We start from the raw sequence: 141,631 nt of genomic DNA, 5'->3' as shown, positions 1-141,631 counted from the left end.
AAGACAATCATCGATCGATCAAGATTCTTTAATTAAAGTCAGCTAGGTCACAATAATGTTGTTTAAGTTGCTGTATTTTACAGTTTTCCTTACATGATAATTTCTTAGCACCGTACTACCCATTTCACTTTAGAGTTGCTGGGACGACGCCAAGTTGACTAAATGCCTTAGTTACCGATTTGACCGGGAACTATTTCGTTAACGATTTATTCCTGACATATTTTCTCAGGCTTAAGTGACCATGTATACAGTATGTATTTGTATTTGACTAAAACACACAAAAATAACGACGGTTAGTTCGTGAAAAGACACTGACTTGAATCATGTTTGCATAACTACAGCGATGCAGCGGGTCATTGCCGCCTAAGTAAATTTGATTTAATTTTAATCTACACCATTTTCTGCGGTGTTTTTATGGTCATTTAAAAAGGATGTTCACAAACAAACATATTTTTTCGTTCAGTTACTTTTTGCAGCACTGTCAGCCGGACAGAACAGACAGTATGTTAATATAAACGTGATATAAACACAGCCGACAGCAGCCGCTATACGCGAACTTCCTTGTGCGACAGGGAGTGGCTCTTTTCCCGCGCTGGGCTGGCCGGTCTCACTTTCGCACCGCAGCGCAAAGAAGGATGAAGCGTCTCTGTATACTCTATAGTCTCTGGTCGGGCCGCTATTTTCTCCCCCCTTTCCTAACCTAGATGGTGGGTTCAAGTGCTAGTCTTTCGGATGAGACGAAAAACCGAGGTCCCTTCGTGTACACTATATTGGGGTGTGCACGTTAAAGATCCCACGATTGACAAAAGGGTCTTTCCTGGCAAAATTGTATAGGCATAGATAAAAATGTCCATCAAATACCCGTGTGACTTGGAATAACGGCCGCGAAAGGTGAACATTCGCCTAACAGGCTTGAGGTTTGCTGGTCGATGTGAATGCGTGATATATTGTGTAAAAAATTCCATCTCACACGGCATAAAGCGCTTTGAACTTCGGATAAGGCGCTATATAAATAAAGAGAATAAAAAAAATTGTGATACTTTCAGGTCTGAATGTACCAACTGTGTGGAGTTGGAGAAAGTGGAGGAATGCAACTGCTGCACAGAGTCTACTAAAATTATGAAGAAGCTGAACTGTCCCAGGCAGGTATGTATTACTTTTTACTTGGCATTAGTTAAATTACTTTTTTTTTCAATGAAAAGAGCAAAGGAAAAGTGTGACTATTTTGCAACATAGATGCAGAGGTTATTCATTACTATAAATAGTCTGTAAAGCCTTAACTTCATAATGTCTGTTAAGAAGTTTAGTTCTTACACTGCTCCCATGTGGTCGCCTTCACGCGGCGGGAGTGTTTCCACTAAGCTTCCCCACCCCTTTACTTCTCTTCTTTTGTCTTATTTCTGCCTAATACCAGTCCTTTCACCTATATTTCCTTCCAAGAAAACTCTCCCTACTATTCCCTGCAGTTTTCCGATTCCTTTCTTGTTGTCTTATTTCTACCTGACTGGATCCATCACCTTTATTTCACTTACCAAAAGTCTTCTTTTCCACATCCTTATTTCTCTGCCCCCCGCATGTCGTAAGAGGCGACTAGCGGATTCTGTTTCTCCTTTTACCCTTGTTAAGTGTTTCTTGTATAGAATATAGTCAATGTTTGTAAAGATTTTAGTCAAGCAGTACGTAAGAAATGTTAAGTCCTTTGTACTGGAAACTTGCATTCTCCCAGTAAGGTCATATATTGTACTACATGTACGTTGCAAGCCCCTGGAACAATTTTTTGATTCGTGCTTTTGTGAACAAGAAACAATTAACCAGTGGCTCTATCCCATCTCCCCCCTTTCCCCTATCCCATCTCCCCCCTTTCCCCGTCGCGATATAACCTTGAATGGTTGAAAACGACGTTAAACACCAAATAAAGAAAGACAGAAGTTCTTACACTAATTTCATAGTTAACCATAAGTTATAACAATACTGTTATGTTTGCAGACCTCCCGAAAAAATTGGCATTACATGCATCACGCAGCTCCCATAATTTGAAAGCGTCTGCCTAAACACGGATATGCTGGAGACGGCATATTACCAGTACCGGGAGGAGCATGGGTTTTTACAGGCTACTCTTAAGGAGTAAGTGACACACCTATCTTTCTTTACCAAGCATGTGCTTGTCACATCATCGTGATGTGTTGGCAGATACTTCTAGGTCTGTTCCACATGACAAATGTACCCCGTACACCCATCCATTCACACACCTGAAGAAGAAGGTGACAGAAGATTTTTTTTTAATTTGCAGGTTTAAAGCAATCCTTGTTTTTCATGTCTTAAAAACTTTTTCTTCTCACAAAGTTGAAAGTTGGTCCATTAAAAAAAACCATTAAATTAAAAGATAAGACATACAAGTGCACACATAGTATTTCCTCTTCTTGTCGATCACGCGTCTATATTGTGATGTGTTTGACATGGTATGATGCATATAATATTATATATTATATACAAACCAGTAAATATTATTTTGAAATCCTCGGATCTCTCCACACTGAAGTCCAGAAGTGAATAATAGATTCATAGTTTATACACTTTGTGTGAAACAAGATTAACATAATGCTGGAAAGAAACACATTTTGGAAAGTACATTTTAAACATAAATAACTAGGTAAAATGAAAGATTTACATGGATCTTGTCATACTGTCACACACACACACACACACACAGCCAGCCAGCCATGAAACAAGCCATTCTATCAATTCACGAAAAATAAGTGTTCTTCCCCCCACTTTCCACACCTTTTGTAGGAACACCCTGCCGGACTATGCAACACACACTTATGTCACAGATTTTGTGATTATTTTTCAGGAAGTACCGCTACATAGGATTCTGACAGCTTGTGAGGTGGTGCCATGGTGTGCTAGGGAGGAAAATCAGGATACCTTTACCTTCATGTGGAGTACGGGCCATCAGATATGCATTTCCGTCTGATGTACTACAGAGGTTTTGAGTGGTCTGAGCTTGAATGAAAATGGTAACATGAAAATGTATTTATAATCTAATGCATCACTTATGAAATAAAAGAGTAAAATCTGTAATTCCTTGCAAGTGCATTTTGTTCAGTATTGTCGTTGGTGTCGACATCAGCGGGGAAAAGTGGGATCAGTTTGGTTATCTTGTACTGTATGGTGCTGCAGCTTCTTATCGCAGACCTGTTTACCCTTACGATTTTGGCGTAATTTATTACGATTTTCTGCAAAAAATACGCCATTCCGCTATCTGTGTCAAGACTACGATTATCATTAAAAAAAAATAAAAAAAAAGTAAAAAAAACAAAAAAAAATTTTTTTTTATTAATTCAAATGTTTGGCATTGGTTTTTTTCAATGGTAAAATGGGGTGAAAAAGCACATGACTGACCACAGGCGGAAGGTATCGTCCACTGGACGACTACTATCACAGAAAGACTACAAGGTACGTCACTCACCTTCGAGTCTTCTGTGTTCTTCGAGTCGCTTCCTGGGGAAAAATCTTTTTCAAGACGGTTTGCCTCTTCCTACAGCCTGTGTAAGGTCAAATAAATACAGTTGAATGATTGTTTGAACTAAATGCACCTTTAGTTTTCAGCTTCCGTTCGCTGCAGGTTGTTTTTAACCATCATTTGGACGAATCTTCGTTTGCGAGCCGCTAATATCCACACGGCGTCTAATTATGCATCCGCACCGAATATGCATACCAGCGTTCATTGGTCTAAAACATATGTAAATATTGTGCGGCAAAGGGAAGCTACCCACGGGAGTTTTCACTTTCGGTATTAGTGAAGAACCGTTTGCCACTTCATTCAAAATGAGGAAAACGTTTCAGTCGACCAATGAAAATAATCATCGAATATCCTGTTATTAACCAATGAGCGCTGGTATGCATATTCGGTGCGGATGCATAATTAGACGCCGTGTGGATATTAGCGGCTCGCAAACGAAGATTCGTCCAAATGATGGTTAAAAACAACCTGCAGCGAACGGAAGCTGAAAACTAAAGGTGCATATAGTTCAAACAATCATTCAACTGTATTTATTTGACCTTACACAGACTGTAGGAAGAGGCAAACCGTCTTGAACAATATTTTTCCCCAGGAAGCGACTCGAAGAACACAGAAGACTCGAAGGTGAGTGACGTACCTTGTAGTCTTTCTGTGATAGTAGTAGTCCAGTGGACGATACCTTCCGCCTGTGGACTGACCAGAGATCATGTCTGTCTGATGAGACGCTGGAGAGCCTTCTAGTGGTGAAGTCTCGCCCTCACTCATGCGGCAAGCGCAAGTACAGTAGAGAAGCGCTTGACACACTGAAAAAGGCCTACAGCGAGCAAAAGAAAAAGAATCAGTGATGCATGTGCTTTTGATGTGATCTTCTTTGAAATTATGATGACTACAAAAACTGACTGATGTGTTTTGTTTGTGAATGATGGATATAGGTGCATGATTGCGTTTCGCAGACACAGTTGTCATGTGCGTTGTAATTGGCGACAAATGCTGGATGATTACTATTTTTGTGCCAGGATTACTATTTTTGGGGCTGAGCATTACCCCAAAACACTTATGGGGGTAAACAGGTCTGTTATCGGTATGGGGGGGGGGGGGGGTGATATGCAGCGGCCCAAAAGTCAGGTTTGTCACAAAATTCCTCTGGGAAGGAAAGTAGTAGTATTCGCGCACGAACCGGACCTTTTTTTTTTGCACAGCTGCGCAGCCGTATTTTGATAGAAGGTTATAGGTTAAGGTGCCTGTGTTTAAGTAGTGATAAGGAGGGATTGCGTTTAAACGGTTTATTGCGTTTTATATTTTGTCATGTGATTTCATGTGCCTGTACCTGTTGCTCGGTACTAATGACCACTCCAGCTGGGGTAAGCACCAATAAAATTCAGTAATTGACCCTCCCTCTGTGTTTTCACGGGCTTGGGACCGTTTTGACAAGGTATGTCAAAGCCACATTGGGGGTTTTTGGGATTAAACAATACGAGCATTATTTACAGAAGCAAAACATGTCTTATCAAATTTATTTACAAAAACGACAAAGTTGTTTGGCATTGGAATGTTAACCATATCACAGGCGGCGGTATCACAGTCAAAAAAAGAAAGAGACCCATTAGAGGGGTATCACAGTCAAAAAAGAAAGAGACCCGTTAGACGGGTGTAGGTAGGGTTGAAACCCCATCAGAAGCGATCACACGCTTGATGTAGAAAAACGAGAGTGACTTTCTGGTTTGGGAATACGTGAACATAGACTTTCCGTCTGTCTTGAAACCAGTGTTTGTACCACCACCACTTTCTTGCGTTAGAAGCACCTGTTGGTAAGACTCTTTTGTCAGTTTGTTTTGGTTTTTGTTTAAGCCTTTTGAACTAAATTTACTCCCACTGTCTCCCTCACAAAAGTAGGTTTTAGAACACAAACCAATAAACGCATTTCCTTGGTATTCGGTTTTAAAGAGACCGGGTGTTCGTTTGTCATAGTGGACACGCGCTGTACAGGCCTGACAGAGAGTCGCGTCCCATAGGGCGTTAGCTAAACGGGTGTTTTGGAAGGCTGCCTCGTGTTGGTCACAGGCTTGTGCAGGGAACCATTGGTTATACACTTGGTAAAACTGCTCTCGCAGTTCAGGACGAACCACCTCTTCTAACGTTGAAGCGCTAAGCGCCATGTATAGAGAATCTGTATCCATTTCCAAAAGCTGGTAGTCGGCTCTGGACACAAACTTATCTAGAAAATCAAAATGAAACTCCAACATGCGTAGTTTAGCGTACTGGTAAACAAAGTATCCAATCTGAGAGGGGAGTGACCAGTTGATTTTTTTTTTAGCCATCTCTACTTCAGTGACAGAATCTGTTACTTCTGTTAGTTTTTGAAAACGACCATTGTTGATCAGTTTTGAGGCCTAATCAGACAAAACGTAATGAATATCACGATGGTTGGCCACGTTAGTTAAGGTTTTCCCGTAGGCTGAGTTACCGAGCAGTTTGAAAGTTTCAGCTAAGATAGCTTTTGATGGGTCTTGGTCTCCTGCTCGTCTTGCGTTTGAAACGCTGTCACCAAACTGACGGAAACAGGTTTTGGGTTGATACTCTATGATCAGCGTGATGTTTTTAACAATCAACCCGTGCTGCACGTACCAAAACAAGAGGGGTGTAGCTAGCAGAATTTGTTCACCGTGGTAACTCCCTACAAGTGTACGACGTGGTTGGGATAAGAGCTTGTGTTTTTCAGCGTAGTCTTTCATAAAAACCCCGATCTGTTCTCGGCTGACAGACTCATTTTTGAAAATAGGCTGCATTTCACTGAAATGTTCTTTTAGATGATCAGGTACATAAATATCACACTGTACCAACCCGAACAAAGTTTTGTTTTGCACCGCGTCTAAGACAGTTTGATCTGTGATGGTAGAAGGATGGCGGAAGGGTTTAAGTGTCGGAAAACGATCTTGTAGAAAAGCCTGAATGGAGGTGTTTTGTTTTTTGTCTGCGTGCCATTCACACTCCCATTTTTCGACGACAGTCACACCCACATCCTCACGTAGGTATTTGGTGATGTTGCTTGTATGCTCTCTGAGTTCAACTAGTGTTTTTCCGGTGACAGGGTTAGTCGTTTTACCGGCGGTCACAGAACAGTCATGCCCGTGGAACAAACATCCGTGAAACTGATAGCAAATTTGATTTGTGGCATCCCAACCATCAATTCTAATCTTTTTTCGACCAAGGGCCTTCTCTTTCGCGTTAAACTTATGTTGGAGATGGATCTGTTTTGATGCCATGACCCATTCCAACCATTCCCGAGCTAGCTGACCGTAGGGATCTGTTTTTTCCGCTTTAAAAGCGTTTTCTTTTCTACGAATGACAGGGTGCTCTGTGGGCATGTCTTGCATGAGTGCAGCTAAATACAGCGCATTTGCATCAAATCCCTGAACAGACTGTACCGGTTTGTCCTGATTACCACGAATGTATGTTTTGTCTTTTTCGTGGTATCTGTGAAAGACAATAGACGGACCCCCGACAATGTTCTTTCGCAAAAGTGCGTGAACGTCTTTTTGTTTTTCGTTAAAAAGTGAAAAGTAGGTATCTGAAGACAACGTGTCAAACAGATACTTCAGTGTCACACCGGGGACAGAAATACCGTCTTTCAGCAAATCAACTTGCAAACTAGCGTACATACTAATCTGATGCTGCAAAGCAACCAGAAACGGCCCTGTGTCTAGGTTGTTGTACCACACCAACAAATCCTTCAAAGTCATCATTTTGTTTTCAGTCCACACACGCTGACAAAAAGCGTACTCTGTATCAGAAATATTTGAGTTTTTGAGCTTACTAAAAAAAGCTGCATGGGGTGGGAGTTCTCTTTCGTCTAGTGTACTTAGACTAGTGACGTATTCATAGCAGAAAAAACCCTTTTCCTCTTCGACACCGAACGCCTTGAGGTACTTGGAATAACTAAAACCTGGCGCAAGAAAATTGTTGATGTCGAGAAACCGAAGTTTGTCTGTACAAAGACACATATACTGATTGTTTCGTTTAACAACAAACTTGAAAGGAGGTCTTTTAGGGGCCTTCTTTTTTCCCTCTGTTTTGACTTCTTTGTCTTCTTCTTCTTCTTCTTCTTCTTCTTCCTCTTCTTCTTCACCCACGGTATCAAAACCATCTGGTTCAAAAACAGGGTCTGTTTGACTTTCGTCTTTTGGAAGATCGTTATGGGCTGTTTTGTCTTTGACAAACTTTTCAATGAGAAAAGGTTTGATCACATTCAGATCGTAGCGAGAAGAATTGAAACCTACGACAGGCAGTTCTTGTAAATACTCATATAATTTCTGTCTGAGTCTTTCTACGGGGATGTTGAGGCTATCTGTCTCTTGTTGTTGTGTCTCTTCGATCTCAGTCAACTGATCAAACACATCTTTAAATTCTTCACAAAGAAGAGCGCAGGAGGCCTCGGAGATACGTTCTAGGTAGTTAACCATGTTATCCACTAGTTCTTGAGGGTTACCTTTACTCACAAAACAGGTTGGTTCTGTGAAATGGGGAACATTACTGCATACAGAAACAGAAAGAGGAATATGTTTTGCTGTGTACTGTGTACAGTTTGACTCAGCTAATTTTGTCTGTGGTAAGTTATCTGTGTCAAAAAACACCTCAAAATCAAAAGTCGCTCTGTAGGGAAAAACAAAATCTGTGGCTACCTGAACACCGTGGCTTTGTAACTGTTGAAAAATGTTTTGGGGTGGTGAGTAAACCCCGCCTTTCAAGGTTTCTTTTGAACCCTCACCCTGACAAGTCTGTTCATGTCGATTCATTTGAGACAAAGACGACCAGAGTTTTCCGCATTTGGAACAAGCCAACGCATGACCGAGTTTATCAATGTCTAAAATGTACATGAAATGGTCTTTGTAACGCAAGAGACGCATAACGCCAGAATGTTTGTAAGCGCTACGACGCAGAGGAACGAGACAGACAGGTGTTTGGTTCTCATCAAACTCAAACACATCTATGTTCACATTAAACTCAGATTCAATCGACTCAAGTTGAAACAAAGTGACCCCCGGAAAGTGGACAGGGGGAGAATGTCCGGCCCACTGTTTGAACAAGGTTTTTGTGGGTTTTTGCAAAGAATGACGCGAGGCTCCTTTGTGCAAAGCAAGACAGCGAAAGAGACACAGACCATCAGTATAAGGAAAATGATTATTCGCGTCTTTTTGCAACTTGTGCAAGAACTGTGTGTTTGTGATGTAGTCAGGTAGACTACCACAGGCGCATCCGATAGGAAAGTCAGACAAAGGCGTGACATAGAAACTGGAAGACATGATGGTATGAACAGAATACCGAGAGTTTGGGCGTTCGAGTCTAACTTGTTCTAAAATGTCATGATCACTGATTTCACCGAGAAAAGAAAGAAAGTCCTGCTTTGAGTTGATCAGGCGCGGTCGTTGTAAGACAGAGTGGTTATTGACTGAGGCATGAAAGAAAGACAAGTCACCCGACTCTTTGTTTTTGAGAAGAAAAGAGTGAGAAAAATTGATTTTGAAGCGCTTGTTTTGTTCATGGAACAGATCAAGAAGCGCTTCGTCCCAATCAGGGAAATCAGAACAAGGGTTCCAGAGAATGGTATAGGTTGACTGAAGTTTACCAGGCCGCTTATGAGTTTTAACAGAATTCCAATGCTTTTCGTACATTTGTCTTTCTTCAAAAGGTAACGTTTTGATTTTTTCTTTTTCTAGACTTCGTTTGTTTAATCCCTTTTTGGGGGGAGGGGCATCCTGTGAAGGCGAACTTTTTCTTTTCTGTCCGCCTGTCGGCACTGGTGGTGGAGGTGTCCGACTCGCGGCATCTTGGCAGTTTTTGATTGAGTTTTTATGTCGAGTAAGGCCGTGTTTTCTGCTAAACGACTTGCCACACATAGCACAGAGAAAAGGTCTGGCTTTGCTATGGACTTCTTTGATGTGAACGTTAAGGTTTTTGGTCTGTGTAAAAACCTGTTCACAGTGCGGGCATTGGTTACGCTGTAATAAAAAAAAAGAACTATGTCTGAGCTACAAAAAAACAATATCAAAAAACATCTTACATAAAAAAAACATTTATTTTTCTAAAAAGCTATGTCTGAGAAAAAAGTAACACTCTACCTTTATTTTTTTTTATCTTTACAAGATATAAAAACAAAATCAACTTACCAAATCTGTTGAGGCCGGTTGTGGAGTTGTGTTAGCGTCACTGCTGCCGCTGCTGCTGGTCGCCATAGTTTGGTTATTTTCACCACCCACATTTGTAAAGTCGAAGAGACATTCAAGACTTAGCCCCAGAAGAAGCTTATTTATACCCCCCTTTACCTGCATCACACTCGTGTCTAACTACGCGTTTCTATTTTTAGGTGCTGACCAATCAACAAGTTCTAACATGTTTAGGTCTTGCGTCTCTGTGGTGCAATACTCGGGCGTAAGCACCCAGAAGAACTTTTTTTTTATACCCGCATCACACCTGTGTCTTACTACGCGATTCTATTTTTAGATGCTGACCAATCAACATGGTCTAACATGTAAGGTCTTGCGTCTCTGTGGTGCAATACTCAGGTGTAAACACCAGAAGAACTTTTTTTTATACCCCCTTTTTGACCGCATCACACTAGTGTCTAACTACGCGTTTCTATTTTTAGTGCTGACCAACCAACATGGTCTAGCATGTGAGGTCTTGTGTCTCTGTGGTGCAATACTCAGACGTGATCAGTCTCTAACCTAAGATTATGTATGACTGACTGTAGAACAACTCGTGTTCGGTGTAAAATGTACTTCCGATGTTTATAACACCCACATAAAAAACAACAATCTGAGTCTACTTGTTAAAACTTTTTTTATATGTGTACATCAGAGCTAACTTCCACACCCTCCCCACACCATTTGTCTAGCACTAATCTAAGCATTAAACCCTAATCAACCCTCGGGGTAGGCAAACCGCGTCCTATTAAACTTCTCTAACTGCTGACCACCTCTGGTGGTTTATCGGCGAGGGGCCTCCGCGAAGCGCAGCGGTACTATTTTTATTGTCTTATCCTGACACCTCCCCTGACAGGGCACCAAACTACATAGCTATTAAAGAGAGAGTGCTCCGCGAAGCGCGGAGAAAATGGGGGCAATTACTGCTTTTTATTGGTGCTTACCCCAGCTGGAGTGGTCATTAGTACCGAGCAACAGGTACAGGCACATGAAATCACATGACAAAATATAAAACTCAATAAACCGTTTAAACGCAATCCCTCCTTATCACTACTTAAACACAGGCACCTTAACCTATCACCTTCTATCAAAATACGGCTGTGCAGCTGCGCAAAAAAAAAAGGTCCGGTTCGTGCGCGATACCTACTACTAAGGAAGCTTCAAAGGCACCTGGATCCTTTGTCAGCTTCTCAAACAGACGTTGAAGCAATCTTGACACGTGACCTGTAAATGTAACAGTGTGATAGCTCAGGATGAGATAGTCGTGAAAAGGCATTATTTGCACGGAACCAAGTACAGCTTTTATGCTTGCAAAAATGCATTTTAGGAAGAATGCTGCAGTTCTAGCGAATACCCAACTGAACAAAATTAAATGTAATATTTCTCTCTCTGTCTTTTCCCTCTTCAGTTGTGTGTGTGAGTGTGTGTTTGGGTAAATTGCCAGAATTCTGGAGTATAAGAAAAGAAGAGGATTTTCATTTGTGTGTGTGTCTGCTAAAAACCAGCAGTCAGTAATTACCCTGCATGTAACTTACCATAAGCTCGTGGCCCTTTGCACTTCCTCACACTGTACTCTCCTTTCTTTCCTTTTGGGAATGTGATGGACAACGTCGGATTTCCTTCTTCATCAAGCGCATCACCCCTGTCCCCATTTTCATTGTAATGCAGAGTGGCAAGGAACAGCCTGAAAACAGGATACAAATTTAAATGCACTGAATTAATGACTCTCACTCTCAGTCATAATTCCACGCTTTACTAAATATTAGACAGATACCTCATTCAAAATCACTCTGCACCCCTCCCCCCCTCCATGTGTATTTATTGTATAATTCTCATTAATAGATCTTATCCAAAAAAAAGCATAACTGAATGTGTAAATTGTAATATTGTTTGTTCATCTATTAGTTGCCTCCCTTCAAATTTATTTTTGAACAATTCCGAGAATACAATTTTAACTATAACTCAATGTCATACATAAAACAAGGAAGATAAATTGTGTAGAGATCTCAATTCCTTATTTTCAAATTTTTTTTTTAAAGGATATCACTATGCAATGTCATTAACAATTGCATCAAAATTATCTCCCTTGATCTCTTGCACAAGACATTTGTTTCAACTACATGTACATGTATTTGTTTGTTAGATTTGGGAGATTTTACAGGAATGAATCTAACAATCAATGACCTAGATATTTCTACATTGTAAAAAAAATCTGCTGGAGGTATGATGTGTGTTTATGTGTGTTTTGAGTGTGATTGTGTGTGTGTGTATATGTGAATGTGACTGTTTGCGTGTGAATGTGTGTGTGTGTGTGTCCGTCCGTCTATGTGTCAATCTGGATCAAAGTGTATGTGCATGTCTATGCGTATGTGTGGTGTATGTGTCTGTCCGTCTGTCTCGGCTGTGGTTCTGGATCAAAGAAAGTGTATATGCATGTCTATGGGTGTGGTTGTCTGTGTCTGTTTGTGTGTTTGTGTGTGTCTTTCTGTGTGTATCTCTTCGTTATTATTTTATTGGCAAGACAGAGAGAGAAATCAGAAATCAGAATTTTTGAGAGTCTCAGTCTCCCTCCTACACATATTCACACGGACACACATACCTTACATAAACGATGGAGATGCAACGCACTACGTCTGCCGTTAAATTTAATCATGCACCGCCAACAGAAACATAACGATCACTTGCCTTCACTTTTCTTTTCCGTCGACTTTGAGTCTTTCTCCGGTTCGACACTTCTTCGTCAGCCATCTCAACTGTCTTTTATGCAGCATTCAAATTCTTCTTCACATTGATAAACGTTAGTGGGATCCCTGACGGGACAGAATCCTCCGACTCGGACGATAACCGAGTTCGGATTCGAACAAGGGAGCTGTGAACTGTTCTGCAAATGCATCATCTGCAAAATGGTGTCCACTCGTTGGTTGTGAATAAACCGTTTCCACAAAGTCAATCCAAGCTTTCCTTCTGTGAAAGACTTGAGGGAACCCGTGAGTAAGCTTACTTATTCCCGGCATGTTTGCATGGATAGTATTGCAACCGTAAACGACGCAGAAACGATCTACTCATGCTGACTCGTGTTTGCAGAAAGTTAGATCTAGATCCATGGAGAGGGCGCTGCTTCCGCTCCCACTCCCATTCCCATCTCTACGTCATCTGCCGACGTTTCTATTTTTAGCATCATCGTCTTGTTTCAGCTGAAGGCTGGCAGGTGCGAGCTTTTACGGACTTTTTCCACTCGCTGCGTCTGCTCCTCGCATCTTCACACCGGTGACACTGTGACGGTTCCCCTACGCTTTGTGTTCGGTGCCCTGACCCTTTGTGTTCGGTTCCCACTCGGTTCCCACACGCCAAAATTCGCGGACAAAACATCCATTTATGGTAGTATTACGCAATGTTGCTCTCTGAGAATGGTCTTGTTAGATCTGTGAGTGTTTACACTACATGCCTAGGTGCTGTTGGATTGAAGGTTTTTGATATTTTAGCCGTTATTAGGTAGAATGCCTTCCACTTTACTGCAAAACTGCATAATTCGTAGCATCGGCAAGAAATATCCTACCAAAAAATGCCTGCTTGGAACTGTCGTTGGTCCAGCAAAAAGTTCAACATGTCTGTAGCAGACAGCCCAAGTTTCAAGATTGTAGGGCCATCCAAACAGCCGTAATAATAAAAACAACAAAAGTAGTCAGTGAAATTGGCTGTGTTCGGTCCCCACACACTTTTGTGACGTAGGCGTGACGGTTCCCATAATTCATTGTGTCGGTCCCCACTTTCTGTGTCGGACCCCACTTTCGACCTAATTTCTCTGTGACGGACCCCACAACCAGCCTATTTTGTGTCGGTCCCCACACCTTCTTGGATTTATGACTTGCCGGTTACTTGTATCATTGTATTCATTGAATCTAATTGTCTCGGAGTTATTTTTCAGCAACGGCAAGGCAGCACCTTTTGTGATACCAAGTTAGTCAGATGACATCAGTATGTGTGTGTATGTGTGTGTGAGAGAGAGAGAGAGAGAGAGAGAGAGAGAGAGAGAGAGAGAGAGAGAGAGAGAGAGAGAGAGAGAGAGAGAGAGAGAGAGAGACTAACTTTATTAGTTTATGCCACAAATAATATATAACATTATTTATCTCTGGGACGGTTCCCAGTATACCAGCAAATTATGTGTTGATCCACCCACACCTTCTTGAACTGGCCTTCCCAATATCTACTCTTAGTCTTACGGCCTTGGAGATATGCAATTTGGCACATTTTTAAAATAAAAGATCCACCTGTCGTATGTGAGATTCAGTTTTCAGAGCAAAATGCTGCCCAGGGACTTCTAGTGGTGATTGAAAAAAAAACAAGTCGCGTAAGGCGAAAATACAATATTTAGTCAAGTAGCTGTCGAACTCACAGAATGAAACGCAATGCCATTTTACTCGTAGCATCGTCAGGCCACCGCTCATGGCAAAGGCAGTGAAATTGACAAGAAGAGCGGGGTAGTAGTTGCGCTAAGAAGGATAGCACGCTTTTCTGTACCTCTCTTTGTTTTAACTTTCTGAGCGTGTTTTTAATCCAAACATATCATATCTATATGTTTTTGGAATCAGGAACCGACAAGGAATAAGATGAAAGTGTTTTTAAATTGATTTGGACAATTTAATTTTGATAATAATTTGTATATATTTAATTTTCAGAGCTTGTTTTTAATCCGAATATAACATATTTATATGTTTTTGGAATCAGCAAATGATGGAGAATAAGATAAACGTAAATTTGGATCGTTTTATAAATTTTTATTTTTTTTTACAATTTTCAGATATTTAATGACCAAAGTCATTAATTAATTTTTAAGCCACCAAGCTGAAATGCAATACCGAACCCCGGGCTTCGTCGAAGATTACTTGACCAAAATTTCAACCAATTTGGTTGAAAAATGAGGGCGTGACAGTGCCGCCTCAACTTTCACGAAAAGCCGGATATGACGTCATCAAAGACATTTATCAAAAAAATGAAAAAAACGTTCGGGGATTTCATACCCAGGAACTCTCATGTCAAATTTCATAAAGATCGGTCCAGTAGTTTAGTCTGAATCGCTCTACACACACACACACACACACGCACGCACGCACATACACCACGACCCTCGTTTCGATTCCCCCTCGATGTTAAAATATTTAGTCAAAACTTGACTAAATATAAAACAAGTCGCGTAAGGCGAAAATACAATATTTAGTCAAGTAGCTGTCGAACTCACAGAATGAAACTGAACGCAACGCAACGCAGCAAGACCGTATACTCGTAGCATCGTCACTCCACCGCCCGTGGCAAAGGCAGTGCACGTGGAATTGACAAGAAGAGCGGGGTATTCGTTGCGCTGAGAAGGATAGCACGCTTTTCTGTACGTCTCTTTGTTTTAACTTTTTGAGCGTGTTTTTAATCCAAACATATCATATCTATATATTTTTGGAATCAGGAACCGACAAGGAATAAGATGAAAGTGTTTTTAAATTGATTTCGAAAAAAAAAATTTGATAATAATTTGTATATATTTAATTTTCAGAGCTTGTTTTTAATCCGAATATAACATATTTATATGTTTTTGGAATCAGCAAATGATGGAGAATAAGATAAACGTAAATTTGGATCGTTTTATAAATGTTTATTTTTTTTTACAATTTTCAGATTTTTAATGACCAAAGTCATTATTTAATTTTTAAGCCACCAAGCTGAAATGCAATACCGAACCCCGGGCTTCGTTGAAGAGTACTTGACCAAAATTTCAACCAATTTGGTTGAAAAATGAGGGCGTGACAGTGCCGCCTCAACTTTCACGAAAAGCCGGATATGACGTCATCAAAGACATTTATCAAAAAAATGAAAAAAACGTTCGGGGATTTCATACCCAGGAACTCTCATGTCAAATTTCATAAAGATCGGTCCAGTAGTTTAGTCTGAATCGCTCTACACACACACACACACACACACACACACACACACGCACGCACGCACACACATACGCACATACACCACGACCCTCGTTTCGATTCCCCCTCGATGTTAAAATATTTAGTCAAAACTTGACTAAATATAAAGAGTACTTGCCTGTGTCAAGTATGTGTCTTTATCCACGCTTGTTGTAAGAGGCAACTTTTCCCAGCTCCTTGTGTTCATGACTGCTTTCTCTTAAAATTAATTACTTTATGACAGTCAGAATACAATGGAACAAGGCTACATAAACCCTGACAGCCTACGACAACGGCCCGACTAAGGCTCAACACCGCGCCAATAAATTCAGCATTGGGCCAATGTTGGGCCATGATTGCTCCGTTTTCGTAGGCTATCAGGGTCAAAGATACATATTGGTAAACTAGTAAAATACATGTTCAGCATCATCAGCAATACCACAAAAGGATTAAAACAAGAAATTCCTCCGATAGGAACTACACCCCCGTCAAAGGGAAATAACCTTCTCAGTTGGTGGCAGTGAGAATGGTTATTTCCCTTTGACCAACGGGGGTGTCCGTCTATACCAGGCCTTGTATAATTTTAATCCACCAATAACTCCCTAACCGTGTGTTTGACTGGTCCCAATTTTTGTAAGGACCGTCTCAGGAATGTATAGAACCTGTTCACCAAGTTTGGTGACGATCGGTCCGTTCATTCTTGAGATCTACTTGCGAACACAAACACATCGAGTGAAACCTATACACACCCCTATACCGGGGGTGTAAAAATCCTATTAGCTGTATGTCAGCGGCACAATGCAACCAGAACCAGCGTTTATGTGGAGTGATCGGGTGCTGGTCACTACCGCGAGCGTCACTACCGCGAGTACCACTACCGCGTCTCACACTAAAGTTGTGTTTCCGTACCCGCGATAGCGTTTTTCCAGCGGTGCGACGAAAATCAAGCACATAGAAAATGACCAGGAGTGTTTCCACACGCGCGACGCGTTAGCGGCGCGACAAGCGGCAAGCGACGCGATTTTTTTGAAAGGGTCCTGGAGCGATTTTTTCGCGTTGTCGCGCAGCAACGCGGGAGTTTACAGATTTTACCGCATGTTTAAAACGCAAGTACGGAAACACGTCACGCGTTTGCGCGCGTTTTCTTTTGTCGCTGCCGCTGTCGCGGGTACGGAAACAGAACTTACCGCGAGTACGACACTACCGCGAGTACGACACTACCGCGAGTATAACACTACCGCGTGTCACACTACCGCGAGTATAACATTACCGCGTGTCATTTTATGACTTCCATGGCTGAAGGCAAAGGTTGAAATGTTTCCTTGAAATATAAAACAAAAAGGCCTGGTCTGTTCTCTGAACACTAATCAGTCAATGTTTGTCATGCTAACCAAGAACTCAAAACGATCAGAACACACTATCAGAATACATATAGAATGGGTTGCTTCCAATCAAAGCCGTTAGAACACAAACTCACAAGAAGTAAGTTTGCATGCGTTCTCTCTACGGTTATGGTACTCGCGGTTGTGGTACGCGCGGTAGTGTGACACGCAGCAGTGTTATACTCGCGGTAGTGTCGTACTCGCGGTAGTGTGACACGCGGTAGTGTGACACGCGGTAGTGTCGTACTCGCCGTAGTGTGACACGCGGTAGTGACGCTCGCGGTAGTGTCGCATAACCGGAGTCAGTGATCTGGAAAGGTGTCAATCTCTCTCTCTCTCTCTCTCACTCTCTCTCTCTCTCTCTCTCTCTCTCTCACACACACACACACACACACACACACACACACACACACACACACACACACACACACACACACTCACATACTGATGTCATCTGACTTACTTGGTATCACAAAAGGTGCTGCCTTGCCGGTTTTTGTTGAAAAATAACTCCGAGACAATTAGATTCAATGAATACAATGATACAAGTAACCGGCAAGTCATAAATCCAAGAAGGTGTGGGGACCGACACAAAATAGGCTGGTTGTGGGGTCCGTCACAGAGAAATTAGGTCGAAAGTGGGGTCCGACACAGAAAGTGGGGACCGACACAATGAATTATGGGAACCGTCACGCCTACGTCACAAAAGTGTGTGGGGACCGAACACAGCCAATTTCACTGACTACTTTTGTTGTTTTTATTATTACGGCTGTTTGGATGGCCCTACAATCTTGAAACTTGGGCTGTCTGCTACAGACATGTTGAACTTTTTGCTGGACCAACGACAGTTCCAAGCAGGCATTTTTTGGTAGGATATTTCTTGCCGATGCTACGAATTATGCAGTTTTGCAGTAAAGTGGAAGGCATTCTACCTAATAACGGCTAAAATATCAAAAACCTTCAATCCAACAGCACCTAGGCATGTAGTGTAAACACTCACAGATCTAACAAGACCATTCTCAGAGAGCAACATTGCATAATACTACCATAAATGGATGTTTTGTCCGCGAATTTTGGCGTGTGGGAACCGAGTGGGAACCGAACACAAAGGGTCAGGGCACCGAACACAAAGCGTAGGGGAACCGTCACAGTGTCACCGGTGTGATCTTCGGGCCTTTGAAGGGGTGGGAATGGAATGCATCTGGGTGTATGTTTGCGTTGGTAATAAGGGTTTTGGGTTGAAAAATGGGGTTTAGATACACTAGTCCTTTTAAATAAATTTGTTGACTTATTTTTTCCCCCTCTAAACGTTCCTTTCTTTTATTTTGCTCTACTCTTCTTTTCTCCAAAGCATTTCGTTGATAGAACTGAGACTGCAACAAAAAAGCTCACGAAAGGGGACTGCAATTTTCACCGGTCACAATTAACGGTAGGACGGCAGCCGGCTTTGTTTACATTTTACTTTGGACCCTGTATTCCACTCATGGAGTCCAAATTTTGACTATTAAAATTTGACAGCTGACGTCGGTCATCAGTGAAGTGCTCAACCGAAAGCAGGAAAATATAAGGCGAGCGTAGCGTCCCTTTAGTATGATGACGTCAGTGACGTGGATATAGCATTGAGTCTAGAGACACGGACCCGTGGATATAGCCACAGCCTTCCTTAAAAACAACGTTTATCCTACATACGTGAGAGAGATACTCATGAGATAATAATCGTTCAAATCACACGTGTGTATATCATGTAAATGAGGTCATGTCAAGCAAGTCTGGCAGGGACCTGTTTTTTGCCACCACTAATGATGCCAAAGTCACCGAGACAAACGTCATTGTAGAAAAAAAATGCCCTCGTTAATTCCCCTCGATTAATTGTTAGAACAAACATGTCACGCCACACTTTCCAGAATGACGTTTCTTTGCTTTGACGTAATAGATTGCACAAGGCTTTAGAAGAGATCGACTGAGGTTCGAAATCAAGCGTCTTCAATGTGGCTGCCTCGACTGCGGGACGTTTTGAGTAAAATACACGTAAGTACAGTATGTAGGATAAACAGAATACAACATGGCTTGCGCAGGCTGTGTGGTACCAGATTTACACTCGTTGCTTTTTCAAATAGTGAACAGCTCGCTTTCGCTCGCAGTTCAATATTAAAAAAACAAAACTCGTGTAAATCTGGTACGACACAGCAAGCCATGTAGTATTCTCTATATATAACTGGAGGTGGCCTACTAATACTGCGTCGCCCAAAACAAATAACGGTCTTGGGTGTGACGAAAAAAAGAACAGGGCCGGAGTGCTATGTAAATTATGAGCAGTTCTTCCAAACCCGTTTAAAAAATATGACACTACCAGCCTGTTTCCGCATATTGAGCCAGAATTTTTTGTTTGGGCAAATCGACGTTGCAGTTCCGGAGCAAATGATCAAAATTTCTTTGCGATTGCGTTCAAACGTGTTTTTCCCAATGCACAGCTCGAAAATATGGCCAAGAACAAAATTAATCTACGGTACTTCGAAGAAAGAAGAATAACAACATTCTTGTCCAATAGGACTTGCACTTTACCGTGTGCGCTGTAAAATCTCCCTATCTTCAAAGCAGACGAAAAGCCTCAGACATCTTTATTTTCTTCCAACGGAGAAGTCGTAGGTCATAAAGTCTTGCAGGACCCAAACATACTTCTGCACGCTTTCTTTTCTTTTCATATTCAGTTGCTTCGCAAAAATAAAATGTCATTGGTTTTCTCAACTTGTCAAGTCAGTCAAAACGACCGCAGAACACAGAACTGGGAAATGACACTGATTGAAATACGAAAGATCTTCGATGACGAAAGTATAAATGACGTCATGTGGTCACACCTATCTCGAGAACCAGCGCCCTTCCATTATACGTGACAATTAAAGGAAAAGTCCAAGGTTTAGGGTCACTTTTGATATGTTGACCCTCTTAATTCATCAACCACAAATGCGTGTGTAAAAATGAACACAGAAATCCAAAAAGTATACTTTGACTCGTTTTTGGTTGTTCTGAATCGTTCCATCGCGCGCGCAGTCTTGGCTCATGACCTTGTGCACATACGTGTGCTACGTCACGAGCCTTGAACAACAAACATGGCCGGCTCAAGCAGTGAGGAAGACAAGTGGAATACGGACCGGTTTTCAGCCAGCCTGAGGTTTTAGCGTGCCCGTTTGAGCCTCTTCGTCGTCAAAATGCTGGCGAGGCCACAAGGAACTGCTTGAAACAGAGCCAGCATAAGCGGCAATACGAAATGGTATGTGATTCTCTTTGTTGTGATGTTGACACACTAGTCCGTAGTCGCTACCTCTTGCATGCTAGATCGAAGTCAGGTGTGTTTTTCACAGATCAGTTGATGTGCTTCCACAGATCTGTAAGCATGTAAAGATTATGGATTTATGCTATTATTTCAGGCATCTGGTGTTGTTTATTTTCCTATCTTTAATCAAGGATTTCGTCCTTGAACTGCCCAGTTTAGAATAAATGCTTCCACAGTGATGTTCACACGCGACTATCCTTATTTTCTCTTGGAATTCTGAGTAATTCTTCAGTCACACAACGAAACATGTAGACAGCAAGTTAACATTGCGCAAAGCCTGTTTCTTGCGGACAAAACTGCAATTATCCTGGTATTTTTATTTGCGACAGTAAGACACTACATGACATCGACACCACTAAACAGTGAAACTTTTTTGAAATGGCGGTGGGCTGCTTTCATGTGCTAATAGACTTTTTCGGTATCTAAGCAGCTCTCGCGAGACACGCGCTTTGTTATGCTTTGAACATCGCGAGAACTTCGAACCTTGGCTTGTGCAGCTCGCACGAGATCGCTGTACCGCATGCTTTGCTATGCTCTGAAGTTTGCGAGAGATTACGAGAGCTTGGAATACCGATAGGGTCTATACTAATAGTGATCCTGACATTTTTCTTGCGAAACGGTCAAAGGGAAGTAATAAATGAATTTTGGTTTTTTAAACGAGCACACGTGATTTCCGATCTCAAACTAGATCTGAAATCATAAGATTTTCTGAGCAGTGGAGAAACGCTGATGGCGTGATATCGCAAGCCGTTTTGGAAGCAAATAAGCACTGTCAGACATATTATGCTGAAACACGATTACAGCAGTTCAAACTTTTTGATCATTGATTTTTAGGAGTACGCAATATCGGACAGTCACACTACAAAAAGACAATGCGTTAGTGCATAGATCGGTATTCTCAAACGTCACGAACAGACAGTACGTTGCTACTATATATTTTACTGTATTAACAAAACCCCACAGTCCCATTAAAAATGTGTGGTGTGTGCCGAAAAGCAACCATATGAGATTCAGTCAGTGGGACCCTGAATCTACCTGGGGTTAAATCGGGTTATTGACTCTCATGTACTACTGTTGGTGTTGTTTTTGTGATCCACTGCAATTTCTGTGTAGATCTATACCTTAGAATCTCAAGGTAATTTTTGAACGGGGCATACAGATGATACATTTTGCCATGATCACAGAGTGATACGTGTACATGTATTTTGCTTATCAGGTGTCAGTGCAGAAACTCCAAGAGGGAACGAAATTCAAATATCTGGAAAACCTGGATGAGGAGATAGACAGCCTAACAGCACATCCTCCTATGTTTGCTCGGACATCTACTACCTTCAAACTGCATACTATGCGTACACACAGGAATATGGACGACTCAACATTGATCAAAATGGGTAAGTAACACAACACAAACAGATGATTTCCATTATGATAGATTTATTTATCTGAAAGTAAAATTGACAACAGAGTGTACAATTTGTTTTCAAATACAAACATATCACATTGGGTTAAAAAAAACACACACCATCATATATCATTAAAACTATTCTTTATTTCTAAACACATACATATCAGCATAGTTTATTCATGTAAACATCCTCATTTCGGTTCCCAGTCTATCTGAAATCAAGGTAAGATATGCCATAAAAAATAGCGATCACACAGTGCTTCAGCATGAATTTGAAAACCTGCTCTACGTCACATAGACACAGCGTGTCTTATGATTCTATCCATCCTCTCCAAACAAACACGTACACGTTTTCTCTGGTACGAATGTCTTAAAAGCTCAAACTAAGCTGCTGTTTTATTCTGTCTTGCTTTGCAGGAAATACAGGCACGTCGCTTACCCATAACAGGCAGCTGGTGCGCTAGCGAGTGGGGTTTCTCGGCAGAAGCATCAGAGTACCATTACCAACCTGTGCAGTAAAAACAATCAGAAATACTTTCACAAACGGATGAAGAGTGGGGTTCAAAATCCCTGAGCTACAGAAGGCTGAAATATACTTTTACAAATCGTGTGACTGTGTTGAACTAGTATCTTTGGTTGAACAGATTCCTGCATGGTTTGAAGATGATAATGGGTTGTCACGTGGTCCGGTGCATGGTTCACATGCTGCAACATTTTGTTCCAGACTTTTTCCACTGTTGGTGTACTCCAGCATCAGGTAGTCGGTCCATGAGCCGGTCAGCATAGCCTGTGTCCAGTATTGTCCGTTTGCCTGTTGCCTGAAACATGGTTTTTTGGAAGTAACTAACGATCTCTGCACACATTTTAACATGTGAATAAGAACAGAAAAAAGTTTGTCAAAAGTATACATAGTTTAATTTGCATTTACTTCAAGGCCAGACTTTCTTCTCGTTCATTATTTCTTCATAAAGATTCTGGAAATTAACAAAATGTTTCCCCCTATCAAGGCCTCCTAACTTTTTTTCTAAATGCAAGTCGGTTTGTTGTCATCTGTGCTTTACTACCTCTTGCCACCCGTGCGGTCATTGCCACCAGGTATCTCAACAATCAAACCGTCTATACAGGCTTAAAGGCACGTCCTTTTTCAAAACAGGATTGCTCACTACACAGATCTGCGAAGACTTTTACATAGAAAAACAAATCTGTTGACTTGAACCAGGAATCAACATCCTGACTTGTTTTTGGAGCTGCATTTTTTAGGGAATGTTTTACACGTGTGGCGTTTAAGAAATTAATTCATAAAATTCTACATTCGCAAAGAGAGTACCCATACAGAGTGTTGAGTTCCGGTATTTTTCAAAACGGAAAGATGGCCATATCCCATGTAAAAGCCCTGTCAGATTTGAGATTTTTAACCCAATCGTTTACACGGAAAAGGCTGTCGAAGGGCTGTCCATTTAAGAGGACGCTTCCATGCCTGGATGAGAAATACACTGATAACACAGAAAAGGCACGAGTTTAACCTGCATATTCACACAACTGGTTCAGAGGTCCGGTAAAGGGAACACATGTTAGTTATTTTAAGAGAACATCACGAATGCCTAATTATTAAATTAAAGCCTTTCTGCACGAATGTACATCTTCTATGAATTATATTCTAAAACGCCACATGTGTAATTCATTCCAACACACAAAATCCAACTCCATGAAGCAGTGAGGCTGTTGATTATTGGTATGTGTTCAAGTCGAGAGATGATTTTTCCTGTGTAAACTGAGCCTTGGCAGATCTGATATAGTGAGCAAAGACCTGCATTTTTTTTAAACGTGTTCAGAGGCCTTGAAATGGTTAAACATTTTGTTTATTTCAAGTAGTCTTTATGAAGAAAAATTAACAATGAGGAAGGCAAATGGGTTGAAATGCAAATTAGATTTCTTTTGACGAACTTTTTATGTTCTTCTTCACGTGTTACATTATGCGTACGTAGATCGCAAGATATTTTCGAAAAAAATCATACTCATAGATAAGCCAATCTGCAAACGGACAAAAATTCACAATATTTATAAAGCCAATAAATTTGACTCAAGAACAAAGCTTATGTGTTGGAGGTGATGTGCATGGGTATGAATGTTGAATGAGTCCGTCAAAGATACCCTCCATGTCGCCTTACAGTGGAACCTACCATTAAAATTATACCACCTTAAATTACCTTGCTCTTTCAAATGTACTGCTTAAACTTCTTGAACATGCAACTCTTGCTGTCTACCATAAAGACCATCAGGTCAGCAACATACTAGTGAATGTTTTGTTTTGGTCTATAATTAAACATTTAAGAAAATACCCCTTTTTTATTTTTTTTTATTCGGAAGCATACTAACTTTATTTGAAACTACTTCGACAGAATGATATAGTTTTGCAGGTTGACGGGAGGTGAATTACGAAAGAAATTAAATCCATATGTCGCTCAGCACAGAAAGCATAAACGATTAACATGAGTAGAAATGAACTTGTACTTGTTTTCATAATGTATTATTTGGATGGTATCTGTCAAAGACACTTTCTCATTTTTTGCAAAGCTAGAATAAGGCACTAATTTTCAAAACAAAACAAAAATCTTACAATGAATGGCACGTTGGTTTTCTCCTGTGGTGATTCTGGACGGTAGGAACAGGACTGGTCAACAGTTGCGTTGTGATCACGGAGAACCGGGAAATCTGGAATGGTCACGGTGTCAGTGTCTAGTGACCTGTTCTGACCAGTGGCCGTGAGTGATGATGAAAGGTCTGGAAGTAAACGAAGAGAGAAAATGAGTGTGAGTATAAATCAATTCGAAAGTATGCTTCTGATGTATACAGTACACTGAACATTTAGACACCCTCTGGAAGTCGTCTGGATGTGGATCCATGTTGTAGCAATTAGATTGGTTTTGCGTCTCTCAGTCAATGCAGACAGATTAATTCCCTGCACAATTCGTAATCTTCTTGTCTCTAGCATGCAGGTGTCTGTTTACCTTACCGGTTGCACATCCACCAAAAGTTTAGATCTGGTAAAAATAGCATTAAACCGTGATTCCAGCAAACGCTGCCAATTTCATGAATTGATATCAGGGGATAGTTTGCGACTGAATAGAATAGATAACGTGACACACGCATTGTCTTACGTGTCCACAACCCTGACTACTTTTTACTCTTACTCTTAGCTCAGCTCAGACCGTTCTGTAACTCTGTAGATCTAGCCAGTGGCGCATCTGTACTCCAGCGAATATCAGCTGGACCCAGACACACTGTTCTGCATCAATTCGTATTCGCTGCGCAGCAAAACAATGTTTACGTGTATGCATGAAAATAAAAGCATGATGTACTCTGACCTTCAACGCATTCCTTCTTGTGAGATAATCCGCTGTTCGTATGTCGCCTCGGAGTTTCGATGGCTCGTCGACTTGTACCAGCCTCGCGTAATACTGCCCTCTCCGGACTTTTATGAAGGGAAGACACTGCCAGTGGTCAAAACATTTGTTTCAGGGATGAAACGCCAACTTTTGTGCTGCAGAAAAATGGCGAAATCTGTGTCCAGAAAGTGCCAGACACTTTGAAATCTGCACGCTTGTGCTGCACACATCTCTTCCATTTCCACAAGAGACTCAGAGTTTTATGAGGGAATGTGTGCTATGAAATGCCTGGGGACATTGACGAGTTGTTGCAGTTTGCGGCTGCTCTCCACCGAGGCATTCTTTTCGGGCATACAGTGGCGACTTTTCTGTGTGAAAATCAAGCTGGTACTAGTGGTAGAATCAACACAATAACTTGTGACGTCACAGTGCACCGACGTCACAGTGCACCGAAAACCACGTGACCACCACTTGACCCCAGGCGACTTGTCTTGGTTAGCCCCGCAACACTAAATCTTCAACTACAACAACAACAATTTTTTTTCAATTTTTAAAATATTTTTCCAGAGATGTTTGTAACATTTGGCATTCGATTTTCAAGTTTTTTGGGATATTTAAAAACCTTGGACTTTTCCTTTAAGTCGCAACGTTACTCAATCCCACGATTAATACGAGGGGTCAGATTGACCTGACCTAGTTCACTGGATGGGGAACTCAGTCACTGGATTCGCACGCGCTCACTGCCAAAGTTAATTCACTGACATTGTTTTTTACTGCTGAGTACATTATGAAACTCAATGTCAGCGAGGTCTTATGGGGTAAATTGTAAAAAAAACGTTTGCTCATGAGATCATTTTTGTGCGTGTATGTGGGACTGGCGTTCCTCTATGCTCCTGCGCTAATGTTGGCAGGATTTATCTTCTTAAATTTTTCACATGAATAAGAAGCCGTTGTTGTGTAGCGGATATAACATTGCGCTTCGGACCCAATGGTCCCACTGAGGTTCGAGACGCACAATGAACTTCATTACATTTAGTCAAGTTTTGACTAAATGTTTTAACATAGAGGGGGAATCGAGACGAGGGTCGTGGTGTATGTGTGTGTGTGTGTGTGTGTCTGTCTGTCTGTGCGTGTGTGTGTGTAGAGCGATTCAGACCAAACTACTGGACCGATCTTTATGAAATTTGACATGAGAGTTCCTGGGAATGATATCCCCGGACGTTTTTTTCTTTTTTTTCGATAAATACCTTTGATGACGTCATATCCGGCTTTTTGTAAAAGTTGAGGCGGCACTGTCACACCCTCATTTTTCAATCAAATTGATTGAAATTTTGGCCAAGCAATCTTCGACAAAGGCCGGACTTCGGTATTGCATTTCAGCTTGGTGGCTTAAAAATTGATTGATGACTTTGGTCATTAAAAATCTGAAAATTGTTAAAAAAAAAAATGTTTATAAAACGATCCAAATTTACGTTCATCTTATTCTTTATCATGTTCTGATTCCAAAAACATATAAATATGTTATATTTGGATTAAAAACAAGCTCTGAAAATTAAAAATATAAAAATTATGATCAAAATTAAATTTCCGAAATCGATTTAAAAACAATTTCATCTTATTCCTTGTCGGTTCCTGATTCCAAAAACATATAGATATGATATGTTTGGATTAAAAACACGCTCAGAAACTTAAAACGAAGAGAGGTATGTACAGTAAAGCCTGCTATGAAGCACAGCGCAACCGCTACCGCGCCAAACAGGCTCGTCACTTTCACTGCCTTTTGCACTAGCGGCGGACTACACGTTCAGTTTCATTCTGTGAGTTCCACAGCTTGACTAAAATAATGTAGTGATTTCGCCTTACGCGACTTGTTAATGACTACAGAGATTTAAGGCCTTATTTTCAAAAATAAGGGCTTATTTCCAAAAATAAGGCCTTATTTTCTTCTTCTTCTTCTTGTCGATCACTCAGATGGAGGCCTTATTTTGAAAATAAGGGCTTTTTTTTTTTAAGGCCTTATTTTGGGGATTTTTGACCCTTTGTGCCAAGGGTCTGGGGGATGAAGCTCGCAGTTCAATATTTAAAAAAAACAACTCGTGTAAAACTGGTACGACACAGCAAGCCATGTAGTATTCTCTATATATACATGTATGATTTTAACAAATCTCAGAAGAAAGTCTCTTCTGACTTTCAATTGATTCTTTCACAACTTCTGATATTTTATATACATAGAGCATACTACATGGCTTGCTGTGTCGTACCAGATTTACACGAGGTTGTTTTTTTAAATATTGAACTGCGAGCGAAAGCGAGCTGTTCACTATTTGAAAAAGCAACGAGTGTAAATCTGGTAAGACACAGCAAGCCATGTAGTATTCTGTTTATCCTACATACTGTACTTACGTGTATTTGACTGAAAATGTCTTGCAGTAGAGGCAGTAGAGGCAGCTAAATTGAAGACGCTTGTTTTCGAACCTCGATCTCTTCTAAAGCCTCGTGCAATCTATTACATCAAAGCAAAGAAACGTCACTCTGAAAGTGTGGCGTGACGTGTTAGTTCTAAAGATTCATCGAGGGTAATTAGCGAGCGCAATTTTTGTTTCTATGATGACGTTTGTCTCGGTGACTTTGGCATCGTAAGCAGTGGAAAAACAGATCCCCGCCAGACTTGCTTGACAATGACCTCATTTACATGATATACACACGTGTGATTTGAACGATTATTATTTCACGGGTGTCTCTCTCACGTATGTAGGATAAATGTATATATATGTATATAAGTGCCAAAAGGTGCTCACAGAACAGAAGACGGCTTTTGTTTTACAATAAACATGTTTCTAAAAACGTGTGTCTGCTAAAAATTGGTTTGTGTAGATGAATGTGCGAAGATATAGTGGACATAATTTTGTGTGTCTGACTTGAACGGTTTTGAAGTTATCTTTGCTTGAAGTCAAAAATAACGGCAAAACCGGCCATCTAAAAACGGACATCGTGATACCTCGTGTTTTGAATATGCCACAGAAAAATAACAAGAAGCACAAATGCCTGAAACATCGCTTTACAGACGAGACCAAACGTCAAATCTAAATCTCGAGAGAATTTTTTTTGTTTTGATAACCGAATTTGAAGGTGTCGCACGCAAGATGTGTCGTCATCACGGCATACATTTTTCGATCACAGATATTTACTAAATTTCTTTTTCAAAAATTCTGGAATTGATGTCGACACGTCAAGCGATAACGGTGTATCAAACTGCTGTCTTTCAAGTAATCCAGCAAAGACTGCAGAACTTTTGAACAGCATTTTTGAAAACGATTTGAAAATTTCGTCATATCTTGCGTGCGACAAAATGTTCGGTAATTAACGGTTATTTTCTTTTAAAAACAAAATTTACATGTACAAAGATCTACTTCATCTACGGAACCACGTGACACATTCTGTGTTCAAAATTTGTGAAGAAATCACGAACCACGAATGCGCTATCAAGTGTTGAAATTATGTCGTCAACATCTTTTCAGATCTTGCGTGCGACACCATCTTGCGTTCAACATAAAATGTCACTACCTTATCGAGTTTAATGGGTAAAACTAACTATTTGTTGTCTTAGTTTAATCTTCTTAATTAAAAGCGTAATAAAACCGAACTTCCAAGATGAATTTTAATTGAGATTAGCGAAAGAGCGGGCACGCAATTCGACCTTAAAGTAAAAGAATGATAACACGAGCGTTTGTCGTGTTGTCTTGCGTGCAACACATTGTCCAAAAAGGAAAATGTATATTTTTCTCAGACGTTTTTTAAGTTGAAACCTTGAAACTTCACACACATTTGGGGTTTAATCGCCCCCATGCATGGTAAAAGTCTTGTTGACCCTTGTCAGATTTCAAGGTCACGGCTGGGTCACATGTGGTTCAGAAAACGGATGAAACATATTTTTTCAGAGATTTTTGAAGCTAGAACCTTCAAACTTCAAACAACGCTTTTGCTTAATGATTGTTCAACATGGAGAATTCAAGGTTGATCCTTGAGAAATGTGAAGGTCATAGCAGGGTCTCGTGTGGGTAAAAATGAGATTGTTCGGACACTGCATGTAGCATGGAACGACAAAACATAAGTCATGTCATATTTCAGATATCAGTACATTTACAAATGGACAACACCAGCAAACATGAACCAAGTCTGGTCGACCTTAGTCAAATGTCAAGGTCAAAGTGGCGTTATGGTTTGGGTAAAAAAAAAAGGAAATTGTATTGAACTTCAATTTATATAAAACCAGAGTCTGGTTGATCTGTTTTAAAATTTAAGGTCAAATCTGTTATTTAAGGTCAAATCAAATAGAAATTTGTTGATGCTTAAATCTTTGAAACTTCCAACAGGTTTGAGGTTTGACAACTTCTGGACTTTGAAATCTGGTATGGTTGATCCTGGTAATATTAATTGGTCAAAACATCAAGATCAACAATTATAAAATAAGCACTTTCACCAATGTCAAGTGAGCAATAGCAGCAAACGTGAGTCTTATAAAGATTATCACTTTTTGTGTGACCTCAACTTGACCCCTCTGAATGCTCTCAATCATGGAAATTGACCACACTTTGATTATAACCAAACAACATCAAAACTTTGGAATGTGTGAAGTTTCAAAGGTGTTGCTTAAAAGGCGTTCGTGAAAATGACAATTGTATGTGTCTGACTTCAATGCGACCCCGCTGCGACCTTGACGTTTGATTTTATCAACCAGACTTTCATCATGTGTGAATGACTTCAAACACTATAAAACTAGTTGAAGAAATTGACAATTTTTCAAAGTTTAAGCCAGGTGGCACTGCTGTGACCTTGAAATTTTACAAACATTAACCAGGCGGTCACCTTTTTTAGAAAATATCCTTAAAGGATCTTTAACCTTACTGTGACCTTGGAATTTGATGAGGTTTAATTTAACTTGCGTAGTGTGCCAAGTTTCAAGGCCCTAGCTTCAAAAACATATGAGAAAACCTCATTGAAAAATGTATATGTTTGACCTCAACGCGACCCTGCTGTGACCTTGACTTTTTCAACCAGACTTTAATCGTGTGTGAACATTATACACTAGAACTGTGTGTATTTTCAAAGCTCGTGCTATAAACGCGCTGAATAAATTGAAAATATTCCACATTTGGACCAGATGTGACCCCGCTGTGACCTTGAACTTTGACAAAGATTAACCAGCAGGTCACTTTTAATGAGGTTTTATAAAAATGCTGAAAGTATGTGAAGTATGTAAAGTCTAACTGATCTAGTATTAAAACATGTAAGACGTGACAACGACAATTTTCCAGTTTGCAAAGGAAATTTAACCTCGCTGTGACCTTGAAATTCAATGTTGTTTAATGTGATGTGCACCATACCTGGAGGTCATTATACTTTGGTTGTGTGCCAAGTTTCAAAGCCCTAGCTTTAAAAACGTGCGAGATAACCTTAATGCTATGACTCAGTGCCGTTTTGAATGATATAACGAACAAAATTATCGTTATTTGTAAAATCATTTGGGTAAATTTATCTTTTCTTTTCGTAATTGGGTTCCAGCATCTGTTGTCTTAACAAAAATCACAATATCAGTCGTGTTTGTCAACTTTTATTTTTTAGCCCCTTTGTCCGCTTTTCGTGCGCACCTTTTGGCACTTAGTCATATATGATATGATATGATATGATATGATATGATATGATATGGTATGATATGCATTAAAACGGGCGTACGCCTTCCTCCGGCGTGCAACATTGAGGCCAGACACACCAGTCGCGAAGCGATGACAGTCGTCCGATTCGCTCTCAACTTCCCAACACAAACACACACACTCACACACACACTAAACAATTACGTACATACACACATAGTTGTGACCTGTACAGTGAAGAGAGACAAACAGACAGAGAGACTGAGACGGAGAGACACACAGACAGCCTGAGAGAGAGGGGCCATTTTGGTGGGGAAAGAATGCAACGTGGCATGTATGATAAGATCGATGTCGAGTGAAGTCATAATCTTTCGCCAATCACTATGACGTCATTTGCTTGTTCCAGACTCGATATCACGTTCGGTTGCCTCTGAGTTACTGAAAGGAGCTGTAAAGTCAAAGGTTTCAAAGCCTAGCTAGTATCCTTTCTACGAATGTTCAGTTTAATTTTAAGCATATTTTCCACACAAACACAATAAAACTATATGTCACACGCTTTCCTTCTTTGCCACTACTAAAGCAAACGTGTGCAAGATTGTATGTTACACGCTTTGGAGCATGTGCAAGAACGGATTCAAACTCGAACTCGTCCCTCCAAAAGCCCCAAAATGCACACACGACTTTTATTTCTCCTCCTGTTATCGTTTCTTCTCTTTACAAATTCTTCAACGCTCAGAATACTGAAAACGGCATCCCAGACGACAGTACTGTTTCCATACGCGAATTTAGCTGCCCTTGGAAAGTGGCTCGCTCAGGAGGCCTGTTAGTCTGACACTATAAGGACAGAGTTCTGAACATAGATGACAAAGATTCCGGAATGAACAAACATTTCGCGGATGCAGACACAGAAAGACGTCATGAAGAATGCGATGCTTCAAAAGATACAGACTGTGACGATGACTGTGACGTCATTCACATATACCGAGACGTCATTCACAGTTGTTCGGTCACTTTCGTCAAAAAGTAGATCTCTCCACAATGGCTGCTCCCGTGTTTAGGTTTGTCAAGCTTGAGTACACAAAACGTGTTTGTTCTCTCCTCTGTTGAAGCTGTGAGACATAAATGCTATTCCGACTGACTTGGTCGTGTGACAGAGTTTTCTTCCACACGAGATTACGTTGATTGTCTAACGAAGCCGTCAGGCTGAGTTAGACATCAGGAACACAGGCGGAAGGTATCGTTCACTGGACCACTACTTACATAGAAAGACTACACTACAGTCTTTCTATGTAAGTAGTGGTCCAGTGAACGATACCTTCCGCCTGTGGTCGGAATAGCAGGTAAGTGTATCGATTGGACATTGGATTACCCTTCTTTGAGCTATGTGACGTCAGAGGCCTACAAAACTTCATATTTGGGCGTTTCAGGTTGACCGAAACTTCAAAGGAACTACAAAACACACGTCATATGTTTGATTGCACGTGTGTGTGCTCGTTCAATCGTCAAAACAACAACAAAGTCAGTACACATATCAAAACAGTGGAGGCGAATTCAGTATTAGAGCTCACAGTCCTGTGTTATAGCTGCCTTGTTTTGTTTAGCGTGTGCTGACAAAACACTAGCCCCTGCTCGTCAAGCGTTAAACGGTTTGTCTTTCGCCGCTAGCCTGCAGGCGAGTTGGCGTTGTTTATCTCTGGTGGCCACTGTTTATAATTCAGAATCTCGGAACCGAGTCTCAGTAAAAACTCTTGGAGAAGTCTGCAAAGCGAAGACCAGAGCTTTTTTGCTATGTAGGCCTATGTGGGGGTTTTGCAGACGACATTTTGAAGCATACGCGTTGCCATGACTGCATCAAAATGTTGTATTAAAAACTTCGATAAAGTATCTCAGTTGCACATTTTAGCAAGGTCAATCATTATGCTAATTTAAAATCGCTTCAAGCACTTATTGATTAAAACCAAAACTGTGAAATATAATCTGCTAACACTTTCTTTTATCTATCTAAAGAGTATTGCCAGGATGGTCACGTGCTTCCGTCTTAAATAAACGGGATTATGTATGCCACAGTATGGATGAACCGAGTTGCATTCACTGAAGTGGCCGTAACACAGGTTAAATAGCAATCTGTTTAACAGAGCTCTGTAAAGCACACAATCTCCCCCCCCCCCCCCCCTCCCCAGCCCCCCAAACAGATTAACAAAATAAAAGAAGATGATTTTAGAAACAGCAGCCGGAGAGAGGCCCGGGGGGGGGGGGGGGGGGATTAAAGATTGGAATTTAATTATAATTGGATAGATCCGCCGCACTGCCAAGAAAAGTGTACAGTGTTTCACCCACTTTCCCGAAAATATATGCATCTGTGTTAAAATTGTCAAAATGGAGTTCCAACTTATCATCAGTGATCAGACTTAATTATGTAGATAGATGATCAATGTAGGCTATATTATATCTCTGTTATCATGCACTACTGACTCAACAACACAAATACTTGCTGAATATAATATCTCTATTTGAAAGCATATCCAAAGGAACCTTTTGTCTCTGTTGATAAATATCGAAGTTCATTGCATTATCTTTACTCTAGACTTGTATTCAGTTTCTCTGTCAGAGCGGCAAAGTATCGTCTGCTACAGACACCGACCCAGCAGTAAGAAAGCATAGGCTCTAGCTGAATACATTTTATTTTTTTCTCGTCAAAAGTAGAAAATACATTCATTCGTAAAGAAGAACTAGGGTTTAGATGAAAAGGTTAGTCAGTGTAATATCATATATATACCAATAGATTAAGGAAGATTTTTCAAGAAAGTGCCGATTGTGTTTTTTGTGGTTAGGCCTATCTTTTATCGCGAGTTCCGACAGTAGCGGCTCGGTTACTGCGGACCAGCATAACTGAGTTCACACAGAACTATTCTCAGCTGCACTCAACATGGAAAAAACCCTGTGTTAATTGTTTCAAGACAACCACATTTTGTAACACTACTTTGAAACTTCTGCTTCTTGTCATCATTATAATCATTGCAAGGGCTCCAGGAACTGAGAAATGTTAAACACACTTAAAACCACGTAAATGTTACAGGAAGGCGCCTTTACCGCCTATGCATGGTGCCACAGATTTCAGCAGCTAGCGGCCGCCGTGACCTTGCAAGGCGGAGCATCGAAATTTGCGCGGAATATTCAAAAAGCTTAAACCACACTCACTTTTTTTTCTTCTTGAAAACAGCATAAATATTGTTTTAAGCGTAATAAGTTTAATCTGTATGTATGCTGGAGGTGTAAATGCACTAACATGCATATTTTGTTGCTTGTAAGATGTAGTGTTCACTTACAAAACTTTGACAAGTTTGGTCTTTCGGTTGGCGGTGTAATGTGATTCTTATGTACCGGTTCGACATGTAGGAAACAGCAGTATTTAACTGATTTCTTCCGCATTGAATGTTTCTTTGTGCAATCAGTATAGAAGATTGCAGAGAGTGTATTCTGATGATTTAAAATGTGTGTATTATTATTAAGCAGCCCTGATAGTACTGACTATGTCTCTTTCTACTAAACTGACTCAGTGTGTGACTTCTTAACTGTGCACATTTTCAGCCAGAAATTCATTTCTCTTCCTTGTCTTGCTTGCAAATTTGTTCTTTCCTGGCCGAGCGATAACATAAACACTCCTGCCAAGGGTTGTGTTCTGCGATGTTTTAGAGCTCGGAAAGGCAGCAGAGGGCTTGTCATCAGCTTTCCCTAAATGGATTGCTTGAGGGCTAATAAGGAAGGGATACTGCTATATCAGTGGTGGTTGTTGACATCTTGTATATATATACAGCTTGCTGAATCCTAATGCATGGGCCAAAGAAGGAAACTCGGCTCCACTGATTTGATATGTGAACCTGAAAGGAATTCGATCGATACAGAAATGTTATTTGCGTTTTTGACCAAAATATGACATTTTACACAGATCTTGACCACATCGACAGTCATTGTTCACCTCGACCGTTATCGCGGTCTCGGAGAACAATGACTGTCTCGATCTGTGTAAAATGTCATATTTTGGTCAAAAACGCAAATAACGTATACTATTTTAATCAGAAAATGATTGTCACAAAGATGTGAGTAGCATATTTGTGAGGTGAAACCACGTCGTGTTTTTAACCTCCCTAAATGTTGTAGAGGCGATGGTAGCTGACCGGACTGGCGTTATTCACGTGTTTCGGGTGTTTCACGCAAAACTGGCTTAGCTTGATATGAGCTGTGTTTGAGACATGTAGCTGGTCAGGGGTAAATAACGACACAGCGTTTGAGACTTTCAACCGGGGAGGTTGTCAGCGTGTGTCAGACTTGTTCTGGGAACAAGTACTCTTTCAAGAGACGGGTCTCTTAAGGTAAATGATTTACTATGTTGTATATTATTGACGTTGGAATACATAGCTGGAGCGTAAAGGTTAGTGTATATAAAGTGCACCAAATCTTAGTGTGAAGCGTTGAGAGAATTCTTGATGTAATTGTATCACGGGTTTTCATGGGGAATTTCTTGAACATAATTGCTACGCATTTATGTTTTGTTTAAGACGGTCATGCTTTGTATGGGGAGTGTTATTCATAGATTAAGTATTAGTTTGGATATTGAATGTGGACGGAATGTGAACGTGGAATGAACGAGAATGTATGAGTGGTACATGAACGTTTGGAAGAAGAGATGGTTTTAGAGAATGTTGTATTAAGACTTGGTTAAATTCTTTAGGAGTTTCCATGAGGGATTTCCATGGCGTATAAGGGAGGGTCCTTACACGGGAGAAGCGCGAGACGATGGTGGAAGCAAGGGACCACCTCGGCGCAGATGACTAGACGAGTGGAGTCTTCATCGATACCGGTCGTAGCTGACGACGGTTGTTTCCGCTACGGGCGGAAGGGTTTCTCGGGGAGAAACCTGAAAGGTGTGGGTTGGCATCTTCAGTGAAAGGTGTGTGTTGGCATCTTCAGGGAAAGGTGTGTGTTAGCATCTCTGTGTGTTGGCATCTTCAGCGAAAGGTGTGTGTTAGCATCTCTGTGTGTTGGCATCTGAATTCATTATTCTACGAGGATTCAGCGAGACAAGTAAGTGAACTGGCGACATGCAGTGAGCCGTGATACGAACTCGTGAGTGTCTGTTGGTACCTTCTTGTGTGCGTTAAATCTATATTTGAGAAAGTATTGTTATAATATGTATTTACATGCCTTGAGTGAAAGTTGGAAGATTGTGCGAACTGTGTGTCGAAAAGTTGTTTCGTATTGATGTAGGTAAAGTGAAGAAGTATGTTGTTGTTTTAGTTGAGGAAATAATGAGCCTGCATCCTCCCAAGTTCTGTTTTTGAAGTGTTTGGTGTGAAAGGGTAGAGACAGTGTAATAGGGCAGAACACGTACATTAAATTCACATGCAAACCACTTCGTGACAGTGGTGACCCCGACATAGCCCTAAATAGGTTTTTGTTTCTAAGGATAGATTTTTGTTGTAGTTAAAAAGCAGTTGCTTCCCTTTCATTGAGAAATTGAGAATGAAGTGCCTTTAGTGTAGCTAATTAGACATACTTTGATATTTTCCGTGTTGTAGTGAGTTTGTTTATGTGTATGTCATTGGACACCCCCCCTCTCCAGCTCTAGGGGTCTACGTAATTGTATAGTTTTGTACGTAGAGAGGGCCTTAGTTTCTGTTTGCTTCCTGTTCTGTGTATTTATTATCTATCTTTCTATCTAAATTCTAGCTCCCTTTCCTATAAGTTTTTCAAAAACTATTTTTCTTAGATTCTATCTTGGATTGATTGTTGTGTATGATTGTTGTCGTTGAGGTGCAGGCTTATTTTAAATAAAATAGTATAGGGTGTGCCATTTTTTTTGTGTGTATAAATTCTGAAATTTTGTATTTTTTTTGGTTGGATTCTGATTTGTTTTTTTCCAGTTGTGTACTATGGCTTGAGTTTTTGTTATTATTGTTATTGTTGTTCCTATTTGTAGTTGGATTAGTAATAGGGTGATTATATCCCCTATACTACTGTTTGATATTTAGTTCTTGGTTTTACGTACTTACTTAGGCCATTATGAACCCCCGGGGGAGCATAGGCCATCGACGACAATTCTCCATCCGACACGGTCCTGGGCTGCCCTTTCGATCTGGCTCCAGGTCTTCCCCTGCCTGTTGATCTCTGCTTCAGTGTCTCGTCTCCAGCTGTTGCGCGGCCGGCCTCTCTTCCTTTTCCCTTGTGGATTCCACTTCAGGGCTTGCCTCGTGATACTGGATGCTGGCTTTCTCAGGGTGTGCCCTATCCAGCCCCATTTCCTCCGGAGAATTTGCTGCGCCGCTGGTTTCTGGTCAGCTCTCTGCCAAAGGTCTTCATTTCGGATTCTGTCCGTCCATCTGATGTTTAGGATGCGCCTCAAGCAGGTGTTGACAATCCCGCAGTGGGGCACTGCGGTTATGAAATTAAAGGCCCCTCCTGTTTTTGGAACCGCAGGAGCTTTCTAGTTTGCTGTTAGGTAGATTTTTGGTTCCTCTTTCCTGTCATGCTCTCTTTTTCTTCATGAATTCTTTTCTTTTTTCTGCCTTCTTGCTCATTCACCTGTATTTTTTCCAAAAATCTCTTCTCTTGCCGCTTGTCTCGCGATTCATGTATAGTTAAATCTGTTAGTGTTCTGATGTAAGTCCAGCAGTAGATAGGTTAAGCCTATTTTAACATACTGGAAACTGGTAATCTTCCAGTAGGTATTAATTTAGTTTTACTAAAGCCTGCTGGGACACAAGTAATGGGTTAGTGCATTTGTAAACAGGAATCGCTTGACAAGTGGCCCCCTTCATCCCCCCCTTCCTCGTCCTGATATGGCTCTGCGTAGTCGGCTGGACGTTAAGCAACAAATAAACAAACAAACAAATTTGAATTGAAGATCCGAAGCTTCGTCCTTTGGCTAATCTGCTTGGAACTCCAGATCTTCTTTAGCATGACAAAGGCTCCCCGTGCTTTCCCAATCCTTGCTTTGACGTCCCTGTCCGAGCCTCCTTGTCCGTCAATGATGCTCCCCAGGTAAACAAAGGACTCCACTTCCTTGATGGGCTCCCCATTGATCATCACCGGATTGTCGGCTGTGGTGTTGGTCTTAATCAATTCGGTTTTCCTCTTGTTGATCTTGAGTCCTACACCGGCTGATATTGTCTCCAGGTGAGTAGTCTTGTCTTGCATTTGGGCATGGTTGTGGGAAAGGAGGGCAAGATCATCCGCAAAGTCGAGGTCTTCCAGTTGATCGAAGAGTGTCCATTGTATCCCATTTCTCCTGCCTGCTGTTGTGGTCTTCATGATCCAGTCGATAGCCAGAAGAAATAGGAATGGTGACAGTATACATCCTTGTCGTACCCCCGTTTTCACCTCAAAACTGTCGGATAGCTGGCCAGCATGTGCAACTCTACACTTCATATCCTGGTAGGTGCCCCGGATGAGGGAGATGAATTTCTCTGGAATGCCGTAGTGCCGCATGAGTTTCCACAGTGACTCTCTGTCCACGCTGTCGAAGGCTTTCTCATAATCAATGAAGTTGATGAATAGAGGAGACTTCCACTCCAGCGACTGCTCCACTATGATGCGTAAACTGGCAATCTGGTCAGGACAGGATCTGTTCTTCCTGAAACCCGCCTGTTCATCCCTGAGCTTGGTGTCAACTGCCTCCTTCATTCTATCCAAAAGGATTCGGTTGAGAACCTTCCCTGGCACGGACAGCAGCATGATCCCTCGGTAGTTTCCACAGTCTCGAAGATCCCCTTTCTTTGGAATCTTGATGATGATGCCTTCTCTCCATTGAGGTGGCACCTCTTCCTCCTCCCAAATCTTGCCAAACAGACTGTGGAACAAACTAATAGATGTCTCCATGTCTGCTTTGATGGCTTCTGCCGGTATCTCATCTGGCCCCGACGCTTTTCCATTTTTTAGTGACATTATAGCTTTCTTGATTTCCTCCTTTGTGGGCTTGTCTGTGTTGATGGGCAGTTCTGTCTCTGCTGGTCTGATGTCCGGTGGTGCTGCAGGGGTGGGTCTGTTCAATAGCTCCTTGAAGTGTTCCGCCCATCGCTTCATCTGATCGTCTGTCGTTGTTATTGGATCCCCATTCTTGTCCCTCACTGGTTTGTCGGTCTGCTGAAATTTTCCTGCTAACTTCTTGGTCGTCATGTAGAGATCTTTCAGATTTCCCTGTCCTGCAGCTTCTTCTGCCTCCTTCGCCAGGTTGTCTATGTAGTCTTTCTTGTCCTTCTTTATTCCTTTCTTTACTTCTTTCTCCGCCGCTGTGTACTCTTTCTGTGCCTTTGCTTTGCCTGCTCTCGTTCTGCTCTCGTTCCTCGCCTTCTTCTTCTTCTTCCTATCTTCAATTTTCTGAATGGTGTCTGCAGAAATCCATTCCTTGTGCTGCGATTTTTTAGTTCTTGGTTTGGGGAAAGTTTTTTGTAAAATTTTTTTTGTAAAATTTTTTTTTTGGGTTAGTCGTAATTTGTAAACATTTGTACTTGGACAAATTTGTGGGTAAATTTTTTGTTGTTGTGAATATTTAAATTTTGTTTTGGTTTTGCTCTGGCGATTGATTTTCCTCAAAGGATCTGACGCTGGTTAGTGGTGTGTGGAATTGAATTTTTCATCTAAAGTGGGTTATTTGGGTTTGAGAAACTTTGACATTTCTAGTTAATTGTTTTTTATTTTTGTTGTTGTGGATGTTCTAAAGTTGTTAGTTTAAGTTTGACATTGATTGACAAGTGTTTGAAGCTGCTATTGATTGTTTAATCTGATATTTTCCAAATTATAAATTTTTTTGGGACTCTATTAAGTTTATTGTTTATTTTTGAGATTGGTTGTGTAAATAGTTAAGTAGTAAACAATTTAAGGATTGTTTTTAAAAAGGCACAAGATTTCTTTTAGTTTAGTATTTTATGATACTCCTTTGTGTGTGTTTAGTATTGCGAGAAACTGGTGTATGATACAACTTTTTGATACTTAAAACAATTTCGTGAAACTTGTGTTACTTGATCCATTGTATTACTTTGAGATTACTTTGATATTTTGACATTGTAAAGATGGCTGAGCATAGTGATACTGGTGGTAGCACATATGATCATTATTTGGCATTGGGAGAGAAGCATGGCTTAAAGGCAGAAGCTTTGTTTAAGTTTGCTCAGGATCATATGGATAGAGAAGAGAGAATTCAGGAAAGGGAAGCAAAGAAAGTAGCAGTTGAGGCTGAGACAAAAAGATTAGAAGTTGAGGCCGAAGCAAAGAAAGTTGAAGCTGAGACAAAAAGATTAGAAGTTGAGGCTGAGACAAAAAGGTTAGAAATTGAGGCAAACAGGGATGCAAAGAGGCTAGAAGCAGATACTGAAGCGAGGAAAATGGATTTGGAGTTTAAGAAAGCAGAAGCGCAGCAAGTTACAGGTGGAAATGCAGGTGGAAGATCAGGTCCCAGCATTAGGCCCCAGTACCCAAAACTCCCCATGTTCAAGGAAGATAAAGATGACATTGACAGTTTCTTGTTCAGATTTGAAACGCATGCAAAGGCGAATAAATGGAGTGATTCAGAGTGGGCCACATACTTATCAGCTTATCTGGAAGGTGGAGCGTTGTCATTGTTTCATTCATTGTTTTCAACGGGTACTTTGTCGTATGAAGACTTGAAGAAGGAGTTGTTGAAGAAGTTTCAGTGCACTCGAGAGGGATTTCGTGAGAAATTTCGCAGTACGAAGCCAGAGGCTGAGGAAAGTTTTGGCACATACGTAACAAGGATGACGCATTTGTTCAACCGTTGGTTGAGGTTGTCGAATATAGAAACCTCATATGAAGCATTGTTTGATTTCGTGTTGTGTGAGCAGATTCTCAACAGTGTACGCACTGACTTGGCAGTCTTTTTGAAAGAACGTGATTGTACAAATTCAAAAGACATGATTGCTAGCGCAGAAACTTACAAATCAGCCCATCCGAATAAATCTTTGGCCAGAAAGAGTCAAGTAAATCCTTTGGGGACTGGAAATGTAGCGTTCAATCAGAATCGAGGATCAGGACAGTCTTACAATCGTGGTCAAGGTGATAGTGGCAGAAGACAAGATGGTATGAGCAGAAGTACCAGGTTTCAAGGCAGAGGAGATGATCGTAGGCCGGGTAGAAGAGGATGGCAGCAAGGAAGTACTAGAGGTACAGGTACGGAACAGCAAAATCAGGACACATGTTACAGATGTGGGCAGTTTGGCCATTATGCTAGAGAGTGTATTCAGGTAGCATATTCAGCGAAGTCGGTAGCGGATTGTCAGGACGCAGGAGTGTTGGTAAGCTCGGCGGCATTCGGGTCGTTGCCATTAGCGGAAGGTCTCGTTAATGGGAAGCAAGTTTCAGTACTGAGAGACACAGGAGCTAATGTAGCTGGGGTAAGGAAGTCGTTGGTCTTACCAAGCCAGTACATAAAGGGAGAGGTCCAAAAAGTGAAGGGTTTTAGTGGACGGATTGATTTGTATCCATTGGCGGAAGTGGTTGTCGATACCCCATATTTTCAGGGAAAGTTGAAATGTTGTGTGCTCACAGACCCAGTCGCTGACCTAGTGATAGGTAATCTTCGGGGTGTGGTACCCAGAGTAGATTTGTTCCTTGGGAATACGCAGGGTGTTGGATTGTGTGCTGATGTAAGTCACAAGAAAATCACTGAAGAGGTGGTACTTGAGAAGGTCGCGTGTGGTACGAGTAGGGCAAAAGCCAAAAAGAAACTGGAGGATTCCCCGGTGCCATTGAAAAATGTGGTTACTCCTGATTTGTCGGTTAACGAGGAGGATCTGAAAAGTTTGCTGAGAGAAGAGACATTAGAAGAGGTGTTGAGTGTGTCACGAGAGGATGAGAAGTATGCAGTTTGTGCAGAGAAAATTGTTGATGTTGAGGAAGTAAGTACAATACAATACAATACAATACAATACAATACAATACAATACAATACAATACAATAACTTTATTAATCTCTAAAAGAGAAATTACATTGCTGAGCGTTTGTGTCCGTAATAATAACATACATAAAACATTCAAAATAAACATTTGTTCTTTGTCCTGAGAAAATATAGCACATTGGTTATCACATAAGAAATTATATTAAAAATAAATTAACATGCATTCACCATCAACAATGCACAAAAGAAAGTCAGCACCTTGCCGGTTATCACATATTGTCTAAGATTAAGAGAGTAGAATGCAAAACAAAATCAACAATACTGAAACAATACAGAACACTGACCCCGTGCATCAGAGCGACAACACCAGCATCTACCGCCCCACCTGAGAATTGAAGATGTGAATTGCAGATGGAATGAACGAATTTCTGTAGCGTGTGGATCTTGCGGTTGGTTGTCTGAATCTGTTGCTCCTGTCTGTCCGTCTACTGTCAAATTCCGGTCTGAGTGGGTGCGAGTCGTCAGCCAAAATCTTCTGTACCTTGTCAGTCAGTCGTCGTTCATGTGTTGATGTGAAATTGTCCTGCTTCCTCCCAACCACCCCACTTGCTTTCCTGATGAATTTATCTAATCTATCCCTGTCTTGCTTGTTGATGTTGCCACCCCAACACACGGAGCCAAAGTACAACACACTATTGCACGTTGAAGTGTAAAACATCTGAAGGATTTCTTGTCTGATGTTAAAAGACCTGAGTTTTCTCAAAAAGTACAGGCGAGAGTAGAGTTTCTTCACAAGGGCATCAGAGTTTGGTTTCCATGTCAACTTATTGTCTATAATCACCCCCAAATACTTATACTGCTCTACCTTCTCTACGACCTCCCCCTTGATCACTATCTCCCTGTGTACATGTTCCCCCCTCCTGTTGTCCATTATCATTTCCTTTGTCTTCCCCACATTAAGCTCTAAATAGTTGTTTTCACACCACCCCACAAACCTATCTACCTCCTGCCTGTAGTCAGAGTCGTCGTCAACAGTCAGCAGTCCGGTCAGTCCAGTGTCGTCAGCAAACTTGGTTATGGGGCAGGAGTCACTAGAACTTCTGAAATCTGCTGTGTAGAGAGAAAAAAGAAAAGGTGAGAGTACTGTGCCTTGTGCCCCTGTGTTTGTGCAGATTGTGTCTGAAACTGATTGCCCCCCCACCCTAACATACTGTGGCCTGTTTGTCAGGTAGTCCATAACCCAGAGGATGGTGGCTGCTGGGACATTCATGCTAAAAAGCTTCTCCGCCATTAAATGAGGCTGTATAGTATTAAAAGCGCTGGAAAAATCAAAGAACATCAAGCGAATATAAGAGCCAGGCTTTTCTAAATGAGAGTAGATCTTGTTTAAAACATTCAACACAGCATCATCAACACTCCTGTTTTTCCTGTATGCAAACTGACATGGATCAATAAAATCTTTCACACAATCACTCAATTTGAACAAGACAACTCTCTCAAAGACTTTCATACAAACAGAAGTAAGTGCCACAGGTCTCAGGTCATTCATGGTTATCACAGTCTTTTTCTTTGGCACAGGAACAATGCATGAAGTTTTCCATAGGGCCGGTACCCTGCTAGCACCAAGCGACATGTTAAAAATGACTGAAAAAATATAACTAAGTTGCTCTGCACATAGTTTTAAAACTTTGGGCATCATCCCATCTGGTCCCCCCGCCTTGCTAGCATTAACATTCTTCAGCCCCCTCTCCACCTCTTCTTCCGTCACCACTATTGGGGAATCCCCTTCCGTAAGCCCACTATCACTGGTCAACCTGTCCCGCATTGCCTTCCTTTCCCCGCTGAAGTCATGCTTATCGAAGCGTGCATAGAACTGGTTGAGATCATTTGCATCTGACTGCGTAGCGTTGCTTTTTTCCTCACTCCCACCCTTCTTCCCCTTGTAGCCACTCATGACATTCAACCCCTCCCATGCCTTCTTCATGTTGTTCCCCGTGAAATTTCCCTCTACCTTCCTCTTAAACTCTTCCTTCCCCCTCCTTATCGAACTCTGGACCTCCCTCTGAACCTCCCTCATGTTACAATTCCCTTCTCTAAAAGCTTTCGTCTTCTTATTGTAGTGGATATCGCGAAAGCATTACACTGAGGTCTGACTGGGGCAGTCATGATGTTTTCCCAAGTAAATGTGGAGAGGCAAAAGTTGCAGTGTTACCTCTGACTGAGGAGAGGAAAACGTTGCCGTTACCTACATTGCCTAAGGGGAAGGAAGAGACAATCGAAGACATTGTTTTTGATCCTGGTTTGACAGATAGTCAAAAGGATGATATGAAACAGGTGTTTGGAAAGATGGTTGACATTTTCAAAACATGTGATGCGGTGGTGTCTTTAACGGCAAGAATTAGCATTCGAGGTTCAGCCAATAGCAAGAGACAGGAGCATTTTGGAACACATGTTGTCCAGGTCATTCGTAGATCAGAGCATACCACAGGTTTATGGGATGTGTGGAAAAAGAGGGTTGCTTTGATCAAAAGAAAACTCAAGAATTTTCTTTTTTCCCCGGGAAGGGGGATGTCACAAAGATGTGAGTAGCATATTTGTGAGGTGAAACCACGTCGTGTTTTTAACCTCCCTAAATGTTGTAGAGGCGATGGTAGCTGACCGGACTGGCGTTATTCACGTGTTTCGGGTGTTTCACGCAAAACTGGCTTAGCTTGATATGAGCTGTGTTTGAGACATGTAGCTGGTCAGGGGTAAATAACGACACAGCGTTTGAGACTTTCAACCGGGGAGGTTGTCAGCGTGTGTCAGACTTGTTCTGGGAACAAGTACTCTTTCAAGAGACGGGTCTCTTAAGGTAAATGATTTACTATGTTGTATATTATTGACGTTGGAATACATAGCTGGAGCGTAAAGGTTAGTGTATATAAAGTGCACCAAATCTTAGTGTGAAGCGTTGAGAGAATTCTTGATGTAATTGTATCACGGGTTTTCATGGGGAATTTCTTGAACATAATTGCTACGCATTTATGTTTTGTTTAAGACGGTCATGCTTTGTATGGGGAGTGTTATTCATAGATTAAGTATTAGTTTGGATATTGAATGTGGACGGAATGTGAACGTGGAATGAACGAGAATGTATGAGTGGTACATGAACGTTTGGAAGAAGAGATGGTTTTAGAGAATGTTGTATTAAGACTTGGTTAAATTCTTTAGGAGTTTCCATGAGGGATTTCCATGGCGTATAAGGGAGGGTCCTTACACGGGAGAAGCGCGAGACGATGGTGGAAGCAAGGGACCACCTCGGCGCAGATGACTAGACGAGTGGAGTCTTCATCGATACCGGTCGTAGCTGACGACGGTTGTTTCCGCTACGGGCGGAAGGGTTTCTCGGGGAGAAACCTGAAAGGTGTGGGTTGGCATCTTCAGTGAAAGGTGTGTGTTGGCATCTTCAGGGAAAGGTGTGTGTTAGCATCTCTGTGTGTTGGCATCTTCAGCGAAAGGTGTGTGTTAGCATCTCTGTGTGTTGGCATCTGAATTCATTATTCTACGAGGATTCAGCGAGACAAGTAAGTGAACTGGCGACATGCAGTGAGCCGTGATACGAACTCGTGAGTGTCTGTTGGTACCTTCTTGTGTGCGTTAAATCTATATTTGAGAAAGTATTGTTATAATATGTATTTACATGCCTTGAGTGAAAGTTGGAAGATTGTGCGAACTGTGTGTCGAAAAGTTGTTTCGTATTGATGTAGGTAAAGTGAAGAAGTATGTTGTTGTTTTGGTTGAGGAAATAATGAGCCTGCATCCTCCCAAGTTCTGTTTTTGAAGTGTTTGGTGTGAAAGGGTAGAGACAGTGTAATAGGGCAGAACACGTACATTAAATTCACATGCAAACCACTTCGTGACAATGATAAGAAATAGGCGAAAGAACCATGTACCATGTCATAAGTCGTTTTCCGAAAATAAAAAAGTTGCTTTTTAACGGGTTTCTAACAAAAAAGATAAATTACACGTGCAATAACAAATTAATACACGTGTATTAATCATTTATTACGCGTGTATTTATGTTTTATTACACGTGTAATGGTTATGAGCCAAACGGCTTTCCATAATAATGATTAAATACACGTGTAATAAATATTTCATACTCGTGTAAGAAATGATTAAATACACGTGTAATTAACATTTCATGCGCGTGTAAGAAATGTTTAAATACACGTGTAATTATTTATTACACGTGTATTTAATCATTTCTTACACGTGTATGAATTATTTATTACACGTGTATTAATTATTTAGTACGCGCGTATGAATCATTTCTTACGCGCGTATGAATTATTTATTACGCGCGTATGAATTATTTATTACGCGCATATTTAATCATTTCTTACACGTGTATGAACAATGTTTTACACGTGTATTTAATCATTCCTTACACGTGTAAGACATGATTAAATACACGCGTAATACATTTTTCATACACGTGTAAGAAATGAATAAATACGCGTGTAATAAATATTTCATCATGACAAGCGTTAAAAATGCAGGAGTCACGTGGTTAAGCGACTTAAAAACTCGGACTGGGAATCCACATGAAAAACACTCTATGCGTCTTCATCGCCTCGCTTGGCATGCTTACAGCTCAAGATGGCGGAAGCGGCAAACGTCAATGTCACTTTAGAAGGTTTGCGAAGTCGTATATTATCCGATTCAAGTTTTAATTTATTACAGGTGTATCTAATGATTAAAACACACGTGTATTTAAATTTTTTCCTACACATGTATTTAATCATTTCTTACACGCGTATAAACTATTTCCTGCACGTGTATTTAATAATTTCTTACACGTGCATGAAATATTTATTACACGTGTATTTAATCATTTCTTACACGCGCATGAAATATTTATTACACGTGTATTTAATCATTTCTTACACGTGTATGAATTATTTATTACACGTGTATGAATCAATCATTACGCGCGTATTAATTATTTAGTACGCGCGTATGAATCATTTCTTACGCGCGTATGAATTATTTATTACGCTAGTATGAATTATTTATTACGCGCGTATAGGTTATGAGCCAAACGGCTTTCCATACATTATGCTATTCCATAGCATAAGAAAAAAGATAAATTACACGTGCAATAAGAAATAAATACACGTGTATCAATCATTTATTACGCGTGTATTTATGTTTTATTACACGTGTAATGGTTATGAGCCAAACGGCTTTCCATATAAAACAGCCCGAGGCGTGCTTGGAAGCAACAACTAATAAACGAAAGCACGTGCAGAAGTTTGTAGGAAGAGTTACTTTCCTTGTTTTACAGCTATTTGAACGAGAAAAGGACACGTTTATTTGCAGTATGTTCCACTTAAACACGTTATTGTTCATGACAATATAATGTACATACTTTATGATATATGAAACAGTTTAAAAATATAATTAACATGTAAAACAGTCCAGGAGATTATATCATAAAATATCACTTTGAAATTTACCACTCTCGGTCTTGTTCTAAACTTTTTATAAGTCCTTGCTTTCACATCTTACACTTCTCTCTATCGTATAAACCAATTCATGTCCAATATAGGCAATTTAGACCTGACTATGTTTCAACATAGAGGGGGAATCGAGACGAGGGTCGTGGTGTATGTGTGTGTCTGTCTGTGCGTGTGTGTGTGTAGAGCGATTCAGAGTAAACTACTGGACCGATCTTTATGAAATTTTACATGAGAGTTCCTGGGTATGATATCCCCAGACGTTTTTTTCATTTTTTCGATAAATGTCTTTGATGACGTCATATCCGGCTTTTTGTAAAAGTTGAGGCGGCACTGTCACACCCTCATTTTTCAATCAAATTGATTGAAATTTTTGTAAAGCAATCTTCGACGAAGGCCGGACTTCAGTATTGCATTTCCGTTTGGTGGCTTAAAAATTAATTAATGACTTTGGTCATTAAAAATCTGAAAATTGTAATTAAAATAATTGTTTTATAAAACGATCCAAAACTACGTTTATCTTATTCTTCATCATTTTCTGATTCCAAAAACATATAAATATGTTATATTCGGATTAAAAACAAGCTCTGAAAATTAAAAATATAAAAATTATGATCAAAATTAAATTTTCGAAATCAATTTAAAAACACTTTCATCTTATTCCTTGTCGGTTCCTGATTCCAAAAACATATAGATATGATATGTTTTGATTAAAAACACGCCCAGAAAGTTAAAACGAAGAGAGGTACAGAAAAGCATGCTATCCTTCTCAGCGCAACTACTACCTCGCTCTTCTTGTCAATTTCACTGCCTTTGCCACAAGCGGTGGACTGACGATGCTACGAGTATACGGTCTTGCTGAAAAATTGCAGTGCGTTCAGTTTCATTCTGTGAGTTCGACAGCTTGACTAAATGTTGTATTTTCGCCTTACGCGACTTGTTTAGAATGTTTTATTTTGTTGATCAATTGATAAATATGTCTTCCCAACATATTACAAATCAAACAGAAATAAAGTCTAAGAGAACTACAATAATTATTGTTGCCGTCAAAACCTTGCAAGGCCTCAACAACTGACAAAGCTGTGTGTGGAAGAATGTGGAAGTTACCGGTCGATCAATCGGCCCATGTCTGCCTACAGTGGCGGTTAGGTACAATATCACTAAATTCACTGACGAAGTAATGAAGAGTTTGTGGTGTGGTGGTAAGACATCGGGAGAGGCGTTCTGCTACGGCGAAAGCGGTCCGGGTTCGATTCCTAGCGTGGGCGGATTATCTAATCTTTTGGTTTTTTGTGTGTTAAATTCTTGTTTATTATTATCATTTATTATGAACGTATTAATGTTTTCTTTTACTCTAATTAATTTTTTTAATGTTTAAAATAAATAAATAATTAATTATTTTTTTTTTTAATCCTGGGCCTGGGGGGGGGGGGGGGGGGGTTCACATGGTTTGTTTGTTTGTTTGTTTCAGACCCACACCCATATACACACATTTCACATTTAAACCATTTGTCGGCCCCCTGTCGATAATATCGACTAAGTTCCTTGTATTGCAGTGCTGACAGTGGTAGCATCTTGAACACGCGGCCAGTACATCTTGAACACGCGGCCAGTACAACTGGCCTTGACACGGAACGATTCAAGGGGGGCAATCTCAAGTCATCTGAAAGAGGGAAATCCAAACGCAATCCGCCTTGTTCGATTTTATGGGCTTGGACGATAGAGAAAAATAAGAAAAGCAAAAGCTGGAGTCCAGTCTGGACGAAACTGCTATCAAGAACGCAGAATTGATTTTTTTTTAGTTTTTTTTTTAGCCGTAAGCGCCATTTCTCATTTCGAATTTCTCATAACTGCTGTTCACCGCAGTGAAACCAACAAAGGGGCCTCACTCTGGAAGAGTTTCCTGCTCCGATAAACATGGCGCTTACGGCTAAAAAAAACTCAGAAAAAATCAATTCTGCGTTCTTGATAGCAGTTTCGTCCAGACTGGACTCCAGCTTTTGCTTTTCTTATTTTTCTCTATCGTCCAAGCCCATAAAATCGAACAAGGCGGATTGCGTTTGGATTTCCCTCTTTCAGATGACTTGAGATTGCCCCCCCTTGAATCGTTCCGTGTCAAGGCCAGTTGTACTGGCCGCGTGTTCAAGATGACAGTGGTAGCAGACGAGTCAATGTTACAAGGCGGGATAACTCTTGTTGCGACCCGCCTCGTCATCGGCGCTTTTCCGGAAATGACCTGCGCTTTGTTGGAATTCCAACAATGGCCGCCATTGTAGGAATTCCAACTTTGTGCTGCGCGATTCTAGAAATGTACCGCGCGCATAGTGAGAATTCTGCTCTTTCTTAGAATGCGATATAAAATCAAACAAGTCATGATGGCCTATGATGATCCTTGTGTTTTAAAGTGATCAATGCTTAGTCTTGAAAAAGCAGATGCATTGTATAACGCACCAAACCAACCGAATTACAAAAAACAAAAACACTTTTGATAACTTCGGCGGGCTGTAACAACACAGTTCAACGACCCATCCCACTCGACCAAAACGCATCAATTTTACGTAATTTTTAACGTTTCAGATCTTACATTTTACAACAACAAAAACACAACAAGAGTGTTCCGATAAAACTTTTCACTGGTAACTATCGATTGTAATAATGTTTTACTCAGTCTTAACTGATTATATATATTAAACTCACACAGTCTCTCTGGGCTGCAGAGACAGCATTGCGTCCCTTTACTGAGTAGGCTCTTGTCACTGCATGGTAACCTAGGCTCTTGAAACGTAATGTGCTGTGCGCTATATTGATGTGATTGATTGTTGCAAAATGTTGATTCTTAAAGATGATTTCAGCCTGTTGTAACAAACTAACACTCTACTTTGAGGAAAAAAAGTCATTGCATGTGTTCAAAATAGATCGAGACAGCAGCAACATCAAGCTCAGCAACAAGAAGGTCAAGGCGGCTGCATACAAGGCACTAGTAAAAAAAAAAAAAAAAAAAAAAAAACTAGCACACACACACACACACACACACACACACACACACACACTCACACACACACACACACACACACACACACACACACACACACACAAGCACACACACACACACACACACACACACACACATGATTTTGCAGTAAAAAAAAAAAAAAAAAAAAAAAAAAAACAAGGCACTAGTACGACCCATCCTAGAGTATGCCAGCCCAGTATGGGACCCACACACCGCTGAAGACAGTGCCTCTCTCGAAAAGGTCCAAAGAAGAGCAGCCAGATGGGTGTCGCATCGCTTCCGCCAGACCTCCAGCGTCAACAACATGCTCGAAGACCTTGAGTGGCCTACGCTTGAGAGCAGACGGAGGCGAGCGAGACTAACAACTTTCTACAAAGTCCACCACGACCTTGTCGCAGTGAAGAGCAACCACGCACCAAAGCCAAGCCCACCCAAGTGCACGACCAGGCAGACCCACGCTCTGTCCTACGAAATCCCCCACTCCAGGACAGCCTACAGGCAGAAAACATTCTTCCCGCGCACCATTCCAGAGTGGAACCGCCTGCCTGTAGAAACTGCCACAGCGCCATCCCTGGCATCCTTTCAGGCCAGGCTGGCAACTCTCCACTGACCCATCAGCCCCCCCCTACCCCCACCCCCCCCCCCTACCCCCAACCCCCCCCCCCCTGAACTTCACCCCTGACCAAGCAATAGACCGGAACCAACATCACCCAAGCGTAGCAGATTCATCACCATGCTGATGTTGGCTACCTATCACTAAGAAGAAGAAGACTAGCTAGCTGCATGCGCTGCGTGTCACTGAGAGAATTGCCAGTTACACAGTGTACCCCCCCACCCCCAATTCAAGACGTCCCCTGTATAAGACCTTGCTTTTTCATATACCTTATTCATGACCTGTGAAAAGGGTATACTTTTTTTGTGCCAGCCGAAGGGTTGCCATTTCTAGAACGAGGCAGCTCGTTTCCGGAAATGCGGCGCATTGTTGGAAATCAAATGAGGTTTCGGGAAATCCCGATTATTCCAACTCTGCCCCGGATTCTTATTTGCGCCCAACAACACTCTCAACCAACATTACCTCCCATTCGGCGTATTTGCGGAGGAGGACACCACACCACAACTCAGTAGCCTTTTTTCTAATTTATTTGAGCTTCACTCAGTAGACGACACGCTCTAAGATCAGTTGCTGTGTTTCACATGTGCGCCTTGCTGAAGAAGTGTACTTTTCTTGTCGATTCTTCATCAGAAGGTGGGTAAAATCAGCCCTCAACAAAAGATTGACCTCCATGACTCGTTCAGTCGTTGTTTCGCCTCTGTTCAAATAATTTACATATTTTCTCTGTCATGCTACATTAGGCCATGGGTGACAACATATATATAATTGATGGAGTGACTGAAAATAGCGCGTTGGTGAAACCACCCATGAACTTCGAGAACACCCCGCCTCACAGGAAGTTTACAGAAAGATTACATCTTTTTCACTAAAACAGCATTACTTTCCTGATGGAACACACTCGTAATGACATTCAACAACATTAAATGCCACTTACAAATCACTTTATTCATACATGACCACCGGTATATTATCTACAAGTTGCGAAGCCAGTTAAGGCACAGTCACTGTCAGGCTTTTACACACAGTACAAACACCCTTTCATTTAAAACACTCACCGCTTGAGAACATCCCAGGTGCCCTCCGTAAAGAGCGAGCAGTTTTCAAAGAATTTATTTTTGCGTGGTTTATCTTACCCCTGAGCCATCATGAACCTGTGTGATCCAGTTTCCTTTTTTTCACAATTTAGTCGTCAGTTTGGGATTTCAATGCGACTCGCTGTAAGCTTATCGATGCAATAGCACGTTATTGTGTACCTCTGAATCTAAAACGCAACAAGCGGCTGCGAGTCACACGAACCAGAGCGGTGGCTGTTGACTGTTCAGAGGAACTGGGGCTATGTAGAACCGTCGTCTGCTACGAGAAAGACGTTTTGCGTGACACGTTTCCGGGCTTTCCTTTTTTCAAACTTTCAAAACTTCGAATTGTACTGATCTTGTCTTGATGAAAAAAGAATTCTTTTATAATTTAAGAATGGTTTTGTAACAAGCTGTCAATTTATTATTTAGATTTTAAAAGTTAGGTCCAGCACCAAAACGAGGCGCCTGATTGTCCGTTCGGATAGTCCACGAAAATAAATTCTTTGAAAATGTCTCACTCTCGACAGAAAGCAGCCAGGATGTTCCCGTTTGGTGAGCGTTCAAATGGAAGTATGCTTGTACTGTATGTAGAGGCTCGGGGAGCTCAGTGATGGTTTACGGGAGGCTTACTGTGCCTTTAAGCCAGCCGGACGAGTAACGCTGAGAAAGTCACTAGCCTGCCAGAAATTCCACATGCCCAGTAAATACCAGACAAATGAAACAGTGTTAGTATTAATCATTGTCTGATTTATATGTATACACGGGTGTCTTGTCAGTCTGGCTTTTTTCCACTGTTCTCAACTAACGTTGCAATGCCGGCAATATTTCTTTCGTGCGACTTGACCTGTTCCAATTTGAGCAATGTTGTTCCAAACCAAATAGTGGTTTTTTTCTCTTCCTATGTTCTCTTCCTATGTTCTTAAGAATTTTCAACAAAATAAAACCCACCATTGTCTTCCCATCCAACTCTAATGTACCACTTTCCTCTCCGCTATCAGCAAATCACTCGATCACAGATGTTCTTTGAATGGTAGATCTTTTCTCTTTTTCATGCAGTTTTGCTTTTGTCCTTTTTTCAGCATCAGTCTTTTCAAGATACTTTTTACGTGGGTTCACCTGATAACAGAAAATGCTTGTTTGGAATCAGGAGTGAAAGTAGAAACATATGGAATGAAACGTCGAAAGATTGTCCGATATGGGAGCCTCATTCTCGTGTCACGAGAGCATGGCGGCGATTTTGCAGATGACAGAAGTTTCTGTGTGTGCAGCGTTTATTTGGATTTTAATATGAAACTCAATAGTAAAACCAAAATTTGCTTTGCATTTGAGCAACATTTTCACTATCCCACTGGCTATACGCACTCCGAGTGTATACACAATTCACTCTGGCGTAAACTTCCGGTCGCGAAGCAAATTTGCCATTCAAAGCCACTTTGCGATAGGAACGCAGTGCAGCTGTGCAAAAACAAAAACAATCTGATACTCCACGGCCTTTCGGAGTGTACATAAAAGACCAGACAAACCACATCAACACTCGGAGTGTCATGCGACGCTATTTTGCGAAGGAACGCAGTGCACTTTCGATTCAATCAAAGTACGCTTGGGACAAACACAAACATAAAACAAACACACACAAATACTGATGCTGCACGGCAGTTTACTGTCGGAGTATGGAACACACTTTGTGCATATCGACCTAGAAGTGGTTGTATACTATGTGATATATACAACCCTCGACACTCAGAAAAAGAGATAGCGGAAGTCTATACGTCAGACTGATTTTTCATTGGCTACTTCCTAACGACTTGTTGGGGGGCATTTCATTGGATAAAGAGTTGTAACAAAGCTTTTCATTGTCGGAGTGTATACAGACCAATCGATCCTGTATACACTCGGAGTGCAGATAGCCTTTGCCTTTCACTATAGCCAGCCAGACGGTTTCTACTAGCCCGGCGAATTTTTTACTCGCCCCTTGAGACCGGGCGGTGGATTTGGCCATCCCTGTTTATATAATAAACCAGCCATAGAACGTCGTCCCGAAATAAATATTCCAAGTCTCAAAATCCGTGGGGAATTCTGGGTAAGGAAATCCTTTCATACAATTATTTCAGCGCCTTTCGTCAATTGGTCAATGAATTTCGGAGCCCGACTACAACATAATGTCGGTCACACTTAAAATTAACGCTCCTTGAGATAGCTTTCCAAACTTATACAAGTGAACGGGAGCATTTGGTCAGTTATCAACTAAACTTACCTCGAACAGTGAGATCGACAGATGTACAGTACATAAATACGAACGGAGAAACGGACAAGTCGAGACATGCTTGAGAACTCACGTGTAATGCATGTTTGAAGTTCAACTTTCTATTTTCACCCTGGAGAACTGAGTGCCGGGTTGGCTCATTGGTAGAGCGCTCGCCCACTGACCCAAATTTTATTTTCTGAACTAGTTATTCTTGCATTTTATTCATTTTAATTCATTACAAAGGTTTTGAGTCGTGTATTGAAAATCAAATTTAGCACGTAAGTGCCGTTATTATATCCTCCGAATCTAAAATACAACAAATGACTGATAGTGACACAGACCAAGTGGCGGCGGTTGACTTCAAAGAAACTAGCGATTTGCAGAAACTTTATCTGCTTGGGCAATGATAACTTGATGCAGCTCATGTGATGTGATGTATTCCTTGTTGCGGCAGTGCGTTTTAAAGCAAAATACTCAGACAGGCACAGCAACAAACAAAATAGGGCAATTAGTTCCATGGTTTTCGGTAGCCAGCTACTTTACCACTATCAAGTGAAAAGAGCTGCATCCTACACATACTATTCAACTCGCACACCCACATCGCATGACCTGCATGTGGGCTCCCTTTTTTCAAACTTTCGAAACTTGGAAATGTACTGATCTTGTCTTGATGATAAAATAAATCTTTCGTGTTTTCAGAATGTTTGGTCACATGCTGTCAATTTAGTCTTTAGATTTTAAAAGTTAGGTCCAGCGCCATATCGAGGCTTCCAATCCGGACCTTTACGTCCACGCAAAATAAATTCTTTGAAAAATGCTCGCTCTAAATGGGTGTTTCCTAGCGGAAGACTGAACTTCAAGGCTTTTGTTTGCTGTTTTTTTGTGTCACTGACACTGACACACTTGATTTTTTTGTGTCAGTATATAATGCGAATAGCAAAAATAAGGTTGCTGGTATTGTAAACTGTGAATGGACGTGTCTGACAGACTCGTTCTGAGCGTTTGAAAATGTGCTTAAGAAAATGACAGACAAATAGAGTGAGTGTGTCACCAGCTTTGTTCTCTTTTATTATTATTATTATTATTGTGATCATTTTTATGCGCCTAATCTAGATATAGCGCTAGGCGCTTACATATTAATTTCTGCCGTTTGAAATGGAATTTTTTACAGACAGACAGACAAACAGACATTTTTTACACACAATATATAACGCATTCACATTGGCCAGTAAAGCTCAGTAGCCTATTAGGCGAGCATTCACCTTTCACGGCCTTTATTCCAAGTCAAACGGGTATTTGGTGGACATTTTTATCTATGCCTATACAATTTTGCCAGGAAAGACCCTTTTGTCAATCGTGGGATCTTTAACGTGCACACCCCAATGTAGTGTACACGAAGGGACCTCGGTTTTTCGTCTCATCCGAAAGACTAGCACTTGAACCCACCACCTAGGTTAGGAAAGGGGGGAGAAAATTGCGGCCTGACCCAGGGTCGAACACGCAACCTCTCGCTTCCGAGCGCAAGTGCGTTACCACTCGGCCACCCAGTCCCCTTTTGTCCCTTTTTCATTTCTGTGTCTGTTTCTTTTGGACATGACTCCATGTACCCACTTTCTGTCGGGCTTTGTTTCTTAGATAATTTAAAGCTGAGGTCTATTTATGACTTACCGGGGCTACAAGTGAAAAGATAGGGCTGAGAATCGTGTACAGAATTCTGTACAGCGAACGCATTCTGAAACCCCACCTATACGGCGTGTAGTCAACGCTTGAATTTTGCAGTGATTACATCCGGTTTGCTCTCTAGACGAGTAATAAACACGGCTCTAAGGCCGATTTTAAGGTACGGGGGTACTCCTGAGCAAATTTGGTTTGATTTGACAGACAAATGCATATAGTCTCTAAAACAACTTTTCTTGGTACCCAAAAGTGGCAGCAGCTATACGCAATTTTAAGGCAAAGTAGCCCAGTTTTTAAAAAAAAAATGCACTTCAGAAAAAAACACTTTGTTGCAAAAATCGGTAATATCAGCTTAACGGCAGGCAGCAGAGTAAATATTTTTGAGTGAACTATCAAGTAATTGGAAGATGTTAAACAGCAAGTAAAAAGATTGTTTGCGTGCAACACATAGCGGCACCAGGAGGCCTTGCATTTCAGAAATTGTGTTACGTCACGTCATTTTCATTTTTCTGGATAATGTCAAATCTCATAAAAGACGTTTTGTAAGCCACAATCTAATGAAATACGTATCAGAGGGAAGTGCATTCATTGGGCTATTAGTTGCAAGTACCTCTGATGAGATAGCTTATAAACACTAAGTGTGAGAGTTCATTTCCGAAGCACACCCCCTAATTTTGGAAGTCAAAGTTATGTCATTAAAGGCTTTTGAGAGGCACTATGACAGGTAAGGGTGGAGTGTATTGGACTTAACATGCACGTTAATACATAGAAAAATGTCTGCTCTAAGCGTAGGTGCAAAATATATAAAGATACCTACCTGTGAAGAAATGTATGAGCGAGACGATAACTGTGTGCTGAGTCTCATTTAGTGAAACAACGCCTTTAATTGCTTTTCCTTACATTTTCAGGCAGTGCTGGTTTTCATAACAGTTGCATTTGAACCTCCAAAATGCCCGTCAATATAAAGTAAGAAGATAGAATGTAACTGTGATTGACAATGTGCGCCATATTTATTGAACATTCACTGAAAAAATCGGGTGCATACCGTTTTTGGCGGTTTTACGTTTCACTGAAGGAAAAACGGAATTTAGTGTGTTATACAAAACTCTCTAGTTAACACGATTTACATATAATAAAGAAGTGCAATTTATGCCATGTAGTTACTGAATGTAGGTTGAGCTTGCGGAATATTGTTTGAATTTTGCACCTGCAATGATGACGTCACACGTGACGTGGAAGCCACAGGTAAGCGAGGTGTAAAGTATAGAATGAGCACTGACTGTATACTAGTCGGCTCTCAGCCCGATTTTAATGCACAGTTGGTACTCCCGCGCAAATGTGGTATCATTTGAAAGATAAATGCCTATAGAATCTCGCCCAACCTTTCTAGGAACCCAAAATTGGCAGCAGACAGGTTTCACAGTCTTCAGAGTCGGGTATGTCCCTGACTTTGATATTAAATAAAACGTTTCGTTTTGTTTAGTCGTGACTTTTCACTGGTCTATGTCGAATGTCCTCGGAATTTACATATGAAAAATAAACTTTGATCGAATTCAAGTCAAGTTTATATTCCCCACCTGCGAAAGAGGTAGGTCGGTCGTGAGAAATGAGACAGACACGATTTCCCTTTTTAGCCACATTGCAATAGACAAAGGCACCAGTACAAAAACACACAAAGAAATCCAGTTAAAAGTACATTAGAAACCAAAGAACAGAGATAGATGAACACACTTAGTTAAAAAAAAAAATGAATGTGTTTATATTTATTCGATACAATCGCATGCGAAGTAAACGGTCTTTTTTCTAAATGTGTCCGTCTCAAAAACATTAATTACAAATCTGTTCAGTTTGAATGGCTGTCAAAAGGTTTGGACGTAAAATGCTTTTAATAAGTAGGAATTTCCATCAAATCACGACATGAAATGGTTTTGAAAGGCTAACTATGGCTTATTCTACTTGCGCTTGGTCATTTTGTCACTCGGGCAAGGTGTCCGTCTCATTTTTTCTCACGACCGCCCTGCAGACAAATCGTCTGTTATAACCGCCATACACAGCAAATTGTCATGATGCGACCAATTTTACACTTCCTATCCGTTGTCAGGCAGATGATCAACTGGCTGACTAAAGAATTTTTCGGCATGTGTTCATTTCAGAACACGTTATTTACTGTCTGTCTCTGAAAACCTTGAATTCTCACGACCGCCCGGCACTACTAGATTGACGGTCATTTCTTACCAAATGTTAAGCAGATTCATGTGTAAAATAACAACATTCAATGACTGTGTCTGATCAATGCCCGTGTTTTTTTCAATCCTTGAATGCACGGCATTGTGAATGTTGTGGTCAAGTGAGAGTTTTATAGACATCGCCGTACGTTTTTCAACACTTTGATGACGTCAGACAGCAGATTGAAAACGTTCCAACTTGGAAAGACAGCCAGTCACGATCATATAGGACCGATCTTTTATGAAATTTTACATGAGAGTTCCTGGGAATGATATCCCCAGATACTTTTTTCATTTTTTCGATAAATGTCTTCGATGACGTCATATCCGGCTTTTTGTAAAAGTTGAGGCGGCGCTGTCACACCCTCATTTTTCTTTCTTTTTTTTATTCTCTTTTTGTACAGTTTTTTTTCTTTTTACATGTATATGGTGTACATTACAGGACATCACCTAACCGAAAAGACAGAATCATATAACAGAAAAGCACACTTGGACAATTACAACATACATGGGGTGGAAGGATGGAATGGGGAGGGGGGATGTTCAGTGGTTTGGTGGTCGCATTATCAAAAGGTTTTAAGAACGAAAAAAACTAGGGGTTACATCAAAACGTGCATATACAGGCGCCAATCCTTGTAGAATTTATCTACTGTATTATTCACAACTGCGTTATACTTTTCACAAATAAATCTTTGCTTAAAGTTTCTACTAAATGTCTGAAAATGAGGGGTCTTTTTGTTCATTTTGGAAATATATACATGGTGTTTGGCACAGATTAATAACACATCAAAAGCTTTATCGGTGACTACATTGTTCGCCACTCCAAGAAGAACCAGTTCTTTAGACAGTTTTAAATTGTCGCAATGGGTGCAGTTCGCCTTTAACCAATTTACAAATTCTATCCAAAAAGTCTGCACTTTATCACACTCCCAAAACATATGTAAAAGGGTTTCTTCATTTCTACCACAAAATGTACACAATGACGTATCCACAATTTTTCGCAAAAATAGAAACCTTTCTGTGGGCAAAATTCTGTACAATAATCGGTACTGGAACCATCTCAGACAAGTGTCTTTTGTTGTTTTAAAAACATGTTGAAAAATAGCCTTCTTATCTAACAAACAGTCTAAAGATTCAGACCATTTTTCAATACATTTTGGGACCGTAGTATGTTCAATCAGTTTTTTGTAAATAAGTTGTGTCTTACCTTTACAAATACATTTCCACACAATGGGCTCTGTCATAATAAAATGTTTATCAAATTCTAAGCCGATTTTTCTCTGATATTTCTTAACAGCCTGGATTACACCTTGATACAATACAAAATCGCCTCGCACATTTGGATATTTGATTTTAAACGCATTATAGGATAAGTATCCATTTTGTCCCAAAATATGACCACCCTCATTTTTCAATCAAATTGATAGAGATGTTGGCCAAGCAATCTTCGACGAAGGTCGGACTTTGGAATTGCATTTTAGCTTGGAGGCTTAAAAATTGATTAATGACTTTGGTCATTAAAAATCTGAAAATTGTAATTACAATGATTTTTTTATAAAATGATCCTAAATTACGTTTATCTTATTCTTCATCATTTTCTGATTCCAAAAATATATAAATATGTTATATTTGGATTAAAAACAAGCTCTGAAAATTTAAAATATAAAAATTATGATTAAAATAAAATTTACGAAATCAAGTTAAAAACACTTTCATCTTATTCCTTGTCGGTTCCTGATTCCAAAAACATATAGATACTAGATTCTTCTTCTTCTTGTCGTTCGCCAATGTTAAGATACTAGATGATTACCCGCTTCGTCGGGTGGATCGCGAGACGGAGTATGCAGTGTTGCGGTTCGCACCTGCTTCGCCGGAATGATCGCGAGACGGAGTATGCAGGCGTGGCGGTTCGCCGGCTTAGCCAGCTTAGAGCATGTGTTGACGTGATTGACGCCACACGAAGGAAGGAAGATAAACGCGCAAAACACTTGAGAAGATAAGGAAGAGTTACTGGAAATGGATCTACAGAAAAACCAAAATCGGTTCACCGCGCCGCGCTTAGAGCACGTGTTGAAAATTTTCATCGACCAGATTGTGTCCGGGGTCTACCTGAATATGCCCACCAAATTTGAAGCAGATCCATCGAGAACTTTGGCCGTGCATCGCGAAGTGACAGACAGACAGACAGACAGACAGACAGACACACACACACACACACAAGCCCTATATAGATATAGATGATATGTTTGGATTAAAAACACGCTCAGAAAGTTAAAACGAAGCGTATAGAAAAGCGTGCTATGCAGCACAGCGCAACCACTACCGCACTAAACAGGCTCGTTAATTGCACTGCCTTTTGCACGAGCGGTGGACTACGGTCATTGTGAAATAATGCAGTGCGTTCAGTTTCATTCTGTGAGTTCCACAGCTTGACTAAATGTAGTAATTTCGCCTTACGCGACTTGTTTTAACTTTCCAAATGCCAAACTTTAGGGCAGTGTTTTTGACTCACCTATGTAATGGTGAGTATTAGGATTCACATGTGTCCATCCCCATGTCCGTAGACAAAAAACCTTAACGTTGGGGTTATCTCTGATGTTTTTCAAGCTAGACCTCCAAAACTGTGCACACGTTTAGGGTGTAATGATCTCATCTTGCTCTAAGTAGGGCCAACACTCTCGATGGTCTGCATCTTCTCAACTTGGATTTTTTAAAAAAGATCAAAGTGTGCGCTGATGTTCAAGTGGAAATGGCAAGACTCAGAATCAGAGAACAGCCCTTGGTTGTTGTTAACCACCTTTTCACCATTGGCTAAGGTTACCTCTTCCTCTCTGATTCCTTTGCCAATTAAGGTTCAGTCTGCAGTGGGCTGGGACAGCGTCCAGGTACTATGCCACAGTTCAGTCTGTAGTAGATATACTGACACAGCGTCCAATCACTATGCCACAGTTCAGCCTGTAGTGGATATATACTGGGACAGCGTCCAGGTACTATATCACAGTTCAGTCTGTAGTGGATATTTTGGGACAGCGTCCAGGTACTATGTCACAGTTCAGTTTGTAGTGGATATACTGGGACTGCGTCCAGGTACTATGCCACAGTTCAGTCTGTAGTGGATATACTAGGACTGCGTTAAGGTACTCTGCCACAGTCTTTGAGGACGTCTTTTCTGTTTTTGTGATAGTTGGGGCGGAACTGTCAAGTAATCTTTGACTCAGTCGGGACTTTGATATTGCATTAGAGCTAGGTAGCTTGAAAATAAGCGAATAAGTTCGCTCATTAAATTGTCATCAATAACAAATATTTCATTACAGATTCAAACATTACTGCATTGTACTTCTTATCTTTTTCTGATTTAAAATATATATACATATGTAATGTTTACTTTAAAAACGCGTTCAGAATTAAAGAAAACAGGTGGAGTATGCTTCGCGGAGACGAGTGTGACCCGTGACGGTTTTCGGGTATGGTTAACCAAGACTATCTGAATTTAGTCTCGCCGATGACTGTTTTTTTGAGTTTATCCTTCAATTTGATGCCTATAGATTGACTACAGGTTTATATATCGCTTCACGCGACTTGTTTTACATTTCGTCAAGTTATGTAAGTTCAGAATTGTATTATTAAATTTGTTACATAACATTCTAAAAATTGCAAATAATAATAACACTTTTGATTACAGATTCAAAAGTCATTGTATTGTATCCTTTCGATTTCTTGGATCCCAATGTATGAACAGATATGTCATGCTTAGTGTGAAAATCTGCTCAAATGAGAAAAATCGCCTTTTTTGTTCATATGCATCGCAGAGGCAACCCGTCTCGGTCTTCTGCTTTCGGTTAGCCAAATCTCACTAGCATTGTTAATGACTCGTCCCTGGTTCCAATGTTGATCTTTTAGTTTCAAATCAACTTAATGTTTTATTATCGCTTCACATGACTTGTTCGGTATTTTTTTCGCTGTCATGATGTCACCATTTAGAGGGTAGGGTTACATTTTCAGGTATTTATTTCTAAGAATATGCAACTTTTTTTCCAAGATCGTTTTATTTTCATTGGTCAATGATTCTACTTTAAAAAAAACAAGTCGCGTAAGGCGAAAATACAATATTTAGTCAAGTAGCTGCCATTTTTCAGCAAGACCGTATACTCGTAGCATCGTCACTCCACCGCTCATGGCAAAGGCAGTGAAATTGACAAGAAGAGCGGGGTAGTAGTTGCGCTAAGAAGGATAGCACGCTTTTCTGTACCTCTCTTTGTTTTAACTTTCTGAGCGTGTTTTTAATCCAAACATATCATATCTATATGTTTTTGGAATCAGGAGCCGACAAGGAATAAGATGAAAGTGTTTTTAAATTGATTTGGACAATTTAATTTTGATAATAATTTTTATATATTTAATTTTCAGAGCTTGTTTTTAATCCGAATATAACATATTTATATGTTTTTGGAATCAGCAAATGATGGAGAATAAGATAAACGTAAATTTGGATCGTTTTATAAATTTTTATTTTTTTTTACAATTTTCCGATTTTTAATGACCAAAGTCATTAATTAATTTTTAAGCCACCAAGCTGAAATGCAATACCGAAGTCCGGGCTTCGTCGAAGATTACTTGACCAAAATTTCAACCAATTTGGTTGAAAAATGAGGGCGTGACAGTGCCGCCTCAACTTTCACGAAAAGCCGGATATGACGTCATCAAAGACATTTATCAAAAAAATGAAAAAAACGTTCGGGGATTTCATACCCAGGAACTCTCATGTCAAATTTCATAAAGATCGGTCCAGTAGTTTAGTCTGAATCGCTCTACACACACACACGCACACACACACACACGCACACACGCACGCACACACGCACATACACCACGACCCTCGTTTCGATTCCCCCTCGATGTTAAAATATTTAGTCAAAACTTGACTAAATATAAAAAGAGAAATGGAATGCAATTAACATTGTTACTTTTTGAAGGTATGCTCATGACGTGCATCACAGCGAAATAGCAGTTCAGAAGAACGGAATTCCCATAATTAGTCCTTATTTGCTGCTTTTTTCACTGAGCTCGGAAATGATATTTTGCTTGCATTGTTATTGCTTAATTTATTAAAGCCTCTGGACAATATTCTTTGAATAAATGGGTATCCAATTCTGTTTAAGTCTATCCCTTTGTTTGATAGAGTTCTGTAACAAGATATCACATTATGTCGACAAGAATGCGTCTGCATACAAGTTTTTGTCTTGATTCCATCCAGTAGGATGTAAGGCTTTAATAAAAAAATTATTTCAAAGGTCTCTGTCAAGATTGATTTTGTTGAAAAAAAAGGAAGTCTGTGATTGAAGATTGTGAAACCTGCCAGCAGCTATACGCACTCTTGGGGCAAAGTAGCTCTATTGTGAAAAATATACTGCAGAAAAAAGCACTTTGGTGCGAAAAATTGCCATATCAGCTGAACCGCACGCATCAGAGTGAGTATATCAGAGTGAATTATTAGGTAACTGGAAGGTGTATGTAACACGGCAAGTAAAAAGCTTGTTTGACTGTAGCACATAAGAGTGTCATCAGGCCTTGCATTTCGGAAGTTGTGTTACGTCATGCCGTTTTTGAGTCACTTGAGAAAATGTGACTCTATGTAATCGGTCAGTGTTAGTCTGTCCGGCCGGCCGTCCGGCCGGCCGTCCGTAGACACCACCTTAACGTTGGACTTTTCTCGGAAACTATCAAAGCGATCGGGCTCATATTTTGTTTAGTCGTGACCTCCAATGACCTCTACACTTTAACGATGGTTTCGTTGACCTTTGACCTTTTTCAAGGTCACAGGTCAGCGTCAAAGGAAAAATTAGACATTTTATATCTTTGACAAAGTTCATCGGATGTGATTGAAACTTTGTAGGATTATTCTTTACATCAAAGTATTTACATCTGTAGCCTTTTACGAACGTTATCAGAAAAACAAGGGAGATAACTAGCCTTTTCTGTTCGGCAACACACAACTTAACGTTGGGCTTTTCTCGGAAACTATAAAAGTGACCAGGCTCAAATTTTATGTGAACGTGACTCCCAGTGACCTCTACACTTTGACGTCTGCTTTGGTGACCTTTGACCTTTTTCAAGGTCACAGGTATGTTTTGAAGGAAAAATTGCCTCATATAATATTCAGAACTGCGAAAGTGACTCGATCGAGCGTTTGCTCTTCTTGTTACTTTTCTGGATAATGTCAATTCTCCCTGAGGACATTTCATTAGACACAATCTGATTAATATTCAGTCAGAGGAAAATGTAATCATCTGGCTTCTTGTAGCAAGTAACTTTTTGGAGATACCTCTTAAACACAAAATTAGAGAGTTAATTACAGAAGTACGCCCCTGAATTTTGTAAGTCAAAATTCTGCCCGGAAAGTCTTTTGCTCTCATTATGACGTGTTGGAATACAATTTGATGGACTTGATATGTATGCTATAACATAGACAAATGCCTGGTCGACTAGTAGGTTCAATATTTAAAAAGATACACGTAAAAACATTATTGTGAGAGACAGTTTTGTTTGTTATTAGGTTTTCTTACACAAATTACGCCTTTGATTGCGCATCCTTACATTATTAGCGAGTGCTGAATTTTATCTGAATTGCATTTTATCTTCCAAATAGCTCCTCAATTCAAAGTTAGATGATCAAATGTATCCGCGATGGGCAATGTGTGTCATATTTCCTCAATTTTCACTAAGAAAATCAGCTGTGAACTGTTTTTTGTCAGTTTACTTTTCACTGAAGAAAACATGCTTTTCATGTGTAAAACAAAACACTCTAGTGAATTTCTTGTGAACGGGACATTAAAGCAGTACAATTTTGTTTATGTAGTTACTGAATGTAGATTGAGCTTGCATGATGTTATTTGATCATCACAACAACAGCGATGACGTCACAAGTGACGTCAAGGTTACAGGTACGCAACCTGTTGAGTCTAGAATGAGCAGTCTGTGTATAATGTTCGGAAAGATAGACTGCATACAATACACAGAGCAATCGGTACTCCCTCGAAAAAGTTGTGCCATGTAAAAGACATGATTATACTTTCTCAATTGTTTTGACATGGACCACAGCGGTAACAGCGTCAATTCACAATTCGAAGGCAAAACATCCCAACTACACTGAGCACAAAAAGGATTGGATATTTCTTCTGTGCTATAGACCTCATGATAAACAGCTGCATTTCGATCGGAAACATATGTGTATATTAATATTCTCCATCTCAAGACACGATAGGCAAATCCCAGTCGTCCCGCTAGTGATATATTTCTTGGAATATGATGTCATGTCTTCATTCTTCTGTCTTTGCAACACTTTTCCTTTTTTCGCTTTTTGTTTTACAGCGAAGACTTAAAAAAAAAAAAAAATGCATATTTTTTATGCAACAGCTACTGAGCTAGCTGTCCATAGTCTGTGACGGTTGTATAGACGTCCTGTCGGAAGACGGGCGACGAAATCATTAAAAAGTGTCCTTTGAAAAAGATTGCGCGAAACTCACCAATCATAGTATTTTGGGTCTCTTTTGAAACGGACACAACTTTTGATCCCGAGAAAGAATGCTTTTGAAACTTAAGACACGTATAGGGATACAACCACTTCCTAAGCATGAACAATTTCAATGATGTTTCTGTCCACATATGACACGCATAGAGAAGAGAGTATTTGTCAGCGTCCTGTGTAATTTGAAGAAACTGCTTCGTGTAGTTTTCGATTTATTGCATATCAACTGCAGCTACCCAGGACAAACATTCTCAAAAACCAGAATTTCCTGTCGTTATCAACCTTGTGGGCGCTCTCTTTCACACGTCAGATCAGCCTGACTGCGCGGCAGTTTTAAACAAAATAGGTAAGCCCTGTTAGCTAAGACTCCAACGAAACTCACTGGTGTAAAACATGAAATATTGTTTAGTTTTATTCGCCTTTTTCACGGTTTAAAGAGAATTATGCTGTCAAAACCCCAATTCGTCATATACCCATTTGTTTCTGGCCTAAACGCTGCTGTTTAACATGAGATGTGTAGCACTGAAGAACTATCCTCTCTTTTTTGAGCTCAGTGTCGTTGGGATGTTTTGCCTTCGAATTGTGAATTGACGCTGCTACTGCTGAGTTCCACGACAAAACAATTTAGAGAGTATATTCATATGTCTTCCATGCCATTCAACTTTTTCGCGAGAGTACTGTATTGTAGGCAGTAAGTCTCACCAACTAGAATACCGTGCTTATTCTAGACTTTACACCTCGCTTACCTGTAGCTTGTTCGTGTGACGTCATCATTGCAGGTGCAATATTCAAACAATATTCCGCAAGCTCAACCTACATTCATTAACTACATGGTATACATTGTACTTCTTTATTCTATGTAAATCATGTTACCCAGAGAGTTGTGTATAACACACTAAATTCCGTTTTTCTTTCAGTGAAACGTAACACCGCCAAAATCGGTATGCACCCGATTCTTTCAGTGAATGTTCAATAAATATGGCGCACATTATCAATCGCAGTTACATTCTATCTTCTTACTTTATATTGACGGGCATTTTGGAGGTTCAAATGCAACTCTTATGAAAACCAGCACTGCCTGAAAATGTAAGGAAAAGCAATTAAAGGCGTTGTTTCACTAAATGAGACTCAGCACACAGTTATCGTCTCGCGCATACATTTCTTCACAGGTATCTTTAAATATTTTGCACCTACGCTTAGAGCAGGAATTTTTCTATGTATTAACGTGCATGTTAAGTCCATTAAATGACATATTCTTACTCCGAATCACAATTTTATAGCATTGACGCAGTCTGAGATGCTAAGGTCTGAAAATCGCTACCCGTCTAAAAACTTTAAAGGGAAGCAACCCCACCACAAAAAAGTGTCAACGGATGCGTAGGTAAGGACGCCAGACCATGGGAGTTACCTCCCCTTGGTGTGTACTACGTCACTACCGCTCCCGGACATGTGGCAACTCATACGACTTTTTCAGCTCAGAGGAGGAGGTCATGATATTTTTCGCTCTCGTGGTCGATTTGCCTTGCTCTTTGCTCGGTTCCCTCCGGCTACTACCCGTCTTATTCGCCTTCTGCGTCATTAGTTGGTGAGCTCTTTCCATTTTGTCATGTTTTCGACAGGAATTTTGTCTTGGCTACTGAGTCTTTGTTCATTCTTTGGACTTGACTTTGCAGTATCATTTTCGTTTGGCCGCCATTTTGGTTCCAGCTTGACTGATAACTTTTGGTGCGCGGCTCTTTAGGGGATGTCAAGGGTAAAGGCTTTTCTAAGCCTATATCTTTGGTGTTTTCTTCTTTTCCACCTTTTCGTGTTGTCTTTCTGACGACTCTTACTTTATTGTAATTTCTGTGCCTTTTTCTGCCCCGGCTGAACTTATAGTTTTTGGGGCAGTCAAGCATTTTGCATAGCTTATTTTGCTGTAGCATTGTTTTGCCGCCATCTTTGATGTGTCAGTCTGGCTGACAGTGTCAAAGCTAGCGTGGTGCATTCGCGGAGGCTAGGGTAAGGGATTTTCCTAGCCCTAGTCTTCTTTTCAGAAGTTACTGAATTGTTTGTGGTTTCAGACGTGGTTGTTTACCATGTCTCTTGCATTCTCAGTGGTTCGCAAATGAACTTAGCGCCCATTTGGGACTTTGTTCGTTTGTCCTCTACGTCACCTCCCGAGTCCTGTGCTCTAGTGGCGTATTGTTTGGTTCTCTCATTCCAGATACCCGGCCGTGGGGGACGCTCGCTCTTTGGCGTCGCTGTGGTTGCCGTCGGCTACGTTCCAGGGTAGATCTCCTGGGTGCTTCGCCTTCGGCCTCAGTGGCTGGCCTGTCGGGTATGTAGAACTGGTCCATCAGCCCTCGTGAGGCTACCGGACATTCCCTGCTGGGAAACAGTTCCTTGGTGCAGGATCACAACCCGCATTTCCTGCCCTGTCTCTCCCAATTCACAGTGCGTGCATGGGAGTCTCGGGGCAAAGGTAGCAGCCGTTTACGGAGTATCTCCTTCCCTTTCAGGGTCGAGCAGATACGTTGACTGGCATACACTGTCTCCCACTTTTGTGCGCGGGGCGGGTATGCATGTCTCCTCGGAGACACGGTCTTCCGTTTACGGCAGCTGCGCTTCCGGTTTTTACCGGAATCATCGGTCCTCCCGCGCAAGTACACGTAGAGGTCTTGACTGGAGTTGACCGAGGACTGGCCCACGGGCGTTCGGGCTTCCGGCCTCAGTCCACGCAACCTTCGCTTCCGCATTGTGTGGCTTCGTCTGTTGCTTTTCCGGCTCTGTCCGGATACACTGTTCCACTTCCTGACGCTTCCTCTCGGATGTCGGTGAGTGAGGAACAGCGGCTGGCCTACGGGCATTCAGGCTTTCAGCCTCGGCCGGGGCAGTCGTCACTCCACCCGTCGGGTGTTGCGGCTACTGCCTATTCAGTTCCGGTGGCTCCGGATGTTTCCTCCTCTTACTCTTACCCTCCTGCCAGTCAGGGGATGAGTCAGGACGGTTTCCGGTGGACGGGTTTCCGGTCATCCAGTTCATCAGTCTGCCACCAGCAACTGTGACTTCGGTCCGTGTCCGTCGCTTGATGATTCTGATGCACAGTCTCTGGCTAGCGAGCAGACACGTTCTGGATTTCCGTCTAAGCTCAAGGTTGCGTAAAAAGCCACCAACCAGCCCAGCTGGTACCGCCCCATAGCCTGACACGGACAGTCCAACAACTACAAACACCGCGCAAGCCACCAAATGTACCCTTGCCCGATGATCGCGGCATTGAACCGTCCGTTCCATTATAAAAACTGAAATTTCAGATATTATGCATTCTAATAACGGAAGTAAATGTATTTGATGCCCATCGCCCCGCTAGTCGTATCTGTGCATCAGATGCCCCCTGTGATGCTAGGTGTGTAGCTGCGCCGATCCTAAGACTGTGTGTGTTGTATCTCCCCTCCGGGTAGCCACTAAAACTGAAGCGCTGACTTGAGCTCTTTACAAAAACTAGAGCGCAAAACGGCTTCTCCAGTGTCCGACAGAAAAAGAGGACGTACCGCAAGATCAACATAGAACAAGAAGGGCAAAGCCCATACGACTCACATGCTTGACCTTGACCTTTACATAACCTTGACCTTCAGCTAAACCTAGCAATGACATCATACACTAAGAACTGCTTTACACATTTTTCCTCAAGGTCATCCAAGGTCATGCAACACATAGAGAATACTACATGGCTTGCTGTGTCGTACCAGATTTACACGAGTTGTTTTTTTAAATATTGAACTGCGAGCGAAAGCGAGCTGTTCACTATTTGAAAAAGCAACGAGTGTAAATCTGGTACGGAACAGCAAGCCATGTAGTATTCTGTTTATCCTACATACTGTACTTGCGTGTATTTTACTGAAAATGTCCTGCATTCGAGGCAGCTACATTGAAGACGCTTGTTTTAGAACCTCGATCTCTTCTAAAGCCTCGTGCAATCTATTACGTCAAAGCAAAGAAACGTCACTCTGAAAGTGTGGCGTGACGTGTTAGTTCTAAAGATTCATCGAGGGTAATTAGCGAGCGCAATTTGTGTTTCTATAATGACGTTTGTCTCGGTGACTTTGGCATCATAAGCAGTGGAAAAACAGGTCCCTGCCAGACTTGCTTGACATGACCTCATTTACATGATATACACACGTGTGATTTGAACGATTATTATCTCACGGGTGTCTCTCTCACGTATGTAGGATAAATAGGAAGTACAATGGTGCTTATTGGCTCTTTCTACCATGAGATATGGTCACTTTTAGTGGTTCACTACCTTATTTTGGTCACATTTCATAAGGGTCAAAGTGACCTTGACCTTGATCATATGTGACCAAATGTGTCTCATGATGAAAGTATAACATGTGCCCCACATAATTTTTAAGTTTGAAACAGTTATCTTCCATAGTTCAGGGTCAAGGTCATTTCAAAATATGTATACAATCCAACTTTGAAGAGCTCCTGTGACCTTGACCTTGAAGCAAGGTAAACCAAACTGGTATCAAAAGATGGGGCTTACTTTGCCCTATATATCATATATAGGTGAGGTATTCAATCTCAAAAACATCAGAGAAAATGGGAAAAATGTGAAAAATAGCTGTTTTTTAGACAACATTTATGGCCCCTGCGACCTTGACCTTGAAGCAAGGTCAAGATGCTATGTATGTTTTTTGGGGCCTTGTCATCATACACCATCTTGCCAAATTTGGTACTGATAGACTGAATAGTGTCCAAGAAATATCCAACGTTAAAGTTTTCCGGACGGACGGACGGACGACTCGGGTGAGTACATAGACTCACTTTTGCTTCGCATGTGAGTCAAAAAACCATTCCATGTAAATACAAATAAAGGGTAATCGTCGGGATGAATTGGCATAATTCAAAATGCTTTCTTCACATCGGTCTTAGCCATGAAATCACCCGAACACAGCCCCCTCACCAGTCTGATGGCATCTTCAATGGAAAAATATTTTACACTTGATCTCTCGGGGTCAATTCTGTCGTTGATCGATTCCCTTAAGTCTTCTTTTCTACTAACCACCAATTGGGCGACCGAGCCAGACGGGGTAGGATTGCTGGTACCGGTTGTCGTTGATCCGGATGTTGAGGCAATATGCCTCATGATCACCCGAAACAGCTTCTTGCAGACGCTTGTTGTCTTTCTGGAGCGAGACCATGGCCACTTGGCAGGCCTCTTACCGCTCCCCCAGCCTGCATTGCTCCGCCAATACCGCTGCCAAGGCAGTGGCGCCTTCTTCCCCTCCTGTTGTGGCTGACTCAAACCCACCGGGTTGTCTCTGAGAGGCTGTCTGGTTGCTGGCCTTCAGCCGACCTGCAGCGGCTCGGGTCACTTCGGCTACCCACCTTGACGCTGCCCTCCTGGGAGGCATATTCCTGTGCAAAAAACAAAACAAAAACCAACCAGGATATATATGTGAAAACGGCCTTGTTTGTCAGATTACTGAGAATTACACATGAGCCTTGAACTCGTCTGCTGCTCCTTGCAGGAGTTGACAACTCCTTCACTGTTCGGCCTGTAAAAAGTGGTTAAAATTCCATATTTTGGTTCCAGGTACCACCTCGGTTGTGAGATTAACACCAATCGCTGAAGTTGTCACCAGATTTTGGGAGTCTGAAATACAAACCAAAGAAAATTGATTAAAATCTGGCCCAAAGTACTCCAAACCCATTGTGTTTTCTGTGTCAAACTCAAATTCTGGCACCCAGAACCCCCACCAAACCCGAGTTTGGAATCTCTGAGGCTCAATACATTTATGACAACCAGAACACCAACAGGAAATTACATCATGGTTCTCTGAACTGTTACACATCCACATGAAGTAATACCTGGCTAACAAATCCACATACTAACTAATGTTGGAATCTCTGAGGCCCTAGGCCTTTAGCTTAATTTGACAACACAACCACTGCGAACCGTGTTTTCTGATTCTCTGGAAAATCAGCCCCACCATGAAATATTACCTAGCCCACAGTACTTTAACCAAATTAGTGTTAACCAAAATCTGTGAGGCACCAGCTAACACAAGTGACAACAGTACCCCCACAGGATAAATTTTCCCCGATTCTCTGCAAAGTCACACAACACATGAAATATTACCTGGCCCACAGTACCACTACCAAATTGGAATCTCTCGGGCGCAATGACCAGTGATCGACATACAGTACCTCCACAGGAACCGATATTTCCTGATTCTCTGAAATGACAACCACCCACCTAACAGGTAATCGACATGCAGTACCTCCACAGGAACCAGTATTTCCTGATTCTCTGAAATGTCACACGCCAACCTAACAGGTAATCGACATACAGTACCTCCACAGGAACCAATATTTCCTGATTCATTGAAATGTGAAACACCAACCTAACAGATAATCGACACACAGTACCTCCACAGGAACCAATATTTCCTGATTCTCTGAAATGTCACACGCCAACCTAACAGGTAATCGACATACAGTACCTCCACAGGAACCAATATTTCCTGATTCATTGAAATGTGAAACACCAACCTAACAGATAATCGACACACAGTACCTCCACAGGAACCAATATTTCCTGATTCTCTGAAATGTCACACGCCAACCTAACAGGTAATCGACATACAGTACCTCCACAAGAACCAATATTTCCTGATTCATTGAAATGTAAAACACCAACCTAACAGATAATCGACACACAGTACCTCCACAGGAACCAATATTTCCTGATTCTCTGAAATGTCACACACCAACCTAACAGGTAATCGACATACAGTACCTCCACAGGAACCAATATTTCCTGATTCTCTGAAAAGTCACACACCAACCTAACAGGTAATCGACATACAGTACCCCCACAGGAACCGCTATTTCCTGATTATCTGAAATGTCACACACCAACCTAACCGGTAATCGACAAACAGTACCTCCACAGGAACCAATATTTCCTGATTCTCTGAAATATCACACCCCAACCCAACAGGTAATCGACATACAGTACCTCCACAGGAACCAATATTTCCTGATTCTCTGAAATGTCACACACTAACCCAACAGGTAATCGACATACAGTACCTCCACAGGAACCACTATTTCCTGATTCTCTGAAATGTCACACACCAACCTAACCGGTAATCGACAAACAGTACCTCCACAGGAACCAATATTTCCTGATTCTCTGAAATGTCACACACCAACCTAACAGGTAATCGACATACAGTACCTCCACAGGAACCAATATTTCCTGATTCACTGAAATGTCCCACACCAACCTAACAGGTAATCAACATGCAGTACCTCCACAGGAACCAATATTTCCTGATTATCTGAAATGTCACACACCAACCTAACCGGTAATCGACATACAGTACCTCCGCAGGAACCAATATTTCCTGATTCTCTGAAATGTCACACACCAACAGGTAATCGACATACAGTACCCCCACAGGAACCAATATTTCCTGATTCTCTGAAATGTCACACACCAATCTAACCGGTAATCGACATACAGTACCTCCGCAGGAACCAATATTTCCTGATTCTCTGAAATGTCACACACCAACCTAACAGGTAATCGCCATACAGTACCTCTACAGGAACCAATATTTCCTGATTCACTGAAATGACAACCAACACCCACCTAACAGGTAATCGACTAACGTACAGTACCTCTACAGGAACCAATATTTCCTGATTCTCTGAAATGTCTCACACCAACTTAACAGGTAATCGCCATACAGTACCTCCACAGGAACCAATATTTCCTAATTCACTGAAATGACAACAAACATCCACCTAACAGGTAATCGACATACAGTACCTCCACTGGAACCAATTCTCTGATTTGACAAACGCCCACATGAAAAGGCATTGTAACACCAACATGTCCATCAGAACCTCACCTGAAAATTATTTCCAAGTACTCTGGAAAACCACTGATCCATACTATCCACCAACACAGAAACATACTGTTGAAACATGTCACGATATCTTGATTTGACAGACCACTCAACAATCATGTTGATCGGAGAACCATTCCACCTTGAACTGGTTTTTAGACAGGGGACATCATCCACAACGAGCCTGTCATAAACTGGAGTTACTTCCCATTTACCGATCCGGCTTAACCCCATTTAGAGCCTTCAATTTATAATGTCACCCACGCGCATCAAAACCAGCAAGAAAAAGTAAAAAATAACCATGCTTTCTAAGCTGATCAGTCAAACGCACAATACAACCTGACCCGGCTACAAGTTACCACATTATTTAATCACACAAAAACCGACCGTGTGTGATCGCCCGACCAAGGGACTTGTACAACCTGGCCTGTCCTGACGTTGCTAGATGCACACCATCACCCAAGAAATGACGCTGCAAATTCAGGTAACGCAAACTGTTTTCCTGTGGAAAACATACAAAATCGTGGTCCCAAAATACCACTCTAGGGGAGTCCACAGTGCCCTGTCGAAGCAACGCATTGACTTCCATAGCTGCAGCGTTGTACGAGGGATCGAAACGATACCTGCGAGATTCATAAAGGGGCATGAGTTGACAAAGTACAATGTTGGCGACCCCCACCCTGGCACCCTGTATCAACGATACACATGCCAGAATATGTGAGGAAATCTCCTCCGGCGATCGATCATGGGCAACATCGTGGTCGCCGATCATCACAACCAGAAACTCCGGTGTCTCTACAGAAGCCAGTGCTGACCTACATAGTTTGCCAAATCTTTTGACTTTCCACCCTCCCCTTCCAAACACATCAATCTCACAGGTCCCGAAACCCAAACTAGCCGACACCTGCGTGTCATTCTTGAGGAATCCCCCGAATCTGCGAGCAAACGAATGCCCCAGGGTCGCGAATTCAGACCAATGTTGTGTCTGTACATCGAGGCTGGGTCACTCGTCAATCAGCGCGCTGGCTTCTAGCAGGAACCAAGGATAGATTCGCCAATTTAAAAACCCTATTGCATGAAAAATCGCACAAAGATTGTAATACTACAAAAACACACAATCCACAAATGCATAAATTATACTCAACAATGGAAACCCCGCGGCGTAGATGCAGAAAAACCCATTAATGTCAGAGCTGATTAAAAGCGTTGTCTCTTGTTAATTGTAGCGGACGGAAGTGACTTTGCATTATGGGTATTCAATTTAGTTACGCATTTTTTCTTTGGATCGGTACGAAACAACTTTCTTAAGACGCAACCAAAAATGCCAAACCATTTCTCCACATAAATTTCTTTTCTTTGATGTCTGTTTTTAAATGCACAGAGCTTTGGAGGGATTCAATTACAGTTCTTCTCATTTTTCTTGCATGTTGTAAATAGAGATATCGCAGCCATCACATGGCGCGAATGTTGTGTAGCATGGCGGTGTAAACATGCAATTGTACTGCGATTCCGTGAAACATGTTTGCAAAATAAAGACATTTAAGCCTCAATCTTAAATGTTGTTATGTCGGGCGAACGATTCCTATTCAGCATGCTACTGTGCAGCATTTGGTCTAGTATAGGTGCGAACTATTTGGGTTATTCTCAGACGGCTTAGTCTGGAAGCAAAACACCCCGGATGTTTACACCAGCACCGAACTTGTTGCACAAGTTTCTAGCTCCAGTTTTCGTCAATTTGTCTAGCTATACCAGTCACCTTGCTTTTGCTCGACCAACAACAGTAGTCCTAGCAGTTTCAATTTAAAACCACCCACCCACCCTTCTACAGGTTAAAGCCATATGTACTCGATGACTATACACGCTAATTGCTTTACCAACAGCTGGAGACAGACTAAATTAAGTTCCCTGCAAAATATTGTGGTCTAGGACCCCTTAAATGTTGAGATATTTGAATTTTCATTTTGATCTGGATCGTCCTATTTATAGATTTGGCAACACATGTAACGTTGATGCAAGGGAGAGAACACCGCGGCTTTGTTGACATCCTCACTTTTTCAGAGGCTAGAACAAGCTGTAATGCATGTATTATGGTCCGCGCATGGTGACGTATCGTCATTATATGGTCTTATGGTGCGTTTGACATCGATTGTGGGCAAACTACACTTTGTAAACACGGGAGTGCGTTAGTATGCCTTTAAGGATGTTAATTTAATCCTGTTTTAGTCGCTTAATTCACAGGGGTTGAATCTCATTACATTTAGTGTTTTGTGTTGTGTTTTTTGTTTTTGTTTTTTGTTTAATTTTAACAATTTGTTAGCATGTGTTTTTTTGCATTACTGTTGTGTTACGGTGCTTTGTGGGGGCATAAGATAGACATGGCCACAGGCGAAAGTAATTCTGCTTGGAAGCACACACTATTCAGTAACTTTAACGATATCTGCAGGATCAGTAACTTTAACGATATCTGCAGGATCCTCCCAGGATTGAGCCCTTACAAAAGGCCATGTTGTTGTGGTCTGGTTCAGTGGAGGAGGGTCCTGTGGCTGCACCATTACCGACCTGTATCCATTGCTAGTCTTTCTCACCCTGTGAGAGCCAGGGGTTGGCGTGCTAAACAGAGTGATTTGGTTGGTGTACACCACCAGATTACTTCTGCAAGTATAGTATGTAATGGGCAAAACAGAGCTGAGACGTCAGCCAGGGGCCTGCTGATTTGCTGGTACAGATGAGGGCATTTGGATACAGAGAAGCGGAGGGGGTGCATTTCTAAATTATATGTGTAAAAAAGTGGACAATTACTGCCTGTGGTTATGTCTATCTCCCCACTCTGCGCCCGATTATGCCAAAAAGTAATAACCTGATAGAACAGCAATATGTTTTGTTTCGAACCTCTGTATTTGTGTCAGAGGAATAGTGATTCAGAACAGCTAAATGTTTGGTTGTACATGTATAGACATTTTTACCCTGGTCAGGGTTTTGTGCTTAAAGAGGAATGTACAGCAGCAAGTTTGTTGCTAGTGGAATTTTGAACCCCAGTCAGGGGAGTTTGATGATGTGTGGATACACGTGTATATAACAGTTCAATAAATGTTTGAACTGTTACTACCAGTGTTAAGTCTTAGATTGTGCGGTATGAGGATGGAAGTTGTGTGTATATGACTGTGTAAATATGTGATAAGTGGTGTCTCGACATAAAGGCAAATTTGAACGTCAATTTTTACGTTTTTGCAAAGCATGAATGGTAATTCAAGCGTAGTATGACATAAAATGATTAATTTTTCTCTCTTTGTTAACACTGGTGGAGTGGCCTCGCAGTTAAGACATCGGCTCCGATATTTTGAGGTCTTGTGTTCGAATCTCTGCCTAGGCGTTTATTTTTTCTGCTCGATCCCTCTTGACAAGTATGCTCAGCTCTGAGAGAGCAAACCAGATGTTACCACGGCAAAATTCAAGCGTTGACTGAAGCTCTCAAGGCCATACACGCACAGGGTTTAGCCTGGGAGAAAAAGGCAATGGGACATTTGTTCCCCTCAACCAAATTCCATGGGACATAGTTGAAGGCAAGAAGCGCCAGAGAGGCGGCCTGTATGCGTTTTGACCAAAGATGCAAAATGGTGCAATATGGTGCCATCTGAGAATTAGCCGCTATATCGTGTTATTTATGTGTGTGTGTGTGTGTGTGTGTGTGTGTGTGTAATCCGATGTAAAGACTAGTGTACATTTGGTGGCGCAGTGGTACGTAATCTCAATGCGCCCTTTGATGCACTGAAGGGAATTGTGATGGGACATTTTCAGATTTCATGCGCCAATGGCGCAGGGCGCACTAGTAAATGAAACCCTGCACGCAGTATAGGTGGGGTTTTGGGTCGTGTTCGCTGTACATGATTCTCAGCCCTATCTTTTCAAGCTTATAGCCCCGGATAGTCATAAATAAACCACAGCTTTAACAGAGTGGTTTGAGAAGAGGCGAATCATTAACCGTCACCGTGCTTCCTGGGTCGTGGACAACCCAGAGCCTCACAAAAGTGTCTGTACAAATGTATCTCTTAAACTATTGGAAGTTTTTGATTGAAACTTCACATAATCCTCAAACGCCTTAGGACCCTCGCATCGACCACTTTCTGAAGGATTATCTTTGTAAACAAACAAATAAACAAATACATAATTTGAACTAGACCGTCCTGATGATGTGGGTCGTGGGCGACCCTCATGGAATTAAAAAGTATTTTACTATGTTTATCCCCATTCGGGTGGCTTGGGTCGTGTATGACCCATACTCTGCAAAGAGGCAGTAAAGAGTTTATTCCTATTCGGATGGCGTGTGTCGTGTACGACCAATACTTTTCATGTTGAATTCTTCTTCTAAAGAATGGGTCGTACACGACCCACAGCATCCGGACTGTGGTCCAAAGCGTGATCCGGTGAAGATTAATTGAGCTCAGGCTCCAGGTCTGCAACTATCACAAATACATCTTAAAATAGATCTTCAATTTTTTTTTACTAATAAGACAGTTATCTCCATCATGTAGTGGGTAGTGCTGTTGATTTTGGGCTGGATGGTCCGGGTTTGATTTGCTCAGCCAGTCTTTTTATTTTTTTGTTTTGTTTTGTCTTTCAACCTTTTCTTCCTTTTCCCTATTCGTTCCTGCATTTATTTCCTTTTCCTTATCTTCACCCCAAAGCTTTCGAGTGGTTTATGAGAGATCACCACAACTTGGGACATAGGTAAATGTCGGTGTTCCAACTTCCAAGTCAATTTTCATTCCGAGTCCACGAACTAAGCAGACTGGAAATCACTACTGGTCTTGAAACAGCGTTTTAATGTCACTAAACTGCAGTACCGTAAACTAGCTTGTGAACTCCCACCCCCTTATTCGTGTCAAACTATCTGCATAAGGTATAGTAACTAGTAAACGCCCACTCCCAACATTTGGATCAGTGGTGTCAAAATATTTTGTTTGATTTTTAAAAATTATTTTGTGTACAGTTCTGCACCCTGTACAGACATTTTCAACCAAGGAAACATGACTAGATGCTGAAAGACAGCTATAATGTTGATTTCATACTCTCGCCACTGGCAGAGTAGCTGGATATAGCCAAGCCAAAAGAGGATGAAGATTTGGGAGGCTCTTCTGAAATTGAAGAGATTTGCTTTGCTTAATTTACAGCAGCAGTTGTTTACCGTATTTGACGGATTACAAGACGCACCATTTTATAAGCTGCACCCCCGACTTTTAACAAAAAAATTGGGACGAGCCACGTATAGGCCGCGTCACTATATTAGCCGCCGTCGAAAGAAATATAATCAGATCGTGTCAATCAATCAAAACAATCAGGCAAACGAAAGTACGGTATTTGGCGAAATCGGCTCCGAGAATGAACAAGTGAAACAAAGAAGAAAAGTGAAAAAGTTTGAAGAAAAATATCACACACACAATTTGTAACCAACACACACATGTAGTCCCGCCCAGAATAAGCTTTTTTGGGATGATTTACGACTTTTGCGCACATTTCGAGCAGACGAAAACACAACATGGCGGCTCTCGCTCCTCCAACTATCGCGAGACACAAAAAAACGAAATCTCGCGCGCGCGAGATCCTGATACATCCGGTGTTTCTCTGTACGCTATCTTGTCACGACGACTTGTTGACAAACGAAGATTCGCGAAAGAAAGAGAAAAGCGCCGAGTCTTGAGTAGAGAGCTAATAAAGTACCGGTAATCGCTAATCGAGCGAAATGAAAATCCGCGGCGACTTCCATTAGGTGAATGCTATTCAAGTTTAGGTAACGTTTTAGCCGCATCTTTTTATAAGCCGCAATGCGATTTTGTTTGAAAAAAAGCCGCGGCTTGTAGTCCGTCAAATACGGTACACCTAATTGTCAGCATTTGACTTTTCTTGGTTATGTTCATAACTCCACAAGCACGCAGCAAAAAACTGTCAGACGACAGTTAAACATTTCTTGGACAAAAAGGTCTAATCACGTACTGTCACCACGTCAAATTTTGTAACGCTCCCGTTGCTGACAAAGCAAAGTTTTTCTTGACGCTCCAAATTTCAGTTTGTACTTGTAGTTTGTCTACCTTGAGTATGCAACACTTCTGTCACCCCTCTGTAATTGTATACAATATGCCAATTGACCATAAAGCACATTTTCTTTTTAGAGTTCACTGAATATTGCATGGATTGCTGATTAGGCAGTATGTTAAATTTCTATTCAGAATAATTGATACCCAAACTCAAGTGTTCTTGGAATTGAATGAACAAGATCAAGAGCAAACATCAGTTGAAAGGAAAGAAATAGAGCAAGTCCCTTACGTTTTGGTGTGGATGCACCAATGTATATGTAATTTATGTACATGTATTTATGTATGCTTGATAAATATCTTGTGTAAATAAGATTCATGAGCAGTGACATATGTGAACAGCTCAGATCATGGGTAATTTTAACACCTTCACATTTAAATGCTTATTAAATAACATATTCTTACTCCGAATCACATTAGCATTGAGTCACCTGAGATGCTTATCACTGAAAAACGCTTACCCGGCTAAAATTTTTAAAGGGAAGCAACCCCATCACCAAAACGAAAGTGAAAGTAGCTTTGGTAATGGGCCAGCACACTGGGAGTTACCTCCCATACGGGTGTGTGCCACGTCACTTCCTCTAGGAACACGTGCCTATTCTCATACGTCTTTTTCACCTCGGAGAGGACGGTTCACTTTTTGACGCTCTGTGGCTGACCTTGTGTGTTTGAGGACACCCGCCGGCCACGTTACCCAGCTTTTCTGCTCGCCTTGCCTACAGTTTGGTGAGCTCGTTCCCGTTTGTTGTTGGTTGTTTGCGCTGTTTTCGTTACTGTACGTTGTCCGTTTTTTGCGGACTTGTGTGTCAGTGACTTGCGTGTTTCGCCATTTTGTTGTGTGAGTTAGTTAGCTAGCTCGTATGACTTTGCTCGTAGCTCTGCGTGCCCCTTTCTGTGTTGGGCAAGTGTAGCTATAGTATTTTGTTGACGCGAAAGTGTGTGTGTTTACTGTGTTTTCAGTCGTTTAGACTTATGTTTCAGTAAATTTTTCGCGTTGCCACGTGTTGTTGACTGGCGTGTCAGTGACTTGCGTGTTTCGCCATTTTGTTGTGTGAGTTAGTTTTCTAGCTCTTGTGTCTTTGTTTGTAGCTCTACGTGCCTCTGTTTTTGTGGGGCAAGTTTAGCTATTGTAATTTGTCGACGCGAAAGAGTGTGTGTTTACTGTGTTTTCAGTCGTTTAGACTTACGTGTCAGTAAATGTTTTTCGCGTTGCCACGCGTTGTTGACTTGGTGTCAGTTACTCGTGTGTTTCGCCATTTTGTTGTGTGAGTTAGTTTACTAGCTCGTGTGACTTTGTTTGTAGCTCTACGTGCCTCTGCTTTTGTTGGGCAAGTGTAGCTATCGTAATTTGTTGCCGCGAAAGTGTGTGTTTTTGCTGAGTTTTCAGTCGTTTAGACTTACTTTCAGTAAAATGTTTTCGTGTTGTTTACATGGATTTGACAGCATGTCTGATTCAGACAAGCGCTGTGGCAAGTCGGACCCCAAGGGGAAATTTAAGCCTTAGGCTTCTTCTTAAGCAGTTTTACTTGTACAGACCAAGAACGTAGCACTTTGTTGTCTGTACCTATTTCGGCGCCTAGCGCTGTTACTACTTCTGCTATCTTTTGCGGCGCCTAGCGCTGCTGTTACGTCTGCTCCGGTTCTCTACTACGGAGACTTCGTCCTCGTTGTTAGCACCTGTGCAGGGTGCGTTGGTTCCTTTCTGTTTTAGACACTGGTTCCGGAAATCCGCAGCTTGGTGCAGGCAGAGTTCCAGCGTTCCGTCGCCAGTTGTTTGGCGTTTCCGGCATCTGGCAGTGACGTCCGGGCGTTGGCTTCCGTGTCTTTGCCTTCCATTTCCGGTTTGGAGCAGCGTCCTCCTTCTTCAGCTGCGGCTGGTAAGCAGAGCTGGTCCGATAGCCCTCGTGAGGCGCCTGGACGTTCTCTCTCGGGAGACAGCTCTTTCGCTTCGGGTCACGACCGATACCATGCTGATCTTTCATTTCCGGCGATAACCTACGAGGCCCCGGATTTGATCGAACAGCGGCGGCAGTCGGTTTTGGCTGCCGCATTTCCGGCACTTGCCGGAAGTGATGATCCGTCCGCTCCGGCACGCTACGGCGGTCGCGGCAGGATGGAGTATTCACTGACTTCCGGTCCTTCCGGATCGCGAAGTCAACCAGTGCAGCCTTCGTTTCCGCATTGCGCGGTTCCGTCGGCTACACTACCGGCACTCGCCGGAAGTGATGATCCGTCCACGCAGGCACGCTACGGCGGCTGCGGCAGGATGGAGTATTCACTGACTTCCGGTCCTTCCGGATCACGAAGTCAACCAGTGCAGCCTTCACTTCCGCATTGCGCGGTTCCGACGGCTACACTTCCGGTTTCGGCCGGACACGCTGCTTCCTCTTCTGGTGCTTCCTTCCGGATACCAGTGGGTGGATTCCAGCGTACGCCTTCCGGCCATTTAGTGCCTAGGCTTGAGCAGGCATCACTCCACTCTGATGGGGGAGTGACGTCAGCTCATCCAGCTCCGGTTTTTCCGGATAGTCGTCCTGCCTACCCTTTACCTTCACAAGGTTCTGGGCTGCAGGATGATGTTCGTGCACAGGCATTTCCGGTTTCCGGTTTGCCAGGGCATGCTTCTGCTTCCGGAACTGGTGTTTTTGGTTTCAGTGCAGCCTTCGCTTCCGCATTGCGTGGTTCTGTCGGCTGCACTACCGGCACTCGCCGGAGGTGATGATCCGTCCACGCAGGCACGCTACGGCGGCTGCGGCAGTATGGAGGTTTCACTGACTTCCGGTCCTTCCGGATCACGAAGTCAACCAGTGCAGCCTTCAATTCCGCATTGCGCGGTTTCGTCGGCTACACTTCCGGTTTCGGCCGGACACGCTGCTTCCTCTTCTGGTGCTTCCTTCCGGATATCAGAGGGTGGATTCCATCGTACGCCTTCCGGCCATTTAGTGCCTAGGCTTGAGCAGGCATCACTCCACTCGGATGGGGGAGTGACGTCAGCTCATCCAGCTCCGGTTTTTTACGGATGGTCGTCCTGCCTACCCTTACCTTCACAAGGTTCTGGGTTGCAGGATGATGTTCGTGCACAGGCATTCCGGTTTCCGGTTTGCCAGGGCATGCTTCTGCTTCCGGAACTGGTGGATTTGGTCATGGTTCCATGTGTGACTATTCTGATGCTCCATCAGTGGTCAACGAGGAGTCTCGGGGTGTGTTTCCGTCGAAGCTCAAGTCTGTTCTTGACATCGCGGCGGAAGTAGCGTCTCGTTTTTTCCCCGAAGGGGTGGTGGCTGCGGACTCTTCCGCTCCGTTCGTTCCTTCGGCCATGGCGGACTTCCGGCCGGCACAGGAAGAGGTTTCTTCCTTCCGGTTCGCCGAGTCTCCGTCAGTGGCTTACCAACTTTCGCATTCGCTGGTTCGTCCAGCACATGCGGGGAGTGGTATTCGGCCAGTGCCTGTTCCGTTACTGCTTCCTTTTGGTCCAGTTCCGGAATCAGCTCAGCAGTGGGTGGCGTCGGCTTCTCAAGCCTCTTCCTTTGTGACTACGGGCAATAGGAAGCTTAGCTTGCCCACTCAGAGCCAGAGCTGGCTGGTGTCTTTTGCACTCCCTAGGGCTACCCTTCCGGTTCCCCGGGAATTGCTGCCTCTTCTGGCTAAACCGATCAGGCATGATCCGGTTCTGCCGGTTTCTGAGGCTTCCCTCCTCTCTGCTGAGGAGGTTGGACGTTGGCAGATCGAACTGTCCTCCGTTGCGAAGACTCTTGTTCGGACTCTGTTTCGGGCATTGATCGATTCGCTGGTTCCTTTCACTCTCAGTGAGGAACAAAATGCGGACGATGTCTCTGCGCTTTTTACCGCCTTGGCCAAGGTCAAGGAGGAACAATTGCGTCTTTCCTACCTACAGTACACCCAAGCGGTCCTCTGTAGGAGGGATCTCTTCCTCTCGCAGTCCCAGTTCACGGAGCTGGCTACTAGGGAGACCTTGAGAGTCTCCCCGGTCTCAGAGGAATCTCACTTCTGTTCTCTGGCAATGGATGCCAGACAGAAGGGGATTCAGTCGAACAAGGACAGTCAGTTCCTCGACTTCACTCTGCAGGGGGTGAAACAGTCTAAGCCTTCTAAGCAAAGCAGGCTCAGACATTGTCGAACCTCAAGCCAGCTCAGAAGCGGCAGGCGCTGCCGGTCGCTCGTGGCAGGAAGAAGAGGACGGCATCGGGGAGGGGGTGTGGCGGCTCTGGGAGTAAGCCACACCTCCAATGAAGCGCTCCCGATCTCACCCCCCTCCCGCCTTCCACCTTGGTGATGGCGGGAGGCCCCTCCCGTGCGCTTTCTCGTTGGATGTCGGTAGTAGACAGCCAATGGATTGTGGGAGTGGTGAGATCGGGCTTCCGCCTGCTCTGGCGGGAGGTTAAGGCGCCTCTTACCCGAGTGCTACCGCGGTTCAAGCCCCTCTTCTCGCAGGAAGCATGTTCCGTCTTGCAGTCGGAAATTGCCTCCCTGGAGCAGAAGGGCGCGGTGGAAAGAGTTCGGGTCCATAGCTCCCTGGGATTTAAGGGCGTCTTTTCGCCGTTCCCAAAGCGTCAGGAGGACGGCGTCCCGTGTTGGATTTATCTCTCCTCAACACTTTCTTGAGTGAGATAAAAGTCAAGATGGAGACGCCAGCCTCTGTCCGAGACTCTCTCCGCCCAGGAGACTGGGTGACCTCGATCGATCTCACGGACGCATACTTTCTTTCTTATGCATCCGGCTGACCGGAAATGGCTTTGTTTCCGGTGGGGAGATCAGATCTACCAGTTTCGCGCACTCCCTTTCGGGATGTCCCTCGCACCATGGATTTTCACCATGGTGGTGAGACAGGTCTGTGCACTGGTGAGGTCCTAGGGTATCCGCCTGCGGGCTTATCTGGACGACTGGCTCATCATGAACCAGTCCCAGAGCGGCTGTTCGCAAGATACCCTGATGGTTCTTCGAGAATCCAACTTGTTGGGGTTCTCGATCAACCGGGCAAAGTCGGAGCTGACCCCGTCACAGACATTCACTTATCTGGGGATGTCTTTCGACACGGTCGCGTGGACTGTCCAGCCTTCTTAGAGAAGGGTGGACAAGCTCCAAGCTCAGATTCGCTCCACTTTGCCTCTCCTGATGGCTTCCATCCGTCTGGACTTGGTGGCTCGCTCGCTTAGAGCGTCCACCTCGTCAGTTTATGCTTCCCACCGGAAGGCATGGACTGCCTGGTGTTCAGCTACAGGGGTGAGTTCGGTGGCTCCGCGCTCTATTCAGGTCGCCAACCGCCTCTCTTTCATGTCTTCGCAGGGCGCTTCAGGCTCCTCGTTGAGGGTCCGGCGCTTCGCTATCTCGGCGACTCTTTAGCAGATCGGTCGGTCTGTTCGAGTCGGGGGCGTTATAGCTGCAGTCATTAAAGGGGCTGCTTTTAAGGAAGCTAAAGCTCGTTTGCCCGCTCCCAAGTGGGACTTGTTTTTAATCCTGGAATTCCTACGTTCTGCGGATTTTGAGCCTTTGAGCGAGGCCATTCTGTTCAATGTCACTCGCAAAGCGCTGGTTCTTCTTTTGTTGGCAACGGCCCGACGGGGTAGCGAGGTCCATGCCCTGTCGGGTCAGCCTGGAGATATCTCCCTTTAGTCGGACGGTTCCGCATCTTTGCGTTTCCGGCCCGATTTCCTGGCCAAGAATCAGTCTCCGGGGCAGGCCTCTCCGCTGGTTAGAGTCAAGGCTCTGATCAGCGCGTTGGCCCCGGATGACCTTGATTCGGTCAATTGCCCTGTGAGGGCTCTTCGTCTGTACTTAGCCCGGACTCAGCCGTTTCGGTCTAGTTCTCAGAAGTTGCTGTTTATCTCGCCCTTTTCTAGGCGCGAGTAAGATTTGTCGAAGGTATCGTTGGCCCGGTGGGCTTCCTCGCTCATTAAGCAAGCTTATGAGTGGAGTCGCACAAAGAGGGGGGGGGGGTCATGCCCTCCTTGCCACTTGACTCGGCCCGAGCCCATGAAATGAGTGCGTGGGCATCCTCTCTGGCAGTACTGCGCTCCAGATGTCTAGAGGAGGTGCTGACAATTGCGTTTTGGCGTTCTGAAGATGTTTTCATGAACTTTTATCTTCGGAACGTCTCGGCTCTTCGACAGGATGGCTCCAGGGGCCTTCCAGCCCTCATAGCAGCAGGTCAGTTCCTGTCCAGAACTTGATGGTGAATTTTGATTCATTTCTAGCCCACCGCCTTGTTGATGTTATCTGCTAATGTGATTCGGAGTAAGAATATGTTATTTAATGGAAAATTTCCTAGATAAATTTTCATTTAATTAATATACTTACCCGAATCACATACTGTATTCCCTCCCACCTGCCCCGCGTATGGTTTTAAGATTTTTAAAGCCGTATGAGAATAGGCACGTGTTCCTAGAGGAAGTGACGTGGCACACACCCGTATGGGAGGTAACTCCCAGTGTGCTGGCCCATTACCAAAGCTACTTTCACTTTCGTTTTGGTGATGGGGTTGCTTCCCTTTAAAATTTTTAGCCGGGTAAGCGTTTTTCAGTGATAAGCATCTCAGGTGACTCAATGCTAATGTGATTCGGGTAAGTATATTAATTAAATGAAAATTTATCTAGGAAATTTTCCATTTTATAGCCATCCATTGAATTGAGAAGAAAACAAAGCATACTAAACGGCTAAGCATGAATCAAACAATAAGAAAATAAAAAGAACCAACAACATCGTTTTGTATGTGTGGGTAGTAAACACGTTTTATTTACAAAACACGGCGGAAAATGGCGACAAATTTGTTGCACAGCGACAGGTCACTTTCTTCAACCAAGGCCAGTACTTTCATACATGACAAAGGAAAGCAAATATGGCTTGAATTATAAAGTTATAGTGTTCCTTTGCGTGTCTGAGTGATAAACTGTTTTAACCAACTCTCTTCTGAAACGTAATTGCACTCAGCAGATTTGTCGTCCGCTCATAACTTTCGTGTCACACGGTCTTTGCGACAAACAGATAGATCGCATTCTCGCAGAAAATCATTGACAACACAGACCAGTCATTTTTAGCATTGCATTTGGGAAGGGCTACTATTATAGTGTGTTTTAAGAAAGAAAAACATTATAGTATCGGCAGAACACGACCAAATGAGTTTTCGTGTCACAGCGTTATGGGCGTGAGATTTTTAGACTTTTTGTTCTCACACTGTAGCAAAATCATTGACAACACAGACAAGTCAGTTTTAGCATAGGGAAGGGCTACTATTATAGTGTGTTTTAGGAAAGAAAAACATTATAGTATCGGCAGAACACGACCAAATGAGTTTGCGTTATGGGCGTGAGATTGTTTTTTTTCACACTGCAGATCATATCTCAAAAACTACTGAGTGGATCTTTATGAAATTTGATATGGATATTTTTGACTGGATTTTCTCATAGAAGGTTTTTCCGTTTATTGATAGGACAGTTTGATGACGTCATATTTTACCGTTTGCCAAAAGGTCGAGGCAGCACTTTCACAGTTACAGTTTTTCATCAATTTGATCGAATTTCTTATCACACAATCTCAGATCTAGGCCGGATTATGGGATTGCATTTCAGCTTGGTCACTTAAAGTTTTGTTATTGAAATGTTTGTTCGAAATATGTCATTTTTTCAAATTTTTAAAAACTAATATTTGAAACAGAAAATTTATATTGGTGTATTCCCTATTGCGTCCTGTATCTAAAACTATATAGTTTTGTTGTTTTGTATTGATAATTATGCTTAAAAATGAAGAAAACCGATAAATAACCACTATCTTTATTTATGAAAAAAGACACTTAAAAACAACTTCTATCTATTCCTTATCATTTTCTGATTCCAAATATATATAGTTTCATGGTGTTTGACGTTGAAAATATGCTCAAACTTAAACTCGGATCGTTGAATGGAAATTATACTTCCAAGCTCCAAAAGCACGTCATTTCAAGTGTGGAACACGCTCATGACGTCATACTGAAAGGTGATGAATTATGGCTTCACCTTGCGATGTTTCATTTCAAACATGGTAACATTTTTAAAGGGGTTTCTTTCTCAGATTTGTGTTTGCCCTTTGTCTGTCTCTCTATGTCTCCGTCTGTCTGACTGATTCAATTAAATGTGTAATTACTTAGTTTTACAAAAGTCAAACTAAGTATGATATACCTAATTGATTCAGGTCTCTAAATTCTTATTGTAAAATTGTGAGTTTTATTCAAAACAAATTTAATTGGTGTTTTAAACTCAATAATGGGGCATGCTGTGATGAGCAGAAGAATGTGTGTTTACGAGCAGAAAAAGCCCATCAAAGTCAAGAATCGTGGTTTTTTTTTTTCTATTTTCACCTTGTAGCTTCATACAGACACTAAGCAACAGTGTAGTACCACTTCCAGTGCAATATCTTGTACTTTAATTTTGACCATCTGTGTAACACTTTATTGACCCATGATCTGAGCTGTTCACATATACTTTTGGTTTTTTTAAAGCAGTAATTTCTTTATCCCCGAGTACGCTAGTACAAGGGTCCAGCAGACTTTAATTGTGTGTGTGTGTGTCTCGACTTAACAGCTTATTGCTGGGAAACTACTGGGCGCAGTTCGTTCAAAAGTTGATACACTAACTTGATAATAGGTCCGATTGATCGTATTAAAACTTCATAATGTTACCTGGGACCTAAGTGCGAAATAAACCACAAAAAAACGACTTGGCGGCGGGGGGAATTCGCGGAGCCCTAGCCAGGCAGTCTCATAGAACAGCCGAACGCGTCACACATTGACGAGAAATATAGCGTCATAAAAAGATTACGTCACGGTCAAAAGTCTTTGACGTCTTTTTCTCTCGCGCGGTGTGTGTGTGTGTTCATTTTGTGCACATGTGTTAGTGTTACTGTGTGTGTGTGTGTGTGTGTGTGTGTGTGTGTGTGTGTGTGTGTGTGTGTGTGTGTGCATGTGTGTGTGTGTGTGTGTGTGTGTGTGTGTGTGTGTAAGAGAGAGAGATAGAGAGGAAGAGAGAGAGGGAGTGAGGGAGAGAGAGTGTGTGTGTGTGTGTGTGTGTGTGAATGTGTGTGTGTGCATTTTCACTGTGATCAAATTACAAATAAAAGAGAAAGGCCAGTCACCACGCACATCCTCGGCTCGCATGCAATGTATTTATATAGCAAAGGGAATGCCTGTAATTCACACAGATCAATCACTTGGTCTTAAACGTGCACAAGACAAAAACTTTCATACTGGGGGAGCGAGCCAATCTGAAGAGTACTCGGGTCCAGCGCGAGCGTTTTTTATTAATTTTAGAGCTTAATATGACTAATGTGCATAAGTGCATGGTGCCTCTTAAATATCACTGTATCTTTGAAGTTTCTTTTATGTGTGAGGGAATTTATCTTTTTCTCTCTCAGGTCAAACACATACAGCAAGATTGACTGATACATTTAATGGATTCACAATTTAGGTAAGTATACATGTCATTTGTGTCACCTTTGGGTCCATACATGATGTCCTTTTGTGAACTCTTATAGCACCTGAGGCTTTAAAGATTATGGACAAAATGTAAGAAATACAGAAGCTGTATGTGTGACTTTTGAGTTGATAGGAGGATCAAGAAGGCATAACATCTCACTGTGGCAATAAAGGGCTATTTTTTTGTTCTTTCGGTAGTATGACGGATATACAGTGGAACCTCTCGTAACGACCTCTCCCAAGAACAACCCCCTCCTTTTGCCGCGGATGCTTTTCACACTGTAACTAACCTCCCAAGAGCGACGCCCTCCTTTTTTCGACGACCGACCTACCAACTTAGGGTCAATAATGACTTAGACCTTTTAACCAGTGAGTGTCAAAGTTCGTAATTACGCAGCACACGCGGAACACACACGTCATTAGTCACGCATCAAGAGTCAGGGGTGGTAGTGTGTGCAAGTCCAGTGGCCCACGGCTGTCATCTTCTCACCTATTACTGTCACAATTGAAGGACTGCCCTCGAAGTAGGGGGGGAGGGGGGATGGGATGGGAGGGGTTCGGTAGGGGCAGTTAGAACGACAACTCAATAATGAATTGTTGTGTAGTATTCTGTGAGTGTGTGCTCGCCAACTGAGACCTCGGGTCAATCACCCATACTTGCCAATGAGCAAGTTTTACCTATGGGACGGTCTCCTTTGATGTCTGAGAGGAAACTCTTCCTGTCCCAGGTTACACACTGACCTTCTTACCCGGGGTCAATCTCCGAGTCAGTTTACCTATGAGATCGCACACGCATATGCGTGTGTGTGTGTGTGTTATGTCTGCCCGTCTGTGCGCTGGTGTATGCATGTACATTATGCTTATCCATATGCACATCAAATGGGAACAAAAATAGGATAACGGAGACAACTTTCAAGACTGAACTGCCCAACAGTTGCCACCCCTGTAAAAACAATTATACCTCCCAAACTCCCAATAAAGATCCCTCCTTTTTACAACTGATTTTTCTGGACATTTTCAAGGTCGTTAGTGGGAGGTTTTACTGTATATGAAGGTGGATTAAATGCAAAATCTCAGGAATTTCACTAGCTTCCTCTCTGCCACCCTCCAATTTCCATTTGGCAGAGCTGTGAAATGAAAGACTGCATTATATTATTATAAGCTTGGTTTCAGCTTCCTACCTCGGATAATCAACGGTGGCATCGCAGGCATTGTGGGAGTGACATGCGTGTTTCCCATCGATCTTGTCAAGACTCGTCTGCAAAACCAGCAGCCTGGCCCTGGGGGGCAGCTCTACTACAAGAGCTTGTGAGTGCTTGGGTTTAGCATTTCTGGGTCTCCACCTCATGTGAAAGTACAGTTTACACCACCCGCCCCTGCCATCCAAGCAAAAGTATCTACGTTTGGTAGAACCTGGCTTTCAAAGCATGTGATTTAGAATTTATTAGATGATGAAATGAAACTACCAAATAAAGTGTAAATTTATGTGGTCAGGTCGGGGCTAATTCCAGTAATTGGGATTGAGGTTATTCAGGTATACAAGGGACTTTGATGAGCTAGTGAGCGCACAGTATCTAATGGATTGTGTGTATAATTCTGTCCTGTTAGCAGGTTGATGTTGACTGAAAGCTGTAGCAGCTACTAAAATTGCCCTTGCATACCTGAGTGCTTTGCCAGGTGTTGCCTTGCTTGTTAACAGTATACCGCTGCTGCAGGTGCATGTTCACAGAAACAAAAAGCTTATTTCATGCAACATTTACTCTTGCAAAAGGACAGTTGTTGGTAGCTTACGGGTTAGCTGTCGGCAAGCGCAACATCCTGTTCCTTAAAGGCCGAGGTCCAACAGGCCAAAATACCCATGGGTATAGGCGGAGCCTATTTTCAGTGACCGACAGGTCTCAAGTTACCTAGTCTGGTGGATGCAGTGGCCAAGGCATTCCGCTTGATTAAACAAGCCAACATCAGACTGCATACCTCTCCTTGGTCACTGTGTTCCGTGTGAGGTACTCTCTGCCAGGCTGCCACCAGCTAAAAATAACCGGCAGTACCACTCTCCTCCTGCCGATTTACCCTTTCCTTCCTCCAACCCCTTCCGCCCACACTGGCGCCTGAAATATATATAGGGCCAGACCTGCACTCTTCTTTGTCTGCAGCGCTAGCGTGCGTGGCCCCAGCTCTCTGTTATGCTGTGTTGATAACCTGGATGCCGCGAGCAGAGAGATAGCAGTCGAGCAGAGAGATCTATAGCAGTCGTTCTGTGTGGTGGCCACAGAGATATTGCCTATTCCGGAACTGATGTTTTTAGTGTGTTTAGTTGTATTTATTGCAATGCATGCCACAATTCACAAGACAGAAGAAAGGATACATGAGAGAATTAGAAAAAGTGTGTTCCCCCCCCCCCCCAAGTATATAATTATGCGACTCTTTGCACTCTGAAAAAAAATGTGCATGCTGCATTTAATGAAACACCTTGAAACAACGCAGTAAACAAAACATCCTAAATGTGCCACAATAAAAGAACACAAAATAATGAAAGATAAAGACAAAGGTAATCCCCAAGTACATAATACATATATACAACACTTTACGAAATATATACAAACAGTAGAGTATATACAGTCGTATATTTACATACATATTATGCCAAGGACTACTAGTAGAAGTCATTGATGGTGCGCATGTAAAATTTGTTTTGCGTTTATATAAGTATATAATTCAAAATAGTGTAGATAATGTCAGTAACATATAAGAAAGAAAACTGTTCATGTTACAGTGTTAGCTGCATGTGAATAAAACAAAAAAGCTTACCTCACGGCCCTCCTATACAAGTCTCACAAACTTGTATATATAATATACCACAGGAGAAAAAAAAACGTAGCTCGCGCGCGCTCACCCAAATCCGCGCGAAGTGCCACATGATATTATACCCCGACAACACATAGGCGGATAATACATGTATGTCAATAGTATGAAACAAAACATGCCACAATTTTCCAGACAGAAGAAAGGGTAAATGAGAGAATTAGAAAAAGTGTTTGCTCCTCAAGTATATAATTATGCCACTCTTTACACTCTGAAAAACATGTGCATGTTGCATTTAAAGAAACAGGAACGGCACAGTATGTAAGACGGCAGAAGACAACACAGTAAACAAAACATCCTAAATGTGCCACAAAAAAAGAACACTAATTAATGTCGTATTTAAAAACATATTATAGGCATGCGTATGGTGCGCATGTGAAATTTGTTTTGCGTTTATATAATTCAAAATAGTGCAATTAATGCCTGTAATATAAAAGAAAGAAAAAACGGTCTTTCAATACATGTTCATGCAAATTGTTAGCTGCATGTGAAGAAAACAAAAAGCCTACCTGACCCTGCAACTGTTGGTCAGTAATCCAATAGCAGCACACAAGTCGATTTAAAAGTTTTTCAACACAGTTTTTCACTCGTATTGTTCTCACAAACTTGTATATATATACCACAGGAAAGAAAACTCGTCGATCCGACGACAATTTAACGTTTGTTTCATTATCGCAAACAAAACAGAACAGACAAAACGAAACAAAACAACACAACAACAGTTGGGGTTGTTATTTCTCTGAGATGCTGAAGGAAAAAAAAGATGACGTGCATTGTAATGGAATAGAGTGGGTGTAATTTCAAACGGGGGACGCAAAACAAGCAATACAAAAAACAGAACAGATGAAATGCACTAGAGTCGAGTGCCTGTTCCAAACGGTGCATGCACTGATTAGGCGCGTGGATTAACGAATCAAAACTGCTCTAAACTCAAACACAAAAACAGCCTCAAAAACTTATTCTCACTCTATGACACAGTTTAGACTAAGTACTTACTGACGGCAACATCAGAAACACAGTCGGTCGTTGGTATAAACATTGAGCGTGGTTACAAAATGGTATACAATGCGCACGTTTTGATACAACAAAGAACGACCTGCCGGTAGATTCGATAGCAGTATTACTTCAACATCAAACAAACCGAATCCTATCAGGAACTCTAGTTTGCACATACACAAAGCCTGAATATCCGAGTAACAATATACACAAGATGACGGTAATCCAACGTTCAAGTCACGCAAACCAGTCCATTTCATACCAAGAAACACGTATTTTTTCACACTCGCCCAGCACGCTGTACACTTGAACAAGGGCTTTGTGAAGCTGGCATTTTCCCGCTTTACTAAAGAGGTCACCGCCGCCAGCGCAGGGTAGGCTATTTATGGCCTGCTTGCTCCGCTGCCTGGCCTCTGAGATAACATAACGGCTGCAGCAGTGAAATAGTGTGTGGTGTGTGTGCCTTTCTTGTGAACCTCTGTAAATTCCCGTTATGTGTGTGTGTGTGTGTGTGTGTGTAGGGCTAGTGTGTGTGTGTGTATGTGTGGGTGGTATTCACCTTTTTTTCTGACGGTTATTTGGAAGTATTATTAGTGGCAATGATCTATTAACACTCGCAATAAATCCGCTGAGTGCAGATTACACGCACGCACACACACACACACACACACACACACACACATACCGTCGCATGCGCGCGCGCATTTGTACACTGTGTAATACAACTGAGCACATGGTCAAAGTTATGCAGTGCCATACACTGACGCAACCGGTCAACTTGACTTCGTGTTGTAGACTGAAGAGTAGAAATACCCTCTCTCTTGGTGCAGAACCAGAGTGGAAACTCGCACCAACAATCGGATGCCAAGAACTTGAGGGACCATCTACAGAGTTAAATGTGTCGCTGCTTTCTAATGTTTCATCAAAAGAATTGGTGCCACTATGTAGCTCTGTGTCTTGGTTTTACAGTTCACAAGGTATCAAGGTCGGTACCGTTTGCAAGACGAGTAGGTCAGTCTAGCCGGCTTTTAGAACAGTAGAACCCTGGTTACACAAACCGACTAAAGAAAATATATTGACCATTGTCTTTGCCATAATAAGCCAAATGTAAAGTCTGTGAATCTAACAAGTTGAAACTGACTTGTTAGACACTCTTATTTTGAACAAAAGATATTAGTTTGCGGTTGTTAATTACGAATGTGACCGTTGGCTTCAGGTTGACCAGTAAGTCCCGATACATAACGGCACTGTGAGCGTGCCGCATTTCGCTCCCCCAGCCCACATGTTTGGTTTTGTCTGAGACTAACTAGGTCACCAAAATTTGCGGGAAGAGGAGAAATTTGGTGGGAAAACTTGCATTTAGTCAGTCAAGGCATGGTCTCGCATCGTGGACGGATGAGAATAGCTTTGTGACTAATAAAGTTTTAATTATATAGCAGAGCATCACTATTGCTGGATGTTGATGAATTTGATATCTGTGACAGACAGGGATTACGACATTTGCCGCAGAGTCACTTGAAGAGTGGTGTTTTAGTGAGTGAAAAGTGAAGAAAATGTCTTTCATAAGTCATGAATGCCTGGTTCCAACGTGCATGACTGATGCGCGGTGTTCTACCGGAAACATCGATCAACCAACGCGTACAATATTATTTTCTTTGGAAAATTCTGCCATAAATTCAAGACATTGGTACCTAACTCGCGATCGTATTCATCCACTAAATAACTTCAGTAAGAGACATACATTCTCTGCTTCAGCTTACTTTTTCAGCCCAAGAAGAAAACGTTTTTTTTCGGATGGATATCTTTCACTTTAAATAAAAGAAGTAATATAAACCAAACTAACATTCGAAAAGTGCAGACTATCTTTGAAATGATTTATTAATTACAGAACGATCATTGAAAGTGCTCAGGCAGATTAACCATGTAGCATCCATGGCGGCTGCAATAGCGCGGAGTGACCGGAACTTTGGGGTCAGGCAACATCTGGTAAACGTTGTGTTGCGGGTGTGTGTTGCCGATAAGGAATGAGCGGTGCATGGACATTATCTTTCTCGTAACTTTAGCTCCGCCCAGTCCACCACGACTGACAGCCGTTTGATTTTGAATTAAAATTTGGTGAGTGAATTTTTTTTCTGAAAGTACGTTATCCAGGGCTTATTATACACACTTTTTGGGGTGCATGTGTAGTGTACACCTTGAAATGTTTGCTTGACAAAAATGGTGCTTTTGAGTTTGGTATAGACAGAGTATTTTTGAAAATAATATTTCAAGTGAGAGCTCGTTTCCTGAAAAGGGTTGGACATTAGACTGAAGTGCCACGCGCCGCTCTGCTTTTATACCCGACCCTCGGCCTTTAAGTAAATGCTTGATGTCGGAAAGAACAGTACAGGACCAAACTGACTCAGGGTTCAAAATTCACAGTAATAACAAGGTCAGAAATCTGTCGAAAAGGATATGTTTCAAATGTACAGATCCCATGATTGAAGGTTTGTTTGTTTGTTTGTTTGCTTAACGCCCAGCCGACCACGAAGGGCCATATCAGGGCGGTGCTGCTTTGACATATAACGTGCGCCACACACAAGACAGAAGTCGCAGCACAGGCTTCATGTCTCACCCAGTCACATTATTCTGACACCGGACCAACCAGTCCTAGCACTAACCCCATAATGCCAGACGCCAGGCGGAGCAGCCACTAGATTTCCAATTTTAAAGTCTTAGGTATGACCCGGCCGAGGTTCGAACCCACGACCTCCCGATCACGGGGCGGACGCCTTACCACTAGGCCAACCGTGCCGGTATGATTGAAGGTGCAGAATGCCTCTCAACCATTCTCTGAATTGGTCCAATGGAACTCATTTAAAAAAAATGAGCAGCATTATTGTGAAGAACATTTTACCTTTGCAAGAAGTACCTCTTGTAATTTATGTATTTTTATTTCAGTAGTATACTAAGTATATTACTCTTAAGTGTATTCAGTGTTTTGATGGTGCTTTATAGAACTCTGGTAACTGCTGGATGGGTTTAGATGCATCAAGATACACTGAATTAAGTGATCAGTCTTGAAAAAAACAACCTCCCTGAAACAAAAACAGTGACACATGCAACATATACCTAAACAAAATAACAAAACGAAATTTATTTTGATGCTTGTATAGCTGTTAGGCTGCATGTAACTGTAAGCCATCAGCACATTTCCTACCCTTTTAGATGTTTATTAGCATGTATTGCTGTACGCACATATCTGAATACACTGAGTAATAGAGCGAATACATGTATAGTTGTGTGTATCCTGCAGAGGTACACCATTGCTTTGCTGAATATGGAACACTGGTTCTGTTTCAATCAATAGTAGGGCTGAATTTATTTAGGTATTTGTGTGCTTTGATGTTGCAGACCTGACTGTGCTATCAAAACATTTCGCAATGAAGGCTTCTTTGGCATGTATAAAGGTATGGATGTGTGTCCTGTCTGTCTGTCTCACTGTGTTTCTACTTAATCACTGAAAACTGTTTGTTTTGTTACATCTCTATATTATTCTCCACAGCTGCATGTGTACCATTTTGTGAAATGCATTTTCAGTCCTTTAAATGATTATAACGTATATTAAATGGCAACTAGAATGTATTTTGAATCTTTACTGTTTTGAGTAATATTCCAGTTAGATAATGATACAGACATGCAACATAAAACATAGTATATATTTTTGTCTTTTTTTAAAAATAATTATTAGTGTTCACATCCATGTCACAACTTGACATACTTTAAAACCCTTGTAATTTACTGAACGTAGACCAACAAAATGTGCAAGTGTTTCAAATCCTTTATCTGCAGGCCAAGGATATAAATGGAACCAGTTCTTATTTATGAAATCAATTTATATGGTTAAAATGTCTCATAACATGGTTTCCACTGGTACACAGCTCTGCTGGAAAGTAACCCATATATCTTCTAATATGTATAAGAAAGGATGTAAGACGTGTGTGTGTGTGTCTGTCTGTCTGTGTTTGGCCATACCGCAGAGATGGCAAGAGGCAGGAACAAGATAGTGTGCATACACACTGCCCAGAAGCCGCACCTGGGTTTCAGTTTCTTGATTCATTGTTTTCTTTCTCAGATAATGACCCCCCCCCCCCCCCCCCATCATTAATGAGTACAGCCTATATAGTGCAAGACCAGTACAATGCTAACTGTTAATCTGTAGCAAGCACATGCTGCCAATGACATTTGAGATTCTCTATTGCTCTTATTTAGAGAAATGAATTAAGAAAACTAATCAAACAAGAATGTACAGGAAGGTTCCAGAATCAAAGGGAGGTAACTCTTTCTTTGTTATCCGGGGAAGGGAGGTAACTCTTTCTTTGTTATCCGGGGAAGGGAGGTTAGGTAACTCTTACCATGAAAGCGTACCTTATCATTCTCAAAGATTGTTATGTGATGAAGTTGAATCTTTTGCTCAATGATCTCAAACTTTCTCAGGAAAGGGAGGTAACTCATACCATAAGAAATCATGTCAGCAGGAATTGGATTTATGGTGACACTCATGTCTTCAAATGCTGCTGAGGTTATTAAGTATTTTGAATGTTAGAAAGTTTTCAATTTACATATTAGCAAGGGAGATAACTCATTTCCCCCAAAAACTTTGTTTTGGTGTTTTTTTCATAATAATTTTTTCTTGAATTTGTGGTACTTGGAAATAGAATTTAGAAAACTCCTGTGTGATGGTTCTTTGACCAATTTGTAAGGGATCTGCACATAGCCCGGGCGAAGCCGGGTCCTGACTGCTAGTATGTATCTAATACCAATAAGATAGAAGTGTGTTTGTCTGTCTGTGGTCACCATACCTAAGAGATAGAAAGAAGCAAAAATAAGATATTGTGCCTAGGACCTGGGTTTTAGTTTTTCGATTTGCTCTTTGCTTTCTCAGATACTTGTGCAAGACCAGTACAGAGTCTACTGTTCATCTGTAGCAAGCACATACTGCCAGTGACATTTGAGATTCTCCATTGCTCTGATTAAGAGAATAAATGAAGAAAAGAAAATCAAACAAGACAGACAGGAAAGTTCTAGAGTTAAAGAGAGGTAACTCTTCCATCCTTTCCATGGAAGGGAGGTAGCTCTTAGTATGCCAGCATACCTTTATTCTCAAGGGGTGTTAACACCCCATATATTGAAGGCTCTTCCAAGCGTACGCAGCCGTACCGCCAAGCGATTGTTGCCTTGGGTGCATTGATGCTGTATTTTTTCCAACGCGCGGAGGCAATTTTATTCCGATTTAGACGTTGTGGAGGTGCGCTACCACACAAATTTGACTATTGAATGGAAATATAAGACGTGTGAAGTGGCGCAGGGGTAAGACATCGGCCTCCTATTTGGAGTTCGAATCCTGGTGCCAGGCGCCTGGTGGGTAAAGGGTGGAGATTTTTCCGATCTCCCAGGTCAACTTACGTGCAGACCTGCTAGTGCCTTATCCCCCTTCGTGTGTACACGCAAGCACAAGACCAAGTGCGCACGGAAAAGATCCTGTAATCCATGTCAGAGTTCGGTGGGTTGTAGAAACACGAAAATATTCAGCATGCTTCCCCCGAAATCAGCGTATGCTGCCTTAATGGCGGGGTAAAAACGGTCATATACGTAAAAACCCACTCGTGCAAAAAGATAAGTGAACGTGGGAGTTTCAGCCCATGAACAAAGAAGAAGAAGAGAATGGTGATATTTCACATATCAATGCAGGAAACATCAATAAACATATTAGTTTGGCTTGTCAGGCCATGTAGCGACAAAGAGGCGTGTAGGATTGGGATGAAAGTGGGCGAGTATGTTTGATTGAGGACAGGTCTACAGCAAATCGGTTCGTATGTTCATTTACATGGGTGGGATTCTTTCGGTATATGCCGGAAATCCGGATTCGTAATGTCTGTGGTGACGTTTTTTTGGTTGTTAATTATACAAATCCTTCAGCGTCTGGGGGCCCCCAGATCCCCCCTTAAAATTCTTCAGGATTCGTGACATTTTTCAGTTCCACCCATGCTTGTACTTGTATATTTCTCGTTAAAAACCACACATGTACTAGACACAAACCTTACTCATTCCCACAACCATAAATTTAAGCTGTACGTGGTTTTAAAGAGACATTTGTTTTGAATGGGGGACACTTGCCGTGAGGTTTGCGACAACGCTTTGTTTACACCTGGCGCCAGCGCGCTCTTGGTATAGCCGAATATATGGCATGGTAAAGTGATAAATGAAACCTGCTGCTCAATTATACCCAAACAGTTTACTTATTTGCTTTGTTTCTGCAGGGTCTGGTGTAAACTTGCTTCTGATCACTCCGGAGAAAGCCATCAAACTTGTTGGAAATGATTTCTTCAGACATCTCCTTAGCCCTGAGTCGTGAGCATTTCTTTTTACTCTCCACTTGCAGTTTTGGCTTCTTGTTTTGAACTGTGGAATTTTTTCTTTTTTTCTGTATCATTAATGCATCCTCAGAAATGGTGTTTTTTCCATCACAATATGTACATAATCAACTTATGTTTGTGACTGATGCATCCTGTTTTCAACTCAAGCTTCATTAAAAGTTTACATAATTAAGTACACATAGAAAAAAAGACAGCATCAGTGTGTTAGGCATAAATATTACTCTTCTAATAGACACATGGGGTACTTTGTGTTATGTCTTCAATTGCCCTTTTTAAGCAAATGGGCTCTATTTCTATGTAAATGTTCTTAGCATATCATCACACACATGTCCCTAATAGGAAATCTTCCTGTGAGGACGTAAAAGCCCCCCTCCCCCCCCCCCCCCCCATCCCATCTTTCTATGTATAAGTGTAAGGTTAGGAGAATACAAAACATGGTTAGTCCATTACCATAGATGATGTACAAGCATATTTGCTCCTGTGACAAATGATTTTTTTACCATGCAAGAAAAGATTTCAGATAAAATTCATTTCACAGAAAGGCAACGAAGCTCTTGTACTTCAGTGAATATAGTCTCTCCAATAGTCCGCAGTTAAACAAATCAACAAACTTCTGGTTTCCTATTCAGCGTCCATTGTTAATCTAATGTTCAAGATAAAGTAACTTATCTGAAACACTCTCTTCTGAAAGTCTACTTGCTGTCTCAACATCTGCAGATTCTCTGCAGTCACCATTTACGCTAACTGTGGAAGTCACGACATGAAAACCCGTCGCGATATGACCTTGAATGGTTGAAAACGACGTTAAACACCAAATAAAGAAAGAAACGACATGAAAACAGCAAGATTCAGTGTCTTACTCATGACACAATGCTGGTTGCAATAGGGAAGCAAGGAAGCTGGTGGGCACCATGCAAGTAACGGAATGTAATGAATTCAAGCAAGCCTCAACTGAAAATTATAAGATTAGTCTGAAGATCTCGTAAATGTGGTTTTGTGTCATGTGATTGCAAGAGGTTCTTTATTTATTGTCATGTCGTGACAGGGGGGAGCTGACACTGCCAAGAGAGGTGCTGTCAGGGGCGGGGGCAGGCTTGTGTCAGATCATCGTCACCACACCAATGGAGCTGTTGAAGATTCAGTTGCAAGACGCTGGCAGAAGTGGTAATTCTCGTGTTGTATGAATTGTTGATGGCCGCAGGAGCGGTCATCTATTGGAATGCATTCGGAAAGATAACATGTCTCGTTTTGTTACCGTTCTCACAAGATCAGTTACAGGTTTTTTTTCTCTCTCTCTCTCTCTCTGTATGTATGTCTTTGTCTGTGTCTCCCTCTGAGTCTCTCCGCTTCTGTCTTTCTATGTCTGTCTCTGTCTATGTGTGTGTGTGTGTGTGTGGCTCTCGCTCTCGCTCTCTCTCTCATCCGACTCCTGGCACACAGGTCAAAGCAGAGGTTAACTTGAGTGCACGTGTACCTAGCAGGAGGGGGGTGATTCGGGTCAGAAGTGGGGTAAAGCACTTTGGTCTTCAGTCTTTGGGTTATAGCTTTCAGTGGAGAAGATGCCAACATGAGATTGCACTATGCTCTACTATTTATTGTCCTTGTCTATCGGACACGAAGAAGGGAAGCTACAATCGCCCCAGGCCATATACTCTTTGTTTCCTGAGCCTGGACCATTGAGACGGTTACCTCATAGATCTGTTCATTCTTCAGTTTGTCGGTGTCAAAGGTTATACCCCCGTTCCACACAACCGTTCTTTGTCCCGTTCCCGTACCAACCAAGGAATGCTGCCACAACAATGGAACGCTGCACAAACGGCCGTTTTTTAGCATCTTTCAGCAGCGTCTGACCATAGTGGCAGCCGTCCTTGGTCGGTAAGGGAACGGGACCCAGAACGGATGTGTGGAATGCGGGTATGACAACTCAGTGTGTGAGAGCGCTACCGTTGCGTTACCGTTGTTTTAAGTTCCTTTAACGATCCAAGCGTTCCGTTACCGATGGGTTGAGGTTCCATTACCGTTCATTCTGATGGGGAGGGGAACTGCTAAAAATTTGAACATGCAGCCCAAACTCAGCCGTCCCTACCGACCCTACCGTTCAAAGCAGTTCGGCCGTTAACGATCAGTTACGTTCATTGCGGTTCTCTCCTGATCCCTCCCGTGCCCGCACCATTCCTTGGTCGGTACGGGAACGGGACCTAGAACGGTTGTGTGGAAAGGGGGTATAAGACTCGACCACTTGGCTTATGGTGGAGACAGCTGGAAGATCTCTGGATATAATTGAAGAGGAGTAGTCTTCCTTTTAGGGGGGCCCGGGTAGCTCAGGTGGTAGAGCACTGGACTTGTGATCGAAAGGTCGCTGGTTCGAATCTGGGCCGGGACGGATGCAGGTCAACTTTATGTGCAGATCGACCCAGAGACGGTATCCATCTCCCACCCCCGTGTCACCACAGTGGCACGTAAAAGACCTCGGTCATTCTGCCATAAGTGCAGATGGCTGATACCACCTAAACACGCATACACTTGTGTATCTCATCTAAAGTCGGGTTAAAACCCGGGAACATGCCCCTAATGTCTTTGCCGTGAGGGCGTAAAACTTGAATTTCTCTCTCTCTTCCTTTTAGAAAATGTGTACTCTGCCTTGCAGATTACAAATTTGTGCTGTCGGGTTTGGGTAAAGGGAGTGGAGGGTAAGGGGGTGGGTAAGCGAGGGGTAAGAGAGACGAAAGAGAAAACTGGACAGAGAAAAGTCACTGCCTGAAGTATTCAATAAAGTCACTCACAAAAAAAAGAAATTACCACATATGCAGGTTTTCAATTCATATTTTTGCAAAGTATCTGCACAAGCATGTGTGCCTCTGTGAGTATGTTCGTGGCTGCTTTCATGAGGTGCCTGTATCCTCAGGAATTTGAGGATTTCTTTTATCTCTCTTTTTCTGACACCGTTGATTTAACGTCATTTTTACAGGACAGTTTTGTTTTTTTCAGTAGTAAGTAGTAGTAGTTTGACCTTATTGTTTTAGGGCAAGTAGAGCTCGTTCACCAGTAGCAAAGACTCACTCAGTCCGTCAGTGTGCCTAAGTGTGTGTGATGGGGGGGAGCTCTCCCGTGACCGGCCACCTGCAATGTACGGACAGGTTTGCACTGGCCCAAGGGTGTCCGTTAATGAGAGGGACTGCTGTAACAGCAAAACTAGTGTGCAACATAAGTAATCAATTAAATTACATTCTTATCCCAACTCACATAAATGCAATTTACTTCAGTCTAGTGCTAGGACGCTGAATCGTCACCTTGGTAACAAGGGGAGGTAACCCTAAAAAAAGAGCGACCTTGACCCTTTAATATAACGAAGTCTCGCGTGACTTCCTGACCTTGCCGCCATCTTTGAATCATACTCATACTCTCTTCAGCGCTCAGTGGACACGGACGTGTTCGTTTTCGCTCCGGCTTTTCAGCCGTTTTTGTCTGATGCTGCTTGTGTCAGACCCACACCTTGGTACTCGTGCACGTTCCTCTGCTCTCTACGTGTGTTTGGGGTGAGCTATTTTGATATTTTCATTGATAGGTTGACTTAGGTTTTGCCAGCGCTTAGCTGTTGTTTACACTTTTTACCCACCATGTCGGTTAGTGGTAAAAGGAAACTCTAAGCCAGTGGCGGAGCCTTCTCCTGTCAAATAAGCCTCCCCGTAAATCGAAAGCCTGTGCGAGTCTTGCTGTGATTATCGTCTCAGATCTCTTGTCAAATCTTCTTTCGATGTTATTATTGACATGCCTGAATTTTCCATGCCAAATTGCCTTCGGAATCAATTACAGTCGCTTCAGGTTCTAGCTCTGTTAGTGATAAGCAAGATGTTTCTGTGTTTTTGCGCTCAATGAGCTACTGTTGACATGCCTGTTTTTTACTCATGCCAAAATTGTCTTAGAATCAATTACAGTTGCTTCAGGTTCTAGCTCTGTTGGTGATTTAGCTAGATGTTTGTGCCTTTTTGCGCTCTCTGAGCGCCCAGATTTCAGCACTTTCAGCAGTATTTTCGTCGACCAAGGCAGTACTGCTGTCTTTTCCTCCTGGTGTCGGGGATTCCCGTTCCCTGGGCAGGGTGCGTGTTCCTCCTTTGGCCACAGTCACGTCCGCTGACGTGCATGCGTCTTTTGATGGCGGCGACGGTTTTTCTCTTCTGCGTTCTCAGGCCTCTTCTGGTGGCGGCCTGTTAACGATCAAGGTATTTATTCTTCGTTAGTAGCCGGGTTCTCCGGCCAAAGCGAAGATCGTATACTGGAGCAAGTAGCCACGCCGGTACGCCGCGCCGTGAGTGAAAGCCATCCCAGTGTGATGCCGCTCCGTAAGCTCGAGCGGATAGCACAGGGGGTGAGCCCAGATACGTGTTCGGTCTCACCGAACAGGGGACTTGCGTTCGTTGTCACCACCGCATGGCGATCGGTAGGTGCGGCGTCGCAGCATTCCCCGCTTCCGTCCGCCAGGGCGGAAGCAGTCCCTAGGGACACACTGCGTTCGTTGTCACCACCGCATTGCGTTCGGTAGGTGCGGCGTAGCAGCATTCCCCGCTTCCGTCCGCCAGGGCGGAAGCAGTCCCTAGGGACACACTGCGTGGGTATCGCATCCCTCGCGTGTCGTCTCTTCCGGACAACGCTTCGCCTGACTATAGTCAGGGCGGAAGTGTGTTGCCTGGTTGCACGGATGTGCGGGACTTTGAGTCGGATTTCGGTGCTTCCGTTCAGGAAGATGAAGATTCTGACCTCCGGATGCCGCTTAAACTGGATGTGTCGCTGCGCTGGATGTGTCGCTTAAACTGGATGTGTCGCTGCGCTGGTGGTGACAACGCTGTCTGTTGTGTCCGTAATCTTTGAAAGTTCTTGGACTGAAAAAGTGGTGTGCAGTGCTGTAAATGTGCAAGAAGATGGCTGATTTACTGAGGAATGTGGTGGTGTGTGTTCTGGCGTGGTTGTTTATGGCTGCAGTCGTCTACGGACAATTTTCAAATGTCAACACGGTGCGAGCTCCGATCATCCGATACAACATGGCGACCCTACTGTCATTGCGATCGTCGCCACTTGTTGTGAAACCAGTGATCGAATTGCCACCTGAGATGAAGAAGAGGAAGAGGGGAAGGAAGGGAGGAGTGAAGGCCAGAAATAAACGTAGACTTTTCAAACCCTACTTGCCGACTGTGGTTATGGGAAATGTGCAATCGATACCAAACAAGATGGACGAACTGGCAGCATTGGTGCAACACGATCATGCATTTCGAACCAGCAGTTTGATGTGTTTCAGTGAAACTTGGCTTAGTGACTCGATCCCTGATTCTAGTGTGGAGTTGACAGGTTTTTCTGTGTTTAGAGGGGACAGATCGAAGGACTCGGGGAAGAAGAAGGGGGGAGGTGTTTGTGTTTATGTCAACCAGAAGTGGTGTCACACGAACAACGTCACGGTCAAGCACACATCATGCTCACCCTGTGTTGAAATGCTCACGCTAGGCACGAGGCCGTACTACATGCCACGGGAGTTTCCTCAAGTGTTGACAGTCGCTGTGTACGTGCCACCCTCGGCTAACGCGTCAGAAGCAGCAGAGACGATAGCACAGCACGTGCATGAACTACAGACTAAATCGCCAGACGCTTTCGTTTTAGTAAGCGGGGATTTTAACCACTGTAACCTGAAGAAAGTGCTACCCAAACTGTACCAACATGTCACATGCCCTACACGAAAAGACAAGACTATAGACTTATGTTATTCAAACGTCAAGGATGCGTACAGTTCGTATGCACTGCCAGCTCTAGGACGGTCCGATCATAACATTGTAAACCTTGTCCCACGTTACCGACCACGTGTGCAGCGGGAATCGCCCATCACTAGGACTGTTTTTGATTGGTCGGGCGATTCAATGGAAACCCTTAGAGGGTGCCTCGATTGCACTGATTGGACAGTATTTGTGGACTCGTCCCGTGATGTTGATGAACTGACAGAATGCGTAACCGATTATGTGTCTTTTTGTGTGGACAATGTTGTGCCGAAGAAAACAGTGAAGGTGTACAGCAATACAAAGCCCTGGGTCACGAAAGATATCAAAGATGTGCTGAATAAGAAGAAGAAAGCTTTTAGAGAAGGGAATTGTAACATGAGGGAGGTTCAGAGGGAGGTCCAGAGTTCGATAAGGAGGGGGAAGGAAGAGTTTAAGAGGAAGGTAGAGGGAAATTTCACGGGGAACAACATGAAGAAGGCATGGGAGGGGTTGAATGTCATGAGTGGCTACAAGGGGAAGAAGGGTGGGAGTAAGGAAAAAAGCAACGCTACGCAGTCAGATGCAAATGATCTCAACCAGTTTTATGCACGCTTCGATAAGCATGACTTCAGCGGGGAAAGGAAGGCAATGCGGGACAGGTTGACCAGTGATAGTGGGCTTACGGAAGGGGATTCCCCAATAGTGGTGACGGAAGAAGAGGTGGAGAGGGGGCTGAAGAATGTTAATGCTAGCAAGGCGGGGGGACCAGATGGGATGATGCCCAAAGTTTTAAAACTATGTGCAGAGCAACTTAGTTATATTTTTTCAGTCATTTTTAACATGTCGCTTGGTGCTAGCAGGGTACCGGCCCTATGGAAAACTTCATGCATTGTTCCTGTGCCAAAGAAAAAGACTGTGATAACCATGAATGACCTGAGACCTGTGGCACTTACTTCTGTTTGTATGAAAGTCTTTGAGAGAGTTGTTTTGTTCAAATTGAGTGATTGTGTGAAAGATTTTATTGATCCATGTCAGTTTGCATACAGGAAAAACAGGAGTGTTGATGATGCTGTGTTGAATGTTTTAAACAAGATCTACTCTCATTTAGAAAAGCCTGGCTCTTATATTCGCTTGATGTTCTTTGATTTTTCCAGCGCTTTTAATACTATACAGCCTCATTTAATGGCGGAGAAGCTTTTTAGCATGAATGTCCCAGCAGCCACCATCCTCTGGGTTATGGACTACAGTAGAACCCCTCTCTAGCGACCTTGAAAATGTTGACAAAAATCGGTCCTTATGGAGGGGGGTCCTTACAGAGGGAGGGGGCGGGGCCACAAAGAAAGTCACCTCAGATTTTCTTAAAAAAAGAAAACAGAGAAGTTTGAGTTGCTGACGACCGTTTCCTCAAGCAAACTGCTTCGATTTCATGTTTGACATTGTCGATGGTGTCCACCAGTTCTGGTGCATGTTTCAATGCAAAAAGAGTTAGTTTCTGAGCAAGCATTTCTTTACAGCAGTCCCTGCAATGATGAAGGCCCTCCGAGAAAGAGAGTGAAAAATCGGCCACCATTCTCAGCATCGCGTATCTGTGTGTAACCTCTTTCATTGAAAAGATACTCTTGTTTCCCTGCAGCCTTGACCAGTGAGTTGGTTACCTAATCTGTGAACCCTTCAGTTGTGTTGCTTTGTCAAAAGTTAGACACAGTCAACTAGTTTTGCTCTGAGTGAACAGTGCAGCTGGCCTCAATTAGCCGGTGACACCTCTCTGGCCACAGCACCAAACAGTACATGGCTGGGGGGAGAGAGAGAGAGAGGGGGGGGGGGGGGGGTAGCTGGCTAAACTCAGTGGGGTGTCCGGTGTCACTGAAGTCAGCAGGAAGAGCATTGGAGAGAAATAGAGAGGTGTACTCTTCCAAACATCAGTTGTCAGCGCTTTGGGTAGTCAGTGAGGGAGAGTGAGAGCGGTTTGTGTACAGTCCGACTGAAGAGTGAAAAGTCACTGCCACAAGATCGGCATGCAGTCAATAAAGCCAGACAAGAAGAATGATTATGACATGCGGCTCTATCTGCTGGTTTTTTTTATTCAAACTGGTTTTCAACGCTTATTCTCACAAAGCATCTGCACACCTGCCTCTGCCTCTGTGCTGTGTTTGTGTGGCTGCTTTTGTATGATGTCAGTGCATGGTGAGTGCGTTCACTGCCTTGTCACCACTTCCCCACCTTTTTCAGAATGTTTTCTTGGAGTTGGATAATTCTTTGAATTTGCGATTTTCCAACATCAAGACTTTTTACAATCGCGATGGCAGTTTCTCCCTTTTTGTGTCTGTTCACAACATTCACTCGATTCTCGAGAGTTAAATATTTTCTTTTCTTTGTAGACGCCATGTCGATCTCCACTGCTCTTCTGTCCAAAGACTGTCTATTCTGACTGAATTGAACGGTGTGTGTTGGTCACGTGAGTTTGTTTTCTCGATGATTGGTTTGTGATGTTTACTCAGCCCACCCAACCATCACACCTCTCAGCGGTTAATTAGTGCCTTTGCTTACGCAAGACGGTTATAACTGGTTATAACCGGTTTGTCAGTGATGCGTTACGCTGACTGAGTCTTGGCTTTGTCTGACAAAGTCGTTACACAAGCTGTTAGGTCGGTCCTTAGACGTTAGAGCGGGGTGGTCGCTACACTGGTGACAACTATATAAGGAAACACATCGGTTAAAAAAAAAAGGGTCGTTGTGGCGGGGTAGTCCTTAGAGAGGGGGGTCGTTGTGAGGGGTTCTACTGTACCTGACAAACAGGCCACAGTATGTTAGGGTGGGGGGGCAATCAGTTTCAGACACAATCTGCACAAACACAGGGGCACCACAAGGCACAGTACTCTCACCTTTTCTTTTTTCTCTCTACACAGCAGATTTCAGAAGTTCTAGTGACTCCTGCCCCATAACCAAGTTTGCTGACGACACTGGACTGACCGGACTGCTGACTGTTGACGACGACTCTGACTACAGGCAGGAGGTAGATAGGTTTGTGGGGTGGTGTGAAAACAACTATTTAGAGCTTAATGTGGGGAAGACAAAGGAAATGATAATGGACAACAGGAGGGGGGAACATGTACACAGGGAGATAGTGATCAAGGGGGAGGTCGTAGAGAAGGTAGAGCAGTATAAGTATTTGGGGGTGATTATAGACAATAAGTTGACATGGAAACCAAACTCTGATGCCCTTGTGAAGAAACTCCACTCTCGCCTGTACTTTTTGAGAAAACTCAGGTCTTTTAACATCAGACAAGAAATCCTTCAGATGTTTTACACTTCAACGTGCAATAGTGTGTTGTACTTTGGCTCCGTGTGTTGGGGTGGCAACATCAACAAGCAAGACAGGGATAGATTAGATAAATTCATCAGGAAAGCAAGTGGGGTGGTTGGGAGGAAGCAGGACAATTTCACATCAACACATGAACGACGACTGACTGACAAGGTACAGAAGATTTTGGCTGACGACTCGCACCCACTCAGACCGGAATTTGACAGTAGACGGACAGACAGGAGCAACAGATTCAGACAACCAACCGCAAGATCCACACGCTACAGAAATTCGTTCATTCCATCTGCAATTCACATCTTCAATTCTCAGGTGGGGCGGTAGATGCTGGTGTTGTCGCTCTGATGCACGGGGTCAGTGTTCTGTATTGTTTCAGTATTGTTGATTTTGTTTTGCATTCTACTCTCTTAATCTTAGACAATATGTGATAACCGGCAAGGTGCTGACTTTCTTTTGTGCATTGTTGATGGTGAATGCATGTTAATTTATTTTTAATATACTTTCTTATGTGATAACCAATGTGCTATATTTTCTCAGGACAAAGAACAAATGTTTATTTTGAATGTTTTATGTATGTTATTATTACGGACACAAACGCTCAGCAATGTAATTTCTCTTTTAGAGATTAATAAAGTTATTGTATTGTATTGTATTGTATTGTAAACTTCCGCAAGCAATGGCTTTGGCTGCGGAAGTGGCTTCGCGGTATTTCGAGGAGGGTGTTGCAACATCTGTTGGTTTGTTTGCACAACCTCCTTCCGCTTTCGGGGATTTCCGTTTCTGTTCTGAGAAGCAGCAGTTCCGTTTTCGGGAATCCCCGTTGGTAGCGTTTGAGCTTTCTAAGCTACTAGCTACTGTTCAGCATGGCGGTGCGTTTCACGCTGTACTGCTGTTAACAGCTCTTGGTCTGGCTCCTGTTTCAGCGCAGCCTTACCTTGCTTCTTCGTGTTTAGCCTCAGCTTTGCCTGCTGGTTTGGCTAAGAAGTTTACACTGCCGCATAACTCAGTCAGGTTGATTGACTTGTTTGCCTTGCCTCGTTCCGGTCACACCGGAACTTGCAGTCGGCAAGATGGATACAGCAGAGACAGAGTATTCCCGTTTACGGAGAATTCTCTTTTGTCTTTGGAGGAGACTGGCTTACGCTTGCTTGAGTTATTGTCTCTCTCTGAGTCCTTGCAGAGATCTCTGTCGAGATCTATCGCGTTGTCATTGGACTCATTCAAGTTTGATGGCGATGTGGTAGAGAAAGACGTCGCTTGTCTGTTAGAGAAGACGGCTACAGTAGAACAGTACGTTATACTGAGTCCTCTCTCTTGCTCTGAGGGAATAAGCACCTGATCTTTTCGAGTTCGAAAACTTTGCAAAGTTTTTTTCTCGTGTTTATCTTCTCTGCGCTTGTCAACTTCGAGTTTTGTCGTGACGCACGGGAGATGGAAGTTATGACGCTTCTAGTCGCTTTGACTAAAGTCTACTGAGCAGCGGAGCCTCCCAGCGCTTTTATTTGCACATTCCGTGCACGCGGCAGGTTCTCCTTTCCCTCTAGGATTTACTTGAAGATTTAGAGTCACTTTTGAGTCACTTTAATCTTTTCCTTTTCAGAGGTTTGCTTGTCTGGTCAGCCATCGCTTGGCTCAGGTTTCAAGTAAGAGGCGGATCTACTCCGCTCTTTGTTTTTGTGGCTCATCAGGGGAGTGTTCGCACGTTTATGCTACGGTGCTTTCCTCTCCATCTTCTGGGAGGAGCCGTGAACTGCTTCAGCTTGCCACTTTTGCCTCATTTAGGCAAGGTAACAAAGCTAAGCAAACACACTTAGGGTTAGACCCTCTGCCTTAGGCAGCTTTGTGGTAGGTACGCCCATCTATGGTGCGGCATATCTCTTATTTTTCACCTTCTCGGGTGAAGCTGCTAAGGCCGCTAATTTTTCGCCTCAGTGGCGGAAAAACAAGGCAAGCTGTTAAAACAATCTCGGCTTTTACGGTTTACGGAATCGCGCCGGCTTTCTCTTTTAGAGTCATAAGCTTTGGGTTCCGACAAATCGCCAGAACATGTCCAAATTTTTGGCTCACATTCTGACTCAAAATCTCTATTAGGCTCGCTGAGCTACTGTTCGTAGCCTCTCAGTCGGGTCTTTTCCGGCTAAGCCTACCTCTTGAGGCGACTTTCGCTGCGCAGCACAAAGGACTCGCAGAAATTCCTTAGTTTCAGCTTTTCTTTCTGAGAGGTACGGAAAGAACTTAATCATCATCATGTGGCTAAACTTAGGTTTGGCACAGAAGTCTTGAGCATTGGGGTGGTTTTTCTCCCACACGCAAAAGACGGTGACTTGTTGTTTATGTTTTGCCAGCAATGAATAGAATCACATTCCTTGAGGTCAGTGTTTCTTCTTTGGCATTACGCCTTGCAGGGCTTTCTCCCGCGAGTTAACAGGCTACACTCTCGTTGTAGCCTTCACTGCGACGGCCCCTGGATTTTTCTTAAATTTGCAATGTGCTAGGAGTTTTCTCCTACATCGCAGAATGGTACGCATTTGTTCGCCCTGTTAGATTCTTTAGCCTTCTCGGCTAGGCCGTCGAAGTGACGTCACACGTGTCACAGTATGGCATACAGGCGCCCGGTTTTACCGCGCCTTCCCCTCTGTTTATCCGAAGGTTGAATCTTGGTTTTTCATTTCAGGGATTCAGCTTTGGGTACTTTCTCAGGTCTTTCTGCACGCTTTCTAAGCGTCAATTTAGGCTGAGCCAATTTCGCTCAAAGGGCAGAGGGAGGGTACAGCTTACCTTCCCCTCAGCGATTTTTCCCAACTTTAGGTTTCTAGTACTTGATTTTCCAGTTAAGGAAACCTTGGTTTTATACGGAAGCCGTATTCTATCCCTAGGCCAGTTCTCTTACTTTGAGATTATTTTCTCAAGGTTTTTTGAACTGACTTCATGTAATGCCTCTAATGTTACGGTCATCGGGAAACTGAAATTTGAAGACGCTCACGCACCCTCTCTCGGGATGGGAGCTTAGTCTAAGAGCGTATCGGGTTACTGATACCCTCGCGTGCTTTTCCCAATTGCGGGCTGGGCTATCATAGTACTAGCATGCAATCAGGTTTTCAATACTCCTTACGTTTCACTTCTGATTTTGCAATAGGGAAAATTTACCCTCATCTTTGTAGCCTCGGCTTAGTCTTTTTCGTTTTTCAGCAAAGGCCGTAATTCGGTCTCGTTCTGACCACCGAGGTTAAGCGTCATCGGTCTCGGTTGCTACCGGGACGGGTGACCGTTTTTGAATATGGGCCTTTCAGGCATTCTTTCTAACTTTCAAGCTGTGGCCTTATGGCTTCAGCTATTGTACTGCTGTTTACTCACACTCGAACTCAGTGGCGCTTTGCTCCCGCGAGGCATTCTTTTCCGGTTAACAGAAGTTCGCCCTCTTTATTTCAAGCCACGGTGTAGGGAGATGGGTACTTTGCTCTCTCTGACACCACTCCCTTAGCCATCGAGGACAATGGTTGTCTTCTCTGGGCTTGTTTTCCTATCAGAGCTTCATCCTTTTATTTGAAAGGATCAGTGGCATTCTGTCACACTCCCGCAAACGGGTCCTTCCTCCTCACTTGTTAGCCTTTTGAGATAAGGCAGTAAGGTGAAGGAAAAGGGGGGGGGGGGGGGAGTGTATTTTGTATCTTGGACTATTCTCTTTTGAGCTCTGTCCAGACGGTTTGTTAGAACATGGGCCTATTTCTGTGCCTTACGTGAATTAGGCTATGCTTCTCCCTAATCTTGTCAGTGTGACTTGTTTAGCTCGCATTATAAGATGACAGGTCTCTTTTCTCAGAGAGACCATATACTGGATAGGGTTCAATACAAAAGACCACTTCAAGACAAGTCTGGGTCTTTTGGTTTCGGAGTTTTAATGCTCCACAGGTTTTGAACCGCTGCATTCTGCTAGCCTTCATAAACATTACGTGAAACGTTCTTTCTTTTCTCCTAGCTGCAGCGCGCAGAGGTAGCGAGATTCACACACTCTTTGGCTTACAGTGTTATGTAGGTTTCAATAGAGGCTCTCTACATCACTCTGTTTCTGTCCAGACTTTTTGTCAGGCATCAACAACTAGGACAACCATCTCTGATGGTTTTTATAGTTTTCCTCTTTCTAAGATTCTTGCCATAGGCGATCCATTGTTATGAATCTGATCAGTTATCTCATTATGCTCCTTCCTGTCCTTTACAGGAGGTTTAATGGTTCATAAGCAAAACTACTCTTATCGTTTTTGATCACAAGGGTAGACAGGTTCTTATCTACGTTGGTGTTCAAATTAGTAGGATATCCCGAGGTCCTTGACTTCTTCTACTGGATATCGTAGGAGCTCTCTATCATCCTTTACCTGCGTGGCTTTTGCAGCGCGCGGCGTTACGGTTCTAACGCGCTTCAAGCAATGGTTGCAGCTGGGTATATTTTTTTGCCTAGCTTATAGATTGAGCAGCCCACCGCCTTTATTAGCAATCTGCATTTATGTGAGTTGGGATAAGAATGTAATTTAATTATAAATTTTAATAATAAATTTTAATTTGATTATATACTTACCCAACTCACATAGTGAATACCCTCCCACCTGCCCCGCTTTTGAGGGTTTTGTGGTTTCCTAAAAAAAAGAGGGGTTTTTTCTGTTCGCTTTCGATCGTATGAGTATGATTCAAAGATGGCGGCAAGGTCAGGAAGTCACGCGAGACTTCGTTATATTAAAGGGTCAAGGTCGCTCTTTTTTTAGGGTTACCTCCCCTTGTTACCAAGGTGACGATTCAGCGTCCTAGCACTAGACTGAAGTAAATTGCATTTATGTGAGTTGGGTAAGTATATAATCAAATTAAAATTTATTATTAAAATTTATAATTTATCCACTTGACTATATTCACAACAGGGACCTATCACTCTTCTTTGCATGTTTTTATGCCTACGGATTTTCAAATACTCTGCAACACATGTAACCCAAATTCAACATGTGCCCGTACAATACCGCTTCTTTTATGAAAACATTGCTTCGGCCATGTTGATTTTAATCAACCAATTTTCTTGTTTTCATTGCGCTTCAGTAGCATGCATCACACTGATTCCAAGAACTAAACAGAGTGTGCCCAAAGCACACCTTAATGTTGCTTAACTTTGTCACAGCAGACATCATGTGAGGTCAGCAAATACAAAGCAAAAGATTTGTTTTCTTCTGTTTCCAGCAAAAGATAGCACACAGCATGTTTTTCTGAATGCCAAATTTATATGAATGAACTAATGATAAAACAAAGATAATCACTCAAAACCTTGTTCATTTTGCCTTCAAAGTGTGTATGATTCAGAATGATTTATCATTGTGTGTTAATCTGGGAGACGTTAGAACTAGGTAGAAGCCCAAATCAAAAGTCAAAAACTTTCAACTTCTTTCTTTTTCAGTCTCCCGAGTTCATAACAAAAAATACAAAAACTCCATATGATCAACAGCAACAACCAAAAAGTCAATGAGAAATTAAAGTTTCGAGATGAAATTGGGAATCTTGTGCATTTTCCACAGGAAGTTTACTCAATTTTGGGTGCAATAAAAAAAACTGTCCTTCAGCAATGTAAATTGAAAACTTCAGATAGCCTCTAGGTGTGTGAAGGGTACTACTGTTTCTTTGAGCATTTGAAACAGTTGCAGTTGTGAGTAGACAAAACTTGCGTTTGCTTTAAGTGACCACACAACCATCTAACAATACATTCAAAACTACTATAAAATTTACACTTTCAAATGTTGCAGGGATATTTTCCGCAAAAATGCCTGAGACGTCACACATGAGACTTACTGGATAATTTAGTTTCTTTTTTTGTTTCCCATGCATCGTTGTTAATTTTCACAAATAAATTTGGACATTTCTACTTAGGTGACGCAGGTTCAAATGTAGACATAACCAAGATATAAGAGAAGGTAACTCTCGCGGGAAATCGGAAGTCCCCAAAACAGGGAGACAAAATAACACGCTTTCACCTTGTGCAGTTAGGCAGTTCAAATGTGTCTTTTGCATTGTTTTTGGTGTTAAAAACTGACCTACGATTAGACGGGCGCAGTGGCGTGGTGGTAAGACGTCGGCCTCCTAATCGGGAGGTCGTGAGTTCGAATCCCGGTCGCTGCCGCCTGGTGGGTTAAGAGTGGAGATTTTTCTGATTTCCCAGGTCAACTTATGTGCAGACCAGCTAGTGACTTAACCCCCTTTGTGTGTACATGCAAGCACAAGACCAAGTGCGCACGGAAAAGATCCTGTAATCCATGTCAGAGTTCGGTGGGTTATAGAAACACGAAAATACCCAGCATGCCTCCCCCGAAATCGGCGCATGGCTGCCTAAATGGCGGGGTAAAAACGGTCATACACGTAAAATTCCACTCGTGCAAAAAACATGAGTGAACGTGGGAGTCTAAGCCCATGAACAAAGAAGAAGACCTACGATTAAAGAGCAGACATCGGCCTCGAAGTGCACCGCAATTTTTAAGAATTCATAGCCTTCTCTTATTGAGTATTTTTTCTGCAAAATATATTCAGGATCATCAAGACTTGAAAAATAGAGTGCACCCTGCTGAAAATACGATTTCTTGGTGGTTCGTTCGTTACTCTTACTGTCCTAATGCAGAGAAACACACCAACCTCGCTACTTCGGAGCTATTGACTTTCATCAATTTTCAACATTATAAATCGAGATAACTAGACACTTTGAAAGAAATTTGGTGCACTAAACAGGGGCCCGGTAGCTCAGTTGGTAGAGCACTGGACTTGTGATCGGAAGGTCGCAGGTTCGAATTCGGGCCGGGACGGACACGGGTCAACTTTATGTGCAGACCCAGAGACGGAAGCCATGTCCCACCCCCGTGTCATCACAATGGCACGTAAAAGACCTTGGTCATTCTGCCATAAGTGCAGGTGGTTGAATACACCTAAACACGCGAACACCTGGGTAGCGCGACTCCGTTGCTGCTAGCTTTTCACTGGGAGGAAGCGACCCGAATTTCCCGGTGATGGGACAATAAAGTAATGAAAATGAAAAATGAAATGAAAAATGAATCATTGTGTGAAACTTTCTTTACAACTTTCTTTCATGAAGTGTACATATTTTTTTAGAAAAAGGCGTGTCCCCTGTTTTGAGCGAACACTGTTTTCGTGGTGCACTACCTCTGTTTTTAAACAAATCGAAACAAATACACAGCGGCCATAATTCCTCTTTATTTGAATGAATGTCAACTTCAAAAAGATTGTTTTAGAGTGCAGATGAAAAAAGATTCAATACATGAAGAATTTGAAAAAACAGTTGGTTATACCTATCAAATGTCAAAAATCACAAACGGTGACACGGTTCTGATGAGCAAATTTACATGTAATCCAAAGTAACACGGCCTCTGTGTCAAACTGTGTTCAAGGCAAGAATCGATTGTGTTTAATATAATGTCTGTGACACAAAATTAGAAAATGTATACTATCTTTTGCCATTGAGGATACATGTCGTTTCAATTTTTGGTAGCTTTGTGAATTTCAAATGAGACATACTTTGTGTGTAAAACGACAACTCTTCGTCATACGACACAAATTACTGCATGGAAATAAAAGTTATATCAAATTGAAATACTTTTCCTTGATGTGTCAGTTGTATTATCTGACGAGCACAGTTGTAACAATGTTTTGCAGCCCAGATAGACATAGCTGCCACTGGGGAAGCAGTAAATAGCGGCCCTAAGTCCAGCAAGCCTGCTCCAAAAATGTCGGCCAGAACCATTGCAATGCAGCTTGTCCGGGAGCGTGGCATTTTTGGCTTGTACCAGGGCTGTGGAGCCACTGCGCTGCGTGACATCACCTTCTCTGCCATTTACTTTCCTCTCTTTGCCAACCTCAACAAACTGGTATGGAGATTTGTACACTGCATTTATGTAATTGTGATACAGTGGTACCTCCCGTAACGACCCCTCGAATGTAGTTTGTACGGCTCCCTCAATATTACGACCCATTTTTCTGTGACGGAATATTTTTCCTTCTATTTCTTACCTCTATATAACATCCTCCTCTCTGTTACGACATGCGACTGACCATCAGTGGACTTATAAGGACTGGGACACCGTCGCAAAAATGTGCTGAAATCCGACGAGTAGTTACGGGGCTGGATTTAACAAGCAAAAAAACTGTTTAGTAGGTAATTAATTTAATAGCCATACCATAATCGTATAAGGAAAGAATAACATGATCACTTTGCGGGCAGTATCGAGCAAAACGCCCATGTCATTCCGGATCATTGACGGACCCGGACTTCGACGAAATAATCTAAAACTCTATATAATATGACCCCTCCAAATAATGACCAAATTTTGGTTACATTTTCAAAGTCGTTAGACAGAGGTGCCACTGAAACAACTATATATGCTACCATGGAGACTGTTGTAAAAATGTGTTGGGGAATTGTTGACTTGCAAGTGTTCAGATATAAGAATTGTGTCTATGGCGTTGTTAGTGACGTGTCTCTTCCTCAAGTTGATGACATTATTTCTGTGAGGAGTGTGTCTCAAGGCTTGTGTTGACAAGTTTTGCTAGTGATAGCACACAGACGAGACGGGCAGACATACCGTACTTTCGGGACTATAAGGCGCAACTTTTTTCCTGAACCTGAAACCCCTGCGCCCTATTGACCGGTATCACCTTATGTAAGGCTAAAGACGAATACACATTTGCCCATATGCTATACAAAGAAGCATAACACTCCCTCTCTTGTGGTATGCATGATTCTGCTACTATCACCCTGGCAGAGTTTCCTCTCAAACATCAAAGGAGTCGGTCTCATAGGTAAAACTCGGTCATTGACCCCGGGTAAGAAGGTCAGTGTCTGTAAACTGGGGCAGGCAGCTGGTCTCAGCTGACAAGTATGGATCATTGACCTGAGGTCACCAGGCCAACCGGCTATTACTATGCACCTGCCACCGTACATCGAAAGTAAAAATATTTCCACTCTGTATTCTTCTTTTGATGTGCGGCCAATACACTAGAAGCGCCTAATGTGTGTATTTTTCTCAATTTTACCTTAAAAGTGGGGGCTGCGCTCTTTATAGCGAAGCACTTTATAGTCCCGAAAATATCGTAGTGTTTCATTAATCTGTGGATGTGTTGCAGGGCAAGCGGCGGGAAGGCAGTGATCAAGCGGTGTTCTATCATTCCTTCGTTTCTGGTTGCATTGCTGGCTGCACTGCATCTTTTGCTGTCAACCCTATTGATGGTAAGTGCTTTACTGATAACATATGATGAGATCCGATAAATTCTTATTTATGTGTGTTTTGGTATAAGCATACACATATGCTATCACCCAACCCTAGCCTGCAGAGGGTCTAATTAGTTACATGAATGCATAATTCGGTTCACTGAGAGTATTGATGTTGTTTTGTGAGTGTGTGGGGATAGCGGTGATGTGTTTGTTGGTGATGGCAGTGCTGTACTAAACTTGGCCAAAAAATTATTGCAACAACTTTTGCACGCTAACAAAAGCGGTAAAACGCAATCCATTTTAGTTCAACTTTATATGCTGGAAAAGGTAATTATGTCCACCATTCATATCATTTGTCCGATCGGCGGTAATTTGTATTGGCATCTCGTTACAGCCTGTCAAACAAGGTCACCCCTAAAATCGACCTGACAAAAACCATAGCCCCGTGTTTTAAAATCTGCAAAAAATCAGAATGTGCACTTACCAAACACTTCCGACTACCGTTGGAAAGGCCATTCAATTTCCAGTTCAGAGCATTTTGTTTGATGCACCTTACTTCTCTAGTCTTTGTGTAGCCTTTTGACAAAGGCGGTAGGGGTCAACCATTTCAGAGGCCAAAAAAGGCACGTTTTGCGGCCATTTTTGAGGGGGTCCTCCACTCAAAGAGCCATATCTGCTCAAGTTCTCAATGAATTGCTTTAGAAATTTCAGAAGTTATGACCAAAAGGCTGACCAAAATCTGTGTTGTTTTTGGTGAACGTGTATACTAAGCGTGTCTTATTACGCAACGTTTCCGCAGGACCTAAACAAATATTCGTATTAATTCCGGGTTTAAGGACAAAAAAATCGTGACTTTGCATGCTAAGAAAAAAATGGTTGATGCAATCGTCGACAAAGTTTCAGGCAGATCTGAGTGCTGGTTTGCATTTGCTGGAGATGGGAACGGACAAGAAAAATTATCGATCATCGTCTATGGTACTGTATACAGTCTTCGAAGAGTTTTACAGCCGTTGGCCTGTACTGACTTGGCTGAGGTTATTTTTAGCCAGAGCGCTGTGCTGATTTGATGGTTATAAGAGTTTGCGGTGGGCGCGCGGTAGTGTGTGTGTGTGTGTGTGTGTTAGAGTGTGTGTGTTTGCCTGTGTGTATATGTGTGCGTTTGAGTCTGTTCGTGATTATGTGTGTGTTAGAGACAGAGAGACTGAGTGAGAGTGAAAGAGAGAGAGAGAGAGAGAGAGAGAGAGAGAGAGAGAGAGCGATTGTGTGTGTGTGCGCGTGTGCGTGCGCATGTGTGTGTGTGTGTGTGTGGCAGGGGAAGGGAAGGGGGTGTAGGTGGGTTGAGGTGGTGCTGGTGGTATGCGTGTGTGGGGGGATGTGTGTGTGTGTGTGTGTGTGTGCGTGCGTGTGTGTGTGTATGAGTTTGTTTATGATTATGTGTGTGTTAGAGACAGAGAGACGGATTGAGAGAGAGAAAGAGAGAGAGAAAGAGAGAGAGAGAAAGAGAGAGAGAAAGAGAGAGAGAGAGAGTGAGAGAGAGTGAGATGTAAATAAACAGGTTTCAATCTTTGAAATTGGAAAGCGTGAGAGAGAATGTGAGTACTTGTTCAAAACAAAAAGCAAGAATAATAATAATAAGAAGAAGAACAACAATAAACTTCAACAATCAACAACAACATCATGCAAACAAAACGGTAACAGCAACGCGTAACTAAAATATACACGAACAAATATACGCGAAAATGAATGTCGGTTATTCTTTGAGAAAAGCTCACAGACAAAACAAACCTACATCCTTATCGATGAGGAAAATCAAGAGTCGAAAAAAACCACGACAAAAGAGTAAATGTACATAAGAACAAAACCGCACATCCGAACACTATAAAAAATACATCTGTACGTGGCAAGACCCAAAGTTTTGTAAAGGCCCGTCCCGGTCCGGCAAGCAGTCGATGACTGTACCCCCCCCCCCCCCCCCCCAAAAAAAAATAAAAAAATAAAAAAATCCACCATCATCCCAACCAAGAAGAACAGAAGAAGAACAGATACACCAAAACAGCATGCATACCCGAACACACACACTCTCTCTCTCTCTCTCTCTCTCTCTCTCTCTCTCTCTCTCTCTCTCTCTCTCTCTCTCTCTCTCTCTCTCTCTCTCTCTCTCTCTCTCTCTCTCTCTCTCTCTCTCTCTCTCTCTCTCTCTCTCTATGGTGTGGAACTCCATTCCGTCTGTAATAAGATCATTAACCTCACTAAAGAGTTTTAAACAAGCTCTGAAAAATCATTATATGTCTACCTAGATGGCTACTAGTCTTAACATGTGCAAGTAGCTGTCAACAATTGGCAAAGCTTTATGAATTACAAAAATATGTTCTTTATTACATGTATTATGTGGAATTTATGTTGCGATTTTCCATCATCATCATCAACATCATTAATCATCATCATCATCATCATCATCTTCATCATTTACACCATATAATCATTGTAAGCATTAGTGTAAACGTTGGTATTGTCTGAATTTTACCGTCGATCACTTTACATGTGTAACCTCAATTAACATGTTGCATGTTTCGCTTTTGATTTGTATGTTGCTTACTTTGTCATTTTGTTGTTTGTGTTTATTTGCTTGTTTGCTTACTTGTCGATTGTTTGCTGGGTCGTTCGTTTAATTTGTTTATTTGTCATGTTGCTTTACTTGTTTATCATTTATTGAGTCACTTGAGAAAAAGTGACTCTATGTAATCGGTCAGTGTTAGTCTGTCCGGCCGGCCGTCCGGCCGGCCGGCTGTCCGGCCGGCCGTCCGTAGACACCACCTTAACGTTGGACTTTTCTCGGAAACTATCAAAGCGATCGGGCTCATATTTTGTTTAGTCGTGACCTCCAATGACCTCTACACTTTAACGATGGTTTCGTTGACCTTTGACCTTTTTCAAGGTCACAGGTCAGCGTCAAAGGAAAAATTAGACATTTTATATCTTTGACAAAGTTCATCGGATGTGATTGAAACTTTGTAGGATTATTCTTTACATCAAAGTATTTACATCTGTAGCCTTTTACGAACGTTATCAGAAAAACAAGGGAGATAACTAGCCTTTTCTGTTCGGCAACACACAACTTAACGTTGGGCTTTTCTCGGAAACTATAAAAGTGACCGGGCTCAAATTTTATGTGAACGTGACTCATTGTGTTGTGAATAGCAATTTCTTCCTGTCCATCTGATGCCTCATATAATATTCAGAACTGCGAAAGTGACTCGATCGAGCGTTTGCTCTTCTTGTTAGACATTTGTATTAGAAGTAAGGACCGGTTGTAAGAAAAGGCGTCGCCTTAAACCTCTATCCTTGAAAAATAAAGTTCCATCATCATCATCATCAATAAAGTTCCATCATCATCATCATCATCATCATCATCATCATCTCTCTCTCTCTTTCTCTCTCTCTCTCTCTCTCTCTCTCTCTCTGAGAGACAGACAGAGAGACAGGGCTGAACTGAGCTGTAAGTAACATGAGTCAATAACAACAAAAGCCCCACGTGTACACACATACACACACACAAACACAAACACACACACACACACAGACACACACACACACACACACACACACACACACCGCACTACCGTGCGCCCGCTGCGGACTCTTATAACCATCAAATCACCAAAGCGTATCACACCGAGCACAGGGCTCCGGACAGAAATAACCACAGCCAAGTTAGCACAGGCCTAGGACTGTTAATTTCTAAAGCGACTGTATACGTTACCATTGACGGTGATCGATAATTTTTCGTGCGCGTTCCCATCTCCAGCAAATGTAAACCAGTACTCAGATCTGCCTGAAACTTTGGCACCAGTTGCCCCTACCATTTTTGACTCACATGCGAAGCAAAAGTGAGTCTATGTACTCACCCGAGTCGTCCGTCCGTCCGTCCGTCCGTCCGTCCGTCCGGCCGTCCGGAAAACTTTAACGTTGGATATTTCTTGGACACTATTCAGTCTATCAGTACCAAATTTGGCAAGATGGTGTATGATGACAAGGCCCCAAAAAACATACATAGCATCTTGACCTTGCTTCAAGGTCAAGGTCGCAGGGGCCATAAATGTTGTCTAAAAAACAGCTATTTTTCCCATTTTCTCTGAAGTTTTTGAGATTGAATACCTCACCTATATATGATATATAGGGCAAAGTAAGCCCCATCTTTTGATACCAGTTTGGTTTACCTTGCTTCAAGGTCAAGGTCACAGGAGCTCTTCAAAGTTGGATTGTATACATATTTTGAAGTGACCTTGACCCTGAACTATGGAAGATAACTGTTTCAAACTTAAAAATTATGTGGGGCACATGTTATGCTTTCATCATGAGACACATTTGGTCACATATGATCAAGGTCAAGGTCACTTTGACCCTTATGAAATGTGACCAAAATAAGGTAGTGAACCACTAAAAGTGACCATATCTCATGGTAGAAAGAGCCAATAAGCACCATTGTACTTCCTATGTCTTGAATTAACAGCTTTGTGTTGCATGACCTTGGTAGGTATGTATTTTGGTAGGAAAAATGTGTAAAGCAGTTCTTAGTGTATGATGTCATTGCTAGGTTTAGTTATTTGACCTTGACCCTGAAGGTCAAGGTCATGTAAAGGTCAAGGTCAAGCATGTGAGTCGTATGGGCTTTGCCCTTCTTGTTTTCTTAGCATGCAATGTCACGATTTCTTGTCCTTAAACCCTGAATTAATACGAATATTTGTTTAGGTCTTTCGGAAACGTTGCGTAATAAGACACGCTTAGTATACACGTTCACCAAAATCAACACAGATTTTGGTCAGCCTATTAGTCATAACTTCTAAAATTTCTAAAGCAATTCATTGAGAACTTGAGCAGATATGGCTCTTTGAGTGGAGGACCCCCGGAAAAATGGCCGCAAAACGTGCCTTTTTTGGCCTCTGAAACGGTTGACCCCCACCGCCTTTGTCAAAAGGCTACACAAAGACTAGAGAAGTAAGGTGCATCAAACAAAATGCTTTGAACTGGAAATTGAATGGCCTTTCCAACGGTAGTCAGAAGTGTTTGGTAAGTGCACATTCTGATTTTTTGCAGATTTTAAAACACGGGGCTATGGTTTTTGTCAGGTCGATTCAATCACATATTCTTACGTCAACTCACATAAATAGCATTAACTTCAGTTCATTGCTTAGGTATTGAAGTAGTACTCGACCCTGGTACAGGGGGAGGTAACTCCCAAAACAAAACAAGTCCGTAGTCAAGGACAGGAGTCACCTCCTCTACCCCGTCGCGATATAACCTTCATGGTTGAAAACGACGTTAAACACCAAATAAAGAAAGAAAGAACCTCCCCTACCGGTAACCCCGCGCATGCGCGAGCCCTGCTACCGATCATCATTCCACCCACTTCAACACCACTGAAAGGACGTGTTGTAGTTCTCTGGCATTTTTTGCCTTGGTCTTTGTGGAAGGCCATTTGACCTTGGTTTCCTGCGTTGCGTCTCTTCTTCTTGGTAAGAACGTTCTTGTTTTCGCAACGCGTTTCGACAGTTTGTAATTTTCGCCTTCCCTGTGAAATTTTGTCACCACGTGTTACGTTTGGCACTTCGTTTCATTATGGCGGATAAAGGCTTGAAGAGCAAGTCGAAGCAAGTCTCTCTTCTCGCTTCCCCGGGGAAGGATAAAGATAAAGATAAAGCCAAAGCTAAGCCCAAGACGCGAACCTCGGTAGCTTCTACCCCGGCTAAGCCGTCTGTAGTGCAGGTTTTTGATCCCGCGACTAAGGAGTCTGCGCGCGTGTCTATCGACTCTACGTCGTCTGCACGGGTGTTTCAGTCACCCCCTTTGCTCTCGCCGGTTTCTCGGCCGAGTGATGTTGTGACTAGGGATGAGCTTTTGTCCATGTTTGCCGCGCTTAAGCAAGATTTGCAGTCTTTGCATTCGGCTGAAAGGAGCGTTACTCACTCGACGGTCGCTTCCCTACCGCCTGGCGTGGGGGACGTTTCGTCTCTTTCTCGGCTGCGTGCGTCAGCCACCATTACTTCTGCTGACATCGGACCGGACTGTTCTGGTCTGTTGACCGATTCACCTGGTTTTCCAGGGGAGTTTGGTCTCTCAGCACCGCCCGTCTCTAGCGCTCCGGCGTTGGGTGGTGTTAGTGGGAGTTCTCAATTTTTTGGGGGCTCTCACATACCTCTTTTCCCGGGTTTCGCTTCTGCGTTTCCGCCGGGATTTCGGACGACTCCTCCTCGGCTGCATTCTGCCCCTGTGGCGTCTGTGCGGGGGAGCGGTGACGCGCACCAGTCTGTCTCCCTGGGTTCAGCTTTGGCTGTTCCGGCCTCTGGGGGGCAGGCAGCAACAGCTTCCTTGTCCGTTTTCGGCCTGGGAGAGGTTGTCGGCGGACAACGACCTGCTACTTCCGGTTCGGCTTCCGCTGTTCCCCTCAATAGTACGCAGGTGGTAGCCTCCTCCGGTCTCCCCTCGGGGTTTCCTGTCGCGGCTACCCTCGGAACGTCGTCCTCCACTTCCGGTTTTGCTTCGGCGAGTATTTCCGGCGGAGGGCAGCACATCGGTGTTTCCGGTAGCAGTGACCCTGCTATTCCGGCTCCGGTGATGCACCGACTTCCATCCGCTACTACCGGTTCCGCTTCGGCGTTTCCGGTAGCGCTGTCGCTGGGCAATTCTTGGCTAGTGGTTCTGCACTTCCGAGTTTTGGTCAGCCGACATTGGCCACTTCCTCCTCTGGTGTTCCGGCGGATGTGTGGGTTTCCGGTATTCCGGACCACTATTCTGACGAAGAACAGGAAGGTTGCTTCGAGGGAATGGAGGGTGATGACGTTTGTTCTCAGTCGATCCTCCTTTGCGTTTCCCCAGCAAACTTGGCCCTACTCTGGAGTTGGCGGCGGAGATCACTTCGCGATATTTTCCCGAAGGTGTCTCGGCCGAATCTACTTTCGCTGCTCCTCCTCCTCCTTCCGCTATGGCGGATTTTGCGGGCATCGGGCACGCTAAGGCGCGGTTTCGCTTTGTCGAGTCGCCTTCTGTCCCTTTTGCGATGGCTCAGGTGTTGGGTGCAGACGCTGCCTCACCCTTCCCTCTTTTGGTCGCTCATGGCATCTGCTCAGCCTTGGTTGGCCTCGGCACAGGCAGGCGGCGGCCCACCAGCCAATTCGAGAAGAACGCGGCTTCCGAGCAAGCCGCACTCCCTCCTCGCCTCGTTTTCGTTGCCCAAAGCACCACTTCCGGTGACACTACGTCATCCATTACGTCATCCATTGAACCGCCGTTTGCACGGAACAGGGTCTCCTAGGGCTAGAGGAGAGCGGGCGTTCCTCCCTTGAGCTTTCCTCTCTGGCGGAAACGCTGATTAGGTCTTTGACGAGAGCCATTACGTCATCCATTGAACCCTTCAAATTTCGGGATGACGCGGTTGAGGCAGATGCAGCCATGCTCCTGGCTGCTCTAGCGAAGGTCACTGACAACCAGATGACGAACGCGGCTCGTCTCTATTCACAAGTTGTGTTTTGGAGACGTGAGGCCCTTCTCAACGGCTCGCGTTTAACTGACAAAGCCACCATAGACTCTTTGCGAGTCTCTCCCTTCTCTGAGGGGGCGTTGTTGGGGTCGCGGTCACTGGAAGCTCTTCGGAGGCAAGCCGAAGAAACCCGCGACCAGCATGTGGTTCAGCTGACGGAGCTTGCTCTCAAGCAGCAGAGCAACAAACCACGAGGGTCTGCCCCAGCGCCTGCCAAGTCTTCTGGGCAGAAGGCGTCTCACGCAGGAAGAGGCGGCTCAAGGTCCCGCCCTTACCAGCGTAAGCCTTCCTTCGGGAAGCGGGGGTCTGGTCTGAGACACCCCCGATCCAATCACCCCCCAAGCCTCTACCCCTTTGTCAACATTTTCAATCATGGGGGTGATTCGGTCGGGGTTCCGTCTTCCTTGGCAGGAAGACAAAGCACCTCTGTCCAGAGCGCCGGCCAATTTCCGGTTTCCGGTCAGCTCCGACGCTCGGGAGGCAATCCAAGCAGAGATCCTTCTATTGCTGCAGAAACATGCAATAGAAGAGGTTATCGACCACTCCTCTTTGGGATTCTACGGCAGGATTTTCGTCGTACCCAAGGCATCCGGAGGGTGGCGTCCGGTCTCGGATCTTTCACCTCTGAACCGCTTTCTGCGCAAAGTTCGGTTCACAATGGAAACGCCAGCGACCGTCAGGGAGGCACTTCGTCCCCTAGACTGGGTGACGTCCGTCGACCTGACGGACGCTTACTTCCATATCCTCATGCAGGAGGCAGACCGGAAGTGGCTGCGTTTCGTGTGGGGGAACCGAGTGTTTCAGTTTCGAGCTCTACCCTTCGGGCTTTCGCTCGCCCACTGGGTATTCACGATGGTGGTGCGCCAGTCTTGCGCCCTTGTGCGGCAGCACGGCGTTCGTCTCAGAGTGTACTTAGACGACTGGCTGATACTTCATCAGCAAGAAGCACTCTGCCACCAGCATACCCAGTTCGTTCTTGCCCAGGCACAGGCTCTCGGCTTTCAGGTCAACCGAACCAAGTCCGAGTTGACTCCGTCACAGACCTTTACTTACCTGGGCATGGTATTCGATACACGGGAGTGGACAGTCCGTCCCACTCAACCATCTGCTGAAGAGACATTAAACCCCAAAAACCAACCAACCGTCCCACTCAACGACGTATCGACAAACTGCAGGCCCTCCTGTCTTCCCTGTTAGGGCGACATTCGGCTCCAGCCAGGACGCTTGCGTCGCTACAGGGCCAGATCGAGTCCATGTCGACTCTCATCCCACTCGGCAGGGCACACAAGCGCCCATTTCAGGAGGCACTCAGTTCAGTCTGGAACCCGGCCTCCCAGGGATGGGATGTTTCAGTCCCTCTCGGGGGCTGGTTTCAGCAGGCCACGCTTCAGTGGATGAACACTCTCTGGCTCACGCAGAGCGTGCCCATAGCGCTACCTCCTCCCTCCACGCATCTCTTCTCGGACGCGTCTCAGAAGGGCTGGGGAGCTCACTTGGACGGACACACGACTTCCGGTCAGTGGTCACCAGAGCAGCAGCTATGGCACATCAACCGCCTCGAGCTCGAGGCGGTGTTCTTGGGCCTACAGCATTTTGTCTCCGCCCTCCAGGGCAACCAGGTGTTGATCCATACAGACAACACGACGGTGGCTGCTTATCTCAACAAGCAGGGAGGTTCTCGGTCTCAGCTGTTGTCCAGCCGAGCGTGCGAGATACTCTCTTGGTGCGCTCACCATCAGATTCTGATCTCGGCTCGCTATCTGCCCGGCTGTCTGAACGTCTTGGCCGACGCTCTCAGCCGTTCCTCTCAGGTCCTTCATACAGAGTGGACCATTACCCATCAGGCGCTCCTACGCCTTTTGGCGCAAGTAGAGCGCCCGATGATCGATCTCTTTGCCACGAGATTCTCGCGTCGCCTCCCGATCTTCATCTCCCCCTTTCCGGATCCGGAGGCGTGGAATATCAACGCGATGGCGATCAACTGGACAGGTTTAGAGGCTTACGCCTTCCCACCCGTTCCGCTCATCGGAAAGGTCCTGCGAAAGGCCGACCTAAAGCGGCCTCGTCTTCTTCTCGTGGCTCCCCGCTGGCCGAGCCAGCATTGGTTTCCGGATCTTTTTCCGGATTCCTCTCGGCCTCTGCTTCAGTCCAGGACGGGGATTCCGCACGATCGCCCCCAGTTCCTGGACCTTCACGCCTGGAGACTGTGCGAAGATCATTGAGGCGCTCAGGCGCCTCTGATCTCACTCTGGACTTGGTCCAGAAGGCACACAGGCGTTCCACCTCCTCTGTTTATTCATCGCATTGGCTGTCTTGGACTAGATGGTGTGCAGTTAATGGTGTTAACCCGGTTGCTCCGCGATCGATGCAGGTCGCAAACCATCTGGCATGGCTCTCTTCCCAGGGTCGTGCAGCGTCTACTCTAAGAGTACGCCGGTCCGCCATTTCCGTGACGCTTAAACAGCTCGGGCGCTTCATCTCCCTTGGGGGAGTCATCGCGAGCGTGCTGAAGGGCGCCGCCTTCAGTACCGCAGCAGCAAGGACTTCGGTCCCGGCTTGGGATGTTCTTTTAGTACTACAGTGGAACCCCTCTCTAGCGACCTTGAAAATGTTGACAAAAATCGGTCCTTATGGAGGGGGGTCCTTACAGAGGGAGGGGGCGGGGTCAGGGGGCCACAAAGAAAGTCACCTCAGATTTTCTTAAAAAAAAGAAAACAGAGATGTTTGAGTTGCTGACGACCGTTTCCTCAAGCAAACTGCTTCGATTTCAAGTTTGACATTGTCGATGGTGTCCACCAGTTCTGGTGCATGTTTCAATGCAAAAAGAGTTAGTTTCTGAGCAAGCATTCTTTACAGCAGTCCCTGCAATGATGAAGGCCCTCTGAGAAAGAGAGTGAAAAATCGGCCACCGTTCTCAGCATCGCGTATCTGTGTGTAACCTCTTTCATCGACAAGATACTCTTGTTTCCCCGCAGCCTTGACCAGTGAGTCGGTTACCTAATCTGTGAACGCTTCAGTTGTGTTGCTTTGTCAAAAGTTAGACACAGTCAACAAGTTTTGCTCTGAGTGAACAGTGCAGCTGGCTTCAATTAGCCGGTGACATCTCTCTGGCCACAGCACCAAACAGTACATGGCTGGGGGGAGGGAGAGAGAGAGAGAGAGAGGGGGGGGGGGGGTAGCTGGCTAAACTCACTGGGGTGTCCGATGTCACTGCATGTCAGCAGGAAGAGCATTGGAGAGAAATAGAGAGGTGTACTCTTCCAAACAATTTCCAAGGATCAGTTGTCAGGGCTTAGGGTAGTCAGTGTGGGAGAGTGAGAGCGGTGTTGTGTACAGTGTATTTCCGACTGAAGAGTGAAAAGTCACTGCCACAAGATCGGCATGCAGTCAATAAAGCCAGACAAGAAGAATGATTATGACATGCGGCTCGATCTGCTGTTTTTTTAATTCAAACTGGTTTTCAACGCTTATTCTCACAAAGCATCTGCACACCTGCCTCTGCCTCTGTGCTGTGTTTGTGTGGCTGCTTTCGTATGATGTCAGTGCATGGTGAGTGCGTTCACTGCCTTGTCACCACTTTCCCACCTTTTCAGAATGTTTTCTTTGTCTTGGATAATTCTTTGAATTTGCGATTAAATTACATATCTTACCCAACTCACATATATCAATTAACCCTGGTTCAGTGCTGGTAACGCTGTACGCGTCCCCTTGGTAACAAGGGGAGACCACTCTAAAAAAGAGTGACCAATACCCATAATGAACGACTAATACAGAGTCTGACTTCCGTATGCGTGCGCATATGCCGCCAATTGTATCATTCCAAACTCAGCGCTCAGTCGAGCTGGTCGCATTTTCTGTACGCTCTGGCTGTTTTTCAGCCTTTGGGACTTAGTCTTTGGACTTTGTTTCTTTCCTCTTGGTTTATTCTTCGTGTGGACTTCACAACTATGTTGAGGTGAGGTCGTTCCTTTTATTTTCTTGAATTTGGCCGCATTTTTGGCCGCATTTTGGACTTACAAATATTTTGTCTCAAAATTGTTTTCGTGAGTTGTTGTCATGGCCGACAATGCTATTAGAGGTCAACTCCTAAACAGGTAGCTGATGTGTCCTCTCCGCCAAAGAAAGTTCCTAGAAAAGCTAAGTTAACCGGCCAGGCGGTCGTGTCTGTGTTGGAACCTCTTTCTAAGAAATGTGTTGATGTTTTGGTGGACTTACCCGCCACTTCCATTTTGCCTGCTAAGTCTGGGGACAAGACCTCTTGTGTGGATAAACCGGTTAAAGTTGATGCTTCTCCTATTGTTCCTGGGTTGGCGTCTGCGGATGTAGCCGCGTTGTTGCTATCTCTCAGTTCACAGGTTTCTTCGTTGGCGTCGGAGATTTCGTCCACGAGAGCGGAGCTTCGTGCTTTGCCTTCCGGTGTTGCGGATGCGTCTTTGCTAGCCAAGGTTCGGCCTCCTCCCTCGGCTACGGTCACGCGGGCGGAGGTGCATGCTTCGCAGGATGATGGGGACTTCTGTTTTCCGCCGTCGAGTGGTTCGCCTTCCGGCGTTCCTGTGCGTTCTAGAGGTATGTCTGCCACGTTAGTAACCGGGTTCTCCGGCCAAAGCGTGGCGCGTCTTCAGGAGGAAGTAGCCCCTAGCCTAACACCTGGGGGTGAAAGTTCCTATCACTCGGCTGGCCGTCACCGTGCTTCCGGTGGGTCAGTGGAGGGTAGGAGCCCTGTCGAGCGTACGGAAGGTCCGGTGCACTCAGCCCTGCCTACAGGCGGCTGCCAGAGTGTGCGACTTCCGCTTCCGCCCTGGGAATGTTGGCTCCTTATTCGACTGTGACAGTCAATATGGGGGTCAACTTCCGGGTTGCACGGATGTGTACGATGGCTGTCCTGATGAAGGTACTTCCGTACAGGAACAAGGTGCTGAATTCAGTTTGCCGCAAAAGGCTGCCAAGTGCTGTTGCTTTGGCGGCTGGAACGGCTTCGAAGTATTTCGAGGAAGGAGTGGTGGAGTGTAAATCTCCTTTTGTACCACCACCTTCAGCTCTGGGAGACTTCCGGACTTCTAAGGATACGAGTCGTTCGTTCCGGTTCCGGGAATCTCCTTCTGTGGCTTTCGAAATGGCAAACGTTCTCACTAAGGGATCTCCTCATGCTTCGGCTGTTCCGTTGTTGTCACAGCGCGGCAAGGCACCGGAGTCGGCTTTGCCGTGGCTGGCTCAAGCAGGGCATCAAGTTCCTGGTGCTGCTGCTTTGCGTAACTTCAGAATTGTCAGTCGTCCTGTCAATTTGGTTGAGGCTTTCGCTCTGCCCAAGTTTGTTCTTCCGGTTACACCGGAACTGGCCTCTTTGCGAGAGGATGGGTATAGTAAGGACAGGACTGTCCCCTATACGGAAGCTTCTCTGTTGTCCTTGGAAGAAACAGGAAGGGCTCTTTTGGAGTTGTCGTCTGTCTCGGAGTCGCTCCAAAGATCTTTGTCGAGGTCAATCGCTTCTTCACTGGACCCGTTCGAGTTTCGTTACGATGCTTCTTCGGAGGACGTGACTATTCTCTTGGCTACTTTAGCCAAAGTTTCGCAGGAACAGATGAGTCTTTCTGCCAAACTATATACTCACGCGGTACTCTCGCGCAGATCTGCCTTTCTGGCGGGTTCTCGGATCGGGGACAAAGTCACGATTGACAATCTGAGGGTCTCTCCGTTCTCGGAGGGTTCTCTTTTGGGTAGTTCATCTCTGGACGCTCTGCAGAAAGAGACTCAGGACGCAAGGGATTTGGCCATTGCGCGGATTGCGCAGCAGGGCCTGCCGAAAGGGCAGAATAATCCTCGGTCTCAGAATAAGCCTCAGTCTTCTTCCTCTGGGAGGGGCAAAGCTCAGAACCAGAACACTTCTTCTCGAGGTAGGGGGCGTGGTGCTCCTCATCAGAAGAGGGGTTCTTTTGGTGGTTCCAGGGGATCGGGGCGTAAGCCTCACCCCCAATGATGGCTTCCCGAACCTGCAATCCCGGTAGCCCCCACCTTTGTGGTGGCGGGCGGCCCCACCAGGGCTCTCGCTTCCTGGGCACGCTTGGTGTCCAGCGAGTGGATTTTAGGGATAGTGAGTTCGGGCTTCGTCTTCTCTGGGCAGAGGGAAAGGCTCCTCTGACCAGGATACCGCCGCCTTTTCGGTTTCCGAAAGATCCGGAGGCCAAGTCGGCTGTTCAGGGGGGTGTCTTCCCTTCTTTTGAAAGGGGCGATCGAGGAGATTTGCGATCGAGAGTCTCTGGGCTTTTACGGCAGACTATTTGTGGTCCCCAAAGCTTCGGGGGCTTGGAGACCAGTTCTCGATCTTTCAACCCTGAACACTTTTCTCCGGGTTGTGAAATTCACGATGGAGACTCCTGCTTCGGTGAGAGAGGCTCTACGGCCGGGAGACTGGGCCACGTCCGTCGACCTGACGGATGCCTATTTTCATGTGCTCATGCACACAGCAGACAGGAAGTGGCTTCGCTTCCGCTGGGGAGAGAAAATTTTTCAGTTCCGGGCACTTCCGTTCGGTCTCTCTCTATCCCCTTGGATTTTCACGATGGTTGTTCGTCAACTTTGTGCACTCGTGAGGCGGGAGGGTGTGTGCCTAAGAGCGTATTTGGACGACTGGCTGATTTTGCATCAGAACCAGGTCCTTGGCAGGGCGCACACTCAGAGGGTGTTAAGTCTGGCAGGTCAACTCGGCTTCACAGTCAATCTGGTGAAGTCGGAGTTGGAACCGTCTCAACGTTTCACGTATCTGGGGATGGAGTTCGATACCCTCAGTTGGTTAGTCCGTCCTTCTCAAAAGAGGGTGGACAAGTTGCAGACGTTGATACACTCTCTGCACGGAAAGAATCTGTCCACGGCTCGGGAATTGTCCTCCCTTTTGGGCCAGATGGAATCCATGGCTTCCCTTGTTCCTCTGGGCAGGGTTCACAAGAGGCCGTTTCAGGCAGCTTTGCAAGCTCATTGGGATCAGTCAACTCAGGGCTGGAATGCTCAGATCGAGTTGGGAGATTGGTTCAGCCGTACCACGCGGGTGTGGCTTCTTCCCTGGGTCTCTCAGGGGGTTCCCATTGCTCTTCCGTTACCTGGGAACAATCTTTTCACGGACGCCTCCCGGTCAGGTTGGGGAGCTCATCTGACGGAGCAGACAGCGTCGGGTGTGTGGGACGTCAGTCAGGCCTCTTGGCACATCAATGCGCTAGAGCTAGAGGCTGTGGCTCTGGGACTTCGGTCTTTTCTGCCTCTGTTGGTAAACAGTCATGTGAAGGTACACACAGACAACATGACTGTGGCGGCTTACATAAACCGCCAGGGAGGCACGCGCTCTCAGGTGCTGTCAGACAGCGCTTGTCGCTTGCTGGTTTGGTGCAACGAGCACAACATTCTCCTGTCAGCAAAGTATTTGAAGGGCACACTCAATGTCTTGGCAGATGCCCTCAGCAGGGGGGACAAGATCCTTCACTCGGAGTGGACTCTGTCCCACCAGGCTCTGGATCGCCTTTGGGCTCAAGTGAACAAGCCGTTCATTGATCTGTTTGCAACGAGGTTCTCGTCCAGGCTTCCTCTCTTTGTGTCGCCGTTCCCGGATCCTCAAGCTTGGGGAGTGAACGCGTTGGAGATGGATTGGACGAATCTGGAGGCTTATGCCTTTCCTCCCTTTTGCCTTCTGGGCAAGGTGATAAGAAAGGCAGACTTGGAAAGACCAGCGTTGGTGCTAGTCGCTCCACTTTGGCCCAGCCAGCACTGGTATCCCGATCTGCTGCGGCTGGCGGTTCGTCCTCCCATTCCTCTCGGGGTTCGAAGAGGCGATCTGTTACAGCCCAGGTCAGGCATTCCGCACGAGAATCCACAGGCACTGCAGCTTCACGGCTGGATTCTGTCAGAGTCTCTTTGCTCCGTGCGGGTGTGGTTCAACATGCGCACAGGGATTCGACCAAGTCGGTGTATTCCTCACACTGGGCGTCTTGGGCGAAATGGTGTGTGGAGAATGGGGTGGATCCTCTCTCTCCTAGGTCGATGCAAGTGGCCAATCATTTGGCCTGGTTGGCGGATCAGGGTGGTTTGCCTTCTTCGTTACGGGTTAGGAGATCTGCTATCTCCTCTACTCTCAGACAATTGGGTCACAAAATTAACTTAAGTGGTGTTATTGCGAGTGTTACAGCTCGTTCCAAGGCACAGCTCCCGGCTTGGGATCTGTTTTTAGTGTTACGTTTTCTGGCTTCGGATGACTTTGAGCCTCTCCGGTCAGCCAGTTTGGCTAATCTTACGAGGAAAACTTTGTTTCTCGTTTTGCTCGCTACTGCTAGGCGTGGTAGCGAAGTCCATGCTTTATCGGGTTTGGCTAAGGATATATCGTTAGAGAAAGATGGCTCTTTGTCTCTTAAGTTTCGACCGGACTTTCTCGCAAAAAATCAAAAGCCTGGTCAGTCATCTCCTGTTGTTCATATTCCCCCCTTGAGCAATGTGCTTGCTCCTGGAGACCCCGATCTTGCTAACTGTCCTGTGAGAGCCCTCAGCAGCTACCTGTCTAGGACTTCGCCGATTCGTTCTGAAGCTCAGAAGTTACTTTTTATCTCCCTCAACACTGTGAGAGGGAAAGACATCTCGAGGGTTACCTTGACCAAATGGGTATCTAATACCATTTGGCAGGCTTACGTCTGGTGGCAGAGCCAGTCAGGCGAGACCAGGGCGGTTTTGCCTCTTACTTCAGCCAGGACTCATGAAGCTAGAGCCTGGTCGTCGTCCTTGGCAGTTCTTCGCTCAGGGCGCCTCTCAGAGGTGCTTGCGGCGGCTTACTGGCGGTCAGAAGACATCTTTATTAATTTCTACTTGAGAGATGTTGCCGCAAGTCGTCATGATGGCAGTTCTGCTTTGCCTTCTCTGGTGGCGGCAGGGCAGGTTCTCCGTTCTTGAGATGGTGAGTACCCTCCTCCTATAGTAGCAATCTGCTATATGTGAGTTGGGTAAGATATGTAATTTAATCAAAAATTTTAATAATAAATTTTCATTTGATTAATATACTTACCCAACTCACATCGTTTATTCCCTCCCGCCTCCCCGCTGTGGGGGTATGGAGTTCTAAAAAAGAAGTGAGTTGGGCTTCGTTTAGAATGATACAAATGGCGGCATATGCGCACGCATACGGAAGTCAGACTCTGTATTAGTCTGTCATTATGGGTATTGGTCACTCTTTTTTAGAGTGGTCTCCCTTGTTACCAAGGGGACGCGTACAGCGTTACCAGCACTGAACCAGGGTTAATTGCTATATGTGAGTTGGGTAAGTATATTAATCAAATGAAAATTTATTATTAAAATTTTTGATTTTCCAACATCAAGACTTTTTGCAATCGCGATGGCAGTTTCTCCCTTTTTGTGTCTGTTCACAACATTCACTCGATTTTCGAGAGTTAAATATTTTCTTTTCTTTGTAGACGCCATGTCGATCTCCACTGCTCTTCTGTCCAAAGACTCTATTCTGACTGAATTGAACGGTGTATGTTGGTCACGTGAGTTTGTTTTCTCGATGATTGGTTTGTGATGTTTACTCAGCCCACCCAACCATCACACCTCTCAGCGGTTAATTAGTGCCTTTGCTTACGCGAGACGGTTATAACTGGTTATAACCGGTTTGTCATGAGTGATGCGTTACGCTGACTGAGAGTCTTGGCTTTGTCTGACAAAGTCGTTACACAAGCTGTTAGGTCGGTCCTTAGACGTTAGAGCGGGGTGGTCGCTACACTGGTGACAACTATATAAGGAAACACATCGGTTAAAAAAAAAGGGTCGTTGTGGCGGGGTAGTCGTTAGAGAGGGGAGTCGTTGTGAGGGGTTCCACTGTAGAATTTTTACGTTCTAGTGCATTCGAACCGTTACAAGGCGCTAGCCTCTCTAATCTTACGCGTAAGACTCTCATGCTAATCCTGCTCGTTTCGGCGCGGAGAGGTAGCGAGATCCATGGCCTTTCCGGCCTAGACCGTGACATCGCGTTCGAAAGAGACGGTTCTGTCTCACTGCGTTTTCGTCCCGATTTTCTCGCAAAGAATCAAAAACCGGACCAGCTTTCACGAGCTATTTCCATTCGGCCTCTTCGGGACATTTTGGCGCCCGGCGATCCGGATCTTTCTAATTGCCCGGTAGGAGCACTTAAGGCGTATTTGTCTCGCACCGCTCCGCTCAGAGCATCTAATCAGAAGCTGCTATTTATTTCACTGAACACAGCTAGAAATAAAGACATAGCAAAAACCATGCTTACCAGATGGTCTTCCACACTTATAAGGCTTGCATATCAGTGGTGGCAGACTCAAGGGGGGGGGGGCCGGGGGGGGGGGGGGGGCAGTCAGTCCTCCCTCTACGATCGCCTCAAATGCATGAGGCTCGAGCGTGGGCGACTTCATTAGCTGTCCTCAAGTCTGGTAGGATGGCGGACGTTCTTAACGCTTCTTACTGGACATCTCAGGACGTCTTTCTCAGCTACTACCTTCGGGACATTGCCAGCACTTGCCCGGACGGTACTAGCTGCCTCCCAGCAATGGTTGCCGCAGGCCAGATACTTCCTAGAGAATAATGTGAGTATCCCACCGCCTTTATGTGCAATCTGCTATTTATGTGAGTTGACGTAAGAATATGGGATTGAATCGAAAATTTCAACAATAAATTTTCATTTAATTAATATACTTACTCAACTCACATAGTTCATACCCTCCCAACCATCCCCGCTAACATTTTTTATGTGTTGAAGGTGTGTGTTTCCGTGGGGGAATGATGACCGGTAGCAGGGCTCGCGCATGCGCGGGGTTACCGGTAGGGGAGGTGACTCCTGTCCTTGACTACGGACTTGTTTTGTTTTGGGAGTTACCTCCCCCTGTACCAGTGTCGAGTACTACTTCAATACCTAAGCAATGAACTGAAGTTAATGCTATTTATGTGAGTTGAGTAAGTATATTAATTAAATGAAAATTTATTGTTGAAATTTTCGATTTTAGGGGTGACCTTGTTTGACAGGCTGTAACGGGATGCCTATACAAATTACCACCGATCGGACAAATGATATAAACGGTGGACATAATTACCTTTTCCAGCATATAAAGTTGAACTAAAATGGATTGTGTTTTACCGCTTTTGTTAGCGTGCGAAAGTTGTTGCAATAATTTTTTGGCCAAGTTTATTTGATGGCTATGACAATTGCACCACAGTAAGGCTGATGGATGTGATGTTCAGATGCTTCATACTGCATGTAATTATTAGGTCTGGTTCAAGGGATATAATGGACACAAAATCTGTCTCCTATCACTCCAAGAGCTATATTCGGGTTGGAGGTTGTAATTATGTCACGAGGAATACCTTATAATAAGTGCTCAAAACAGCTTCAAAAACCACCTTTAATGGCTTCTGAGAGGAATGACACCTACACTGTTCAGCATGCTATGACATCATTGTTACAAAACTTAGATGAACAAAACTGACTGTTTTGGATACAAATTTGATTGATCTTTCCAATGACATACAAAACTTGTGGCGTTTTAGCTTAATATCTGATTTCTTGTCGATTTTGACATGGGAACCTTACTTTTGCAAATTTGATTTTAAGAGTGACTGTGTTGTAGGTTCCACTGTATAGACACTTACATACGCAAAATCAATCTGTTTGCTGAATATGGTAGGGGAATGAATGGCCTTTCCAGTCATTTTAAGAGTGACTGTGTTGTAGGTTCCACTGTATAGACACTTACATATGTAAAATCAATCTGTTTGCTGAATATGGTAGGGGAATGAATGGCCTTTCCAGTCATATAACTGGTTTTACAATAAGAAAGAATAACAAGTCGCGTAAGGCGAAATTACTACATTTAGTCAAGCTGTGGAACTCGCAGAATGAAACTGAACGCACTGCATTTTTTCACAATGATCGTAGTCCGCCGCTTGTGCAAAACGCAGTGAAACTGACGAGCCTGTTTAGTGCGGTAGTGGTTTCGCTGTGCTGCAATATAGCACGCTTTTCTGTACCTCTCTTCGTTTTAACTTTCTGAGCGTGTTTTTAATCCAAACATATCATATCTATATGTTTTTGGAATCAGGAACCGACAAGGAATCAGATGAAATTGTTTTAAATCCATTTCGGAAATTTAATTTTGATCATAATTTTTATATTTTTAATTTTCAGAGCTTCTTTTTAATCCAAATATAACATATTTATATGTTTTTGGAATCAGAAAATGATGAGAAATAAGATGAACGTAAATTTGGATCGTTTTATATAAAAAAAAATTTATTACAATTTTCAGATTTTTAATGACCAAAGTCATTAATTAATTTTTAAGCCACCATTAGCTGAAATGCAATACCGAAGTCCGGCTTTCGTCAAAGTTTGCTTTACAAAAATTTCAATCAATTTGATTGAAAAATGAGGGTGTGACAGTGCCGCCTCAACTTTTACAAAAAGCCGGATATGACGTCTTCAAAGACATTTATCGAAAAAATGAAAAAAAACGTCTGGGGATATCATACCCAGGAACTCTCATGTAAAATTTCATAAAGATCGGTCCAGTAGTTTAGTCTGAATCGCTCTACACACACACAGAGACAGACAGACACACACACATACACCACGACCCTCGTCTCGATTCCCCCCTCTATGTTAAAACATTTGGTCAAAACTTTACTAAATATTAAAAAAAGAAAGAAATGTAAGTAGTTGGAACGTTTGTTATTGACAAAGCAATACGTTACAATCACAAATATATCGACCCAACAATCTTTTTAAGTGCACAGACAAACAATTAGTCACAAAAACTTATCTCGATGGAATCTTCAGTCGCTTGCCAACCGAATGAATCTATTTTTAATTAATTAATTCATAATGAATGAATAAATTTTTGTGAATAATTGTTCCTTTTTGGATTTGGTTTTACAATAAACGGCCTCATCACAAAGATCTGCACTTAAACGAATCTGCCCATTTTTTTTATAACTGGTAGTTTAGAAGGGAATTCATATTATGAACTTTATGTCATGGTACAAATTGTAATTATGTAATCTTATTGATTTATGAATGGATTTTTGGTTTGACTCAATCTTTTGCAGTATAACTGATCTTCAAGTGCTTTGTTTCTCATCATTTCAGTGGTGAAAACTCGTTTACAGACGTTGCACAAAGGGGCTGGGGAACAAGTATATAATGGCATTTTACATTGCTTCAAGTGAGTTTTACACTTTTTTTCCTTCTGACTTTACATACACGTAAGGTAGCGATCATGTATACACCAGACCTGTCCAGGCGTTGTACATGTAATTACAGAATTCTTTCACGTGTACACATATTCTAAATCTACAGCCTAGCAAAGTGACATAAAAACAATTCCAGCTCTGCACAGAAACAAGCCAGACTGCCGTTTTTTAAGAGAGGTTCCACTGTAATGGGATATGACGAAGGGGATTTGTATAAGCATTTGCTTTTCTTGTTTGATTTAGACATGTTGGCGCTCTCTTGTAAACTTGACTTTCCATAATTTCAGAACTGTGATGGTTCAGGAGGGACCCAAAGCTTTTCTGAAGGGAGCCCTGTGTCGTATTTTGGTCATCGCTCCCCTCTTCGGCATTGCACAAACAGTCTACTACCTTGGTGTAGCAGAGTCCCTTCTAGGAGTGAAAAAACCTTGAATACCCTCACACAGCTAGGTACATTTCATGCTGGACGAGGAGTCCATGACCCCCCGCGGGTTAGGGGGAAGAATTTACCCGATGCTCCCCTGCATGTCGTAAGAGGCGACTAACGGATTCTGTTTCTCCTTTTACCCTTGTTAAGTGTTTCTTGTATAGAATATAGTCAATTTTTGTAAAGATTTTAGTCAAGCAGTATGTAAGAAATGTTAAGTCCTTTGTACTGGAAACTTGCATTCTCCCAGTAAGGTCATATATTGTACTACGTTGAAAGCCCCTGGAGCAAATTTTTGATTAGTGCTTTTGTGAACAAGAAACAATTGACAAGTGGCTCTATCCCATCTCCCCCCTTTCCCCGTCTCGATATAACCTTCGTGGTTGAAAACGACGTTAAACACCAAATAAAGAAAGAAAGAAAGAGGAGTCCATGTCTGTTTTAACGGATGAGGACTTGTGGTTAGAATTTTGTTAGAATTTTGCCAGTCAAAAAAGTAGGCTTTTAGGTATGGATGTGTTTTGCAGGAAGTATAAGACATTGCTGCAAAGTGATCAGCACTCCATGTGTTTCTCCTCCCCACCCTCATCACTCAAGCTTGCCGTTTGAACTTGTAGCTAAATGATTTACTTGCATTGGTAAGAATAGCTTTACTTACAGGACTGTATTTTTTTCTCTTCAGATCTGTGTTTTGGAATCAAAGGGAACTTGTGATCTTTTCCCCTATGGTGGATGTCTTCTTTTTTGTCACTGTTACCTTGAATCTTGGTATAGTGTAGTGAAGGAGACCGATTTCTATTACAGCAGAACACAGTATGAATTGTACAGTGCATCTAAGAGACCAACTTCTATTACAGCAGAACACAGTATGAATTGTACAGTGCATCTCAAGAGAAACATGTCTGACCCTGATAAAGAGCATGTTGGTTTTTTTACCCAGGAGAGTCTTAGTTATGTCAGTTTTTAGACTTTTGAGAGAAACTGATATGCTAGCACATTTTTTGTGTTAGAACTGGGAAATTTCTTTCAGATGTATTAGAATTTACGTGCATGATTGTTTTTGATGTTTTGATTTGTGGAGCTGTTGTCTTTCACTTTTGAGGACACTGTTTTTGACGCCATGGAGTTCAGAACATTTCAGTTGAGGTTTAACCTGTTTACTATGTGTCTGAAAGCAAAACCATTTTGTTGTGTCTAGATCTGAAAAATACTTGTCAAGTCATGCTTAATTCATTTGCTTTCAGGTTTTCAGCACCATGCCTTCATGTGTCTATGAGTTATATTTGAGCTGTTACATGCACCATTGGGCATTACATCATATGTGTATGTGACAAAACTAGATGATTACCCGCTTCGCCGGGTACCGGCTTCGCCGGGAAGAAGTAGAGCCGAATACCAGGCTGTGCCTGGGACCCGGCTTTGCCGGGTGTACGCCGGCTTTGCCGGCGCACGAAGGAAAGGAGATAAACGTGCAAAACACTGAAGACCTTCTAAAAATAGTAACGTGCAGTGACCTTCTAAAAATAGTAACGTAGTAACGGGAATATGGATTGACGCCACACGGAGGAAGGGAGATAATCGCGGCTGAAAACACTGGAGAAGATAAGGAAGAGTTACTGGTAGTGGATCCAGACCAAAAAAAACAAAATCGGTTCAGCGCGCACAGCGCTGCGCGCTGAGAGCACGTGTTGAAATATCTCATCGATGAGGTTGTGTCCGGGGTGTAGCTGAATACGGTGTCCAAATTTGAAAAAGATCCACCGAGAACTTTGGCCGTGCATCGCGAACAGACAGACAGACAGACACTAGTCGTGTATATATATATAGATTAAACAAGTCGCGTAAGGCGAAATTACTACATTTAGTCAAGCTGTGGAACTCACAGAATGAAACTGAACGCACTGCATTTTTTCACAATGACCGTAGTCCGCCGCTTGTGCAAAACGGAGTGAAACTGACAAGCCTGTTCAGCGCGGTAGTGGTTTCGCTGTGCTGCATAGCACGCTTTTCTGTACCTCTCTTCGTTTTAACTTTCTGAGCGTGTTTTTAATCCAAACATATCATATCTATATGTTTTTGGAATCAGGAACCGACAAGGAATAAGATGAAATTGTTTTTAAATCGATTTCGGAAATTTAATTTTGATCATAATTTTTATATTTTTAATTTTCAGAGCTTGTTTTTAATCCAAATATAACATATTTATGTTTTTGGAATCAGGAAATGATGTAGAATAAGATGAACGTAAATTTGGATCGTTTTATATATAAAACAAAATACTACAATTTTCAGATTTTTAATGACCAAAGTCATTAATTAATTTTTAAGGCACCAAGCTGAAATGCAATACCGAAGTCCGCCTTTGTCGAAGATTGTTTTACAAAAATTTCAATCAATTTGATTGAAAAATGAGGGTGTGACAGTGCCGCCTCAACTTTTACAAAAAGCCGGATATGACGTCATCAAAAGTATTTATCGAAAAAATGAAAAAACTTCCGGGGATATCATTCCCAGGAACTCTCATGTCAAATTTCATAAAGATCGGTCCAGTAGTTTGGTCTGAATCGCTCTACACACACAAACGCACAGACAGACAGACACACACACACATACACCACGACCCTCCTCTCGATTCCCCCTCTTTGTTAAAACATTTAGTCAAAACTTGACTAAATGTAACAAAATGACCAGTTTACAACCCAACTGTTTGTGTGCTTGGGTACTTCTAAGTTGAAATGTATTTGCCTGAAAGAAAAGGAAAAAATATTGACATTAATGAAGCAAAAACACAGTGTGGATATAATTGCAAAGTA

General features: G+C 43.1%; 1 protein-coding gene and 2 long non-coding RNA genes across 3 annotated transcripts; all 3 read left to right on the top strand.

Moving 5' to 3' along the window:
* Window positions 1–670: 670 nt before the first annotated feature.
* On the top strand, window positions 671–3,081 carry LOC138960804 (uncharacterized). Its single transcript, XR_011454064.1, has 3 exons — window positions 671–1,146; window positions 1,987–2,124; window positions 2,852–3,081. It is a non-coding gene; the product is annotated as an uncharacterized lncRNA (long non-coding RNA).
* A 16,865-nt stretch (window positions 3,082–19,946) lies between these two features.
* LOC138962489 (uncharacterized) lies at window positions 19,947–22,293 on the top strand. Its single transcript, XR_011454525.1, has 3 exons — window positions 19,947–20,318; window positions 21,598–21,772; window positions 22,204–22,293. It is a non-coding gene; the product is annotated as an uncharacterized lncRNA (long non-coding RNA).
* A 28,955-nt stretch (window positions 22,294–51,248) lies between these two features.
* On the top strand, window positions 51,249–140,985 carry LOC138960799 (mitochondrial glutamate carrier 1-like). The gene is made up of 10 exons (XM_070332454.1): window positions 51,249–51,493; window positions 88,998–89,050; window positions 90,232–90,366; window positions 96,310–96,365; window positions 99,216–99,306; window positions 100,378–100,496; window positions 116,073–116,284; window positions 117,540–117,642; window positions 138,288–138,363; window positions 138,679–140,985. The coding sequence occupies exons 2-10, from the start codon at window positions 89,034–89,036 to the stop codon at window positions 138,821–138,823; spliced, it is 954 nt and encodes a 317-aa protein (XP_070188555.1). The 5' UTR covers window positions 51,249–51,493; window positions 88,998–89,033; the 3' UTR covers window positions 138,824–140,985.
* Window positions 140,986–141,631: the final 646 nt, after the last annotated feature.

Source organism: Littorina saxatilis, linkage group LG3, assembly GCF_037325665.1.
Source record: "Littorina saxatilis isolate snail1 linkage group LG3, US_GU_Lsax_2.0, whole genome shotgun sequence".
NCBI lineage: Eukaryota > Metazoa > Mollusca > Gastropoda > Littorinimorpha > Littorinidae > Littorina > Littorina saxatilis.
The sequence above is the reverse complement of the archived record's forward strand: the minus strand, read 5'-3'. Positions and strand labels throughout refer to the sequence as shown.

Bases quoted from the DNA above. Each gene is read 5' to 3' on its own strand.
- LOC138960799 (XM_070332454.1), top strand. The intron at 117,643-138,287 runs GTAAGTGCTTTA...TCATCATTTCAG, and splicing joins TGCTGTCAACCCTATTGATG to TGGTGAAAACTCGTTTACAG. The intron at 138,364-138,678 runs GTGAGTTTTACA...CCATAATTTCAG, and splicing joins GGCATTTTACATTGCTTCAA to AACTGTGATGGTTCAGGAGG.